General features: G+C 44.6%; 3 protein-coding genes across 3 annotated transcripts in view; 2 read left to right on the top strand and 1 right to left on the bottom strand.

Annotated features, from left to right (window-relative positions):
• Positions 1-38,927: 38,927 nt before the first annotated feature.
• On the bottom strand, positions 38,928-62,127 carry si:dkey-12j5.1 (probable assembly chaperone of rpl4). The gene is made up of 11 exons (XM_038977107.1): positions 61,942-62,127; positions 60,673-60,782; positions 60,388-60,534; positions 60,132-60,284; positions 59,810-59,931; positions 59,606-59,729; positions 58,661-58,765; positions 58,388-58,456; positions 51,565-51,618; positions 48,092-48,232; positions 38,928-39,819 (listed from the first exon to the last, which is right to left on the bottom strand). The coding sequence occupies exons 1-11, from the start codon at positions 62,006-62,008 to the stop codon at positions 39,643-39,645; spliced, it is 1,269 nt and encodes a 422-aa protein (XP_038833035.1). The 5' UTR covers positions 62,009-62,127; the 3' UTR covers positions 38,928-39,642.
• A 345-nt stretch (positions 62,128-62,472) lies between these two features.
• Positions 62,473-108,225, top strand: mindy3 (MINDY lysine 48 deubiquitinase 3). The gene is made up of 15 exons (XM_038977106.1): positions 62,473-63,342; positions 63,462-63,541; positions 63,898-63,958; positions 64,362-64,547; positions 64,773-64,824; positions 65,204-65,318; positions 65,406-65,479; positions 65,595-65,674; positions 66,189-66,259; positions 66,999-67,079; positions 88,542-88,614; positions 93,199-93,274; positions 106,151-106,238; positions 107,037-107,108; positions 107,216-108,225. The coding sequence occupies exons 1-15, from the start codon at positions 63,249-63,251 to the stop codon at positions 107,363-107,365; spliced, it is 1,353 nt and encodes a 450-aa protein (XP_038833034.1). The 5' UTR covers positions 62,473-63,248; the 3' UTR covers positions 107,366-108,225.
• Positions 108,226-111,536: 3,311 nt separating this feature from the next.
• LOC120031418 (integrin alpha-8-like) overlaps positions 111,537-144,179 on the top strand; it is an 82,383-nt gene continuing 49,740 nt past the window's right edge. Inside the window, exons 1-13 of the mRNA XM_038977157.1 lie at positions 111,537-111,978; positions 112,609-112,757; positions 114,854-114,954; positions 115,088-115,211; positions 117,977-118,038; positions 120,996-121,041; positions 123,044-123,169; positions 123,378-123,422; positions 123,961-124,004; positions 125,004-125,060; positions 125,206-125,258; positions 131,430-131,635; positions 135,988-136,185. Coding sequence (XP_038833085.1) covers positions 111,791-111,978; positions 112,609-112,757; positions 114,854-114,954; positions 115,088-115,211; positions 117,977-118,038; positions 120,996-121,041; positions 123,044-123,169; positions 123,378-123,422; positions 123,961-124,004; positions 125,004-125,060; positions 125,206-125,258; positions 131,430-131,635; positions 135,988-136,185 — 1,399 coding nt within the window. The 5' untranslated portion in view covers positions 111,537-111,790. The remainder of the gene's footprint in view (positions 111,979-112,608; positions 112,758-114,853; positions 114,955-115,087; positions 115,212-117,976; positions 118,039-120,995; positions 121,042-123,043; positions 123,170-123,377; positions 123,423-123,960; positions 124,005-125,003; positions 125,061-125,205; positions 125,259-131,429; positions 131,636-135,987; positions 136,186-144,179) is intronic.

Here is a 144,179-nt window from a genome sequence, read left to right as displayed (position 1 = left end):
GCCCTGGAGGCCTTTTGAAAACATGTTTTCACAAGGGCTGTTTGCAGGACAATAGACACGATGTGGTCCCAAAAACACCTCTCTGACATAGGGTCCAGCATATCTCTTGATGATGATCAGGCTTGGGCCGATTCCGGTGTGAGTTATCTGGCCCAAATGTATTACTTGGGGCTCGGGCCGATTGTGGCTACTCTGGCAGATGATTACACGGGCTGCTTTATATAATTAACATTTAATTATTTATTTGTTTTCCATATTTTCTCATTGTTTCTGTGATCAAAATATATAATTAATATTTACATTTAATTATTTAAGAGTAGTATTTTAGATACTTTGTGCAAGACAATTGATCAGCATTAAAAACTTTGTGGATAGGGCCACCCGAGAGGCGCAGCGGTCGAAGACACTTCATCTGCTACAGATGCTGCTTCGATACCTGTGCCGGCCGCGACCGGGAGACCCATGAGGCGACGCACAATTGGCCCACCATCGCCCGGGTTAGGGGAGGGTTTGGCCGGCCGGGCGGTGGGCTGTGAATTCTGCAAACAACGTTTCTAGAATGGGCTATTAGCAGGACAATAGTCTCTTCAACCATTACAAAGGATAGTCTAGTAGCTCGGCTACTGTAGGTGTGAAAACCCCCCACTCTAAAGTTTGACATTTCTAACTCCAAACCTCATGCAACTGCAAAATGTCAGATGAAGCATATACTGTACAGTGTTTATGCTTTCCTTAATAAAATAATGATAAAAATACTCTTTCAAAATGCAGATGTTTATTTCAACTATCAGCAGGACAATAGGGAATAAATATCACTGAATGACAGAGCATGGGATCTGGTCTTAATAAATCTGATTTTTATTTCAAAATGTTAGGATAATTTTGCTCTTCACTCGCAGTCACTTAGTAGCCTAGGCCTAATCCCGACCGGTCCACACAAGTTTCTTCAACTGTCTTCTGACTGTGATTAGAGTGATGTTTATTGCCTTTGCCGATCGCTCATCATCTTCGACCATCAGTGAGTCCATCTTACCATGTCTAAAACCAGATTTGCCCCAACAAAAAAATGCATCAAGCCCTACAAATATATACATTTATTATTAACCCTGCATTATAATTGTAATGCAGATGTTTATTTCGTTATGGATCCATACCGAATTACTATGGGAATAAATATCACTGAATGACATGTGGTCAACTATTTCAGCACCGTTTCCCGCTGCTCTGAGACCAGCATGGGGATGGTTTTATTTTTAATTTTTAGTTCACCTTAATTTAACCAGGTAGGCTAGTTGGGAACAAGTTCTCATTCACAACTGCAACCTGGCCAAGATAAAGCTAAGCAGTTCGACACATACAACAACACAGAGTTACACATGTAATAAACAAACATACAGTTAACAATACAGTAGAAAAAGTATATATACAGTGTGTGCAAATGAGGTAGGACAAGGGAGGTAAGGCAATAAATAGGCCATGGTGGCGAAGTAATTACAATATATCAAGTAAACACAGGAATGTTAGATGTGCAGAAGATGAATGTGCAAGTAGAGATACTGGGGTGCAAAGGAGCAAGATAAATAAATAAATACAGTATGGGGATGAGGTAGTTGGATGGGCTATTTACAGATGGGCTATGTACAGGTGCAGTGATCTGTGAGCTGCTCTGACAGCTGGTGCTTAAAGCTAGTGAGGGAGATATAAGTCTCCAGCTTCAGTGATTTTTGCAGTTCGTTCCAGTCATTGGCAGCAGAGAACTGGAAGAAAAGGCAGCCAAAGGAATAATTGGCTTTGGGGGTGGCCAGTGAGATATACCTGCTGGAGCGCGTGCTACGGGTGGGTGCTGCTATGGTGACCAGTGAGCTGAGATAAGGTGGGGCTTTACCTAGCAGAGACTTGTAGACTTGTGACCTGGAGCCAGTGAGTTTGGCGACGAGTATGAAGCGAGGGCCAGCCAACGAGAGCGTACAGGTCGCAGTGGTGGGTAGTATATGGGGCTTTGGTGACAAAACGGATGGCACTGTGATAGACTGCATCCAATTTGTTGAGTAGAGTGTTGGAGGCTATTTTGTAAATGACATCGTCGAAGTCGAGGATCGGTAGGATGGTCAGTTTTACAAGTGCATGTTTGGCAGCATGAGTGAAGGATGCTTTGTTGCGAAATAGGAAGCCGATTCTAGATTTAATTTTGGATTGGAGATGCTTAATGTGAGTCTGGAAGGAGAGTTTACAGTCTAACCAGACACCTAGGTATTTGTAGTTGTCCACATATTCTAATTCAGAACCGTACAGAGTAGAATACTGGACGGGTGGGCAGGTGCTGGCAGCGATCGGTTGAAGAGCTTGCATTTAGTTTTACTTGCATTTAAGAGCAGTTGGAGGCCACGGAAGGAGAGTTGTATGGCATTGAAGCTCGTCTGGAGGTTAGTTAACACAGTGTCCAAAGAAGGGCAAGAGGTATACAGAATGGTGTCGTCTGTGTAGAGGTGGATCAGAGAATCACCAGCAGCAAGAGCGACATCATCCATGTATACAGAGAAGAGAGTCGGCCCGTGAGTTGAACCCTGTGGCACCCTCATAGAGACTGCTAGAGGTCCGGACAACAGGCCCTCCGATTTGACACACTGAACTCTATCAGAGAAGTAGTTGGTAAACCAGGCGAGGCAATCATTTGATAAACCAGGGCTGTCGAGTCTGCCGATAAGAATTGATTGATTGACAGGTGATTGACAGAGTCGAAATCCTTGGCCAGGTCAATGAATACGGCTGCACAGTAATGTCTCTTATCGACAGCGGTTATGATATCGTTTAGGACCTTGAGCATGGCTGAGGTGCACCCATGACCAGCTCTGAAACCAGGGATTCGAAATGGTCGGTAATCTGTTTGTTAACTTGGCTTTCGAAGACCTTAGAAAGGCAGGGTAGGATAGATATAGGTCTGTAGCAGTTTGGGTCTAGAGTGTCTCCCTCTTTGAAGAGGGGGATGACCGTGGCAGCTTTCCAATCTTTGGGAATCTCAGACGATACGAAAGAGAGGTTGAACAGGCTAGTAATAGAGGTTGCAACAATTTCGGCAGATAATTTTATAAAGAGAGGGTTCAGATTGTGTAGCCCGGCTGATTTGTAGGGGTCCAGATTTTGCAGCTCTTTCAGAACATCAGCTATCTGGATTTGGGTGAAGGAGAAATGGGGAGGCTTGGGCGAGTTGCTGTGAGGGGTGCAGGGCTGTTGATCAGGGTAGGGGTAGCCAGGTGGAAAGCATGGCCAGCCATAGAAAAATGCTTATTGAAATTCTCAATTATAGTGGATTTATCGGTGGTGACAGTGTTTCCTAGCCTCTGTGCAGTGGGCAGCTAGGAGGAGGTGCTCTTATTCTCCATGGACTTGATCGCTGAGATCCTGGTTGAAAACAGCATAGGTGTATTTGGAGGGCAAGTTGGTTAGGATGATGTCTATGAGGGTGCCCGTGTTTACGGATTTGGGGTTGTACCTGGTAGGTTCATTGATAATTTGTGTGAGATTGAGGGCATCAAGCTTACATGCTGACCAGACCGGACACGTCGCGTGCGCGAGCTTCGCAAAATACATTTAGAAATCCATGTTATTCAATTATTGCACCCACACTGCTCGCGCGCACCAACGAGTGTCTGCGATGCCAAGGGCTAAAATAGAACTCCTTTCTATTTCTGACGCAGATCGCGCTGAAAGTCCTGCCTCTCCCATCTCCTCATTGGTTTATAGAAGCAGGTACCCATGTGCCGTCTCCTCATTGGTTATACCCACGTGGGTGATTGAAAGACGAAATGTTTTGCCAGTTGTCGTGGTAAAAGTGTAGATGCCAATTACCATATAAGTTCAAAAATGAAAAACCCTGGAAGGAGGAGAGATGACTAGAAACGATTCGGTTGGCCGTTATATGTGTGGATTAATTGTCGGAGTAGAAGACCTTGTGCATTTCAGGTAAAATAACAACTCAGTGTTTATATCCCAGGACAAATTAGCTAGCAACAGCAAGCTAGCTAAATAGGACAAATTAGCTAGCAAGTGCAAGCTAACTAGCTAAATTGCCATACATGTGTAATGCTTTTCGACCTGTCCCCAAATTAATGTAATTGGTTCAGAGTTTGTTTTGATATTTTAACCTGCATGTCGTGATTGCGTTTGGTGTAGGGGGACAAAATAAATGTATGCACGATAGCGCACGATGGCGCACGGGCGCAGCCGGTTTGGGTTCCGTGTTAGATTATAGGATGGCTTGGGTGTTAAGCATGCCCCAGTTTAGGTCACCTAGCAGCACGAGCTCTGAAGATAGATGGGGGGCAATCAATTCACATATGGTGTCCAGGGCACAGCTGGGGGCAGAGGGTGGTCTATAGCAAGTGGCAACGGTGAGAGACTTGTTTCTGGAAAGGTGGATTTTTTAAAGTAGAAGCTTGAATTGTTTGGGTACAGACCTGGATAGTAAGACAGATCTCTGCAGGCTTTCTCTGCAGCAGATTGCATCACCGCCCCCTTTGGCAGTTCTATCTTGTCGGAAAATGTTATAGTTAGGGATGGATGTTTCAGGGTTTTTGGAGGTCTTCCTAAGCCAGGATTCAGATACGGCTAGGACATCCGGATTGGCAGAGTGTGCTAAAGCAGTGAATAAAACAAACTTAGGAAGGAGGCTTCTAATGTTAACATGCATGAAACCAAGGCTTTTACGGTTACAGAAGTCAACAAATGAGAGCACCTGGGGAATGGAAGTGGGGCTAGGCACTGCAGGGCCTGGATTACTCACCTGGATTACTCACCAGAGGAACAGAGGAGGAGTAGGATAAGGGTACGGCTAAAGGCTATCAGAACTGGTCATCTAGTACGTTAGGAACAGAGAGTAAAAGGAGCAGGTTTCTGGGCGCGATAGAATAGATTCAAGGCATAATGTACAGACAAAGGTATGGTAGGATGTGAGTACATTGGAGGTAAACCTAGGCATTGAGTAATGATGAGAGAGATATTGTCTCTAGAGACGTTTAAACCAGGTGATGTCACCGCATATGTGGGAGGTGGAACTAAATGGTTGATTAAGGCATATTGAGCAGGGCTAGAGGCTCTACAGTGAAATAAGACAATAATCACTAACCAGGACAGTAATGGACAAGGCATATTGATATTAGGGAGAGGCATGCGTAGCTGAGTGATTGGGCTGGGTGATAGCTGAGTGATTGGTCCAGTGAGTTGTTGGGCTGGCTGGAGACACGGCGATTCAGACAGCTAGCAGGCCAGGGCTAGCAAGCTAGCAGAAGGGCCTTAGAGGGACATCGCGATGGAGGAAAGTATGTTTTAGCCTCTGCGTGCGGTGACGTCGCTAGACCAGTCGTGATGGATTAGGTAGCAGAGGGGTCCATGTCCATATGGTAAAATAGGTATAGAGGCCCAAGAAATTGGCCGATGGATATATTCAGCTAACAGTCCAATATGCTCTAGACAGCTAGCGGGCCTCGGCTAGCAGCTAGCCGGCCGCGGCTAGCAGGCTAGCAGATGGGCATTCAGGGGACGTCGCGACGTAGGGGCCAGTTGAGTACCCCCTCGAGCAGGTTACGTCGGCAGTCGTGAAGGATCGGCGGGGTTCCGTGCCCCGTACCGGCAGTAGAAGGGGTCCGGGTATTGTAGCCCAGGAGTGTCTGATGGGCCTCTTCAGCTAGCCGGGAGAATGGGCCTAGCATGGGCTAGCTCCAGGCTAATTGGTGCTTGCTTCGGGAAAGACGTTAGCCAGGAGTAGTCACTCGGATTGCAGCTAGCTAGCTGTGATGATCCAGGTGAAAAGGTTCAGAGCTTGCGGTAGGAATCCGGGGATATGGAGAGAAAATAGGTCCGATATGCTCTGGTTTGAGTCGCGTTGTACAAACTAGTAGCTAGTGAGCTGGCTAGCTTCTGTTGGGCGATTCCGGTTCCGAGGTGAATAAAAATACTTTAGAAAAAACAGATCCAAACCACATTGGGTGAGGCGGGTTGCAGGAGAGTATTTTGAAGTTGAGGTTTAGAAAAATATTAAAAAGATATGCGAAGAAAAATATATAAAAATATACACTGCTCAAAAAAATAAAGGGAACACTTAAACAACACAATATAACTCCAAGTCAATCACACTTCTGTGAAATCAAACTGTCCACTTAGGAAGCAACACTGATTGACAATAAATTGCACATGCTGTTGTGCAAATGGAATAGACAAAAGGTGGAAATTATAGGCAATTAGCAAGACACCCCCAATAAAGGAGTGGTTCTGCAGGTGGTGACCACAGACCACTTCTCAGTTCCTATGCTTCCTGGCTGATGTTTTGGTCACTTTTGAATGCTGGCAGTGCTTTCACTCTAGTGGTAGCATGAGACGGAGTCTACAACCCACACAAGTGGCTCAGGTAGTGCAGCTCATCCAGGATGGCACATCAATGCGAGCTGTGGCAAGAAGGTTTGCTGTGTCTATCAGCGTAGTGTCCAGAGCATGGAGGCGCTACCAGGAGACAGGCCAGTACATCAGGAGACGTGGAGGAGGCCGTAGGAGGGCAACAACCCAGCAGCAGGACCGCTACCTCCGCCTTTGTGCAAGGAGGAGCACTGCCAGAGCCCTGCAAAATGACCTCCAGCAGGCCACAATGTTGGATTTATTTTTACCCATCTACCAATAGATGCCCTTCTTTGTGAGGCATTGGAAAACCTCCCTGGTCTTTGTGGTTGAATCTGTGTTTGAAATTCACTGCTCGTCTGAGGGACCTTACAGATAATTGTATGTGTGAGTCATTCAAAAATCACTATAGTCCATGCAAGTTATTATGTGACTTGTTAAGCACATTTTTACTCCTGAACTTATTTAGGCTTGCCATAATAAAGGGGTTGAATTCTTATTAACTGAAGACATATCAGCTTTACGTTTTTAATACATTTGTCACGGCCGTTGAAGGAAGTGGACCAAAGTGCAGAGTGGTGAGCGTACATTTCTCTTTTTATAAAAAATGTTGCCAACAAAACAACAAACGAAAAACAACCGTGAAGCTTACAGGGCTATAGTGCCACTAACAAAGATAACTACCCACACTGAAAGGAGGGAAAAGGGGCTACCTAAGTATGATTCCCAATCAGAGACAACGATAGACAGCTTTCCCTGATTGAGAACCATACCCGGCCAAAACATAGAAATAAAGAAACATAGAAAACAAAACATAGAATGCTCACCCCAAATCACACCCTGACCAAACCAAAATAGAGACATAAAAAGGCTCTCTAAGGTCAGGGCGTGACAGTACCCCATCCCCCCCCCAAAGGTGCGGACTCTGGCCGCAAAACTTAACCTGTTCCCCTATAGGTTAAGTTTTGCGGCCGGAGTCCGCACCTTTGGGGGGGGGGGGGGGGGGGGGGTACTGTCACGCCCTGACCTTAGAGAGCCTTTTTATGTCTCTATTTTGGTTTGGTCAGGGTGTGATTTGGGGTGAGCATTCTATGTTTTGTTTTCTATGTTTCTTTATTTCTATGTATTTCTATGTATATGTGTTTCTTTATTTCTATGTTTCTATCTATTCGTTTGTTGTTTTGTTGGCGACATTTTTAATAAAAAGAGAAATGTACGCTCACCACGCTGCACTTTGGTCCACTTCCTTCAACGGCCGTGACAAATGGGTCTGGGTGGGCATCTATCCGCGGTGGCGGCTCTGGTGCGGGACGTAGACCCCGCTCCACCTCTGGCTCACCCCACTTTGGTAGCGCCTCTGGAGCGGGGATCCCCGTCGCCGACCCCGGACAGGGGACCCTCGTTGCGGGCCCCAGACTGGGCACCGTTGTTGCGGGCCCCGGACTGGGGACCCTCGCTGCGGGCCCCGGACTGGGCACCCTCGCTGCGGGCTCCGGACTGGGCACCCTCGTTGCGGGCCCCAGACTGGGGACCCTTGTTGGAGGCTCCGGATTGGAGACCGTCGCTGGAGGCTCCGGACTGGGGACCATCGCTGGAGGCTCCGGACTGGAGACGGTCGTTGGAGGCTTCGTGCCATGACTCCTCACTGGAGGCTTTGTGCCATGGGTCATCACTGGAGGCTTCGTGCCATGGATCATCACTGGAGGCTTCTTGCCATGGATCATCACTGGAGGCTTCTTGCCATGGATCATCACTGGAGGCTTCGTGCCATGGATCATCACTGGAGGCTTCTTGCCATGGATCATCACTGGAGGCTTCTTGCCATGGATCATCACTGGAGGGAGGAGACGTATGGGCAGCCTGGTGCGTGGAGCTGCCACCGGGCTCACCAGGCTGGGGAGACATACAGGAGGCCTGGTTCTGGGAGCAGGCACAGGACTCACCAGGCTGGGTAGACATACAGAGGGCTTGGTTCTTGGCGCAGGCACTGGATACACTGGGCCGTGGAGGCGCACTGGAGGTCTCGAGCGTAGAGCCTGCACAACCCGTCCTGGCTGGATTGTTATCTTCGCCCTGCAAATGCGGGGCGCTGGCACAGGACGCACTGGGCTGTGCAGACGCACCGGAGACACAGTGCGCAAAGCCGGCGCAGGATATCCGGGGCCGAAGAGACGCACTGGAGACCAGGCGCGCTGAGCCGGCACCATCCGTCCTGGCTGGATGCTCACCCTAGCCCGGAAGATGCGGGGAGCTGGGATGTAGCGCACCGGGCTGTGACCGCGCACTGGAAACACCGTGCGCTCCACCGCATAACACGATGCCTGACCAGTACCACGCTTCTCCCCACGGTAAGCACGAGAAGTTGGCTCAGGTCTCCAACCTGACCCCGCCAATCTCCTCGTGTGCCCCGGGGGGGCTGCCTCTCGGGCTTCCTTGCTAGCCGTGTTCCCTCGTAATGATGGGCCCCTTTACTCGCTGCCTCCGCCTTCCTCGATGCTTCCACCTGCTCCCACGGCAGACGATCCTTTCCGGCCAGGATCTCCTCCCATGTCCAGGATCCTTTGCTGTCCAGGATGTCCTCCATGTCCAGTCCTCCTGAAGACGCTGCTCCTCCTTACCACGCTGCTTGGTCCTTTTGTGGTGGGTAGTTCTGTCACGGCCGTTGAAGGAAGTGGACCAAAGTGCAGCATGGTGAGCGTACATTTCTCTTTTTATTAAAAATGTCGCCAACAAAACAACAAACGAAAAACAACCGTGAAGCTTACAGGGCTATAGTGCCACTAACAAAGATAACTACCCACACTGAAAGGAGGGAAAAAGGGCTACCTAAGTTTGATTCCCAATCAGAGACAACGATAGACAGCTGTCCCTGATTGAGAACCATACCCGGCCAAAACATAGAAATAAAGAAACATAGAAAACAAAACATAGAATGCCCACCCCAAATCACACCCTGACCAAACCAAAATAGAGACATAAAAAGGCTCTCTAAGGTCAGGGCGTGACAACATTTCATTTGTTTTTCTTTTTTGTTATTTTTTCTTACTTTTTAACTATGCATTGTTGGGAAAGGGCTCTTAAGCATTTCACTGTAAAGTTGTATTCGGCGCATGTGACAAATAAAAATGTTCCTTCTATTCCCTCCTCTTCACTCCTCTACTCTCAGGTGGTCCAGTCACTGACAGATCCGCTCCTTCTATGATTGAAGTCCTGTCACACACACACATTCTTCTACAGCTAACCTTGTGGAGAGGAAAAATTAAGTTCCATTCAAAATCCTATATTCCCTAACCTTAACCCTGACCTTAACCCTAAACCTAACCCTAGCTCCTAACCCTAACCTAATTCTAACCCTAATTCTAACCTTAACCCTAAACCGCCTAGAGATAGCATTTGTGGGGACTAACAAAATGTCCCCAGTTGGTCAAATTTTTGTTTGTTTACTATTCTTGTGGGGAGTTCTGGTCCCAACAACTATAGTTAATCATGTCCACATACACACGGATAGAGAGTTAGTTATGTATTATGTATGCATCTGAGTAGGAATAGGATTAATATTTCCCACATACCAGCATTTGACATCAAAGACTCAAAGCCCCTTACTGTACGCTACCTACACACACACACGTACGCAGGCACGCACACATGAATACATGCGCACACACACACACACACACACACACACACACACACACACACACACACACACACACACACAGCAGTAGAGCACATCAAAGCCGTCTACAGTGAGCTGACAGTGGGATGTTAAGTAGTGAGTGATAATACATAGAAACACTCGTTTGCGTTCTGCTCACTACAGATTAACCTGAGAACTGTCAACGTGTGTGTGTGTGTGTGTGTTCCTGGATTAGCAGGATGAATTTATCTGACATTGATTAGCAGCCACGGGAGGTGTGATGGTGAGAGTGTGCATGAATAAATGCATGCTCATTTGAGTGTATCAAGATGTGCCCTTAGGGTTTACTGTGTGTGTGATTTCATGATAGCAAGAGAGGAGAGTGAGAGAGGAGGGGTAGAAGGAGTAAGGAGGGAAGGAGAGAGAGGGAAAGACGGAAGAGAGGAGGGACTGAACGACATGTCAGACAGAGATGCAGGAAATAATCAGCTGTTGGGATAGATAGTGGCTAGATAAAATTATAGATCTATTGTTAGATCAAATGGAGGCTCCTAGACAGTAAGTTAGGTGTAAATATGATAAACTAATGAGAGCGAGAGAGAGCGAGAGAAGGGGAGACAGGAGAGGAGAGAGAGGCTGATAGAATAGAGGAGAGTGAAGCAGCTATTGTCAGACACCTTACATCCCTCTACAGCCTGAAGACACACACACTGACACACACACACTGACACACACACACACACACACACACACACACACACACACACACACACACACACACACACACACACACACACACACACACACACACACACACAGATATACCTCTACCTGCCAAGCGCAGATAAAGGCAGGATGAAAAATTATTAACAAAGGAAGGCAGAGAAAGAGACATGAATCACTATTTCCCTGAAAGAGCTGGCACACCTGAAGGAGCAGACCGATGGAGAGGAGACCCACACACACACACAGTGTAGTGATCTGTTTCTCAGTGCTGATTATACAGAGATGGTGCTTGCTGTGATCTTAGGAATTCCAGGTTCAGTTCTAGAGAGTTCCACGGAGTTAGAGGTGAGTTCCAGGTTCAGTTCTAGAGAGTTCTACGGAGTTAGAGGTGAGTTCCAGGTTCAGTTCTAGAGAGTTCTACGGAGTTAGAGGTGAGTTCCAGGTTCAGTTCTAGAGAGTTCTACGGAGTTAGAGGTGAGTTCCAGGTTCAGTTCTAGAGGGTTCTACGGAGTTAGAGGTGAGTTCCAGCTTCAGTTCTAGAGGGTTCTACGGAGTTAGAGGTGAGTTCCAGGTTCAGTTCTAGAGGGTTCTACGGAGTTAGAGGTGAGTTCCAGGTTCACTTCTAGAGAGTTCTACGGAGTTAGAGGTGAGTTCCAGGTTCAGTTCTAGAGAGTTCTACGGAGTTAGAGGTGAGTTCCAGGTTCAGTTCTAGAAAGTTCTACGGAGTTAGAGGTGAGTTCCAGGTTCAGTTCTAGAAAGTTCTACGGAGTTAGAGGTGAGTTCCAGGTTCAGTTCTAGAGAGTTCTACGGAGTTAGAGGTGAGTTCCAGGTTCAGTTCTAGAGGGTTCTACGGAGTTAGAGGTGAGTTCCAGCTTCAGTTCTAGAGGGTTCTACGGAGTTAGAGGTGAGTTCCAGGTTCAGTTCTAGAGGGTTCTACGGAGTTAGAGGTGAGTTCCAGCTTCAGTTCTAGAGGGTTCTACGGAGTTAGAGGTGAGTTCCAGGTTCAGTTCTAGAGAGTTCTACGGAGTTAGAGGTGAGTTCCAGGTTCAGTTCTAGAGAGTTCTACGGAGTTAGAGGTGAGTTCAAGGTTCAGTTCTAGAGAGTTCTACGGAGTTAGAGGTGAGTTCCAGGTTCAGTTCTAGAGAGTTCTACGGTGTTAGAGGGGAGTTCCAGGTTCAGTTCTAGAGGGTTCTACGGAGTTAGAGGTGAGTTCCAGGTTCAGTTCTAGAGGGTTCTACGGAGTTAGAGGTGAGTTCCAGGTTCAGTTCTAGAGGGTTCTACGGAGTTAGAGGTGAGTTCCAGGTTCAGTTCTAGAGAGTTCTACGGAGTTAGAGGTGAGTTCCAGGTTCAGTTCTAGAGGGTTCTAGGGAGTTAGAGGTGAGTTCCAGGTTCAGTTCTAGAGGGTTCTAGGGAGTTAGAGGTGAGTTCCAGGTTCAGTTCTAGAGGGTTCTAGGGAGTTAGACAGGAGTTCCAGAGCAGTTCTAGATGATTCTAAATTAGAGGGATTTTAGGGCCTTCCAATGCAGTTCTTGTAGTGTTGTCTATGCTTTATTTATCCTATCAGTGGTCTGTAGTTTCTATCAGTAACAACATCATACTTCAGTCAATGTTTTCAATGTAAGATTTCAATAAGCAGGATTATCACTGAGATTTGCGTAATGAAGTACGTTTCCTAAATGATCCTCTTATGATGAAGTCCATATTAATGTGACAGATGGTTGCTGGCATTTAGGCTGAAGGGTTGATACACTGCAGCCTGCTGAGAGATGACAATCTGACAGACTGCAACTCATCATCATTAGGCTTATAACACTGTCAGTACTCAATCATCACCATTCTGCCTGTCATACAGTTTCTATGGCAGAGGATGTAGAAACAACATGCAGAGGATGTAGAAACAACACTTTTGATTGATACACAATTCACACTCAGAGATGGTTCTTCCCACAGATAGAGGGAGCTGAAATAGAGTTTCCACACAACACACACACACACACTGACCCTCTCCTCTCCTCCCTGTAGAGACTAAAGGAGTTGAAGCAGAGGGAGTTTGCTCGGAACGTTGCGTCTAAGTCGTGGAAGGACGACCGCAAGCAGGAGAGAGCTCTGAGACACCTGCACCAACTAGCACTGCTACGACAACAGACACACAGGTAAGAGTGTGTGTGTGTGTGTGTGTGTGTGTGTGTGTGTGTGTGTGTGTGTGTGTGTGTGTGTGTGTGTGTGTGTGTGTGTGTGTGTGTGTGTGTGTGTGTGTGTGTGTGTGTGTGTGTGTGTGTGTGTGTAGACCTGCTTTCCAAGCGCACTGCAAGGAGATCTCTATGATACACACATACTGTCCACATACGCTCACTTGCACACACTCTGTCAGTCTCTCTGGTCCTCAGAGTGATGGATGTAAGAGCTGGCCTAGATACTGTAAACACGGGCTGAGTTAATATAACATGAACACTCACAGTAAACTGCATAATATGGACAGTGTTTGACATTTTCACAAATTGTATATTTATTCTGTTCTCTGCTATCCTCTCGTCTCCACCTCTCCTCTCCTTTGCACCAGGGTACCAGGCCAGGTTGTTAGGTTCCGAGGGACAGTGAGAGCTGAGATCCAGCATTCAGAGAGACACTGTGGAGAGAGAGACAACAGACCAGGGGACTGCCATGTCCCCTTGACCCAAACAGGGTTAATCCAAACCACAGGGAACTCCCAGCGACCCGCTGTTACCCTACCTCTAACCCAGCCCCAGACCATCCCTCTCAGCCTCCAGGGAGAGGACTCCCCCCATCTCCAGACCAAGCCTCTCTCCAACTCCCAGCCCCAGCAGCCAGAGGACCCTACCCACATACCCATCTTCCCTGGAGGGCCCTTCCAAGCCTCCCCACCCCCAGCCTTGCATTCCAGATGTGGACCTTCTCTGGAGGATCCCCAGCCTCGCCTGAACAGCTCTCCCCAGGACCCTGCCTTTCCGTGGGGTAGAGACAGAGGAAGGGTGGGGGTATCCTTCTGTTTCTCCAGGAGGGGCCCAAGGCTAGAGCCATCTGCCTCTGTCTTCTCAGACCAGCAAGAGGAGGAGGGGAGAGGAGGAAGAGGGCAGATGAAGAAGGGAAGGGGAGGAGATGAGCTACGGCTGCGTCACCCAGACAACCTGTTACTAGGACAAGCAACCAACAGCCTCCACCCCGGAAACAAGACAGAACCCTCAGGCGGGGAAGAGGGGGAGGAGAGAAGAGAGAAGAGAGGAGGGGAGGAGAGAGACAGGTTCTCTGCTAGCCATGACCCAGGCTGTCCTACCCGTAACGCCAGACTGAGAGAAACAGACCAGAGCCCTGAACACGGGACAGCAGATGAGAGGGAAGAGAGGGAGGAGGGGAACAGGAGTACAGAGCACAGACAACAGGGCCATGAGGTGAATCAGACTCCTATGTCTTCATATCTCCATGTGGTTGCCAGAGACGGATCCACCCGTCTGAGATGGCCAGTAAAACTGCTGCAGTTTACCACAGCCAAACCCCACCTCTCCTACAGCTGCAAACCCACACACTGGCAACCCCACACCAACCCACTACACTTTAACCCTGAACACAACCACAACCACTGTCAAACCAGGTCACACTGTAACCACTCAGCAAGCCAGCAGGAGACAGAGAAACACACAGAGGAGTCCGACTCCCTCATGTTCTCTAGCTCCCAGCCTCCTCCTCAGGACACAGAAAATGTAGAATCCAATACAGATCTATATACAGAGACAGGCAGGACAGATGAGGGAGCCACACACTCATCATCCTGTCACGTTGTAGAGAAGACAGAAGCACATGGAGTGACAGCAGCCTTCCAGGCAGAAGCAACAGTGCCAGAGAGTGGAGGTGAATCTGGGTTCAGATGGCACCACCCCGTCTTCGGGAACGGTGACCCCCTTTGCGGTGACAACACTCACACAAACCCCCACAATCCCCAGGGAGGCAGATTAGGAGGACATGTGAGACTGGAGAGAGAACGAGCCATCAGAACCCCCAGGCCTAAATTAGAGGCTGTCATCCAGCCCTGTGCCGCCGTGTGTGTGTGTGCAAGCGAGGTTAGATGTGTGTGTACGCACGCTGCCAGCTCGCGCACACACTCCGTGGGCGGTTCAGTAAGCACTCCGACAGATGTGTCATGCCGAAATGTAAACGACAGCACAAAGAAGAAGAGGAGGAGAGGGGAAAGGTATAATGGGACTTCAAACGAGTGTGAGGGAGAGCGGCAGCGTCTTAGGAGCGTCATAACCTCTGTTTCCACCTGGTGGGGCGGAAAGAGGAGATGTGACGGAGACAGAGGGGGAGAAGGAGACAGGGAAATAGAGCGGGAGGGCGAGACGGGCGGAAAGAGGAGAAGAAAGGCAGGGGGGAAGAGGAGGAGGGGGAAGAGGAGGAGGGGTGGGACTCTGTGCCTGGTGGGAGAGTGTGACTCTGAGTCTGTGCCCTGCTCTGACAGACAGAGGCCTCACAGGAGTCACAGTAGAGACCAACATCACTATAACTATAACTCTGCCTCCCTGTTCAACACAGCACAAAGAGTCAGAGAGAGGACAGAGTATTACAGCACAGAATCTCCGCTGTATAGAGAGATAGTCAGAGAGAGATATGGAAAGGTGGAGAGAGGAGAAAGGGAGGGATGGCCTTTCTACTGGTGTTCAGACTCCTCTCTGTGTTCTACTTCCGGGTCGCCCTCGGGAAAGGCTCACAACCTCCCAGTGGCATATGGTTGTCTCCACGGTTGCCACGGGGACAACCCAATCTACAGTCGTCATGACAACATCCCTGGTAGCAACATTTCTTGTGGCCCAGTGAGGAAGATTAAATACATCCACAGAAACAGGAAACACATGAATAGAAAGTGGTCAGAGAGTGAGGAGTGGGAGAGAACAGAGAGTGGGAGGAGGGAGAGCTGGGATGGAGGGAGTAGAGGCTGGTGGGAAAGAGGGAGCAGGGAGAGGGGTGGTAGGGAGAGAGGGAACAGGGATAGGGGGAGTAGGAGGTATGGGTTAGTAAGCAAGGGATCCAGCCCTGGAGGATTCAGTGGAAGGGGCTGGCATGGGTATCTCTCGACCCCCAGTCACAGGACTCTGGAGGGGGACAGGGGATGGAGGTCTAGTCCTGGGGAGGGAGAGGTCTGGGACAGGGGACCAGGGAACTCAAGCCCAGACAGATGTACCTGGGGCAGCAGTGACAGTTGGGAGGATAGGAGGACATACTGCAGGGAGGACAGATACAGCTGGGATGACAACTGGGAGAGACAGAGGTCCACTGAAGGTAGAGAGAGCTGGAGCAGGTGGGAGAAGGGATCGCGACCTGGCCCCAGCCCCAGCCCTGATTGTTTTAGCTGGGACTGGGTTACCAGATGCCCTGACTATAGACACAGCCCCAGTCCTGGCTCCCAGTCTGTCCCCAGTGTGCAGGTTACCAGATGCCCCATCTCCAGCACAGGCCCCTGGCCTGATTCTAGCCCTGACTGGCTGCCCCGACGGCCCAGCCCTGGCTCCTGTAGCAGCAGCACCAGTGTGTCAGACCTGAGTGGGGGGTGGAGTAGCGTTAGTACCCGCTCAAGACTCATCTTGACTGGGAGAAAAACAACAGGGGTGCCCAGGCGAGCACCATCTCCCTCACCCACAAAGGAGAAACACCAAGCCCCCAGCCTCAAACCTACTCCTCCTAGACCTCTGCCCAGCACTGATACCACCCATCCACAGGACAGGAACCCCAACCCCACAGCACAGCCTACATGTCTCTCAAACAGAGAGCCCAAAGCCCCCCCAAAGCCCAGAGAGGGGAACCCCAGCAGAACTCTGCTACTGCCACTTATTGGGAAACTACCAGCGATCAGGAGAGGAACTAAGAGACGAGGGGCAGAAAGAGAGAGGGAGGACCCTGACCAAACAGAGAAACAGGACCACAATCAAGACCAGGTCCAGACACAGGTCCAGGACCACAACCAAGGGAAGGAGAGTATGAAGAATGGAGCGGTTCAAAGTAGTCGACCGGACCCTCAACCCCTCTCGTCTCAGAGTCCTGAGAAAACTGGAGAGGACACGTCCTGTCCTTCCCTGACATCACATCCTGCTGTGACCTCATATCCTGCCCTAACTTTACCTCACAGCGGTCAGTGGTCACAAGACCCCTCCCCTCCTCTGGCTCAACAGCCAATCAGCTTCAGCGCTGAGGAGATGGGCAAGTATCGCTGTCTGCAGGAGCAGGCACGAGAGCACATGCAGAGACTGCTACGGGGAACAGAGACACACACACCGGGACACACACACCATACCCCCTCCCCAGAGCCATACACACACCCCACACACACACGTACACATGTGGCACACACTCAAGATAAAAACACACACTCCACTTCCCTAAATACCTCTCTAAAGCTAGATGCACACCCCATACAAACACAGCTCTTACAGACACACTCTACCCCCAGCCTCCCCCCTCCTCATCCCCCTGTCCCCATACCGCAGCCTCTAATGACCCACCCTCCTCCACTCACCCTTCATCCTTTCATTCTACAACACACATCTTTTAGTATGGCACTCTCGTCACCCTCCTCTACCTCTTCCTCTCTCGCCCCCCACACCTCACCACCTCATCACCTGACCCTCCTACACCCCCCTCTCCCCCATCCATTCTCCATCTCTTCTATCTTTCCCTCCATTCTTCTCTCCCATCCTCCTCTACATCTCCTCCCTCCCTCCTCTGCCATCCACCCCTCTCCCCTCACCGCTCTCTCCCCCCTCACACTGCCACCACCGAGACCACCGTGTCCAGAAAGACTTTGGTCATTGAGGTTTCAACAGAAAGCATTATGATGGTCTCTGATGACATCACATAGTAATACAATGCCATGTTAGCAACTCCTGGACAATAATGTCCCATACAGTATAACACTCCACTGAATTTTCTTAATTTGTGTGTGTATGCGTGCATGTGTTTTTGTATGAGTGCATGCGTGTGTGAGCATGTGTGTGCATTTCGTCGCTGTCTGATGAAAACCTTTTAACTCCATTTTTGCCCATTTTCATGTTTATACATGTATTGGAAGCATTAACTCCCCTCAATGTATTCAAAATAGCTTCTGAAGTTTCATAATTGTATGTTTGTTAATAAAAAATAACACATTTAAATCCTGAAAAGTTGGAGATGAGGTTTTCCTTCGACAGTGACTGTGTGCGCGAGAGAGAAGCTCCTTTTGATCCCCATTTAAGTATGAATCAAGGGAAACCGTGCACCTGCTAAGACTAGCTGGCTTTCTCTCATCTCTTTCTTCCTCTCTGAGCGTTAGGCACACTGGCTGTCTTTTGAAGTACCGTAACACCTGAGAGAGAGAGCGACAGACAGACGCCCAGGCTGTGAGCAGAGCAATAGGACCAACCCCCACTCCTACACCCGCCCAAGCCCCATTCAGCCCCAAGCACAACACTGGACACTATGGAACACAAAGCTGTTACTATATCATGCTGGAATATCCAAGGTCTGAGGTCATCTGCCTTTGGCCTAAAGAGCAGGAACACAGACTTCACCAAAGACATCAGAAATACAGACATTGTCATCCTACAAGAAACCTGGTATAGAGGAGACAGACCCACTGGTTACAGAGAGCTGTTAGTCCCATCCACCAAACTACCAGGAGTGAAAAAGGGAAGAGACTCAGGGGGTATGCTAATTTGGTGTAAATCAGACCTAGCCCACTCTATTGAATTAATCAAAACAGGAGCATTTTACATCTGGTTTGAATAACAGAGAAAAATGTTCTCCTGTGTGCTACTTGTATACCCTCACTAGAATCCATGCTTTAATGACAACAGCTTCTCCATCCTAGATGGGGAGATCAACCATTTCCATATTCTAGTCTGTGGCGACCTAAACGCCAGAACCAGTCAAGGACCTGACACTCTCAGCACACAGGGGGACAAACACCTACCTGGAGGGGACAGCATTCCCTCCCCAATATGCCCCCCAGACACAACTATGACAAAACAACCAACAAATCTACCGCACGCTGGGTCTGGTAGGTTTCGAGGGGACTCCTTCAGTAGATACACTTAAAACTCATCCCTTGGCAGTTGTACTGTAGACTACTTTATCACCGAACTCAACCCAGAGTCTCTCAGTGCGTTCGCAGTCAGCCCACTGACACCCCTATCAGATCACAGCAAAATTACAGTTGCTTGAACAGAGCAACACTCAACATGAGGCATCAGAGCCGAACAAACTGCATGCTATTAAGGAATGTTATAGATGGAAGGAAAGTAGTGTAGAAACCTACCAAAAAACAATTGGCAAACAAAAATGTAATCCCTCTTAGACAACTTCCTGAACAAAACATTTCACTGCAATAGTGAAGGTGTAAACCTGTAGTAGAAAGCCTAACTGAATATTTTACCTTTCAGCTACCCTATCAAATAAAACAATTCCAAGCAGACAACCTAAGAAAATGAACAACAATGACAAATGGTTTGATGAAGAATGCAAAAACCTAAGAAAGTAGATGTAGAAAATGTAGAAACCTATCCGTTCAAAAACAGAGACCCAAAAAACCTGAGCCTATGTGTAACGGCTTTCCTCCTCCTCTTCATCCGAAGAGGAGGAGCAGGGATTCGACCAAAACGCAGCGTTGTGAAATTACATGATTTTTAATTAACAAAACAGAAAACACGAACGAACACTTGAATAGTTACAAAACAATAAACGACGTAGACAGACCTGAACGACGAACTCACATGAAACACGAAGAACGCATGAACAGGAAAACTGCCTACATAAAACGAACAAACAAACAAAACCGAAACAGTCCCATGTGGCGTAACATAACACTGACACAGGAGACAACCACCCACCACAAACAAAGTGAAAACACCTACCTTAATATGATTCTCAATCAGAGGAGATGAAAACCACCTGCCTCTAATTGAGAACCATATTAGGTACCCATTAACCAACATAGAAACAGAAAACATAGACTGCCCACCCAAACTCACGTCCTGACCAACTAACACATACAAAAACTAACAGAAAACAGGTCAGGAACGTGACATAACCCCCCCCTTAAGGTGCGAACTCCGGGCGCACTAGCACAAAGTCTAGGGGAGGGTCTGGGTGGGCATCTGACCACGGTGGTGGCTCAGGCTCAGGGCGAGGTCCCCACCCCACCATAGTCAATCCCAGCTTACATCTCCCCCTTAGAATGACCACCCTCTTTTTCCACCCACCTAATATAAGGGGCAACACCAAGATAAGGGACAGCTCCGGGACAAGGTAGCTCAGGACAGCGAGGTAGGTTGAGATAGAGAGGTAGCTCAGGATAGAGAGGTAGCTCAGGATAGAGAGGTAGCTCAGGATAGAGGGGCAACTCCGGACTGAAGGGCAGCTCCGGACAGAGAGACAGCTCTGGACTGAGGGGCAGTTCTGGATAAATGGCCGCTCTGGGCTGAGGGGCAGCTCATGACTGGCTGACGGCTCTGGACGCTCATGGCTCGCTGACGGCTCTGGACGCTCATGGCTGGCTGACGGCTCTGGACGCTCATGGCTGGCTGACGGCTCTGGACGCTCATGGCTGGCTGACGGCTCTGGACGCTCATGGCTGGCTGACGGCTCTGGACGCTCATGGCTGGCTGACGGCTCTGGACGCTCATGGCTGGCTGACGGCTCTGGACGCTCATGGCTCGCTGGCGGCTCTGGCAGATCCTGTCTGGTTGGCGGCTCTGGCAGATCCTGTCTGGTTGGCGGCTCTGGCAGATCCTGTCTGGTTGGCGGCTCTGGCAGATCCTGTCTGGTTGGCGGCTCTGGCAGATCCTGTCTGGTTGGCGGCTCTGGCAGATCCTGACTGACGAATGGCTCTAGCGGCTCCTGACTGACTAACGGCTCTGACGGCTCGGGACAGACGGGCGGCTCTAATGGCTCGGGACAGACGGATGGCTCAGACGGCGCTGGGGAGACGGATGGCTCAGACGGCGCTGGGGAGACGGATGGCTCAGACGGCGCTGGGGAGACGGATGGCTCAGACGGCGCTGAGGAGACGGATGGCTCAGACGGCGCTGAGGAGACGGATGGCTCAGATGGCGCTGCGGAGACGGATGGCTCAGACTGATCCTGTCTGGCGGAAGGCTTTGGCTGCTCCTGTCTGGCGGAAGGCTCTAGCGGCTCCTGTCTGGCGGAAGGCTCTAGCGGCTCCAGTCTGGCGGAAGGCTCTAGCGGCTCCAGTCTGGCGGAAGGCTCTGTAGGCTCATGGCAGACGGGCGGCTTTGCAGGCTCATGGCAGACGGGCGGCTTTGAAGGCTCAATACAGACGGGCAGTTCATGCGGCGCTTGGCAGACGGACAGTTCAGGCGCCGTTGGGCAGACGGCAGACTCTGGCCGGCTGAGACGCACTGTAGGCCTGGTGCGTGGTGCCGGAACTGGAGGCACCGGACTGGAGACACGCACTTCAAGCCTAGTGCGGGGAGCAGGGACAGGGCACACTGACCTCTCGAAGCGCACTATAGGCCTGGTGCGTGGTACCGGCACTGGTGGCACCGGGCTGAGTGCACGCACATCAGGACGAGTACGGGGAGAAGGAACAGTGCGTACAGGGCTCTGGAGACGCACAGGAGGCTTAGTGCGTGGTGCCGGAACTGGAGGCACTGGGCTGGAGACACGCACCATAGGGAGAGTGCGTGGAGGAGGAACAGGGCTCTGGAAATGCACTGGAAGCCTGGTGCGTGGAGTAGGCACTGGTGGTACTGGGCTGGGGCGGGGAGGTAGCGCCGGAAATACCGGACCGTGCAAGCGTACTGGCTCCCTTGAGCATTGAGCCTGCCCAACCTTACCTGGTTGAATGCTCCCCGTCGCCCGACCAGTGCGGGGAGGTGGAATAACCCGCACCGGGCTATGTAGGCGAACCGGGGACACCATGCGTAAGGCTGGTGCCATGTATGCCGGCCCGAGGAGACGCACTGGAGACCAGACGCGTTGAGCCGGCATCATGGCACCTGGCTCAATGCCCAATCTAGCCCTACCAGTGCGGGGAGGTGGAATAACCCGCACCGGGCTATGCACACGTACAGGAGACACCGTGCGCTCTACTGCGTAACACGGTGTCTGCCCGTACTCCCGCTCTCCACGGTTAGCCTGGGAAGTGGGCGCAGGTCTCCTACCTGCCCTTGGCCCACTACCTCTTAGCCCCCCCCCCAAGAAATGTTTGGGGTTTCTTCACGGGCTTCCGTGCTAGCCGAGTACCTTCATAAATCCGGTCTCTCTCTCCCGTTGCCTCCGCTCTCCTAATCGCCTCCAGCTGTTCCCATGGAAGGCGATCTCTTCCAGCTCGGATCTCCTCCCATGTGTAGCAACCTTTTCCATTTAACACGTCCTCCCATGTCCACTGCTCGAACTCACGCTGCTTGGTTCTGGATCGGTGGGTGGTTCTGTAACGGCTTTCCTCCTCCTCTTCATCCGAAGAGGAGGAGCAGGGATTCGACCAAAACGCAGCGTTGTGAAATGACATGATTTTTAATTAACAAAACAGAAAACACGAACGAACACTTGAATAGTTACAAAACAATCAACGACGTAGACAGACCTGAACGACGAACTCACATGAAACACGAAGAACGCATGAACAGGAAAACTGCCTACATAAAACGAACGAACAAACAAAACCGAAACAGTCCCATGTGGCGTAACATAACACTGACACAGGAGACAACCACCCACCACAAACAAAGTGAAAACACCTACCTTAATATGATTCTCAATCAGAGGAGATGAAAACCACCTGCCTCTAATTGAGAACCATATTAGGTACCCATTAACCAACATAGAAACAGAAAACATAGACTGCCCACCCAAACTCACGTCCTGACCAACTAACACATACAAAAACTAACAGAAAACAGGTCAGGAACGTGACACTATGTCTTCACTATGGTGAAATATTAAATCACTACAGAAATACACTAAGGCAAAAGAAGGGAAAGCACATCAGAAATCAGCTCAATGTAATTGAAGAATACATAGAATCAAACTACTTCTGGGATCAACACAAAAAGCTATCTATCCAAAATGGAGATGAATGGATAAACCACTTCTCGAATATTTTTGGTCATACACTCTTAGAAAAAAAGGGTTCCATAGGAGAAACCTTTTTGGTTCCAGGTAAAATATTTTTGGGTTTCATGTAGAACCCTCTGTGGAAAGGGTTCTACACGGAATTGAAAAGGGTTCTACCTGGAACCAAAAATAGTTGTTCAAAGCGTTCTCCTATGGGGACAGCCAAAGAACCGTTTTAGGTTCTAGATATACATGCTTAGAATGTGCTAACAAAAAACAGAGCAAAAACGTATGCATGATAAATTACAAATCTTGAATCAACTATTAAAGACAACCAGAACCCACTGGATTCTCCAATTACATTGAATGAACTACAGGACAAAATACAAACCCTCAAAAGGCCTGTGGTGTTGACAATATCCTTAACAAAATAATCAAATATACAGACCTCAGCTCTGGCACCTTCTCCAAAATTTGGAACCAAGGCCTGATCACCCTAATCCACAAAAGTGGAGACAAATCCGACTCCAAAAACTACCATGGGATATGCCTCAACAGCAACCTTTGGAAAATCCTCTGCAGCATCATCAACAGCAGACTCCTACATTTCCTTAGTGAAAACAATGTCCTGGGCAAATGTCAAATTGGCTTTTTACAAAATTACTGTACGACAGACCACATATACACCCTGCACACCCAAACTGACAAACAAACAAAACAAAAGCAGTCTTCTCATGCTTTGTTTATTTCAAAACAAGCTTTTGACTCAATTTGGCATGAGGGTCTGCTATATAAATTGATGAAAAGCTGTGTTGGGGGGAAAACATACAACATTATAAAATGAATGTACACAAACAACAAGTGTACAGTTAAAATTGGCAAAAAACACAGATTTCTGTCCTCGGGTCCATGGGGTGAGACAGGGATGTAGCTTGAGCCCCACCTTCTTCAACATATATATCAATGAATTGGCGAGGGCACTAGATCAGTCTGTAGCACCCGGTCTTACCCTACTATACTCTGAAGGCAAATGTCTACTGTTTGCAGATGATCTGGTGCTTCTGTCCCCAACCAAGGCAGGCCTACAGCAGCACCTAGATATTCTGCACAGATTCTGTCAGACCTGGGCCTTGACAGTAAATCTCAGTAAGACAAAAATAATGGTGTCCAACAAATTCAAATTCTATCTAGACACCATTGCCCTCGAGCACACAAAGAACTATACCTACCTCAGCCTAAACATCAGCACCACAGGTACCTTCCACAAAGCTGTGAATGATCTGAGAGACAAGGCAAGAAGGGCCTTCTATGCCATCAAAAGGAACATAACATTCAACATCCCAATTAGGATCTGGCTAAAAATACTGGAACCAGTTATAGAACCAATTACCCTCTATGGTTCTGAGGTCTACTCACCAACCCCAAAAAGTTACAAAATGGGACACACCAAGTCAAATTGAGACTCTGTGTAGAACGTAAAACCCAAACTAATGCATGCAGAGAAGAATTAGGACGATACCCGCTAATTATCAAAATCCAGAAAAGAGATGTTATGTTGTACAACCACCTAAAAGGAAGCAACACCTAAATCTTCCATAACAGAGCCATCACCTACAAAGAGATGAACTTAGAGAAGTCCCCTCAGCCAGCTTGTTCTGGGACATTGTTCACAAACAATAACAGACCCCACAGAGCCCCAGGACAGCAACACAATTAGACCCAACCAAATCATGAGAAAACTATTTGACACATTGGAAGTAATTAACCAAAAAACAGAGCAAAGTGGAATGCTACCTTGCCCTAAAAAGAGAATATACAGTGGCAGAATACCTGAGGACTGTGCACTGGCGTAATGCAGTTTCTCTGGACCCTCCAAAAGGTCAGAGTTCGCAACTGTCCTGTATATCCTACCTGAGCGTGCATGACATGAGCCATTCCTCGGGCTCTCTCCCAGCTTGGATAGAAAGTTGTTGTGTGTAAAACCAGTCTATTAATGCCAATCTCTCTTTTTTTCTATGTAGAGGCCTATAGTAGCTACAGTATGCGGCTGCGTCGGCTTGCATTTTTGTGTGCAAATGTTTACCACGGCCTGTAGGTCCAGGTTACAGGCCCGACTGTTTTCTATACTGAGTATTGTCAACCCATACAGATTTTTCTGCGACATTGTGCATTATTTGTCCATTGCGCTGCACACAATTTAAACTTAGTCTTGAATGGTGCATAGCAAGATATACCAGAGATAAAGGACTGTTAATATTGCAACCACAACTCAAATGACAGTTCACCAGTATGAACAAAATCAAGAACGCAAGAACTGTTGTCCACTAAAGATATCTATTTGCATCTGCCAATTTACTGGCTGTCCAGTATACAGACAAGATGTCCCAGCGCTTCCTAGGCCTACAATTAAGGAGACTGTGAGATACTCAATTAAAGATATTGCAGAACTGCTATATTTGAAGCACCACTCCATTCTTCCCAGTTTCCCTGATGTTGCTATGGCAATCAAGCAGTTTATAACTGTAACTGTCTGTCTGTGAAGAGATCGTTTTCTAAACTAAAACTCATGAAGAATTAAGAAGAGTTAGGCTCTCGGTCTGACATGCACTTTTGAACACCTAAGTAAGCTCCACTCATGGCACTGGCGCCGTCGTAGTTCTGACCAGGCATTTGCTCACCAATATCCCCTTAATTTCAATCAGTTTAATTATTTTTCAAGGCCTGAGGGACTTTGATCAGTCACATTATTGAAGCCCAATAAACAAATACTTAGCTTCCTAGTACATATTTAAATGAAAAAGGTTTATGAATGACTTTTTGGAGGGTTACTTTGAAAATGATTTATTAAATAAAATACAAATAGACCAATGTCAGACAGGCGCATGGGCCCTCATTGGGCTGTGAGGGTATCCAGTACGCCAGTGCCATGGTGACTGACCCAAACTTAAGAAAACTTTGCCTATTTACAGACTCCATGAGCCTTGCTACTGAGAGAGGCCGCCATAGGCAGAGAGAGAGAAGAAAGGCTATGTGCCCACTGTCCACAAAACAAGGTGGAAACTAAGATGCACTTCCTAACCTTGTATGAACATAGAGACACATATTTCCTTCAGTTCACACAGACCAAGAAAGAATTTGAAAACCAATCAAATATTGACAAACTCCCTTATTTGTCAAAATACCGCAGTGTGCAATCACAGCAGCCAAATGTGTGACCTATTGCCACAAGAAAAGGGCAACCAGTGTAGCACAAACACCTTTGTAAATACAACCTATATCTGTTTATTTTCCCTTGCCATTCATACTACAACTATTTGCACACTGTTACAACACTATACCTAGCTAATAATATAACATTTGAGATGTCTTTATCCTTTTGAAACTTTTGTGTTTGTAATGTTAACTATTAATTTCTGATTGCTTATATCACTTTTGTTTATTGTTTTTCACTTGCTTTGGCAATATAAACATGCGTTTCCCATGCCCGTAAATCCCCTTTGAATTGAAGTGAATTGAATTGAGAGAAAGAGCAGAGCGAGAGAGAAAGAAGAGAACGTGTAAGGGAGAGAGAGAGCGCTTGAGGGATATAGTGAGAGAACAAAAGGTGAGAAATAGAGGGAGAGAAAGAGAGATAGCAATCAAGAAAAAGTAAGGGCCATCTCCGTTTCATACAGGTTAGTTAAGCATTTGTACAAAAAGGCATCAATCACATTAAAAGCTGGAAATACCGTAACTTAAACAAAGACTATCATCCCTGGGACAACACACACACACACACACACACACACACACACACACACATAAAATGGAATGCATGAAAATGTAATAACATGTTTCCATATATCTGGTGTACAATGTAATGTAAATATATCTGCCCTGCTGAGGGGTAGAGAGACAAAGACTGACTGCATTATACAACCATGGGACAATAAAATGACTTTACAGAAACTCCATTTCTCTGTCTGCTTATTTCACATGCTATGCTCTTAGTTTTTTGGGGCTCAATGTCTGCTCTCACACACAACCACACACAAACATGCACGCATGGGCACACACAAACATTTACATACACATGCGCAACGCACATACACACACTATCTCAGTTCAGGTCCAGATGGCGTATATTGAGTAGATTACCCAGAGTGCTTTTGGAGCTTTTGGAGATTTGATTGATTTGGCCTCTGTGAGATTAGGAGACTCCTGCCAGGGGTGATACAAACATCTACAGTACCAGTCAAAAGTTTGGACATACCTACTCAAGGGTTTTTCTGTATTTCTAAAATGTTCTACTTTGTAGAATAATAGTGAAGACAATCAAACTTTTAAATAACACATATAGAATCATGTAGTAACCCCAAAAAGTGTTAAACAAATGAAAATATAGTAGCCACCCTTTGCCTTGATGACAGCTTTGCACACTCTTGGCATTCTCTCAACCTGCTTCACCTGTAATGCTTTTTCAACAGTCTTGAAGGAGTTCCCACATGTGCTGAGCACTTGTTGGCTGCTTTTCCTTTACTCCGTGGTCCAACTCATCCCAAACCATCTCAATTAGGTTAAGATCGGGTGATTGTGGAGGCCAGGTAATCTGATGCAGGACTCCATCACTCTCCATCTTGGTCAAATAGCCCTTACACAGCCTGGAGGTGAGTTTTGGGTAATTTTCCTGTTGAAAAACAAATGATAGTCCCACTAAGCTCAAACCAGATGGGATGGCGTATTGCTGCAGAATGCTGTGGTAGCCATGCTGGTTAAGTGTGCCTTGAATTCTAAATAAATCACTGACAGTGTCACCAGCAAAGCACCCACACACCTCCTCTTCCATGCTTCATGGTGAGAACCACACATGCGGAGATTATCCGTTCACCTGCTCTGCATCTCACACCAAAAATCTCACATTTGGAGTTATCAGACCAAAGGACAGATTTCCACCGGTCTAATGTTCATTGCTTGTGTTTCTTGGCCCAAGCAAGTCTCTTCTTATTATTATTGATGTCCTTTAGTGGTGGTTTCTTTGCAGCAATTTGACCATGAAGGCTTGATTCAGGCAGTCTTCTCTAAACAGTTGATGTTGAGATGTGTCTGTGACTTGAACTCTGTGAAGCATTTATTTGGGCTGCAATCTGAGGAGCAGTTAACTCTAAGGAACTTAATCTCTGCAGCAGAGGTAACTCTGGGTCTTCCTTTCCTGTAGTGGTCCTCATGAGAGCCAGTTTCATCATAGTGCTTGATGGTTTTTGCCACTGCACTTGAAGAACCTTTCAAAGTTCTTAACTTTTTCCGTATTGACTGACCTTCATGTCTTAAAGTAATGATGGACTGTCGTTTCTCTTTGCTTATTTGAGCTGTTCTTGCCATAATATGGAGCTGGTATTTTACCAAATAGGGCTAACTTCTGTAAACCACCCCTACCTTGTCACAACGCAACTGATTGGCTCAAACGCATTAAAAGAAGGAAAGAAATTCCACAAAACAACTTTTACTGTACACACACACACACACACACACACACACACACACACACACACACACACACACACACACACACACACACACACACACACACACACATCCCTGTGGTGTAAGGATGGGGAACCAAGCAGAATACTAGAGTCTCAGTAATTGGAGCTCAAGCCTCCTCTCTCCTCCTTATGACCCCTAATTGTGTGTGTGTGTGTGTGTGTGTGTGTGTGTGTGTGTGTGTGTGTGTGTGTGTGTGTGTGTGTGTGTGTGTGTGTGTGTGTGTGTGTGTGTGTGTGTGTGTGTGTGTGCGGGCGCCAGTGCACGCACGCTCTCGATCCGTCTCCACAGGACAGCAGATCAAACAGATTGAGTGAAATCCAGAGCAGCAATAATTAGCACCCGTTACAGCATCAAACCTCTCATCTTAAACACACACTCAAATTGAAGGCACTGATAATCAAAATTTCAATTTTTTTCAAAATTTCTATTTCAAAATCAAGCTACACCAGTCAGCCATCAATCCTCCCCTACCATCTCTCAGACACACACATATTCTGACTGAACCACCACACAAACACACACACACACCACAAAACACACAATGGTTATTATTGAAGTGAAGCAGCGATGCTGAACCCAAAGCTCACTGCAGTTAACATTCAGTCGGACTTCTCTGAGGGTGAGTAATAGCATGGAGTGATGTAGGAGGTGTACTGCTGAGAGAGAAAGAACCTCACCAGTATGACACTCTGTAACAACAAAAACACACACACGCTTACACACACACATACACAAACCACACACACACCCCAGGATGAGGGGAAAGGGCCATTATTAATCATGATGTCACAGCATTTCCTGTTGTCTGTCAGTGACTGATTAAATCATTATCACTTAAATCAAAACCCTGTGTGTGTGTGTGTGTGTGGTGATTTACGACCGGGAATAGGCTTTTTCTGTGGCCTAATGATTTATGAAAACAAGGGAGGTGACACAATCTCAGACACACACACACACACCACTGTTTGTAACTACAGTGTACAGCAGTCAGATGTGAGGTGTCGCTCTAAGACAGCATGGCTAATTGGCTGGTTATGTTATCTCTGAAGCACAGATGTATCTACTAAAGATAACAGCACTCATGTACACACAGACAAACACTACAATCACAATGCTCTCCCTCACACACACACACACCACACAGAAAGAGAGAGAGATAGGACAGAGAGAGAGTGAGAGAACGAGAGAGAGAGAGAGCAGAGCAGGCGGTGTTAGAAGTAGAGTTGACAGAATAGTGAGATCATTAATGAATGGCGTTCCATTTTGAGAAAGTTAATGAGAGTTAGTGAGTTTCTGCTAAGTAGAGACTTAGTTCGCCTCCTTTCTACTGACTCTGTTGTACTGTAGAGAGGGAAAACAGAATACTTCATTTTAATTAAAAACTTTTCACTGATGTTTTGACAGACAGATGGAGGCTTCAGAGCCCCCCCCCCCCCCCCCCCCCCCCACACACACACCCCCCACACAATGATAAAAATACACACACCCCTCTCTACAGCGATCCTATAAAAAGGGCCAGTGTATTAGAATGTTTCTTTATGACCACTTTAAATCCATACTCTCAGCTGTTACACAGTGTGTGTGTGTGTGTGTGTGTAAGGCTGCGTTTACAGGCAGCCCAATTCTGATATTTTTACACTAATTGGTCATTTACACTAATTGGTCATTTGTATCTATTAATCTGTAATCTGTCTCTAATCACACCATTTACAGAGGATCCATCACTCTAAATTTCCAGGATGTTACTGTCTTTCGGAAGTATTATCCCTTTGGGAGCATTATCTATCATACTCATCAGGAAAGCTTAGATATCTCTCTCTCTCTCTCTCAGAGAAAGAGAGAGAGAATGAGAGAAAGGGAGAGTGTGTGGGCGAGGGAGGTTACACCCAGACAGGTCTGATGTGTTAATTTAGTAGGATCCTGTTGTAATTCTGAGATTTGATGATTTCTTCATTAATCCCCTGCAAGATGGCCTGATTAACTCACTAATTAACTACAAACACACAGTGATCAATGTTCAGTCCCAATCAATGTGTTGTTATGACAACGCAAGTGTTCTAATCTGTTAATCCAGGATTAGCTCTCTCCCACAAGCCTCATGTTCTGATTAATAAAACACACTCACAACTACACTACACACACATACAAACTAAGTGTACAAAACATTAGGAACACCTGCTCTTCCATGAAATAGACTGACCAGGTGAATCCAGGTGAAAGCTATGATCCCTTATTGATGTCACATGTTAAATCCACTTCAATAATTGCACAGTAAATGAAGGGGAGGAGACAGGTTAAAGAAGGATTTTTAAGCCTTGAGACAATTGGATTGTCTTTTTTTTTTAATTATAATTTTTTTTTCTTTCTTTCTTTATTTAACCAGGTAAGCTAGTTGAGAACAAGTTCTCATTTACAACTGCGACCTGGCCAAGATTTAGCAAAGCAGTGCGACACAAACAACAACACAGAGTTGCACATGGAATAAACAAGCGTACAGTCAAAAACATAATAGAAAAAATAAAGTCTATATACAGTGTGAGAAAATGGCGAGAGGAGGTAAGGCAATAAATAAGCCATAGTAGCGAAGTAATTACAATTTAGCAAAATAACACTGGAGTGATAGATGAGCAGATGATGATGTGCAAGTGGAAATACTGGTGTGCAAAAGAGCAGAAAAGTCAATAAAAACAATATAGAGATGAGGTAGGTAGATTGGGTGGGTTATTTACAGATGGGCTATGTACAGCTGCAGCGATCGGTTAGCTGCTCAGATAGCTGATGTTTAAAGGTAGTGAGGGAAATATAAGTCTCCAGCTTCAGCTGGGTGTTGTTATCGTGACCAGTGAGCTGAGATAAGGCGAAGCTTTACCTAGCATAGACTTGTAGATGACCTGGAGCCAGTGGGTCTGGCGACGAATATGTAGCGAGGGCCAGCCGACTAGAGCATACAGGTCGCAGTGGTGGGTGGTATAAGGGGCTTTGGTGACGAAACGGATGGCACTGTGATAGACTGCATCCAGTTTGCTGAGTAAAGTGTTGGAAGCTATTTTGTAAATGACATCACCGAAGTCGAGGATCGGTGAGAGGGTGAATGGGCAAGACAAAATGTTGAAGTGCCTTTGAACGGGTTATGGTAGTAGGTGCCAGGCGCACAGGTTTGAGTGTCAAGAACTGCAACCCTGCTGGGTTTTCCACCCTCAACAGTTTCCTGTGTGTATCAAGAATGGTCCTCAACCCAAAGGACATGCAGTCAATTTAACATAACTGTGGGAAGCTTTGGAGTAAACATGGGTCAGCATCGGTCAAAAGGGGGTGCAGCTCAATAGGAAGATGTTCCTAATTTTTGGTGCACTCCGTATATACCTGCACTCTGCAGACACCAACGCAGTTGCACACACACCCCCCATGCACACACACACATCCAAAATCAGCTCTCCTCATCTAAACCCCAGCATTCCCAAAGCAGCTCTCTCTCCCACCGGCCTGATGATAATCAGTCCCGGAATCTCAGATAACATTCCTGTTTAGCGGTGTGGGAATTCTTCAAAGAGACGAAGTGCTGTGCTGTGTTGGGTTAGCTAACAGGCGTGAAGATGCACCTAGGTCGGTGTGTTTGTGTGTTTGATTTAACATAGTGTGTTTATCTGTCTCAGATCCAGGAGGTTTTTCATAGTGTGTGAAGCATAAAGTAGGTTAGAGTGGTGTGAATGGACTAGAATAAGCAGATGATTCAACAGCCTAGATACTGTATATCCTCTTTCTGCTTTATTTGTGTTGCCCTTAACACTTTACTGTTCGTGTTCAGTCTACAGTGCATTCGGAAGGTATTCAGACCACTCGACTTTGTCCACATTTTGTTACGTTACAGCCTTATTCTAAAATTGATTAAATTGTTTGTTTTTTCTCTCAATCTACACACAATACCCAATACTGACAAAGCAAAAACAGGTTTTTAGAACTTTACTAAAAATTAAAAGCTGAAATAACCATTTACGTACATATTCAGACCCTTTACCCAGTACTTTGTTGAATCACACTTGGCAGCGATTACAGCCTCAAGTCTTCTTGGGTGTGACGCTACAAGCTTGGCATACATGTATTTGGGGAGTTTCTCCCATTCTTCTCTGCAGATCCTCTCAAGCTCAGTCAGGTTGGATGGGGCGCATCGCTGCACAGCTATTTTCAGAGTTCAATCGGGTTCAAGTCCGGGCTCTGGCTGGGCAACTCAAGGACATTGACACTTGTCCCGAAGTCACTCCTGTGTTGTCTTGGCTGTGTGCTTAGTGTCATTGTCCTCACATCTGCCACCACCATGCTTCACCGTAGGGATGGTGCCAGGGTTCCTCCAGATGTGAGGCTTGGCATTCAGGCCAAAGAGTTCAATCTTGGTTTCATCAGACCAGAGAATCTTATTTCTCATGGTCTGAGAGTCCTTTAGGTGCCTTTAAGCAAACTCCAAGCAGGCTGTCATCTGCATTTTACTGAGGAGTGGCTTCCGTCTGGCCACTCTACCATAAAGGCCTGATTGGTAGAGTGCTGCAGAGATGGTTGTCCTTCTGGAAGGTTCTCCCATCTCTACAGAGGAACTCTGGAGCTCATCGGGTTTTTGGACACCTCCCTGACCAAGGCCCTTCTCCCCCGATTGCTCAGTTTGGCCGGGACTTCTTCCATTTAAGAATGATAGAGGCAACTGTTCTTGGGGACCTTCAATGCTGCAGAAATGGCTCAGTTCTTGCTCTGACAAGCACTGTCAACTGTTGGACCTTATATAGACAGGTGGGTGCCTTTCCAAATCATGTCCAATCAATTGAATTTACCCCAGGTGGACTCCAATCAAGTTGTAGAAACATCTCAAGGATGATCAATGGAAACAGGATGTACCGGAGCTCAATTTCGAGTATCATAGCAAAAGGTCTAAATACTTACAGTTGAAGTCGGAAGTTTACATACACCTTAGCCAAATACATTTAAACTCAGTTTTTCACAATTCCTGACATTTAATCCTAGTAAAAATTCCCTGTCTTAGGTCAGTTAGGATCACCACTTTATTTTAAGAATGTGAAATGTCCGAATAATAGCAGAGAGAATTATTTATTTCAGCTTTTATTCCTTTCATCACATTCCCAGTGGGTCAAAAGTTTACATACACTCAATTAGTATTTGGTAGCATTGCCTTTAAATTGTTTAACTTGGGTTAAATGTTTTGGGTAGCCTTCCACAAGCTTCCCACAGTAAGTTGGGTGAATTTTGGCCCATTCCTCCTGACAAAGCTGGTGTAACTGAGTCAGGTTTGTAGGCCTCCACACTTTTTCACTTCTGCCCACAAATTTTCTATAGGATTGAGGTCAGGGCTTTGTGATGGCCACTCCAATACCTTGACTTTGTTGTCCTTAAGCCATTTTGCCACAACTTTGGAAGTATGCTTGGAGTCATTGTCCATTTGGAAGACCCATTTGTGACCAAGCTTTAACTTCCTGACTGATGTCTTGAGATGTTGCTTCAATATATCCACATAATTTTCATTCCTCATGAGGCCATCTATTTTTTGAAGTTGTGACGACCTTCCCAATCTGTCTGTCGTATTCTGTCTCTTTGCTCTTGTTTTCCTTAATAGAATGTCGGTGGGCGGAGCGAAATGGGACATACCAGGGCTCGGTTGTGTCCCAGGATAAATCCACCTCTTCCCCATTCATTGTGGAGACTCTCTCCATGCAGACACACTTATAGATTTTGGTTGTGGCATTTTTGTGGCCGTTTTGTTTGTTTGCGTTGGTACTTTTCAACATCTCTCATTATCACATTTATGCACGCAAACACTCACTTACACTACTGATTACTGACTACACACGCCATTGTTAATTGTATTTAGTTGACTTCAGTTTATAAATATATTTTGTTATTCCTTATCTCCACGTTGTCTACCTTTTTGTTACGAACTTCAAGCAGGTTCGTGACAAAGTGCACCATTCCCTACTACAGCAAAGCACCCCCACAACATGATGCTGCCACCGCCGTGCTTCACGGTTGGGATGGTGTTCTTCAGCTTGCAAACCTCCCCCTTTTTCCTCCAAACATAACAATGGTCATTATGGCCAAACAATTCTATTTTTGTTTCATTAGACCAGAAGACATTTCTCCAAAAAGTATGATCTTTGTCCCCATGTGCAGTTGCAAACCGTAGTCTGGCTTTTTTAAATGGCGGTTTTGGAGCAGTGGCTTCTTCCTTGCTGAACGGCCTTTCAGGATATGTCGATATAGGACTTGTTTTACTGTGGATATAGATACGTTTGTACCTGTTTCCTCCAGCATCTTCACAAGGTCCTTTGCTGTTGTTCTGGGAGCGATTTGCATTTTTCGCACCAAAGTACGTTCATCTCCAGGAGACAGAACGCGTCTCCTTCCTGAGCGGTATGACGGCTGCATGGTCCCATGGTGTTTATACTTGCGTACTATTGTTTGTACAGATGAACATGCTCATGTTTTGCTCCCAAGGATGAACCAGACTTGTGGAGGTCTACAATTTTTTTCTGAGGTCTTGGCTGATTTATTGAGATTTTCCCACGATGTCAAGCAAAGAGGCACTGAGTTTGAGGGTAGGCCTTGAAATACATCCACAGGTACACCTCCAATTGACTCAAATGATGTCAATTGGCCTATCAGAAGCTTCTAAAGCCATGACATAATTTTCTGTAATTTTCCAAGCTGTTTAAAGGCACAGTCAACTTAGTGTATGTAAACTTCTGACCCACTGGAAATGTGATACAGACAGATAATTTCACTTATAATTCACTGTAAACAATTGTTGGAAAAATTACTTGTGTCAAGCACAAAGTAGATGTCCTAACCAACTTGCCAAATCTATAGTTTGCTAACAAGAAATTTGTGGAGTGGTTGAAAAACGAGTTTTAATGAGTCCACCCTAAGTGTATATAAACTTCTGACTTCAACTGTATGTACATAAGGTTTGTTTTTAATTTGAATTGGGTTGATGTTGGTTGTTGACTGTTTCAGTAGTGATAATGACATCAAAGCAGTGGTGTAAAGTACTTTAGTAGTTTTTGGGGATATCTATTCTTTACTATTTATATTTTTGACTACTTTTACTTTACTACATTCCTAAAGAAAATGTACTTTTTACTCCATACATTTTCCCTGAGATCCCTGAGTTACATTTTGAATGCTTAGCAGGACTGGAAAATGGCCCAATGCACACACTTAAGAAAACATCCCTGGTCATCCCTACTGCCTCTGACTCACTAAACACACATGCTTTGTTTGTAAATTATGTCTGAGCGTTCCCCTGGCTATTCGTAAATTTAAAAAAAGTGCCATCTTGTTCACTTAATATAATGGATTTGAAATTATTATTTTACTTTTGATACTTAAGTATATTTTAGCAATTACATGTACTTTTGATAAGTATATTTAAAACCAAATACTTTTACTCAAGTAAAAGTCCACTATAAAAGTAGAGAGGGGTATGCAGTCTAAACGCCATTTACACACTTTTTTATTTTGCCCAAGCGTTTCCCCACCTATCGCAGAAAAATGCATTGGAAGTATAGGGAGCGTTACTTTATTCACCACGAACGTCTCAGCGTTACTGACCCACTGTTTTACCACTAGATCACTGGTAGGGAGAGAGAGAGGGGTGTGGTCAATGTTCCATGGCGTCCTCTTCCTCCTCCTCATCGTCACTGCTGGGCTCAAAGTCTTCATCCAGGGCAGGGTCTATCTCCCCCTCCTCCCACTCTGTCTCACCACCCATTTCCCCCAGCAGCTGCTCTATGTGCTCTAGTATGGGGCCGTCATCACAGCGCAACTTCACATACAGCTGGAGAGAGACACACACACACAAATAAACATTTGTTACATACATACACGTTTCCACTAGGACTTAATGTGACTGCTACCAAATGCCTCTTTCCTGGTGTATTGGGCTCAGTGAAATACCCTGTGAGGCGGGACCATTATAAAAGCCTATTGTGGGGGGCGACCAGTAGATTTCCCTGTGTATAATACTCCCTCTGCCTGAGTGGAAGCACTGGACCGATAACAGAACAACCCACTGTCACATGCATACGCTACAGCAATCACAACACAGAAACAGACACACACACACACACTGATTCATTCCTTTTGCTCCAAAATGAAACTTCTCCTCTAGTCTGCAGTGATGGAGATAAGCAGATCTGGGAATCTTGGCTGAACTACATTAGTCTGCTTCATCCATGCACACATGTGCAAGCACACACACACACACACACACAAGGGTTTCTATTATCAGTAATTGCCGGCCTTTGGCCGATAAAAAAATGTAAAAGCCAATAAATAAAGTTGTTGCCAGCCAAATTGATCAGGAGAAAATACAATCCCATTGCAAAATAATGCTTTTTATACATTCATGGAAATATTAGTAGATGGAAATACATTTGACCGTCATGCTTATTGGTCTATATGTTAATTTGCTACATTTTGTGGAATTAAATTGAGCCGTGTGTATTTTTATTAGTCCTCATGTATCTTATTTATCAGACATGCACCACAGCATACGGAGCCTATTTCCCATTAAAGTGCATAGGCAATGGTAGTCTGTCACGTTCTGACCCTAGTTCTTGTGTTATTTCTTTGTTTTAGTTGGTCAGGACGTGAGTTGGGTGGGTTATCTATGTTTTGTGTTTCTATGTTGGGTTTCTCATTTGGCCTGATATGGTTCTCAATCAGAGGCAGGTGTGAGTCATTGTCTCTGATTGGGAACCATATTTAGGTACCCTGTTTTCTGTTGTGTTTGTGGGTGGTTGTCTTCCATGTCTGTATGTTCCACACAGAACTGTTTCGGTTTTACTTTATTGTTTTGTTCTATTAAAACTCATCATGAACACTTACCACGCTGCACATTGGTTCTCCAATCCTTATTACTCTTCATCCTCAGAGGAGGAAGAGGAAAGCCGTTACATAGGCAGGCTATCAGCCCATCATCACCTACCACTTTGCAATGGGAGCTGGAGGCAGAATGCATTTCGAACTCATTCTTAATTGTTTGAAAGCTGAATGTTTTACTTCATATTATGAGGTATGTCTTACCTTGCTTCAAGGTAGCCTAGGAAAAATCTGACCATAGAAACACAGAGACAATTATGTTATAAAGACTTCTTCATATGCCATTGAAACCAGCATTTCTTTCCTGTTCTATTGGTTTTCATATCAACTTTCTTTTGTTGTCCAGAAGCCAAAGGCACAATCCTAGTCATATTAGCAAGCCATCCTAGTTGTTGCATCTTTAGATTCCCCATCATTCTATGTTTCAAATGGAGATGATAATTTCTGTCACGTGAGAAACTAAGTTAATTGAATACTCACTTTACATTTACAGTACACATACTGTATTCTTGACATAGTTCATCCTGTATAACTACTGCTGTACATACCTTTTCCTACTTATATATTGTCCATGCTGTCTATACATACCACGTATTTATATTGTGGACTCTGACATTTCTCATTCTGATATTGCTCGTTCTGATATTTCCAGCCAGGTCAGCTTTCTTCATTTCTTGTTTCTTGTTTATGTGCGTTAGTATTGTACTGTTAGACATTTACTGCACTTATGGCACTAAAAACATACGAATTTCGCTCTACATGTTTTAACATCTGCTATTCTGCATATGGCGACAATTAAACTTTTATTTGATATGGAACCACACGCATCATTTGCACTGTTTAGAATGGTTTCCCATTCATGGTGGTTTCCCAATCATTTAAATTTGGCAAATGTTTGAAAATGACCTTTTATTGGCTGCTTTACAGGAGTTGCATGTTCTGTGAAGATGAATTACCTGGAACCAAAAAGTGTTCTCCTTATGGGGACAACTGAATAACACTCACCTGTCTCAATGAACGCTCACCTGTCTCAACCCTTTCTTCCTACATTCTGCTTCTATAAAGCCTTAAAGGTCCTTGAGAGAGAAACATTGTGTTTGAGAGTTGTGTGTGTACAACACTCATCTCTCAACCCTCACTCTCTTCATCTGTCACTCCTCTCAACTCTCTCCTCTGTTAGCTAACAAAATGGCTACATGGACTATCGGAGTTGACCCTTGTATTTTATTCTTATCTATGCACACACACATGGCCCTACACACTTACACTCCAACACATACAGTACAAACACTCACTCCATAATTTGCGCGCACACACACACACACACACACACGCATACATTTATACTGACTACACACACACACCCACTCACTCACATACAATCATCATATACGCTGCTGCTACTGTTTATAATATATCCTGATGCCTAGTCAGCTTACCTCTAATACATACAGTATCTACCTCTATCGATCCAGTATCCCTTAACATTGCAAATATGGTACTGGAACTGTATATAGTGTGCTGACTTGATCATTTTCTTTATTGTTATATCTTGTGTTTTTGTTCTACCTTGTTATTGTGAGTATTACATTGTTATTGATTACTGCATTGTTGGGGTTAGAGCTTGCGAGAAAGGCATTTCACTGTACTTGTGCATGTGACATTGAATCTTCATCCATCTCTTAATGCTCACTCCTCTCATGAACTCTACAACACTACAGAATCTGTTCTGTATTATTTCTTTATTTTAACAGGTCTCATTCATATTGGAATCTCTTTCTAAAGTGAGTCTGGGTCATGAAGGGAAGCACACATTCACCCTATTATTACAACATGTATCCAAAAAAATAAGCAGATTGTTCTTTGTCTTTTTCTCTTTCTCTCAAAACAGTATCCAAGTAGTTTTTTATTTGGTTCATTCCAGGACAATGGAAACAAAGCTCGTGTCGACATGTCAATCACTCCTTTCTAATACAGAAAACAATTCAGCACTAACATGACAGAGATAGAGGTCATATGATTCTGAGAAAGGCACTTCTGAGAACACGATACAGACAATATCTAGCAAGCGAGAGAAAGATTCAGAGAAAACTCAAGGGCCCAGTCATCCTCTCTCAAGGGCCCATCTGCTGCTTTCCAACAAAGTGTTGCATCTGGGTCTAGTTTGTGAGGTGTACAGAGATAGGTAAGAGGTCTTTATAAACTACATTTTTTATAAACTTTACCTTTATTTAATGTCTGAGTTAATAGTGCACTATAAAAGTAGAGAGTGGTATGCAGTCTAAACACTGTTTACGTACTTTTTTATTTCCCCACCTATCGCAGAAAAATGCATTGGAAGTATAGGGAGCGTTACTTTATTCACCACGAACGTCTCAGCGTTACTGACCCACTGTTTTACCACTAGATCACTGGTAGGGAGAGAGAGAGGGGTGTGGTCAATGTTCCATGGCGTCCTCTTCCTCCTCCTCATCGTCACTGCTGGGCTCAAAGTCTTCATCCAGGGCAGGGTCTGTCTCCCCCTCCTCCCCCTCTGTCTCACCCCCCATTTCCCCCAGCAGCTGCTCTATGTGCTCTAGTATGGGCCCGTCGTCACAGTGCAACTTCACGTACAGCTGGAGAGAGACACACAGTTTGTTACATACATGCACGTTTCCACCAGGACTTAATGTGAAAAATGCCTCTTTCCTTGGGTATTGGGCTCAGCAGAACAAGGAAAGCGGATAGGATATTTCTCTGCTCTCTCTCACATACACAGTATTGCTGTTGTTATCTCAGTGAAATGTGCTGTGAAGCGGGACCATTACAAAAGCTGGTCCCCCTGTAGACGGGACCAGTAGATTTCCCGGTGTATAAAACTCTGCCTGAGTGGAAGCACTGGACTGATAACAGAACCCACTACCACAGCAATCAGCACGCGCACACACACATTCCTTTTGCTCGAAACAACTTCTCCTCTAGTGAGGGAGATAAGCAGGTCTGAGAATCTGGGCTGAACCTAGGAGCTCATTTGGAGACAGTTGATGTCCTTCATTTTCAAGCTGATCACTTGAGTAGCATGGCATATCGATAAAATGTACTTATTCAACTTAAGCTGTGACATTTATGGAATACTCATTTATAAAGAGGAACGCATCTGCCAGGATAGTATCATTTTTCATTGCGATAGCCGTTAGTTAAATAAACAGTGTTATACATTAGAGAAGAGTGCTGAGCTCAGCAAAGCCACACAATCAATTAAACCCATTTCTCATTTAGAGTAATGTAAATTTTCCTCCCTTCTTTCACAGGTTGGCTGTCTGTGTGGTGTGTATATGTGAGAGAGTGTTTGTGTCTTTCTCTGTGTGTGAGAAGAAGAAGCTTTCCCTCAAAGCCTGTAAACTCTGACGCACATCTGGCCACTGCCACACACACACACACACACCCCCCCAATGACACGTCTTTCCTAAGCCGTTGTGACAGGGGGTGAGGGTGTGTGAGACCTGTGAAGAGAGAGGAGGGAAATGAACCCTTTAACTATCTCACCCTCTCTCGAACTTTCCTTCCTCTTTCTCTCCCCTCCTCCCCTCTCCAGATCCCTATATATTTTCTTGAGGTTCAGGTTGATTAAGTGTACATACAATAAATGGCACATATCTCATATAAAAAGCTAAGCAGAAATTGTGAAAGCGAGAGTCGATGTGCCCTTGAGGCAAAATTAATGATAGACTTACTTTCTTTCTTTCTTTCTTTGGGTGACTAATAGAGATCAAGGATTTTCTCCTCACCTCCCTCTAAATCACAATCCCCCTCTCCTATCTCAGCTCCTCTCAAACTTCCCACAAATCTCTCCTGCTGTGTCTCCACTCCCTCCATGCTTCACCTTTTCCTCCTGACCCACACTACTTTCTTCACCTTCTCCATCCCCCCCTTCTCTCTCTGCTCCACAAGTGACCTTCCTGTCTGTGTGACAGATCACTGCTCAAACTCCAACCTAGAAACACACACCCACACACACTCTCTCAGGAGATGAGGAGAGCAGGGTAGGGAATGATGTGAGAGGTGGAGTGTAGGGGAGTAGAGGGCTGAGGGATGGTGTGGTATGGTTAACAGCAGAGGAGGTGAAATCAATAGTAAAAACATCACAGAGAGAGGCAGCATTGTGTGTGTGGAGTAAAAGAGTGTATGTGTATAAATTAGTGTGTGTGGGAAGGAGCAAGTGTAGGTCAAGCGTTTTACTCTTTGATGAGCTAAAGGCGATCCCTTAGGGTATGGATGACTTGGAGGGTATGTGTGTGATGTAATTTTAATGCTGTGGTTGAAAGGAGTGAGTGAACTCCAGGAGTGGTGAAGTGTTAATAGTGTGTGTATGCGTGTCAGGGTTTTTGTTAGGAAAATGTGGCGCCGGACATTTGACCGGCAGCATTTTAACTTCAAGAACATTTGAGAGATTTACCGGACCTATATGCATTGGGTGCGTAACCTGATTAGGGCGTCCACCCACGGAGCTCAGAATGACAGAACTCACATTTAGATAATGGTTACTCAGAACATGCAAGTCGAGGATGCAACGATGTGCGGCCCTTCTTACCGAATTCCGATGAGCAATTTGAAGATGTTAGAATAACTGCCACATATACTTTTCCTCAGCCAACAAGACGAGTAACAGAAAAATCACTAGCCTATGTCAATCTACTATCCACATAGTAGAAAAGTTGACATATTCTATTGGTCAGCTTGTTGAGAAAGAAATAGCCTGTTCCAAACAGACTCTGGGACAGTTGTGGGACAATAGATCCCAAATTCATACAACCAGTAGGCCTAGGCTACATTAAAACATGTATAAGCAATGAGGCTGATGCAACAGATTAGAACGTTGATAAAGTATTCATTCTTCACATTATAAGCGCAGCAATGTGCACAAGGCTACGCGCGAATGTACGCAATTAGTGGTAAAACACTGTTGTCAAAAGCACACCGCACATGCGAGTAGTTTCATGTGACAGATGAAAAATATCCATTTGAAATTTAGAAAGAGGGGAGATTTAAAGATGCAACAACTAGCATGGGTTGCTAATATGACTATGATTGTGCCTTTGGCTACTGGACAAATAAATAAATAATTGCCTCCCCAGTTCTACGGTCGGATTTTACTTTGAAGCAAGGTAAGACATGCCTCATCATATGAAGTAAAATGTTCAGGTTTCAAACAATTAAGTATGTTTTCAAAATGCATACTGGCTTCCAGCTCATTGCAAAGTGATGTGCGACGCCCTGAAGCCTGCCTAAAGTTGCCTACATGCACTTGAATGGCGAATGGGAAGTGCGCTTCAATTAGGCCTACCAGTTGAGAAATAAAAATAGTAGTACTAGCTCTTTTTAAATCGTGGATTTAGAATTGTTTTAGAATGACTGGGCTTATAAGAGCATGTTTAACTCCAGCAGCAACTAATGAGCTGTTTGAGAAGCTGTAGCAGCAGCTCTCGCGCTGTCTGACAGATTTTCCTCTCATAGGTTCTGTGTCTGTATGCTGTGAGCATGTGATAAACATAACGACTAACGAACGTACATGCGCGGCAATTTAATTCCACTAAATTATGCAAATTAACTTATAGACCATTAAGCATGAGTGGTCAAATGTTTACAACAACTGGTATTTCCAAAAAGCTATATTTTGCCATGGGATTCTTTTTCTTCGCTGGACAGTTTTATTTAGCTGAAAAAAATATATATTTTACTCCAAAAGCCGGCTATTGTTAGCTAACAGAAACCCTGGTGTGTGCACGTATGTGTGTACGACTCCCCTAGAGAGAGAGAAATTGCCAAAGACATGTACTGTTCACACCACTACCTGTGTGTGTGTGTATGTGTACAGTATGCATGGCATTCATGCCTGTGTCCTGTGACAAACATACAAATTGCATACAGCTATTTGTGGCTTTATAAGGGGATAAAAGTTTACAGCTCCTCTTCTCTCCTCTCAGAGGGGTTGAGGAATGGTTGAGAGATGGTTGTAGGGGTGTCTAGGTCAACCATCATCCAACCCCCTTGTAACCTTCCATGAGAGAGAGCCGAAGAGAAACAGGGTCTGTCTCTTTAGAAGTAATGTGGTGAAGCACATTCAGACGGGAAATTAATAATGGAGATATTTCAACGAACATAATCAAATGTGCACAGACACATGCACACACACAGACATGCAAAAATGTAATTAAATATGCACACTCACACAAAGAGTGCTAACAACATAATTAAGTATGCTAGAAGTGGACTTGTGTCTAAACAAGCCAGTGTGAACTAGGTCTCATTAACATTTTCTGTTTTTCTGACTAACTCTGAGACTGAACACTTTAATAATTAGCATGCTCACAAACACTGGTCTGTTACGAGGGAAGACTCTCACACACACACTAGCAATGCGCGGGTTGACGCTAACCCACAGTCCCCATAGTTACATCCGCGGGGTGGGCAGGTTTATTTTGTGGATTAAGGGCTGATGGGTGGCAGGCGGGCGGGTTGAATAAAGAAAAAAATCATATAAATGTACAATTCTTGTGCAATTCATAACTATAGGTTACATTGAGGGTTTTGTTTAATTATTTGTATCTTACGTCAGTGTGTAAGCCTAAGCTTCAGGGCCTAACTGTACAGGCGACAAATACACAGCAATTGCCAAATGCTTTTGGGAACACTGGCAGAAAAAGTTCAAGTTGGTCTACTGAGGCAAAAAGGACAATGTCGGCATATAATTCAATAAGAGAAAAGCTGCGAAATGGAGTTTAAAATAAAGAGAAGGAGGACCAGAAAAGTCATATATGGGAAAGATGATGTGTGATGGTTGTGAGGAGCTATACAAATCTGACAGTCACAAGACTGGGACTTCAAATATGTCAAGGGACCTGTACTGTTCAGATGGGTTAAATGGAATAGGAACTGAAATCTGGACACTAACTGTGGGTCTATAACCACTCACAGTCTTAATATTAACTCCTGCAGAATTAAGCAGTTCTTGCAGTAAAATTATACACCAAATGTACATTTTGACTTAGAAAGAGCAGTGGAGAAATATTATTTATGTATCTTGAGAGAATGAATGCGCGGTTAGGGACTGTCAGAAATGGTCCCATCTTTATCAGCATCGAAAAAGCTGATAGTATTTCAACCACATAAAATAGGCATCCAAGCCAAAATGAAATCTTATCAGAAACATGTTGGGTCGTTTTCACAGCTTTTAACTCCCTCTAACCGGTAAAATGTTGGTAATTTGGACATTTTGCACAGAAACTCATTCCCGTTTTTTGGGGTTATTGCTGCGCGATAGAAACAGAGATGAAAGAGAACTTTACCAATGTCAACTAGATTGAAGCATTCATTCTATCGATGTATACATAACCTCTTGCTCAACGGAAAATATGTATTTAGTCTTCTAAGGCAGGTATTCCCAAACTGGGGTACGTGTACCCCCAGGGGTACGCGCAATGACGTCGGGGGTACGCCAAATAAAAATGTGACTCACATCAAAATATATGCAGTTGAAGTCGGAAGTTTAATATGCTTTAATATATCCACATAATTTTCCTACCTCATGATGCCATCTATTTTCTGAAGTGCACCAGTTCGTCCTGCAGCAAAGCACCCCCACAACATGATGCTGCCACCCCCGTCTTCACGGTTGGGATGGTGTTCTTCGGCTTGCAAGCCTCCAGCCTTTTTCCTCCAAACATAACAATGGTCATTATGGCCAAACAGTTCCATTTTTGTTTCATCAGACCAGAAGACATTTCTCCAAAAAGTACAATCTTTGTCCCCATGTGCAGTTGCAAACCGTAGTCTGGCTTTTTTTAATGGCGGTTTTGGAGCAGTGGCTTCTTCCTTCCTGAGCGGCCTTTCAGATTATGTCGATATAGGACTCATTTTACAGTGGATATAGATACTTTTGTACCCGTTTCCTCCAGCATCTTCACAAGGTCCTTTGCTGTTGTTCTGGGAGCGATTTGCACTTTTCGCACCAAAGTACGCTCATTTCTAGGTGACAGAACGCGTCTCCTTCCTGAGCGGTATGACGGCTGCGTGGTCCCATGATGTTTATACTTGCGTACTATTGTTTGTACAGATGAACATGGTACCATCAGGCGTTTGGAAATTGCTCCCAAGGATGAACCAGACTTGTGGAGGTCTACAATTTGTTTTCTGAGGTCTTGGCTGATATCTTTTGATTTTCCCATGATGTCAAGCAAAGAGGCACTGAGTTTGAAGGTAGGCCTTGAAATACATCCACAGGTACACCTCCAATTGACTCAAATTATGTCAATTAGCCTATCAGAAGCTTCTAAAGCCATGACATAATTTTCTGGACTTTTCCAAGCTGTTTAAAGGCACAGTCAACTTAGTGTATGTAAACTTCTGACCCACTGGAATTGTGATACAGTTAGTTATAAGTGAAATAATCTGTCTGTAAACAATTGTTGGAAAAATGACTTGTGTCATGCACAAATGTCCTAACCGACTAGCCAAAACTATAGTTTGTCAACAAGACATTTGGGGAGTGGTTGAAAAACTAGTTTTAATGACTCCAACCTAAGTGTATGTAAACTTCCGACTTCAACTGTATGTATGTGTATATATATATATATATATGTGTATGTATGTGAATATATACACATACATACAGTTTCAAATGCATGTAGCCTAGTCAAATAATTAGCATCCAATCACATTAACCGTTACTCTCTTGCGGGAATTCCACTAACGGTCCGTATGTAGCCAAACGTAGCTGCTGCTCATGTTGGTAACTGTACTGATGGCGCAAAAGCCATGACAGGGAGACATAGTGGAGTGGTAACGCGTGCAAGCAGTTGCTCCCGATGCCACTTGGGTACACTGCAGCAACCACCAAGAGGCTCTTGCTGCCAAGGGAATGCCTGACCACTTGAAAGACGTTTTGGACACTACAGTGAAAATGGTTAACTTTGTTAAAGCAAGGACCCTGAACTCGTGTATTTTCTACACTATGCAATGACATGGGCAGCGACCATGTAATGCTTTTACAACATACCGAAGTGTGCTGGTTATCAAGGGGCAAAGTATTGACATGTTTTTTTTAAATTGAGAGACAAGCTTAAAGTTCTCTTTACTGGCCATAATTTTCACTTGTCCGACCGCTTGCATGATGACGAGTTTCTCAAACGACTGGCCTATCTGGGTGATGTTTTTTCTCATCTGAATGATCTGAATCTAGGATTACAGGGACTCTCCACAACTATATACAACTATGTGCGGGACAAAATTGAGGCTTTGATTAAGAAGTTGGAGCTCTTCTCTGTCTGCATTAACAAGGACAACACAAAGGTCTTTCCATCATTGTATGATTTTTTGTGTGCAAATGAACTCAAGCTTACGGACAATGTCAAATGTGATATAGCGAAGCACCTGAGTAAGTTGGGTGCGCAATTACGCAGGTACTTTCCCTAAACGGATGACACAAACAACTGGATTCGTTATCCCTTTCATGCCCTGCCTCCAGTCCACTTACTGATATCTGAACAAGAGAGCTTCATCAAAATTGCAACAAGCGGTTCTGTGAAAATGTTATTTAAATCAGAAGCCACTGCCAGATCCTGCCTTGGCAAATCGTTCTGTTAAGACACTGATGCCCTTTGCAACCACGTACCTATGTGAGAGTGTATTCTCAGCCCTCACTAGCATGAAAACGAAATACAGGCACAGACTGTGTGTGGAAAATGATTTAAGACTGAGACTCTCTCCAATACAACCCAACATTGCAGAGTTAAGTGCATCCTTTCAAGCACACCCTTCTCATTAACCTGTGGTGAGTTATTCACAATTTTCGATGAACAAATAAGGTTTTATATGTAAGGTTAAATGGTTAAATAAAGATCTAAATGATTGATTATTATTATATTATTATTTGTGTCCTGGTCCTATAAGAGCTCTTTGTCACTTCCCACGAGCCGGGTTGTGACAAAAACTCACACTCATTCTTATGTTTAATAAATGTATTGTATAGTGTGTGTGGCAGACTACAATGATGGCAAAAAACAACATTTGAGAGTGTGCTGACACTGGTGCTAGAGGGGGTACGCAGCTGGAGGTTGAATGTTTGAAGGGGTACGGGACTATAAAAAGTTTGGCAACAAGTAAATGACAGAAGCTGCATGTATCTAATTATAGACAAGTTGAGTAACAAATCGCCTAACAAAATGTTGGAAAGCAGAAAAATAGGCCTATCTAAATTAGGCGTAAAAAAATAAATCCTGCATCCCCAGTCAAAAAATTGTTCCAGCATCTCTGACTGTACAGCGCATTTTCTATATTAGCGGGTCGGATGGTTGGCGGTTGCACATAGTTTGGCGGTTGCGGATGGGTTATTAGCAATTGTGGGTGGTTGAACAAACAGCTGACCCGCGCATAACTAAAACACACAGTCTTGTATAACTAACCTTGTGGGGACACACACACAATTCAGTCCCATTCAAAATCCTATTTCCCTAACCCTTAACCTTAACCCCAAAACCTTACCTAATAACCCTAACCTTAAAAATGAACCCTAGCTCCTAACCCTAAAACTAATTCTAACCTTCCCCTTTTGTTTGTTTACTATTCGTGGGGACTTCTTGTCTCCACAAGTATAGTTAAACACATCCACACCACACACACAAAAACACACCAAATTCTAAGACCGACACATAGCTCCTCGACGTAAGAAAACGATTAAGATAGGATTAACATTTCAGAATCCCTGCCAGCAGTGAAGCTCTGTATCATACTTGTGTATTACTGACTGTACAAGCTGAAAGTACAATATCAACCAAACAGACTTACATCAATACATAGCCTCATCAGTGTGTGTGTGTGTGTGTGTGTGTGTGTGTGTGTGTGTGTGTTTACCTTCTTGGCTTTGGTCAGGTAAGATCTGGCCGCCTCCTTCAACGCTTCACGCTCCTCCCTCTCCTCATCGCTCTCTTCTCTCTCCTCCCTTCTTCTCTCCTCCATCTGCAGGTAACACACCCAGCCTGAGAGATACCACACCTGTGAGAGAGAGAGAGAGAGAGAAAGATGTATTTTATTAAGTGAGCTCAGCTATGACAGGGGAAACACATTTAACGGTCTAGTCTACGAGAAATCTGTACCTAGAACTGTGACAAACAGGCTTAACACACACGCGCACACACACCGGAGGCACTTATTGAAATGCTCACAGCATCCTCATGAGCTGCCACTATGGTAAAGAGCTGGGCCTGTGCTGCAGCAGTTTGTCTTCGCAAACTTCCGTCTCCACGCGCCAATCTGAAAGCGCTGTCACACACACAACTTACAGACTAAAGGACAAAACACAGCTACACACATTCCATTCCTTCTCTCCTCTCAACTACCTGTTGTATTCTCTCTCCCTCATACCAATACTGTACACACCCACATTAAAACACACCCTACATAGTTTACCCTCATCCTTCCACCTACAACACACAGCACACTTGTACTTCAGAAGTTTGTGTGGGTGTGTGTCTCATCTGAGGCCAAGGATCAGCCACCCACACTTCTTGCAGAAGCAGGACATTAACATTCCTCTCATTTACTATTCATTTTACAGCAGAAAACAACAGCGACCTCCACCTCTATCAGCAGACCCATGCATGCACGCACACACTCATGAAGACGAGAGGCTTGAAGGCTGAACATAACTTTATGCCTTTTGAATGATTATACAATTATTAGAAGCATCCTCTTCATGACCGGATCTACAACTCTGTAACTTAAGTTGAGCATAGCGGTTTGAATACACACACTGACCTGTAGGTGCATGTGCGTGTGTGTCTAGATCTGAGTTGCTACTTCAATCAGAATGTCTTTGCTTCCTCAAAAGAAACTCCATTAGAATAAGTCTCTTTCAAAGTGTTTATGAAATATGGTCTGTTTTGCTCGTATTTATGGCTCTATTAAACTAAGCACACACACACTCTTCATGAGCACACCCACCACTCGTCTCAGAAAATTAACGAGCCAGCTAATTAAGAACTTCAGAGAATCCACACAACACCCACACGTTACTCTCTTACTGATAAGTCTACAGTAAGTAGGTCAATCAGTCCTCTTGGATGAGACAACAGTCACAGATACCATCTGGTTCTAGAGAGTTTTAATAGTTTTAACAAGGTCTACGTAAAGACTTAGAAAGAGTCAGAATTCCAAGTTTACCAAACCTGTTGACAAAGTACTACATTGTACAGGGAGTTAGTTAGGTACCACCACCTTGACTACTGGCAGCTGTTTGGGTCCATTAACAATGCATGAGTTCCCGAGGTGGGTGACTTATCAAAAAGAATGGTTAGCACAAAACAGTTTGAGCTGTGGGTAGAGGGTTTAGACTAGGTTGTGTCATCGTCATTTCCAGTTGTGTTATTCTGATGGTGCTCGAGAACACTACTGACAAAACAAACACTTTACTGTATATTCATAGGAGTTAAAACTCTGTCTGTCTGTCTGTCTGTCTGTCTGTCTGTCTGTCTGTCTGTCTGTCTGTCTGTCTGTCTGTCTGTCTGTCTGTCTGTCTGTCTGTCTGTCTGTCTGTCTGTCTGTCTGTCTGTCTGTGTGTATATATATGTGAGTGTTTCTGCTTAGAGCAGGTGTCTCCAGAATGAGTTCAAAGGTTGAGCAAGTGACTGCTCTCAATCTGTCAGCCGAGGTGTGTAGGAGGAAGGGTGAGAAAGAATGAGCACACTGAGGTTAGATTGTCACACACACACACACACACACACACACACACACACACACACACACACACACACACACACACACACACACACACACACACACACACACACACACACACACACACACCTCTTGCAAAGAATACTAATATGGCTCTGGAGCAGAGAGAACTGAACGGAGGCTGCAGGAGTGTCTCCTGCTCACTTCACACACAGAAAAGAAAACTGCCCCAGAATCTTTTCACGTGTCTATTTTCAAAGGATAAAGCTAAAAACATTAACAACTTCATAGTTAAGAACACTATAAAAATATGGAAGAAAATGTAACGTATTCTTCAAGAACCAATCACTTCCTAAACCTTATGGAACAATCCTTGGATAGCTTTTCATAATACAATGATAAAATGGCCCACATGGAAAACTAAAGGCATAGAAACCATAAATTACTTGGTAATAGGAAATACATGTATTTCCATGACAGAATTAAAAAGCAATTTTGAACTGACCAATGTAGATATTTTGAAATACATGCAACTTAAAAAGGGAAAGGGGGATACCTAGTTAGTTGTACAACTGAATGCATTCAACTGAAATGTGTCTTCCGCATTTAACCCAACTCCTCTGAATCAGAGAGGTGCGGGGGGCTGCCTTAATCTAAATTATCGGCACCCGGGGAACAGTGGGTTAACTGCCTTGCTCAGGGGTAGAACGACAGATTTTTACCTTGTCAGCTCTGGGATTCAATCTAGCAACCTCTCTGTTACTGGCCCAACGCTCCTACCTGCCACCCCAAGTTTCATATCAAGAAATTTTACTTTGAAAACTTTTGGACATCAGCGCAATCTTGAGGGAATCCCATTTGAGTCAGAAAAGGATATTCATATGATAGGTAAGGTATACAAAACCTTGCAGAAAGACTATCCAACTGACAATCTCTTAGAAAAAAAATATATAAACTATTAGAACCAAGACTTAAAAATAACTGATATTGGCACAAGATGGAGGGAATGTTGGAAAATAACTAATGGAATTACAGTTAACAAAGTTTATGCTTAATCCAGTATAAACTAATGTATAGCATTTCTTATACAAGAGACAAAATTCTGAAAATTCTACATCACAACGGCAGAGTCATATCTTAAGTGTAAAACTAACAATGACTCAATAATCCATGCCTTCTGGGAATGATAAATTCCAAAAGTTATGGGCAGAGTTAGAAAGTTGGCTGTCAAAAGTATTCATGTAAATTAACTTTTAATCAGTCTGTCTGCATACTGTATTTCAAGACACGGTATATGAGGGTGCAGTGAGATACCCGATGGGTTGGACGATACTTTTTTCATCAATCTGGAAAAAACGTATACTTAAAACTGCAAATCAACCAATCCATTGTTAACATAATGGAAAAGGTAAAATGTTTTATTGTCTAAATGTTGAAAGTGCGTGGGCGACAGAGAGAAACAAAATGGTGCAGTCTGAGGCCATGTGGCGGAGAGAGTGATGCGGGTGCTGGAGACGGGGGTGTGAGCAGGTGGGCCTGGGCAGGGGTGATGTTGTTGATGTTTGTGTGCGTCTGTATGCTATCGTTTGTATGTGAATGTTTTGTATTGTAAAAAATGTAAAATAAAAACTGACATCATCATCATGACTTACCTGTACCACCTCGTCATCTTCCTCTAGTAGACCCTCCAACACATCTACTGCTGTCTGAGAGAAATCATAAAAACAGACAAACCATCATTTCCATTGTTCATTAAACATTAAACACATCCTGCTCCTAGCCTGAGTCGCTATGTGTGTGGAGGCAGAGAGCGAGGTGTTTCCTGTCACACACATCTCGCTCTCTCTGCCACCCTAATCAATGGATGTGATCAGAGTCTGATCAGACTCTCAAAACCCAGTGTTCCATAGACACGGTCGTCAATAGCAACAAGACAGCTTACACAGTCATCAATACACAACGAAGCTAATCTCATGATTACTATCAATAATCAGTCAATATCCCTCCTGTCCAATACTCCTTGACCTCAACAACCAATACAGAACTGGTCATGATCAATAGCTAGTCCTCATCAATGGACCTGATCACCAGTCCACACCCTCCTGTCCTGATGATTCCAGACTAGTTCACCTCACCTAGTTCCCCAGTGTACACGATCTCACGCATCTCTTCCTCTTCAAAGAGTTACCTGTCCCATTTTCTTCATCCCTCTTCCACTTTTTATCATCACTTGTGTATGCGAGAGACGGAGTGTGTGTGTGTGTTGATTAATTGTGGGGCTGATTATCTGCTGAGAGGTATTAAGTTTTATTAATTAACACATTCTGATTAGAGGGAAATCAACATCTCATTCCTGATGATCTACAGAGTACATGTTTTGTATTAGAGCTGAGGTTGATCAATAAACTATTTAGCCGATGTAGTTAAACACCCAACTATCGGTGTTAGTTCCAGACCTCCAAGGAGCCAACCACTGAGGAACAGCTTACGAGAAAACAGACATCAACTCACGACAGACACAGACAATCCCCTGACGACAACAACAACAACTCAACTCTAAGACTGGTTGTCATGACACCACCTCTTGAAAGGACAAAATATTATTCCTGTGTGAATTGCTGGATACTTTTACCTGTTTATATGTTCTTTATATACATGTACCTCCTGCATTATTCACTTAGTTGAAATACACTGATTTTCATTCACAGTTGCTTTGGTTTTCCTGCATCTCTGTCTCTGAAACGGTGTGTGGGTGTGTGTGTGTGTGAGCGCGAGACAGCCCTCCAGACTATTATAGTCATTTGTCTTGTCCCTATCCGTGCGCTGCACTCTGGTAAAATGATTCTGTTTAGCAACGTTGCCTTCAGATTACTCAACAGCAACAACAAATACACACACAAAACGTGTCGTCCCCTTTGCTTCAGGACCAGTTGGAAACCACCGTCCTGGGAGTAGCTCATTTATAACTCTCTGTGTGTGTGTGTGTGTGTCTGTGTGTAGCCGTGAGCATGCTTGTGTGTGTTTGAAGTGTCTTTATTAGTGTCTGTTCAGTCAGACTCCCGTACCTTTGTTTTTCACTCATACGGCAGGAGATTACAAAGTGATCTATTTGACACTTGGTATTGACCTAAAGGTCCAATGCAGCATTTTAATTTATTTTTCATATCAATATCAAATCATTTCTGGGTAACAATTAAGTACCTTACTGTGATTGTTTTCAATTAAAATGGTCAAAAATAAACTAAAATAGCTTCATAGAAAAGAGCAAGTTTTCAAGCAAGAATTTAGCTAGGACTGGTCTGAGTGGGGAGGGGAAAACTGAAAACTAGCTGTTATTGGCAGCAAGGTTTGGAACTCTCTTATTGGTCTATTAACAACAAAAAATACACTGGTGACATCCTTGTGATGTCACCAAGTAGGCCAAAACTGCATCCAACCAAAACAGGCTGATACTTTAGGTGGTCTTTTCAAACAGCTCTTACACTAAAAGGGCATTATGATCATTTACACAATTTCACAGTATTATTATTATCGTGTGAAAATATACACTTAGTGGCCATATATTTAGGTACACCACCCAATTACAAAAAATTGTGAAATGGTTCACTCCTACAGACAGTGAGTCATGTGGCTTGCTATATAAAGAAAGCAGACAGGCATTGAGGCATTCAGTTACTGTACGATTGAACGTTAGAATGGGCAAAATGAGTGACATAAGTGACTGAGCGCCGGTTCCAGGATCTTGGAAACGGCCGGCCTCCTGGGCTTTTCATGCACGATAGTGTCTACGATTTACAGAGAATGGTGCGACAAACAAAAAAACATTATTTCAGGGGTAGTCCTGTGGGCGAAAACAGCTTATTGATGAGAGGTCGAAGGAGAACGGCAAGAATGGTGCAGGCTAACAGACGGGCCACAAACAGGCAAATAACGGCGCAGTACAACAGTGGTGTGTAGAATGGCATCTCAGAACGCACAACTCGTCGGTCCTTGTCACGGATGGGCTATTGCAGCAGACGACCACACTGGGTTCTACTCCTATCAGCTAAAAACAAGAAGAAGCGGCTCCAGTGGGCACGCTATCACCAACACTGAACAATTGAGGAGTGGAAAAACATTGCCTAGTCCGACAAATTCAGAATTTTGTGGAAGCAGCACGAATCCATGGCCCAATTGTGCCTAACGTCAACAGTACAGGCTGGTGGTGGGGGTGTTGTAATGGTGTGGGGAATGTTTTCCTGGCACAAGTTAGGTCCCTTGATACCAATTGAGCAACATGTTCACGCCCCGAAGAATTCAAGCTGTTCTGGAGGCAAAGCAGGATCCAACCCAGTACTAGACTGGCGTGCCTAATAAACTGGTCGAGTATATAAAAAAAACTGGGAAATCACGTTTTTGACTGCACTGGTTAATATCACTCCAATGCAACATGTAGACTACGTTTTTCTTGTGCTATGGTAATATACAATAAAACAGACAAATTTGTTTACATCCCTGTTAGACAGCCTTTTATCCTTTGTCAAGATAATCCATCAGCATGATTATTACACAGGTACACCTTGTGCTGGGGACTAGGTTTGCAAAGGGTCTGAAACTTTCCGGTTTCCGAAGTTAAGCCCGGGAATTTGGGGAATTTTGCTTAAATTCAAAAAAAGTTAGCTTATAACAGTGAACCTTTTTTGTGGGATACACCAAAGGCAATTCTAGGTCTTGATTTTTTGTTAACAAATACAGTTGTCGGAAGTTTACATACACCTTAGCCAAATACTTTTAAACTCAGTTTTTCACAATTCCTGACATTTATTCCAAGTAAAAATTCCCTGTCTTAGGTCAGTTAGGATCACCACTTTATTTTAAGAATGTGAAATGTCAGAATAATAGTGGAGAATCACTTATTTCAGCTTTAATTTCTTTCATCACATTCCCAGTGGGTCAGAAGTTTACATAAACTCAATTAGTATTTGGTAGCATTGCCTTTAAATTGTTTGACTGGGCCAAACGTGTCGGGTAGCCTTCAACAAGCTTCCCACAATAAGTTGGGTGAATTTTGGCCCATTCCTCCTGACAGAGCTGGTGTAACTGAGTCAGGTTTGTAGGTCTCTTTCCTCACAGAAGCTTTTTCAGTTCTGCCCACAAATATTCTATAGGATTGAGGTCAGGGCTTTGTGATGGCCACTCCAATACCTTGACTTTGTTGTCCTTAAGCCCTTTTGCCACAACTTTGGAAGTATGCTTGGGGTCAATGTCCATTTGGAAGACCCATTTATGACCAAGCTTTAACTTCCTGAATGATGTCTTGAGATGTTGCTTCAATATATCCACATAATTTTCCTTTCTCATGATGCCATCTATTTTTTGAAGTGCACCAGTCCCTCCTGTAGCAAAGCACCCCCACAATATGATGCTGCCACCCCTGTGCTTCACGGTTGGGATGGTGTTCTTCGGCTTGAAAGCCTCCCCCTTTTTCCTCCAAACATAACAATGGTCATTATGGCCAAACAGTTCTATTTTTGTTTCATCAGACCAGAGGACATTTCTTCAACAAGTACAATCTTTGTCCCCATGTGCAGTTGCAAACCGTAGTCTGGCTTTTTATGGCGGTTTTGGAGCAGTGGCTTCTTCCTTGCTGAGCGGCCTTTCAGGTTATGCCGATTTAGGACTCGTTTTACAGTGGATATAGATACTTTTGTACCGGTTTCCTCCAGCATCTTCACAAGGTCCTTTGATGTTCTTCTGGGAGTGATTTGCACTTTCTGCACCAAAGTACGTTCATCTCTAGGAGACAGAACGCGTCTCCTTCCTGAGCGGTATGACGGATGTGTGGTCCCATGGTGTTTATACTTGCGTACTATTGTTTGTACAGATGAACGTGGTACCTTCAGGCGTTTAGAAATTGCTCCTAAGGATGAACCAGACTTGTGGAGGTCTACAATTTTTTTCTGAGGTCTTGGCTGATTTATTTAGATTTTCCCATGATGTCAAGCAAATAGCAACTGAGTTTGAAGGTAGGCCATGAAATATATCCACAGGTACACCTCCAATTGACTCAAATGATGTCAATTAGCTTATCAGAAGCTTCTAAAGCCATTACATCATTTTCTGGAATTTTCCAAGCTTTTTAAAAAGGCACAGTCAACTTAGTGTATTGTAAACCTCTGACCCACTGAAATTGTGATACAGTGAATTATAAGTGAAATAATCTGTCTGTAAACAATTGTTTGAAAAATGACTTGTGTCACGCACAAAGTAGATGTCCTAACCGACTTGCCAAAACTATAGTTTGTCAACAAGAAAATTGGGAAGTGGTTGAAAGACGAGTTTTAATGACTCCAACCTAAGTGTATGTAAACTTCCGACTTCAACTGCATAAATACATACACACTACGTGACCAAAAGTATGTGGACACCTGCTCGTCAAACAACTCATTTCAAAATCATGGGCATTAATATGGAGTTGGTCCCCCCTTTGCTGCTATAACAGCCTCCACTCTTCTGAGGAAGGATTTCCACTAGATGTTGTAACATTGCTGCGGGGACTTGCTTCCATTCAGCCACAAGAGCATTTGTAAGGTCGGGAACTGATGTTGGGCGATTAGGTCTGGCTCGCAGTCGGCGTTCCAATTCATCCCAAGTTGAGGTCAGGGCTCTGTGCAGGACAGTCAAGTTCTTCGACAAACCATTTCTGTATGGACCTCGCTTTGTGCACAGGAGCATTGTCATGCTGAACACAAATTTGGAAGCACAGAATTGTCTAGAATGTCATTGTATGCTGTAGCGTTAAGATTTCCCTTCAATGGAACAATGGGTTCGAACCATGAAAAACAGCCCCAGACTATTCCTCCTCCACCAAATGTACAGTTGGCACTATGAATTTGGGCAGGTAGCGTTCTCCTGGCATCAGCCAAACCTAGATTCGTCCGTCTGACTGCCAGATGGTGAAGCGTGATTCTGCACTCCAGAGAACACGTGTCCACTGCGCCAGAGCCAAATGGCGGTGAGCTTTACACCACTCCAGCCGACGCTTGGCATTGCACATGGTGATCTTATGCTTGTGTGCGCCTGCTCAGCCATGGAAACCCATTTCACGAAGTTCCCAATGAACAGTTATAGTGCTGACGTTGCTTCTATGGCAGTTTGGAACTCAGTTGTGAGTGTTGCAACCGAGGACAGACGATTTTTACGCACTTTGCGCTTCAGCACTCGGCGGTTCCGTTCTGTAAGCTTGTGTGGCCTACCACTTTGCGGCTGAGCAGTTCTTGTTCCTTCTACTTCACAATAACAGCACTTACAGTTGACCAGGGCAGCTCTAGCAGGGCAGAAATTTGATGAACTTGTTGGAAACGTGGCATCCTATGACAGTGCCATGTTGAAGGTGCCATGTTGAAGATGGCATCCTATGACGGTGCCATGTTGAAAGTCACTGAGCTCTTCAGTAAGGACATTCTACGGACAATGTTTGTCTATGGAGATTGCATGGCTGTGTGCTCGATTTTATACACCAGTCAGCAACGTGTGTGGCTGAATTAGCCGAATCCACTAATTTGAGGGTGTCCACATACTTTTGTATATATAGTGTATCACCACTGAGTTTTTATTTCAGCTGTTCAGAAATATCAAATTGGTTAAGGGTTCAGAAGAGGGTGAGTAAAGCGTACAGTAAAGAGAAAAACTTGAATGTGTAAAATAACATGTGCAGAACGTTCGGATCCATCGTTATGAGAAAAAAGTTTCCAGTGGCAGGAGGTGGGTGAGAAATCCGTATTCGTAGCCTCTGCTAATTATATTTGACCCTGGTTATAACCACCGTCTTCCTCTCCTCCATTTCCTTCCCTCGTTCCCTCTGCTCTACTAGGGTCAAATGCTTCTTCTCCGCTGTTTAACAACGGATTCCCTATTCGATTCCGATGTGTGTGTGTAATTTATGAGTTAGAATGTTGTTGTTGTTTAGAGTTGAAAACTGCGATGTTAATGACTTGCCTCTAGGTTTACCACTGCTGTGTGGAAACACAGAATTATAATTTCTTTAAGAATAGAAGACTAAAATAGTCTCAGTTACTCTAGATCTGACTAATCTTGTCCTGCATCTCCTGTTCTCCAGTTATCTGCTGCTTCCATCTTGTTGTTATCGTGGTGAATGTTTCCAGGCTCACAGCAATCTTCATCCTCATCTCCACCTCAATTGTTTCTGATTCCTCAATAAATGCACTGAGTCTGTAGTGTGTGTGGCTTGCTGACACATGCAGGCAGATGAAGACAAACAATGTGTCAGACACACACACACGTTTCTACCCCTCTCCCTCCAGATCTTTTCTAAAGCCCTCTATCCTATCATCTCTGTTCCTCCCTCCGTTTACCTCTCTCTCTCTGGGTAAAGACCACTCCTCTATTATTGAAGATGATCTCTGGCAAAGATAAAGAATACAGAGCACTGGCCTTTTCACAGAGAAAACTCATCCTACACCCACATACTCCTACCTCGTACTCTTCTGCCTCTATGAGGAGTTTGGCCGTGGTGATGCGGGATTCATATGGTGGGATGTCACTCTGGAAAGGGAACAAAACCAGTTAGACACTCACAGAATTGCTCTCACAGATACACACAAAGTCACACAAACACACACACAGAGCGATAAGTTGGCCCTCTGACTTGGCTTTTATGCTCTGGGTTGTTTGACTCGCCTGTGTGTGTGTGTGTGTGTGTGTGTGTGTGTGTGTGTGTGTGTGTGTGGTGTGGTATAAGTCTCTCACCTGTGTGTGTTCCTCCTCTATGTTCTCTCTGCTGGGTGGAGCTTCACTCTGTTTCAGGGCAGGTAGCCACGCATCCACACTCCTCATCAGGTACTCCTTCCCCTCCTACACACACACACACACAAAAAAAAATCTGACATCTGCTCCCCTGATCCAGGCTGCATCACATCCGGCCGTGATTGGGAGTCCCATAGGGCGGCGCACAATTGGCCCAGCGTCGTCGGGGTTTGGACAGGGTAGGCCGTCATTGTAAATAAGAATTTGTTCTTGACTGATTTGCCTAGTTAAATAAAGGTTACACACAACTGTCAAATCAACTCCATCTAGTTAGAGCCACAGTGCCATCTGGTGGCTGGAGGAGATATTTACAAAAGTAACCTTGAGAAGAGCTGCAGTATTCCAAAACTTGTCTTCTCTTTGAAATGTAAGAGTCATTTAGGAGTAAATCCTTAGCTAGCTGTTATTGTTGCTCCCTAAAGATTAAGGCTCTCCGAACAATTGGAGGCCTGTCTCATTGCAGTGCTAGGACTAGCAGATTATCATAAAATTGTATGACAATTGCAAATGCTCTGATTGTTCAGTTATAGACCATTTTTCTGTCTCCCCTCATCACTTTCTTTTGTTCTCTCTCTCCCCAACTTTCCTCCTCCTCTCTTCGTCAGATGTGATCCCTGTGTCCAAATGTATCTGCTTCATAACTAATTCTGCATTAATATCTGTCATAAACTGATTAATGTGTGTGTACCTAGCTCATCAGATTAATGGCATATGATTCCATTTTCTCACATGAATTAACTCTGATCGCTGCTTTAACAAGATGATAACTTAGCGTGAGACATACCTGCCTCTGATTTATAGTCATACAGTGTGTGTGTGTGTGTGTGTGTGTGTGTGTGTGTGTGTGTGTGTGTGTGTGTGTGTGTGTGTGTGTGTGTATGTACTGACCTGGTTCTTCTCTGTACTGAACAGGTAGCTGGCCATCAGCTGTAGAGCCTCTGGGTTGTCAGGATGATAGGTCAGCGCTCGCTCTATGGCCTCTCGACACTGATCTCCTGCCCTCTCCTCCATACTACACACAAACAAATCTGTGAATTCAATACACAACAGGCCTTTCAGGTTACAAAAATGTATATATGATTTTTGTGTTACCAGAGGTCAGTGAAGTAGATCTCTGCCACAGAACAGTAGGCCACACACACGTCTCTGCCTATCAGGATCTCTGACCCCGAGTCCTGGAGTGGGGAGGCTGCTGCCTCAGCTCCTGCTCCTGCCTGGGGTGACAGGGGGATGGTTGAGGTAGAAGTATTCAGCATCTCTGGCTGCCAGTTTGTGACAGTCAGTTTATGATACAGTCAGTTTGTGACACAGTCAGTAGAAGTGTTCAGACTGAAGAAACAGCTCCTCCTAGTGTTCTGTGTTAGACATGCATTCAACAAGATCCATGAGTGTGTGTGTGTGTGCGTGTACTCACTGTGGCTTGTGCGTGTTTCTCCAGCATAAACAGTAGTATCTGTACTCCTTTGGTGTAGTACTGCACAGCCTCTTGGCCTGTGTGTATCTGCCCTAGAGACATGTATTTACTATGACCTTCTTCAGGACTCAACTGCACTGCATGCAGAAACACTTAGAGCTGGGGTTAAGGAACACACACACACATGTGCATTTGCACAACACACACATGCACACAGAGATGCATGCAAACACCATACACACACACTGAAGGATATTTCCTTGGCCCTCTGTGTGTCTCCCAGTTCAGAGTGGATGTGTCCTAGCAGGTCCAGGGTAAGGAGGTTGTCAGGCTCCACCTCTAGTGCTCGCTGACAGAACTTCCCCGCCATCTCAAACTCCAAACTGTCCATACATTCCTCCGTCTGAAACACAACACAGGACAGATGTTAGTGTACAGCATGTGGCAAACTCCAAACTGTCTGTACACTTCTGACTCCATCTGAAACAGGAGAAAGAGAGAGTATGTCTGGAGTGTGTGTGTGTGTGTGTCTGTGTTCTACCTTCTCCAATAGTTGTTCGACAGTATATTTTTCAGCAGTTTTTTTCTTGGCTTTCTCCTGCATCTTCAGCTTCATTCTATCTTGAGGTGACAGACCTGCCAGTCCAGAGCCTGTTGTAACACAGTCCATATTGTCAACAATAGCCTACATAAGTCTGGCTACAGTTACAGTAGCTAACTAGCAAGTTAGCTCGCTAGGTTGTTCTTTCCAGAGTGGACTAGCGCGCTACAGTGCCTTCAGAAAGCATTCACACCCCTCGACTTTTTCCACATTTTGTTTTGTTACAGCCTGAATGGAAAATGTATTAAATTGTGATGCTTTTGTCATTGGCCTACACACAATACCCCCATAATGTCCTAATGACTATGCTGCAATAGTCTATGTGCCTGGGGCTATGGTCAGTCTGTTATATCTGGGGTAATTCTCCTGTCTTATCTGGTGTCCTGTGTGAATTTAAGTATGCTCCCTCTAATTCCCTCTCTCTCCCTCCCCTCCCGGAGTACCTGAGCCCTAGGACCATGTATCAGGACTACCTGGCCTCAGGACTACCTGGCCTGATGACTCCTGGCTGTCCCCAGTCCACATGGTCTTGCTGCTGCTCCAGTTTCAACTGTTCTGCCTGTGGCTATGGAACCCTGACCTGTTCACCGTGCTACTGCTACTATACATTGTTCCAGGACCTGCTGTTTTCGACTACCTCTACCACACCTGCTGTCTCGACCTCTGGATGTTCGGCTATGAAAAGCCAACTGACATTTATTCCTGAGGTACCGACCGGTGGTCTACAACCACTGTGATTACTAGTTGACCCTGCTGGTAATCTATGAAAGTTTGAACATCTTGAAGAACAATCTGGCCTTACTGCCACAGCCAGATGAGGACTGGCCACCCCTCAGAGCCTGGTTCCTCTCTAGGTTTCTTCCTATGTTCCTGCCTTCTAGAGAGGTTTTCCTTGCCACCGTGCTTCTACATCTGCATTGTTTGGGGTTTTAGTATAGGCACTTTGTGACATCTGCTGATGTAAAAAGGGCTTTATAAATACATTTGATTTGGTATTGTGTGTAGAAGGGTGAGGGGAAAAAAAATATGTAATACATTTTGAATTCCGGCTGTAAAGACAACAAAATATGAAATAAGTCAATCGGTATGAATACTTTCTGAAGACACTGTAGCTATCACACATAGTATAACAAATATCACACATGGACAACAACACTAGTTGTCCTTTATAGCGATCTAGCTAACACGTTAGTTACTGTATTAACATACCTCCGTTAGAGCGCGGATCTTTCCTCCTGGCTTTGCTCTTCTTTTTGCCCTTGGTTTGGCCTCCCATTACAACAATGACGATTTGTAATTAAGTTTTATAATTGATGTTAGAATCACTGTAAAAAATATGGGGATAAATTAGTCCACGCGTAGGGTGTGAGTGCACATGCGCAGTACTGCGTATGGTGTGAGTTCACATGCTCAGTACTGCTAACCCAGCAGCTACGGAGAATGATAGTGGACAAACAGTTCCAGTTAAATGTGAATGACAGTAAGAACAGTCGCTGTTTGAGAATGCCAAAGGCAATCGATTTGATGTTGCGTTTTCATGTCTCATGTACTATATACAACCTTAATTAGTTGAGTCTTTGATGAAATTCCATTGATAAAGTGTTGAAACAAACGTCATTGCGGTAATGTAGACGGAAAATAGTCGAGAAAGATATGATGTGAATAATTGACAGTCTGAACTCACCAATGGGCTGCCAAGCCGGAGCCCGTGCCTCAAGAACATTCTGGATTTGGACCAATCCACAGCTACGAGCGTTTTCGTCACTCAATACACATTTCCAAACAGCTGTTGTAAATAGACGAATGACATACTTCTAGCTAGTCTTTGATACCGACGACAATCATATATTCTTTTCAAGATTTTACTACTTCAGATATCTATTACAGGCGTTTGCCTTCTAACAACTGACTAAACGAAAGTTACCGGCATTCAGACCTGGATTTAAACTGCCACCGCCTCAGCGCTCTTTGGAACGTCAAAACGTTATGCATTTAGCTAGCTAAAACATAGCAAACTGGTGCTAACGAGTTAACGTTAGCAGGCTACTAGTAGCAAGGTAACGTTACGACTTGGACCAAGGAGAATTGAGCAGTCAACTAACAGCCTGGCTCCCTAATTTATTCTTATTAATCTGGACAGCTGACCAGGCAGCTAACTAGTTTACGCACGCTGCTTTGCTGGAGAAGTCGGCCCACGCTAAGATAGCCGGTCAGACGCGCCCACATAACATCACTAGCTAGGTAGCTAACTAACGTTAATGCGCCTATCGCCCATCTGTCCGCTGGTCAGACCGGGGAGACTGCCCTGCCACGGAGCTTCGTTGTGGCCGATGCCGAGGGAAGCGAAGCACCAGTTCCTGGAAAGTCGAAGAGTAAACCACAACGCTAGCTAAGGTTAGCTATCCTCCAACCCGAACGGGACCGTGGCTGTGTGCGCAGTAACTGCTCTGTATTTGATTGTAGTTAGCTAGCCAGCTAACCGTTTGCCAGGGCTGTTGGACCAGTGTTATAGGGCGATGGGGGAGTTAAATAAAGAGGTTGTGGATCTAGTTTGGGAAAGACCAGGCAGCAACGGGGTGTCCGCTTCACTCTTCCGGAGATGGACCCAAGGTAAGCTACCTCTCGCCTACTTCGCTCCATTCTGGCGCACCCCCCTCTAACCTGAACACAATCCTAGACATTGTCAGTGGTGGGGCAAAATAAGTGACTCTGTGATTCCTGTATTTCAGGGTTGGTCTTCAGTGAGACAGAACACACAGCACTGGAGCAGTTTGAAGGAGGACCCTGCGCTGTCATTGCTCCTGTACAGGTATGGACCAGTCCCCAGACCAGACAGTGCATAACCTTACACACAAACATGAGTTAGGTGGCCCAGCCTATGACCAGGTAAAGGGTGTTGGTGTCTGTAACCAGAATTATGATATCTGGACAGGCACACATCTTCTTAGATAGCACTTTACAGAAGTCACCCGACAGTCACTCAGCTGAGAAGCCTTCTCTACTACTGTTTATTTATTATAGTACTCTATGGTGCTGGAGTGTCTTCGTAAACATCTGTTCTTAGACAGAGTGGATAGGGTTGATGAGGACTGCAGGCTGTGTTTTTGGTGCTATAGAGATGGGTTACAGCTTGTAGAATATTTCCTGATTGTTTGTTTCCTGCAGGCCTTCCTTCTGAAGAACATCTTGTTTAACAGAGAGAGTTCTAACTGGAGACACATCACAGGTAACCCTGACCTCTAACCCTAACCCAGCATTTCCCAAGCTCAGTCCTCGGGACCCCAAGGGGAGCTCATTTTGGGTTTTGCACTAACACTACACAGCTGATTCAAATTATTAACGCTTGATGATTAGTTGATTATTTGAAACCGCTCTGTGGTGTTAAGGGAAAAAACAAAACATGCACACCTTGGGGTCCCAAGGACTGAGTTTGGGAAACCTAGCCCTGACCCTGTTTAACAGAAAAAGTTGTAACTAGAGACACGTCACAGGTAACCCTAACTTCTGACCCCAAACTGACCCTGTTAAACAGAGAGGGTTCTAAATGGAGATGCAGAGAGAGCTCCAAATGGAGATGCATCATAAATATATATATTAGAAACCTAGCCTATATCTTCTGTTCCTTGTAGAGGAGGAGCAGAAAGCGGCCCTATGTTCTACTCTGGCTGAGATCCTCGAACAGGCCTGCTCTACTTCCTCCACCACCTCCTACTGCCTGGTGACCTGGGCCAAAGGACAGTGCCCCCACACTACCACTCACACATCCCTCACAGGTGGTCCGGAGACCAGCCAGACCCAGCAAGACCAGCAACCCAGTGAGTCCCACTACTCATCTATCCACTAATACCCATCTAATATGAATAACTGCATTGCTGTAGTGAGATGGTATTAATCATCGCATATGATAGTGGGTAGACTGCATAGTGAGTAGTATTGCTGTCACTGTGAATCTAGAATAATGACATGTGTTCTGTCAATGTTACCTAAATTGTTTCACTAAAACGTGTGTGTTTGCATCTCTGTGTGTCTATTGTGTGTAGCTGCTTTGGCTGCTGAGGATCTTGGCTTTGAGCGGTTTCATAGCATCCTCCAGTAAGTAACTCTACTGACTGTGGCTCATCTCTCTATTGGCCATAACTTCCATGGAGATGAAAGGACCACTGCATTGCAGGAAAGTCAGGAATTCTAGTGTGTGTGTCTCCATCTGTCTGGGATTGGCTAAGCCTGTGTGTGTGACTGGAGTTTCTCAATAATGATTTACAACCTGCTGCCTCAGCACACACTCCTGACTCAGCACGCACACTCTTCACTGATTCCTTAATGAGATACACACAATCTTTGATTGCATAATGACATTATACAACACTGTCAGCATGAACCCTCCTGTCTCTGACCTCTAAATGAGTGCAATGTCATTAGAGGTGGTCTCGCTGACTTCTAGCCCCTGACCTTTGACCTCTCATGTCTACAGGAAGCGTATTGTGAAGTCATTATCAGAGCTTAGAGAGGAGGTGGTGTCTCTCTACGAAACCTGGAAAGGGCGCTGTGGAGTCCTGCTCTTCCTCTACTCTGTCATCCTCACCAAGGTAAGGCTCTGCATGTGTTTTTATGTGTGCATATTACTCTGCACTCTGTGTGCGTGCATGTAACCACTTTTCTCTTTCTGTCTACAGAGGATAGAGAACATCAGGAATGAGATTGAAGATACTGCAGAGCCTCTCATAGATCCAGTCTATGGCCACGGCAGGTACAACCTCTGATCCCTCACTGTATTGAATCTATATCAGCTACATTTCTTTTGACAACTTGAGCTAAGTGATGTTCCAAAAAGCTTAAGCCATTACTTTTCTTTTTCTCTGCAGTCAGAGTCTGGTTAACCTGTTAGTGACGGGCCATGCTGTCTCTAATGTGTGGGACGGAGACAGGGAGTGCTCTGGCATGAGTAAGTACTCCACACGCAGGCTGACTTATTTATTTGTAACTTTTTTTGTCATTTAGGAGACGCTCATATCCAGAGCAACTTACTGAGTGCATACATTTGTATACTTTTTTTTCCTTCTCCACACTGGTCCCCTGTGGGAATCGAACCCACAACCCTGGCGTTGCAAGCGCCATGCTCTACCAAACGGGGGACACACACACACAGCGGATTACATTATCTTAGTGCAAAGTGTTGTCCAATAAACCTCATTATCTGGCAGCGTGATTTAATTTTAATCTTTTCTTCAATGAGCATTAGGCGACTTTATTGCTCAGTTTACTCAGTTTACGGAAGGTGTTACGAAGACGTTGTCCAGTTTCCTGGTGACTGTGATCCCACATCTGAACGCTAGATGGCAGTGATCAGTCAAACTTTCATACACACAGAGACCAAAGAAGCTGTTTCACCTAGTTTTTTGTTGTTGGTCTAAGCTGGTCTTCTTTCTCTTCTCTCTTTCCCTCCCTCCCTCCCTCAGAGCTCCATGGTGTCCACAACCAGGCTTCAGTGGGCTTCCTCACTCTCATGGAGTCACTACGCTACTGCAAGGTACGAACAAACAGACTGACATTCCTTCAGGCTTGTTATGTCCAAACCATAGTGGTGAGTTTGTTCTTGTTCACTAGTCACGAATGATTGCGGAGAGCGATTCAAACGTTCTGTGAGAGAATCAGCACGACCAATAAACACATTGGCATACACACTCCCTCTCTCACACATACAGCCACTTCTTGTGTGTGACTGACTATGCAGTAGGACATTTATGATCTGGATAGTGGTGGAAAACAAACCACTCTGTGAGATCCCATGTGTAAATGTGTTTGGAGGCAATAGTCCTCACCACCTAACCCCAACCCTATACACACTCACACATACTGGGAGATTCAAGGGAGAAAATAACATTTCATTTTACAGAAAAAAAACATAACAATAAGAGTGGCTACAGGAAATGTGTAAGGAGCAGGGACTACAGTAGAGTAGTAGAATAGCTGAGTAAGTCTGGGTAGATGAGTTAGACCTGGGTACATTGGTATGTTCATGCTATAAACCTGCTCATTGAACAACCATTGTATTAGCAACAATATGACAGTCTTTTCTTCTCTCTTACTGTACATATTCTATTACGACATCACATTGTATTCCCTGATCATTCCTTTTGTCAGTTGAAATGGCATCAGAAAGCCTTTAGTCTGTAAAACTAACCTGGTCTGGGTTCAGACAGTTAAGTTGGTCTGGAATCTGAATCAGAACTGCTTTGCTCCAGTTTTGGTTTGTATGTGTGTTTCAGGTGGGTGCGTTCCTGAAGTCTCCTAAATTCCCTATATGGATCCTTGGCAGTGAGACTCATCTCTCAGTGTTCTTCGCCAAGGTAAGAATCACACAAAAACACACACTCAACCTGGGCCATGTGTGTCTGTGTGTAATATAAGCCAGTCTCTCTTCCAGCGGGCAGGTCAGAAAAAGAAGAACCAGGAATGTGTGCTTTAACAGATTTAGTACTGCACAGTTCACATGAGAGAGCGAGAGAGACGGCAGTAGTATGGTCTTATATGGCTAGTTGCTGCTGTTTTTTGGCGTTGTCTTGAAACCTTGTGGTCAGCTGCAACTGGGCCAACCAGCTTGTAAAATGCACACACACCAGTGTTTTGGGTGAAGCAGTGTGCGTGTAACACAGCTGATATGGGGGTTGAGAAATGACAGCATGTTCACAACGTTTATTAATTGTTACAAATGGACTCTTAAAGCTGGGCTCCTTAATGGTGAAACTGCCCCATTTGTTTGCGATATTACAACAACGAAGTTACTAAAAACAACAAACACTTTTTTTCCCCTCAGTCATCAGTGCACAATATGCAGTGGTGATTTTAGCATGTAAATCTTGGTGGGGCAGAAACAAGTGGGGTGCATGCCATCAAAGCCACTACACTACACAACACACTAAACAAATACATGTCTTCAATATTATTCTACAATGTAGAAAACAGTAAAATATTAGAAAAACCCTGGAATGAGTAGCTGTTCAAACTTTTGACTGGTATTGTATGTGTATTTAAGTAGTCAAAAGTTGAGTATCTGGTCCCATATTCCTAGCACACAATGTTTACATCAAGCTTGTGACTCTACAAACTTGTTGGATGCTTTTGCTGTTTGTTTTGGTGGTTTCAGATCATTTTGTGCCCCATTAGAAATTAATGGTAAATAATGTATGTTTCTAAACATGCTACCATGTTTACGGATAGTCCGGAATGAATCGTGAATAATGAGTGAAAAAGTTAGATGCACAAATATCATCCCCCCAAGACATGATAACCTCTCACCATTACAATAAAAGGGGAGGTTAGCATTTTTTTTTTTGACAGGTATGATATTTATGCCTCTAACTTTCAAACACTTAAACAAAGTTGAAAAGGGGATGTTAGCTAACTTCACTAAGTAGGTCTACATTGGTTGGATAAAAAAGTACATTAGGTCTACTTACCACTATGTTTAGCCAACTGTACAATGTTTCTACTGGTAGCTTGCAAAGTTACAATGATCAGCTAACAGTGCATCGGAAAATGTGCCCTTCTGCTGCTTGACAGGCAGAGGCCACAAAGGATGGGGAAATGAACCTAAACCACTCATACATGTCAGGTATAGTTCACTATTATTTTATCACTCAAATATCCAATTAATGGTGGCCAATATTGAGAGATCAATGCTACCTTTATGTATGACATAATCAAATGATGTTTACTGAGCATGAATCAAATCAAATTTAATTATATAGCCCTTCGTACATCAGCTGATATCTCAAAGTGCTGTACAGAAACCCAGCCTAAAACCCCAAACAGCAAGCAATGCAGGTGTAGAAGCATGGTGGCTAGGAAAAACTCCCTAGAAAGGCCAAAACCTAGGAAGAAACCTAGAGAGGAACCAGGCTATGAGGGGTGGCCAGTCCTCTTCTGGCTGTGCCGGGTGGAGATTATAACAGAACATGGCCAAGATGTTCAAATGTTCATAATTGACCAGCATGGTCAAATAATAATAATCACAATAGTTGTCGAGGGTGCAGCACCTCAGGAGTAAATGTCAGTTGGCTTTTCATAGCCGATCATTAAGAGTATCTCTACCGCTCCTGCGGTCTCTAGAGAGTTGAAAACAGCAGGTCTGGGACAGGTAGCACGTCCGGTGAACAGGTCAGGGTTCCATAGCCGCAGGCAGAACAGTTGAAACTGGAGCAGCAGCACGGCCAGGTGGACTGGGGACAGCAAGGAGTCATCATGTCAGGTCGTCCTGAGGCATGGTCCTAGGGCTCAGGTCCTCTGAGAGAGAGAAAGAAAGAGAGAATTAGAGAGAGCATACTTAAATTCACACAGGACACCGGATAAGACAGGAGAAGTACTCCAGATATAACAATCTGACCCTAGCCCCCCGACATATAAACTAATGCAGCATAAATACTGGAGGCTGAGACAGGAGGGGTCAGGAGACACTGTGGCCCCATCGAATCATACCCCCCCAGTCAGGGCCAAACAGGAAGGATATAACCCCACCCACTTTGCCAAGGCACAGCCCCCACACCACTAGAGGGATATCTTCAACCACCATCTCCGCCACGGCACAACCCAAGGGGGGGCGCCAACACAGACGGGAAGATCACGTCAGTGACTCAACCCACTCAAGTGACGCACCCCTCCTAGGGACGGCATGAAAGAGCACCAGTAAGCCAGTGACTCAGCCCCTGTAATAGGGTTAGAGGCAGAGAATCCCAGTGGAGAGAGGGGAACCGGCCAGGCAGAGACAGCAAGGGCGGTTCGTTGCCCTGAGAGATCAGGGTCAAGAGTAACGCCGAGGTCCTTCACAGTTTTATTTGAGACGACTTTACAACCATCAAGATTAATTGTCAGATTTAACAGAAGATCTCTTTGTTTCTTGGGACCTAGAACAAGCATCTCTGTTTTGTCCGAGTTTAAAAGTAGAAAGTTTGCAGCCATCCACTTCCTTATGTCTGAAACACAGGCTTCTAGCGAGAGCAATTTTGGAGCTTCACCATGTTTCATTGAAATGTACAGCTGTGTGTCATCCGCATAGCAGTGAAAGTTAACATTATGTTTTCGAATGACATCCCCAAGAGGTAAAATATATAGTGAAAACAATAGTGGTCCTAAAACGGAACCTTGAGGAACACCGAAATGTACAGTTGATTTGTCAGGGGACAACCCATTCAGAGACAAACTGATATCTTTCCGAAAGATAAGATTTAAACCAGGCCAGAACTTGTCCGTGTAGACCAATTTGGGTTTCCAATCTCTCCAAAAGAATGTGGTGATCGATGGTATCAAAGGCAGCACTAAGGTCTAGTAGCACGAGGACAGATGCAGAGCCTCGGTCTGACGCCATTAAAAGGTCATTTACCACCTTCACAAGTGCAGTCTCAGTGCTGTGATGGGGTCTAAAACCAGACTGAACCATTTCGTATACATTGTTTGTCTTCAGGAAGGCAGTGAGTTGCTGCGTAACAGCTTTTTCTGAAATTTCTGAGAGGAATGGAAGATTCGATATAGGCCGATAGTTGTTTTATATTTTCTGGGTCAAGGTTTGGCTTTTTCAAGAGAGGCTTTATTACTGCCACTTTTAGTGAGTTTGGTACACATCCGGTGGATAGAGAGCCGTTTATTATGTTCAACACAGGAGGGCCAAGCACATGAAGCTGCTCTTTAAGTAGTTTAGTTGGAATAGGGTCCAGTATGCAGCTTGAAGGTTTAGAGGCCATGATTATTTTCATCATTGTGTCAAGAGATATAGTACTAAAACACTTAAGTGTCTCTCTTGATCCTAGGTCCTGGCAGAGTTGTGCAGACTCAGGACAGCTGAGCTTTGGAGGAATACGCAGATTTAAAGAGGAGTCTGTAATTTGCTTTCTAATGATCATGATCTTTTCCTCAAAGAAGTTCATGAATTTATTACTGCTGAAGTGAAAGCCATCCTCACTTGGGGAATGCTGCTTTTTAGTTAGCTTTGCGACAGTATCAAAAATACATTTTGGATTATTCTTATTTTCCTCAATTAAGTTGGAAAAATAGGATGATCGAGCAGCAGTGAGGGCTCTTCGATACTGCACGGTACTGTCTTTCCAAGCTAGTCGGAAGACTTCCAGTTTGGTGTGGTGCCATTTCCGTTCCAATTTTCTGGAAGCTTGCTTCAGAGCTCGGGTATTTTCTGTATACCAGGGAGCTAGTTTCTTATGACAAATGTTTTTCGTTTTTAGGGGTGCAACTGCATCTAGGGTATTGCGCAAGGTTAAATTGAGTTCCTCAGTTAGGTGGTTAACTGATTTTTGTCCTCTGACGTCCTTGGGTAGGCAGAAGGAGTCTGGAAGGGCATCAAGGAATCTTTGTGTTGTCTGAGAATTTATAGCACGACTTTAAAAAAAAATAAAAAAAAATGTTTTATCCCATTTTCTCCCCAATTTTCGTGGTATCCAATCGCTAGTAATTACTATCTTGTCTCATCGCTACAACTCCCGTACGGGCTCGGGAGAGACGAAGGTCGAAAGCCATGCCTCCTCCGAAGCACAACCCAACCAAGCCGCACTGCTTCTTAACACAGCGCGCCTCCAACCCGGAAGCCAGCCGCACCAATGTGTCGGAGGAAACACCGTGTACCTGGCCCCCTTGGTTAGCGCGCACTGCGCCCGGCCCGCCACAGGAGTCGCAGGAGCGCGATGAGACAAGGATATCCCTAACGGCCAAACCCTCCCTAACCCGGACGACGCTATGCCAATTGTGCGTCGCCCCACGGACCTCCCGGTCGCGGCCGGCTGCGACAGAGCCTGGGCGCGAACCCAGAGACTCTGGTGGCGCAGCTAGCACTGTGATGCAGTGCCCTAGACCACTGCGCCACCCGGGAGGCCCATAGCACGACTTTTGATGCTCCTTGGTTGGGGTCTGAGCAGATTATTTGTTGCGATTGCAAACGTAATAAAATGGTGGTCCGATAGTCCAGGATTATGAGGAAAAAACATTCAGATCTACAACATTTATTCCATGGGACAAAACTAGGTCCAGAGTATGACTGTGGCAGTGAGTAGGTCCAGAGACATGTTGGACAAAACACACTGAGTCGATGATGGCTCCGAAAGCCGTTTGGAGTGGGTCTGTGGACTTTTCCATGTGAATATTAAAATCACCAAAAATTAGAATATTATCTGCTATGACTACAAGGTCCGATAGGAATTCAGGGAACTCAGTGAGGAACGCTGTATATGGCCCAGGAGGCCTGTAAACAGTAGCTATAAAAAGTGATTGTGTAGGCTGCATAGATTTCATGACTAGAAGCTCAAAAGACGAAGATGTTTTTTTTTTTTTTTTAATTTAAATTTGCTATCGTAAATGTTAGCAACACCTCCGCCTTTGCGGGATGCACGGGGGATATGGTCACTAGTGTAACCTGGAGGTGAGGCCTCATTTAACACAGTAAATTCATCAGGCTTAAGCCATGTTTGTCAGGCCAATCACATCAAGATTATGATCAGTGATTAGTTATTGACTATAACTGCCTTTGAAGTGAGGGATCTAACATTAAGTAGCCCTATTTTGAGATGTGAGGTATCACGATCTCTTTCAATAATGGCAGGAATGGAGGAGGTCTTTATCCTAGTGAGATTGCTAAGGCGAACACCGCCATGTTTAGTTTTGCCCAACCTAGGTCGAGGCACAGACACAGTCTCAATGGGGATAGCTGAGCTGACTACACTGACTATGCTAGTGGCAGACTCCACTAAGCTGGCAGGCTGGCTAACAGCCTGCTGCCTGGCCTGCACCCTATTTCATTGTGGAGCTAGAGGAGTTAAAGCCCTGTCTATGTTGGTAGATAAGATGAGAGCACCCCTCCAGCTAGGATGGAGTCGTCACTCCTCAGCAGGCCAGGCTTGGTCCTGTTTGTGGGTGAGTCCCAGAAAGAGGGCCAATTATCTACAAATTCTATCTTTTGGGAGGGGCAGAAAACAGTTTTCAACCAGCGATTGAGTTGTGAGACTCTGCTGTAGAGCTCATCACTCCCCCTAACTGGGAGGGAGCCAGAGACAATTACTCGATGCCGACACATCTTTCTAGCTGATTTACACGCTGAAGCTATGTTGCGCTTGGTGACCTTTGACTGTTTCATCCTAAAATCGTTGGTACCGACGTATAACAATATCTCTATACTCTCTACACTCGCCAGTTTTAGCTTTAGCCAGCACCATCTTCAGATTAGCCTTAACGTAGGTAGCCCTGCCCCCTGGTAAACAGTGTATGATCGCATGCATGAGCATGCTGTATAACTCTGATGAAAGAGCTGAGCTAAATATGCGCAATTGTTTTGTATGGAAAAATTTAAGAGGTGATTATATTACAACCAAATAATTCACTTTTTATTTGACAATCCCTTGAAAACGGCATGTAGTTGTCAATGGTTTAAGTGGAGCTGGGGGTCTCCTTGCCCTCTAGCACGCAAATCGAATGCTCTGCACCGTATTGTGACATTTTATTGATAACGACCTATAACAATGGTGGTGGGGTGGCACTGTTTCTCCCCTACTGCGCATTCTATCTTGAAAATTACTTTTTAACAATTTGGAGCACTATTTTAGATTATTCTTGGAAGAATTTCTTACACTCATTCAAAGATCTTTCTGCATATGTATATAGGCACTGGATTCTGTTGGCTGTGGATCGTGTGTGGAACTGTATACTGCTATACCTGCGTATCAAAGCCAGCAATCAGCTTAAGGCGGAGTTAATTGATTCTATCTGGTACAGGATATGGCATCAGAGGAAAACAGAATGTTACAGCTAACGTTTACCTCATAACACTACACCCAATAGATTTTCGAAGAAATGGATAATACAATTATTGTATAAAGTGATCAATAACTCCAAAAGCAGAAGTTTGTCAGCAGTTTCCAGGCCTTTTAAAGGGGTCTTATTGAGATGAGTCCAAGTCCCATATCATCTGTGTAGAGGTTGTGTACTGTACGACTCCGCTCATGTCTTGAGGGTTGGAAACATCTTGATGTTGGAGTGAACTATCATTTTAGATTAGGGCAGTTGTTCCATGTCCCCTGGGATAAAGCAGGGTACTGGGTAGTGTCTGCCTGCTAGGGGGCTGGAACACATGTAGAGGCAAACTAGATGAACCAGATGAGAACCATGAGTCATGGTCCTCATGATTTCACTGTGATGACTACCAATAACCTCCATGGCTCCCAAGGCACTGGTGACAGTACACACACACACACATTCCTGAGAGCGGGGAACCTGATCCTGATTAGCATTAATGGACATAGGAGATGTGTCTGTGCCCTCAGGTGGATGTTTTCCTGTTGGGAATGTGATCCCAGAGTTTCCATCTGGATCCGTTTGTCCCGCTGGAGACAGTGGACCCCTCATTTCTGATTTGTTCACTTGGATGGAGAGAAAGGAGACTCAAGGCCATGGTGTGGGCGAAGTAACACATTTGTGTATATGAATTTAAATTCAATATGCAGATGTGAGGGCAAGTTACAGCTTAGATGCAAGAGCATAGTACAAAATTAATAGTGTAGAAGTAAATGCCATGCTATGTCAAAAGCAGTGGCTAAAAAGCCCTAATGGCTAAGAAACGAATCGCACAAAAGGCCAATTATTCTTGAGTCTCAAGGCTAGAGGTCGACCGATTATGATTTTTCAATGCCGATACCGATTATTGGAGGACCAAAAAAGCCTTTTTTCCCCTCCTATATACACTGCTCAAAGAAATAAAGGGAAAACTAAAATAACACATCCTAGATCTGAATGAATGAAATATTCTTATTACATACTCTTTTCTTTACATAGTTGAATGTGCTGACAACAAAATCACACACAAATTATCAATGGAAATCAAATTTATCAGCCCATGGAGGTCTGGATTTGGAGTCACACTCAATTAAAGTGGAAAACCACACTACAGGCTGATCCAACTTTGATGTAATGTCCTTAAAACAAGTCAAAATGAGGCTCAGTAGTGTGTGTGGCCTCCACGTGCCTGTATGACCTCCCTACAACGCCTGGGCATGCTCCTGATGAGGTGGCGGATGGTCTCCTGAGGGATCTCCTCCCAGACCTAGACTAAAGCATCCGCCAACTCCTGGACAGTCTAGGGTGCAACGTGGCGTTGGTGGATGGAGCGAGACATGATGTCCCAGATGTGCTCAATTGGATTCAGGTCTGGGGAACGGGCGGGCCAGTCCATAGCATCAATGCCTTCCTCTTGCAGGAACTGCTGACACACTCCAGCCACATGAGGTCTAGCATTGTCTTGCATTAGGAGGAACCCAGGGCCAACCGCACCAGCATATGGTCTCACAAGGGGTCTGAGGATCTCATCTCGGTACCTAATGGCAGTCAGGCTACCTCTGGCAAGCACATGGAGGGCTGTGCGGCCCCCCAAAGAAAAGCCACCCCACACCATGACTGACCCACCGCCAAACCGGTCATGCTGGAAGATGTTGCAGGCAGCAGAACGTTCTCCACGGCGTCTCCAGACTCTGTCACGTCTGTCACATGTGCTCAGTGTGAACCTGCCCTCATCTGTGAAGAGCACAGGGTGCCAGTGGCGAATTTGCCAATCTTGGTGTTCTCTGGCAAATGCCAAACGTCCTGCACGGTGTTGGGCTGTAAGCACAACCCCCACCTGTGGACGTCGGGCCCTCATACCACCCTCATGGAGTCTGTTTCTGACCGTTTGAGCAGACACATGCACATTTGTGACCTGCTGGAGGTCATTTTGCAGGGCTCTGGCAGTGCTCCTCCTTGCACAAAGGCGGAGGTAGCGGTCCTGCTGCTGGGTTGTTGCCCTCCTACGGCCTCCTCCACGTCTCCTGATGTACTGGCTTGTCTCCTGGTAGCGCCTCCATGCTCTGGACACTACGCTGACAGACACAGCAAACCTTCTTGCCACAGCTCGCATTGATGTGCCATCCTGGATGAGCTGCACTACCTGAGCCACTTGTGTGGGTTGTAGACTCCGTCTCATGCTACCACTAGAGTGAAAGCACCGCCAGCATTCAAAAGTGACCAAAACATCAGCCAGGAAGCATAGGAACTGAGAAGTGGTCTGTGGTCACCACCTGCAGAACCACTCCTTTATTGGGGGTGTCTTGCTAATTGCCTATAATTTCCACCTGTTTGCACAACAGCATGTGAAATTTATTGTCAATCAGTGTTGCTTCCTAAGTGGACAGTTTGATTTCACAGAAGTGTGATTGACTTGGAGTTACATTGTGTTGTTTAAGTGTTCCCTTTATTTTTTTGAGCAGTGTATATTTTTGTAATAATGACAATTACAACAATACTGAATTAACACTTATTTTAATATAATACATAAGTAAAATCAATTTAGTCTCAAATAAATAATGAAACATGTTCAACTTGGTTTAAATAATGCAAAAACACAGTGTTGGAGAAGAAAGTAAAAGTGCAATATATGCCATGTAAAAAAGCTAACATTTAAGTTCCTTGCTCAGAACATGAAAGCTGGTGGTTCCTTTTAACATGAGTCTTCAATATTCCCAGTTAAGAAGTTTTAGGTTGTAGTTATTATAGGACTATTTCTCTCTATACTATTTGTATGTCATATACCTTTGACTATTGAATGTGCTTATAGGCACTTTAGTATTGCCAGCCTAATCTCGGGAGTTGATAGGCTTGAAGTCAAACAGTGCTGTGCTTCAAGCATTGCGAAGAGCTGCTGGCAAACGCAGGAAAGTACTGTTTGAATGAATTCTTACGAGCCTGCTGCTGCCTACCACCGCTCACCGCTCAGTCAGACTGCTCTATCAAATCAGACTTAATTATAATATAATAAACACACAGAAATACGAGCCTTAGGTCATTAATATGGTCAAATCCGGAAACTATAATTTCGAAAACAGAACGTTTATTCTTTCAGTGAAATATGGAACCGTTCTGTATTTTATCGAACTGGTGGCAACCTTAAGTCTAAATATTGCTGTTACATTGCACAACCTTCAACATTATGTCATAATTATGTAGAATTCTGGCAAATTAATTACGTTTTTTGTTAGGAAGAAATGGTCTAAACACAGTTCGCATCGAGCCAGGCGGCCCAAACTGCTGCATATACCCTGACTCTGCTTGGACTGAACGCAAGAGAAGCGACACAATTTCCCTAGTTAATATTGCATTTTTTTTTAAACATGCATTTTTTAAAACAACTAAATTTGCAGGTTTAAAAATATATACTACTCTATTGATTTTAAGAAAGGCATTGATGTTTAAGGTTAGGTACATTGGTGCAACGATTGTGCTTTTTTTCGCTAATGCACTTTTGTTAAATCACCCGTTTGTAGGCTGTGATTCGATGATAAATTAACAGGCACCGCATTGACTATATGCAACGCAGGACAAGCTAGTTAAACTAGTAATATCATCAACCATGTGTAGTTAAATAGTGATTATGTTAAGATCGATTGTTTTTTTATAAGTTAAGTTTAATTCTAGCTCGCAATTTACCTTGGCTCCTTGTTGCAGTCATAACAGGTGGTCAGCCTCGTCTCCTCGTGGATTGCAATGTAATCGGTCATAATCGGTGTCCAAAAATGCAGATTACCGATTGTTATGAAAACTTGAAATCGGCCCTAATTAATCGACCATTCCGATTAATCGGTCGACCTCTACTCAAGGCTATATAGTCTTTCTGAATTACGTATACATGCATCATTGCAGACGTGGGGTGATATGAATCTCATTCAACTTATCAATTGAACAGTTAGGCATCTGCTGATTTTGGTACAGAGAGTGATATTCAGGAGCTAGAGCTAGTTCAAGGTTGGATTGTCACAAGTTGAGGCCTCTGAGAATTCTGTGATCAGGGTTATAGAAAAACACTTGTACCGTGACCGGGAGTCCCGTATGGTGGTGCACAATTGGCCCAGCGTCGTCCGGTTTAGGGGAGGGTTTGTCCGTGGGGCTTTTCTTGGCTCATCGAGTTCTAGTGACTCCTTGTGGCGGACCAGGCGCCTGTAAGCTGACATCGCGGCTTGTTTCGGAGGACGCATGACTCGATCTTCGCCTCTCCCGAGCCAGTTGGGGAGTTGCAGCGATGAGACAAGATCGTAACTAACAATAGGATATCACAAAAGTGTCAAATTTAAAGCCAAAAATATATATTTTTTTACCACTTGTACTTCAAACCATTAACTTTTGTGTAAGCAATTAAGCAGGTTATGCTTATTATTATGGTAAGCAAAGATCTGTAGGATATGGCATCCGATTTGGGTTCTCCTCCATGCAGCTGACACTACGCTGATTAGGGAGAGGAGCTGTCTGCCCCGTCAGACGCGCACTCTCTTTTTCACATACACACACGTGCGTTCTGCACACCGTGTCATTACTGTGGGTTGGGAGAAGAGTAAATGTCACATCTGGAACAGTTGTAACTAGTTAATGTCTGTGTGTGTGATGATGACGACAACAGCGTTCAATGTGTTAGTGTTGAGAGAGCTCTGGAGCTGACCTCAAACCATGCATCTTGTGATGCCTGTTCTAGGATTCCCCTGTGTCCCTATCTAGTGTGTGTGATGTCCCGTCATTGTTAGTGTGGCTTTTAGACCATTAGTGTGTGACTGCCTCATAGCATTAGTGTTTTTATCTGATCTAACGGGACAAAAGCTCCGCCTCTCCACCACCCTCCCTCCCTTTACCTTTCTCACCCCCCATCCACCTCTCTTCATCCCATTACAGGCTCTCTAGAATGGCCTGTAATGGGATCTGAGGCCTTCTGTCACCACAGAGGAGGGAGAGGAGAAGGGGATGAGACTACAGAGGGAGGAGAAGGAAGAAAGGCAGGAGAGGAGAGAGATTGTGGAGAGAAGATTTTGTGTATTTGAAAACTGAGACAACATCCATACCTCTCCTAAGTGTGCACAGTTCCTAAGTAATTTCAATGCACTTTGTCTCAAAGAAGATTCTTCAACTATATATATATATATATATTTATTTATTTATTTATTTGAATCTCTCTTAGCTGAGCTGTTGAGAACTAGAGCAAGCACACTAGTAGTTGTTTTGAACACAGCCCAGTATCCCCGCCTTTACCCAATTACTGTTGGTCCATTATAAATCGCAATCTGGGTCAGGTGAGCATAATCTGAGAACTTCTATTGCCAACATGACTAGCTAAATTATAAAATAAGATCTTCGTGTTAGGCTTTCACAAGGCAGGTCATAATTTTGGTTCTCAGAAATGAGTCGTGTGCATTCAGATGCGTGGTGCGCAGCAAATTTCCTTCACAACAAACAGGCTCATTCTGTTCAAGACAACCCAGGGTATCACACCAAGTCATCTTGTACAAACATAGTGATCATAAACCTTGACACTATGACATGCGTTTTATGCAGTGTTGGAAAAAGTATGCAATTGTCATACTTGAGTAAAAGTAAAGATGCCTCAATAGAATATGACTCAAGTAAAAGTGAGTCACCCAGTAAAATACTACTTGAATAAAAGTCTGGAAGTATTTGGTTTTAACATTTACTTTTGATAGTTAAGTATATTAATTGCCCAAATATACTTAAGTATGAAACATAAAAGTATTAATCTGTTCAAATTCTTTATTAAGCAACCCGGAAGGCACCATTTTCTTGTTTTTTAATTTACAGATAGCCAGGGGAACACTCCAACACTTAGACATAATTTACAAATGAAGCATTTGTTTTTAGTGAGCGCTAGATCAGAGACAGTAGGGATGACCAGGGATGTTTTCTTGATAAGTGTGTGAATTGGCCAATTTTTCTGTCCTACAAAAATGTTGCAAAAGTTGCCCAGACTCTAAGCTCTGATGTCATGTATAGCATGTTACTTTACATTCTACTTCTACTATACAGTTAATCGGGTCAAATGTTATTTGTCACATGTGCCGAATACAACAAGTGTAGACCTTACAGTGAAATGTTTACTTACAAGCCCTTAACCAACAATGCAGTTAAGAAAAGTGTTAAAGTATTTACTCAAACTGAAGTAAAAAATAGTAAAAATGTAGAAATAAATAATTAATGAGCAACAAAAAAAGAACAGTAGCGAGGCTATATACAGGGGGTACCGGTACAGAGTCCATGTGCGGGGGCACAGGTTAGTCCAGGTAATTGAAGTAATATGTAGGTAGATTGAAAGTGACTATGCATGGATAATAAACAGAGTAGCAGCAGCATAAAAATGGGGTTGGGGGGGACAATGCAAATAGTCCGGGTAGCCATTTTGATTAGCTGTTCAGGAGTCTTATGGCTTGAGGGTAGTGGTAGCAGAGAGAACAGTCTATGATTAGGGTGGCTGGAGTCTTTGGCAATTTTTTGGTGCCATCCTGACACTGCCTGGTATAGAGGTCCTGGATGGCAGGAAGCTTTCCCCAGTGATGTACTGGGCCGTACGCATTACCCGCTGTAGTGTCTTGCGGTCGGAGGCCGAGCAGTTGCCATACCAGGTGGTGATGCAACCAGTCAGGATGCTCTCGATGGTGCATGTGTAGAACTTTTTGATGATCTGAGGACCCTTGCCAAATCTTTTCAGTCTCCTGAGGGGGAACAGGCGTTGTCGTGCCCTCTTCACGACTGTCTTGTTTGGACCATGATAGTTTGTTGGTGATGTGGACACCAAGGATCTTGAAGCGCTCAACCTGCTCCACTACAGCCCCGTCATTAACCCTATCCTGTCATGTCACATCATTCATAATGACATATTTCAATCCTGAAAGGATAGAATGGAGTGCGGAAGGAAGGATGTACTTTAAAAGGGCTTCTGGCTGCCCTAGGGACCATGTCCTCTTTCTCTCCTCTCTCTGTAGTGTTTCTTTCTTTCCATCTGAGAGTGATGACATTCACAGGCCTCCATCCTCTTATCCTTAAGCCCCTCTCGGGAGCTGTGTGTGTGTTTACGCGCTCTGATGGTTTAACCGGCTTGTGTGTGTGTGCAGTAGCACAGTTATGGGTCAGTGATTTAATGGGAAATGGAGCAGCTCTTCTGGCCCTCAATGTCCCTAAAGAGACTGACACACACACACACATACACACTGTCTTTCCCCAAAGAGCATGTGTCTGATGTATAGTACAGACACAAGTAACATGTCCCTAAATGTCTCAGGGAGAGAGAGGATCGGTCATTAAGTCTGAGGCAGGTCTCACTTTCAGAGAATCTGAGAAGGAGAAAAGAGCTATGGTACCTTACCTGTGAGTGCGTGCACACAGACACAGCTAGATCTGAGTGAAAGAAGTGTACAGTAACAGGCATTAATATTCTGACACATCTGACCTGTTCTATTCTAGCAGGGACAAAGGCTATGTGTGATAGGGCCTGGCCCCTTGTCTGTGACTGGTCTCAGTCTATAGCTGTTCTGTATAGCCCTGTTCTCTATAGTCTTGTTCTGTTATTCAGAGACCCCAGACAGTGTGTTGTTGATGACAGACCATTAATCACCTGTCTGTCTCTGGCACACACACACACCTCTACCCTAACACACACACCTCTCAGCCCCTCTTAGCCAGGACAAAGGTCTGAGTGTAATTGAGTCTTCTGCTTCAAGAGGCTCTCCACCTAACAAAGAGAAACACTAAACCAACACCACACAGACACTGTAGACTAGGAGTTCCTGTTAGCGTGACAGAGAAAGAATGGTTAGGGATGGATAGGTGGAGAGACAGATGAAAGTATGTGTCAGGACAGAACAGAGGGACAAAGAGGGAGGGGTAGAGGAAGGGGAGCTGAAGAGGTGGATTGACGAGAGGGGTAAAGGCTACACCCATCTACAGCTACTTACATCTCAGGAGAGGGGTGAGGATGGAGGGAAGGCGAAGGTGAGAGGGATAGAAAGAGGGTTGGAAACACTCAAATTAAAGTGGGAGGGAAGGGGAGAGAACCAGATAAATAGAGATGAGCTGGACTAGTGTGTTTCTATTTTAGGAGGTTTTCTGTTGCTGTTCAGGAGCTAGATCTGATTCGTAAGACTCAATACAGACTTGAGGGTTTGGGGAACAGAATTAGGTTCTGAGCTAGTTCGGAATGCATTCCTCTTGATTTCCATAACACACAGACGCACGCGCACACACTGTCTTGGTACCATCGGGGTGTGTGCACGTGCATGCACATTTTAGAGAATGCAGTCCTCTGGTCCAGTGCAAGCAAACAAGAGGCTGGAAGGGGATGGGGCTAATACACACACCCCTTCCCTGTGGACTGTGTGACTTGACATGTAATCTAACTCAGCAGCATCTCCAGGCCTCTAATAAAACACACATCAAAGACATACTAGCAGGCCTGGCATTTAACACACCCACACACGCTACACACATACCGGTAACTGCCAAAATAATGGAAACACTTGAGTAAATGAGGGATACAATGTATGTTGAAAGCAGGTGTTAAATTAATTAAGCAATTTATATCCCATCATGCTTAGGGTCGTATATAAAAATGCACAGTTGCCTATTTTATTTTGGCTATCATGGTTAAGAGATCTGACTTTTTGAAAGAGGGGTCTCAAAGGAGCATAGGGGGTTTAAAGTGTGTGTGGGGTTGCACATTTTGGGGAATATTCAGAGGTGTAAACTTTCCATGGGATTTAACGGAAATATATGCAAATTAATATTAATACCGTTTAAATGTAGATGTTTTTTGCATTGGATATATTTACCATATCATATGGAGATAAACCTTTTAACTTGTCATGAGTGAACATAATTGCAAATTATTAAATCATTCCAATAGAAAAAAGAAGAAAAAACTTACTTACGAATTTTATTTTAATTAAATGAGTTGACTCTTCACCTGGGATGATTTCACTGAACAAAAAAATTAATTTTGAATGATCCCCAATGATCCATCGCATCTCCCAAAAACGTTGGAAGTTTACATACATTTAGGTTGGAGTCATTTAAAACTCGTTTTTCAACCACTCCACAAATTTCTTGTCAAACAAACTATAGTTTTGGCAAGTTGGTTAGGACATCTACTTTGTGCATGACACAAGTCATTTTCCAACAATTGTTTACAGACAGATTATTTCACTTATAATTCATTGTATCACAATTCCAGTGGGTCAGAAGTTTACATGCACTAAGTTGACTGTGCCTTTTTAAAAAGCTTGGGAAATTCCAGAAAATTATGTCATGGCTTTAGAAGCTTCTGATAGGCTAATTGACATCATTTGAGTCAATTGGAGGTGTGCCTGTGGATGTATTTCAAGACCTACCTTAAAACTCAGTGCGTCTTTGGGAAAATCAAAAGAAATCAGCCAAGACCTCAGGAAAAAAAATGTAGATCTCCACAAGTCTGGTTCATCATTGGGAGCAATTTCCAAATGCCTGAAGGTACCACGTTCATCTGTACAAACAATAGTATGCAAGTATAAACACCATGGGACCACGCAGCCGTCATACCGCTCAGGAAAGCGTTCTGTCTCCTAGAGATGAGCGTACTTTGGTGCGAAAAGTGCAAATCACTCCCAGAACAGCAAAGGACCTTGTGAAGATGCTGGAGGAAACGGGTACAAAAGTATCTATATCCACAGTAAAACGAGTCCTATATCGACATAACCTGAAAGTCCACTCAGCAAGGAAGAAGCCACTGCTCCAAAACTGCCATTAAAAAAAGCCAAGACTACGGTTTGCAACTGCACATGGGGATAAAGATTGTACTTTTTGGAGAAATATCCTCTGGTCTGATGAAACAAAAATATAACTTTTTGGCCATAATGACCATCGTTATGTTTGGAGGAAAAAGGGGGAGGCTTGCAAGCCGAAGAACACCATCCCAACCGTGAAGCACGGGGGTGGCAGCCTCATGTTGTGGGGGTGCTTTGCTGCAGGAGGGCCTGGTGCTCTTAACAAAATAGATGGCATCATGAGGTAGGAACATTATGTGGATATATTGAAGCAACATCTCAAGACATCAGTCAGGAAGTTAAAGCTTGGTCGCAAATGGGTCTTCCAAATGGACAGTGACCCCAAACATACTTCCAAAGTTGTGGCAAAAGGGCTTAAGGACAACAAAGTCAAGGTGTTGGAGTGGCCATCACAAAGCCCTGACCTCATTACTATGGAACATTTGTGGGCAGAACTGAAAAAGTGTGGAGGCCTACAAACCTGACTGTTACACCAGCTCTGTCAGGAGGAATGGGCCAAAATTCACCCAACTTATTGTGGGAAGCTTGTGGAAGGCTACCCAAAACAACCTCCTCAGTGTCCACCTCTTGAACATCAGACTCTGAGGTGTCATCCTCACTGTCACTTTCCAACCTTGTTGTCAGGCTCAAAAAGCCTCAAATTTGCCTGGATGGCCACCAATTTTTCAACCCTTGTTGGTCAGCCTGTTGTGTGCCTTGGTGTGTGTGTTCCCAAACAAGGACCAGTTGCTCTCTGAGACGGCTAATGTTGGTGGGATTTGGAGGATGATGGTGGCAACAGGGGAAAGAGCCTCAGATCCACAAAGTTCCTTCCACCAGGTGGCTGATGAGATATGTTGGCACGACTGCCGTATTGCATCTCCATCCAATGCCCTTGCTTGGAAGTGTACTTCGCCAGACTGCCAAGAACCTTGCCCTCTTCCAGGCCAAGGTGGCAAGACACGGTAGTGATGACACCATCGGTCTTGTTGATCTCTGCACCAGACAGGATGCTCTTGCCAGCATACTTGGGGTCCAACATGTACGCGTATGGGCTTCAGGCAGAAGTCTTCACGCTTTTTAATGCATTTCTGAACTGCAGTTTCCTCTCCTTGGAGTAACAGTCAAGTACGGATTTCTTATCTTACATCTGCAAGCAGAGTCTGAACATCAGACAGGATGGCATTGTCAGGCTGCTTACCACTCTCCCAAAATACTTCATCCAGGAGGATCCTCTTGATGAAGTTGTCCATATCAGCAGACTGTGACATGGCCATTTCTTGGATTGACTCCTTCCCCTCCAGGAGACTGTCAAATGTGATGACAACACCACCCCAACGGGTGTTGCTGGACAGCTTCAATGTGGTGTTCTTATTCAAATCAAAGTTTATTTGTCACGTGCGCCGAATACAACAGGTGTAGTAGACCTTACAGTGAAATGCTTACTTACAGGCTCTAACCAATAGTGCAAAAAAGGTATTAGGTGAACAATGGGTAGGTAAAGAAATAAAGCAACAGTAAAAAGACAGGCTATAAAAGTAGCGAGGCTACATACAGACACCGGTTAGTCAGGCTGATTGAGGTAGTATGTAGATGTAGATATGGTTAAAGTGACTATGCATATATGATGAACAGAGAGTAGCAGTAGCGTAAAAGAGGGGTTGGCGGATGGTGGTTTGGACACAATGCAGATAGCCCGGTTAGCCAATGTGCGGGAGCACTGGTTGGTCGGTTGGTCTTCTCACTTTGCTTGGTGAGGTAGATTGCTGCTATAACTTGATGCCCCTTCACATGCCTAACAATTTCCTTGGCTCTCTTGTAGAGTGTAGCCATTGTTTTCAGTGCCATGATGTCCTTGAGGAGCAGATTCAATGCATGAGGTCCAAGGTCATCGATGACTGCCTTCAGCTCATCTGCAATGTAGAGACCGATGTGTCTGTTGTCCCTTGTGTCTGTGCTCTTGTAGAATACTGGTTGAGGGGTGGAGATGGAGTTAATTATTCCTTGCACATGAACAATCGACCACTCATCAGAGATGATTGCAATACAGTCTGCTTTCTCTATGATTTGCTTGACCTTCACTTGAACTCTGCATCCAGCAAATGAGTAGATTAAACATGTCTGGTTTGAGGGGTGTATGTTCGGCAAAGAACATTCAGAAATCTCTTCCAATACACATTGCCTGTGAGCATCAGAGGTGAACCAGTTGCACACACAGCTTGAGCAAGTCCTTCATCAGCATTTCTCTGACTGCGTTCCTCCATTGAGTCAAAAACTTCTGATTCCAGGATGACCATGAGCTGTTGCTATCGATAAGGTGTCTGATTCATCATTTTCACCTCGAATAGAAGTAGAGGGACTTTTGTCAGAGGTTGCTTGTTGTGAGCGCTGAGGGAACTTTATGCACTTGGCCAGATGATTCTGCGTCTTTGTTGCATTCTTCACATATGATTTGGCACAGTATTTGCAAATGTACACAGCTTTTCCTTCTACATTAGCTGCAGTGAAATGTCTCCACACATCAGATAGTGCTCGTCGCATTTTCCTGTAAAGAAAAAAACCCAAATACAATTCCATGTACAGATAAATAGTTAAGCAGTTAGATTAAACAACTCCTTTGTAAAATAAATGTTTTAAAATGAAACATGTATGGAAATAGGTGAATTAACACTCCTCAATTAGGTTCACTGTTATAAGCTAACTTTTTTTGATGAATTTAAGCAAAATTTCACTAATTCCAGGGCTTACTTTGCAAATGTACTTGAACGTTTCAGACCCTTTGCAACCCTGTGTGTGTGTCACCAGATCTCAACCCAATTGAACACTTCTGGGATATTCTAGAGCGGTGCCTGAGACAGCTTTTTCCACCACCATCAACAAATCATCAAATGATGGAATGTTTCATGGAAGAATGGTGTCGGATCCCTCCAATGAAGTTAGACACTTGTAGAGTCTATGCCATGGTGCATTCAAACTTGTGTTGGGCCCACACCCTATTAAGACTCTATGTTGGTGTTTTCTTTATTTTGGCAGTTACCTGTACAAAGACACTTTAACAAAACATGTATCGCGTTATTGTATCTGAGCTCATCGTGTGTGTGTGCAGGCTTCAGGTAATAATAAGTTGCTTTGTCTGTAGATGACAGTATGTTTACTGTCTCTAAGGAGACTTAAGATCTGATTATGACAGAGACATGGAGGTGAAAAACTTGACATTTTTCAAAAGCAATTTTCTAGTTTGTTTTAGTCGATTTACAAAACTACATTTAAGAAAAGTACAACATGTCTAAAGTTTACTTTTCAACGTTGCGTGCTCACTACTTAGAAAAGGTAATATTGTAGTGCTTCCCTCTCCCCTTTTCATGACGATGCTTGCAGCCACTTGAGTGAGTGAATGCTAACTACCGACCGGAACATTAAGCTAGCTAAGACTAACAACACAGACTATACAGCTACAAGTAGTGAGTGGAGTTACAAACGGACTATACTAAACAAGTTAAATGTCTTAACTGTGATAATGTTTTCCACACATAACTACGTGTAGCCTACTTGGACACTGCGTCCCCATATTTCCCACTCTCCCACACCAGATACCCTGAAGACACAGGGCGCTTCTCGCAGGCTTTATTTTCCTACATGGGAGCATTGCGAGCCGTAGGTTGTGATTTTTTGACCTGGCTACATGTACATTGAACAACACAGCAGTTTTCAGCATGTTCTGTTATTTCTGTAGAACAAAATCGATGATGAAGTTGCCTTACAATGGGGGTGAATGAGAGGGACTTTTTGTTTTCTGCAATTTGTGGGCATGGTTGAGGGAATTCAATATTACGTGAATGTTGACTGGGACTATCTCTTGTTTCTACAAGGTTCCAGCACTGTTATTACCTACAGTTATAACTCTTCCTGAATCTTAACCCTTACTGCTAGAGGAAAGTATATGAGTTAACCCCATCTCTATAACTGGGTTATACTGTATGTCACACATATGCACTCCCTTTAGCAGCCTCCTCAGTAAATTACGCTCATGTAAACTGTAAGGGAAGTTAACCCTCTGACCATTCATTAACCCTTAACACACGTCTATCTGGATGAAGAATGTACGGCTTGATTTATAGAGATACTTAAACTAACAAATCTAACCATTCTGTACCCCAGCTGCTCTGACAGGGAGAAGTGTGTGTGTGTGTGTGTGTGCGCTCCTCCCTACCAGCTGGGAGTCTTCTCCTCTTGAGGTTTCTTTCTCCCCAACTCTTCCCCTGATCTCCCTCTGTCCCTCTCTCTTCCTCTGTCCCTCTCTCTTCCTCTGTCCCTCTCTCTTCCTCTGTGACCCCTGAGGACGGTAATATGTCAGTGATGCTCTATAACCTACCGTCTCATCTGAACTCCTACTTTAATAAAGGCTGGCTAAGGGAGATGAGCTCAGTTTATTTGCTCTTTGCTAAGTGTGTTTGTGTTCGGGCTGAGTGTGTTTGTGTAAAACGCCACTGTAGTAAACATACTCCAGTTCAGTGGATGCGGCAAGTGTCATTAATACTATGCTACCCACTGTGCTTGTTTGAGTTTTGCAGTTCGGTTCCCAGCCTGTCAAAACTGTCATATTTCACTATGAAACTTGGGTAAGGGAGTACAGAGTTGGGAGGGTGAGAGGGTTGATGAATCCAAAGATTGGGACTAACCCCCCCCCCCCCCCCCCCCCCCCCCCCCAGCGCACACACACACACACTGTCCTATCTCTGTGAAATCTGTCTCTCCTTATTTCTCATCCGAGTCCCCCCGGCAACGTCCCTCTGAGTCAGCAAACAAACAACTATAACTCTCTGTGTGAGTGCCTGATTGGCTGATGTGTGTTTTGAGTGAAAACAATGTCTGGTTTTATCTTCAGATCAGCTAATAACCCAACATAGCCTGATGATTATGATAGTCCACACACACACGCAAGCAAGCTCTTACATTCACACGCTAGCTTACACACGCGTGCATTCCTTAGAGCCGTTGTTGTAATCTTAATTCTTGACCTATTATGTGATCTCTGTGTGCTTCGGTCTACACATCTCTCTCGCTCTGTCTTTCTCTTTGGATTTTCTGAAGATTTGGAATCCTGCCTAATTTCTGTGTTTAGACTATAATATAATGTTGAGATATCTGACAGATGTCCCTCTCTTGTCTTTGTAGGAGACGTGTCTGGTGGCTCCTGAGTCTCCGTCTGAACAGGCCAGGAGAGTCTTCCAAACCTTCGACCCAGAAGGTAATACTGTTCAACGATAGTCTGATAGTCTCTAGTGTTGGGCGGTAACCAGATGTTCATACCGTTTCAGGAACCATAATGTGGTATACAGTATTACCGGAAGTGCACACAAGGGGCAATATTAAAATAGAAACGCACAACAATTTAGGCAACGGGGATCTTGATCCAGGAGGGGATTGATTGTCTCTGCAGTAACCAAGACGCTTGATCTTGACACTTAGCCATTTAGCAAGCAAGTTAGCAAACCAAATGCATAGCTGGATATCATTTGACACATCTTAGGTTTCTTATAGTTATAAGCAGTGGCGTAGCACGCACCCCCGCAGACCCTGGTTTATCGGTATTGAATATCATACCATCTGTATTTTCAAATGCCCCAACATACGGTATAAACGGTATATTGCCTAATAGTGTGTCTCTCTCTCTCTCACACACACACACACACACACACACACACACACACACACACACACACACACACACACCAATATCCTGGACATGTTATCTTTTCTCCTCTCCTTCCTGGTAGAGCATGTGCCTGTATAACCACCCACTCCTATCTTCTCATCCTCTCTTTTCCTCATCCTCTGAGCAGGGGTCCTCTCTCGTCTCATCTCTGCTGTTGTTTTGGGGTTAGTGTGTGTCAGTTTGTTCAGCTCCTCGTCATTTCGGACGGTCAGCTGCAAGTGACGAGGAATGATGCGAGTCTTCTTGTTACAGGCAGTGTTGCCGGCCTACTCCAGGATCTCAGCAGTTAGGTACTTGAGCACGGTGGCCAGGTAGACTGGTGCGCCAGTGCCCACACGCTGCCTTTGCACAGCAGCCTGTACACACGGCCCATGGGGAACTGGAGCCCGGCACGGGATGAACGTGTCTTTGCCTTCGCCCTGGCCGTGCCTCCCGTTTTACCTCTTCCACTCATATTGGTAGCTTCAGTAAGTCAGAGTCCAATTCTGAAGTGTTTAAAGTTCAGCCATTAACTCCGAAGCAGATTCAAACAACTATCTGCCATCCCCGTCCACAACGCCCTAGCAAAACCGAAACCTACTTGAAGGTAATAAATGGACATGGATGGATGTCGAATACTGACTTGTATCACGGGTGACCTAGCTGGAGAAGGGAGGGACATAGAGTTCTACTTCACTCTCTGAGCCTATACTGAGCCTCTACTGAGTCACTGAGGATGTCAGATTCTGAAGCCCCGCTGCTTTCTAATAACTACCCTCTGCTTTTGGTCGTGGAAAGAAGGTGAGCTGAATGAATGATGGGGGGGATACTTTTGATAATATAGTGTATGTGGACACCTGCTCGTCGAACATCTCATTCCAAAATCATGGGCATTAATGAAGTTGGTCTCCTCTTTGCTGCTATAACAGCCTCCACTCTTCTGGGAAGGCGTTCCACTAGATGTTGGAACATTTCTGTGGGATCTTGCTTCCATTTAGCCACGAGCATTAGTGAGGAAGGGCACTGATGTTGTGCGATTAGGCCTGGCTTGCTGTCGGCATTACAATATATCCCAGAGGTGTTCGATGGGGTTGAGGTCAGGGCTCTTGCAATCAATCAAATTTATTTCAGCCAATGTCACAAAGTGCTATACAGAAACTCAGCCTAAAACCCCAAACGGGAAGCAATGTAGAAGCACAGTGGCTAGGGAAAAACTCCCTAGAAAGCCAGGAACCTAGGAAGAAACTTATAGAAGAACCAGGCTCTGAGGGGTGGCCAGTCCTCTTCTGGCTGTGCCGGGTAGGGATCATAACAGAACATGACCAATATGATCAAACTTTCATAGATGACCAACAGGGAATAGTAATATTTATAATAATCATCATCCATCATCATCACAGTGGTTGTAGAGGGTGCAACAGATCCGCACCTCAGGAGTAAATGTAAGTTGGCTTTTATTGATCATTGAGGTCGAGGCAGCAGGTGTGGTAGAGAGTCGAGAAAGGCAGTTCCGGTACAAGGAAGCAGTTCCGGTACAGGGAAGCACATCTGGTGAACAGGTCAGGGTTCCATAGCCGCAAGCAGAACAGTTGAAACTGGAGCAGCAGCAAGACCATGTGGACTGGGGACAGCCAGGAGTCATCAGGCTAGGTAGTCCTGAGGCAAGGTCCCAGGGCTCAGGTCCTCCGTGAGAGAGAGAGAGTTTGTTAGATGGAGGGAGAGAGAGAGTATGTTTTGTTAGAGGGAGCATACGTAAATTCATACAGGACAGGAGAAATACTCCAGATATAACAAACTGTCCATAGCCCCCCGACACACACTATTGCAGCATAAATACTGGAGGCTGAGACGGGATGGGTCAGAGACTCTGTGGCTCCTTCCGACGATACCCCCGGACAGGGCCATCCAGGCAGGATATAACCCCACCCACTTTGCCAAAGCACAGTCCACACAGCGCTAGAGGGATATCTTCAGTCAGGCCAGTCAAGTTCTCGACAAACCATTTCTGTATGGACATCGCTTTGTGCACGGGTACGTTGAAACAGGAAAGGGCCGTCCCCAAACTGTTGGAATATAATTGTATGCTGTAGCCTTAAGATTTCCGTACACTGGAACTAAGGGGCCAAGCCCGAAGCGTGAAAAACAGCCCCAGACCATTATTCCTCCTCCACCAAACTGTACAGTTGGCACTATGCATTGGGCCAATTAGCGATCTCCTGGCATCCGCCAAATCCAGATTAATCTGTCGAACTGACAGATGTTGACGCGTGATTCATCACTCCAGAAAACCCATTTCCACTGTTCCAGAGTGCAAAGCTCACCGCCATTGGACCACTCCAGCCAATGCTTAGCATTGCGCATGGTGATCTTAGGCTTGTGTGCTGCTGCTCGGCCATAGAAACCCATTTCATGAAGCTCCCGACAAAGTTATTTTGCCGACATTGCTTCCAGAGGCAGTTTGGAACTCGGTAGTGAGTGTTGCAGCCGAGGACAGACGATTTTTATGCGCTACAGCACTCTGTGGTCCCGTTCTGGAGCTTGTGTGGCCTGCCACTTTGCAGCTGAGCCGTTGTTGCTCCTAGACTTTTCCACTTCACAATAACTGCACTTACAGTTGACCGGGGCAGCTCTAGCAGGGAAGGAATTTGACGAACTGACTTGGTAGCATCCTATGATGGTGCCACGTTGAAAGTCGCTGAGTAAGGCCATTCTACTGCCAATGTTTGTTTATGGAGATTGCATGGTTATGTGCTCAATTTTATACACCTATCAGCAACGGGTGTGGCTGAAGTAGCCGAATCCACAATTTAAAGGTGTGTCCACATACTTTTGTGTGTGTGTATATATAATGTATGTATGGAGAGATGGAGTTACCCATGGTATGTGTGATTGTCACACTACACGATGAGCGCGTGTTGCATGTTGCTGGAGTGTGAGTGTGTTCAGTTGAAGGTCACCGTAGTTATAACACACACCCCCCATGGACCAGACCTGCACAGACACATTTGTGTGTTTGTCGCTGTCTTTGATATGTGTGTGTGTGTGTTCCAGCAGGAATCTTTTCTGACGGCGTAAACAACATTCCTCCGTTTCGTGTTTATAAGAACAATATGCCTCTTGACGTGTGCGCCTGTTTGTGTTGTTGAATTTTCGAACAAAGTGAGCCCCACCAGCTGAGAGTGGTCTTGTCTGTTCTGGTTGCCTCCACACCAAATATGTAGTAAACACACTGACCCGTTCAGACCAGAGAGGGAGAAACAGAGAAATTGATAGGTCTGTTTGCACTGAGATGTGTTTCTGCTGTTTCGTGAGATTTTTCATTTACGCCATATGGATGTTTATACACACACTAGAACCAGCAGAGCTGAGAGCAGTGTCAAAGCCCTATAAATCTGCCAATGTCACATCTAGAGTCGGCCCAGTTCACTGTGTTATAGAAGAGAGGCGCCAGAGTGTACACACATCCCATATGCACGCAATAATTTACACACAAAGGTCTTACATGCACGCAATAACACATACACACACAGGTCTTCCATGCATGCGATAACATACACTTAGGTCTCGAATGCATGCATGCAATAACACACAGCTTCGTTAGTGTTTCACACAGAATTTGAAACTTAGGGTAAAGCTATGACTCAGCTGTAGTTCTTCCCAGTATGTGTGTACAACACATGTACAACACACATACTGTACGCGTGGCACGCACACACAATCATATGTTAGTGTTTTAAGTAGATGGGTAGGACATGCGCGCACACACGTGGTAGTGTTTTAAAGCTGGTCCTCTCAGGTAGAGAAGTCATAGCTGAGGAATGTAGGTTAGACAGAGGAGAGGACAAGGCCGGCATTCGTGCATTTGCGTGTGTGTTCTTGCATGTGTACATATGTGTTTGTGTGTGATGAGTTACCTCCGTTAGCACAATGTAAACTGTGTGTTCAGTCTGCGTGAAGGCCTGTCCTGTCTCAGTGCCACTGGGACTTGCTGATAATGGGGCACCCTCTTCACCCCACCTCTTTTGATAATGACTCCCAGAAAACAAAGACAGAATTGCTGAGGAGTCTGAGGCCTGTCTCCTTGTTGTGTTTGGACTAAAATTCTGTGACAAATATTGTCTCTTTCTCTCCCTCTAGATAACGGCTTTATTCCAGACTGTCTGTTGGAGGAGGTGATGAAGGCACTAGACCTCGTCTCAGAACCTGAATACTAGTAAGCGTGTGTGCTCTTGTCCAGCCGCCTCAGCTAATGTTTCACTGCTGTTGGGTAAAGAGCAGAGAAAACACAGACAGAACCAGAGAGCGAGAACACTAAACGTCCAGAGAAAGAGGGCAGGGGATGATGGCGGGGGGTGGGGGCATTAAACTGCTAGCAGGAAGACTGAGGAAATGCTTTAATGTGCTGCTTCAAACAAGGTTTGGGTTAGCCCCGCCTTAAGGTCAGCCTAGATCAGTCATCAGCTGACCTGACCGCACCAACCTGGACAGCTTTCACACTGTGGGGACAAGACTGACCAGTTCAAGTTACAATGGCAGAAAAGTTAGCTGAATATAACCATATTTCTTAGAAAAGACAAGCCGCACACGCTGCGCCTCCGATGCAATACATTTAACAAACGTTTCGACAGCTATGTTGCCTTCAGGGTTTCATCTATAACCATGTTTCTAACTAGCTGGATTAGTGTGTGTATGTAAATGTGTGTGTTTGTTTAAAAATGTGCGACTGATGAGGATATGTGTGTCACAAGTTCACCACATAAACAAACACTAAACATCAGGATGAAATTGAGGGTTTACAGTGGGAAATAGTTCGATTCAAAGGGCTTTATTGGCATGGGAAACATGTTTACATTGCCAAAGCAAGTGGAATAGATAATAAACAAAAGTGAAATTAACATTGGCAGTAGAATGGCCTTACTGATGACCTCAGTGACTTTCAATGTGGCACCATCATAGGATGCTGTCCTCGGTTGCAACACTCACTACAGAGTTCCAAACTGCCTCCGTAAGCAACGTCGGCACAAGAACTGTGGGTTTTCATGGCCGAGCAGCCGCATACAAGCGTAAGATCACCATGCGCAATGCCAAGCATCGGCTGGAGTGGTGTAAAGCTCGCTGCCATCAGACTCTGGCGCAGGGGAAATGCGTTTTCTGGAGTGATTAATCACGCTTCACCATCTGGCAGTCCGACAGACGAATCTGGGTTTGGCGGATGCTAGGAGAACGCTACCTGCTCCAATGCATAGCGCCAATTGTAGTTTGGTGGAGGAATAATGGTCTGAGGTTGTTTTTCATGGTTCGGGCTTGGCCCCTTAGTTCCAGTGAACAGATATCTTAATGCTACAGCATACAATGATATTCTAGATGATTCTGTGCTTCCAACTTTGTGGCAACAGTTTGGGGAAGGCCCTTTCCTGTTTCAGCATGAAAGTGCCCCCATGCACAAAGACAGGTCGATACAGATGGTTTGTCGAGATCGGTGTGGAAGAACTTGACTGGCCTGCACAGAGCCCTGACCTCAACCACATTGAACACCTTTGGGATGAATTGGAACTCTGACTGCGAGCCAGGCCTAATCGCCCCAACATCAGTGCCCAACCTCACTAATGTTCTTGTGGCTGAATGGAAGCAAGTCCCCGCAGCAATGTTCCAACATCTAGTGGAAAGCCTTCCCCAGAGGAGTGGAGGCTGTTATAGCAGCAAAGGGGGGACCAACTCCATATTAATGCCCATGATTTTGAAATGAGATGTTTGACGAGCAGGTGCCCACATACTTTTGGTCATGTAGTTTTGTATTTACAATCGTGTTTGTGCTTCACTGGTTGCCCTTTTAGTGTGGCAACCGGTCACAAATATTGCTGCTGTGACAGCACACTGGTATTTCACCTAATAGATATGGGAGTTACCAAAATTGAATTGTTTTCAATTTCTTTGTGGGCCTGTGTATTCTGAGGGGAATATGCCTCTCTAATATGGTCATACATTTGGCAGGAGAACAGAACCGTTATTTTAAAAGCTTGAGAACAGGTTAATCTAGTCCCACAACAAAACGTCCATGCAAAGCCCTCCAGTATCTGCCTGGAAGCTGAAAATATTTGCCTGTGCTTGTTAAGGTTACCTGCCCCTCTCCCTCTGTAGCCTACTGATGTTACATTGTCGCTGGATTCAGAAGAAGGGGAGTTTTTTTCATTAGCTAGAGAAGAATGGATTAACTTGTTCAATGTTGGTTACGGATACTATAGACCTAGAAAAAAAATTCTAGGTCTATAGTAAAAAAAAAAAAAAAAAAGAATTGTGGCATCCAGCTTAAGCCAGGCCCAGCTCCAGCTACACTTGATCCCTGAATCCACTTGTTGAACAAGCAACGCCTCATTTTCACCTAATTCTCTCATTCTGAAAATGAATCACATACTGTAGAGGGAAAACATTAGTTAACAGATAGTGGTTAGTTTGTAAGCTAGTTAACATTTCACACAGATTGCCAGGGTCCAGTAAGCACCTAACGCGCAGCCTAGTGGTTAGAGCGTTGGACTAGTAACCGGAAGGTTGCAAGATCGAATCCCTGAGCTGACAAGGTAAAAATCTGTCGTTCTGCCCCTGAACAAGGCAGTTAACCCACTGTTCCTAGGCCCTCATTGAAAATAAGAATTTGTCCTTAACTGACTTGCCTGGTTAAATAAAGGTGAAAAAAAAAGTTGAACTTGAACGGCAAGAAGTCGTATACCAGTTAATACCATAGCGAATTGGTTAGGTTACTAATGTTGGCTCATCTGATGTTGTAACATTAGCTAGCTATTGTTAGCTGTCTGACTTTATTAGCAGGCTAATTTTCACACCATAAACGCAATAATTTTATCAGATTTGGCTAATGTTGCTCAACATTTCCCTGGCTAGCTACGGAGAATTCAATCCAGCTAGCAAGATACTTAACAATGCTAATACTTGATCCACCACACTTTCTCCCTCACCACAAACTTTCCAAATGCCAGTAGTTTTTCGGTTACAGCTCATGAAGTACGCTTCATCACCTTCTCACACCCATCTCCGTGGTCAGGCTTCTCACCTAATGTTACCTCTTCGTTATCGTTCAGGGGACGCGCTGCTGGGGGGGGGGGGCGAGCTCAGAATGGGATTTTTGTTTTGTTTTTAACAGTCATCCAACTCGGAATCTCTGGCGTCTTTCTCTGACCTGAAAATCAATGATGTCATAATTTGACCTCATTTTCCCCCCACTTCCCAGTTTAAGGTACAGACACAATCACTGTCACCATGCAATCCTTCATCTATACATTTCTGTGGGGATGTCTTATGGTTAAAAGCAGTGTTTGAATTGATGGGATATGTGAGGATATAGGCCTTGTTATAGAGACGTGCAAAAAGCACATGTTACCACTTGTTTGCTTAGCCATAGGAAAAGCAACGGTCCAGATTTTATAAAGTGATCTAGGCTGTAACAATGATAAACTCCACAATTATGTCCGCAGTCTACTAGCCTATCGAAGGTCTTGCGCAGCCTAAACATCACAGGAAAATGTGGTTGGTTTATTAAATGCTTCATAATGTAGAGCTGTGCAAAATACCAAAAAGTTAGAATCGGTATGGGTCTATGCATCGACCAAACACCTTAATAGATATAAACATTATTCAGGAGAATCCCAGCCTGTTTTGATCACAGATCATGATGAAGCCTGAACATTTAAGCTGTTTCTCATTGATTTAGCACACAATTGCTTACATATTTGATACACGTGAAGACCTATATTTAATCTGGAATTGACAAACAAAAGCCTGACTAGGATCCCGACTTTCCCCCACGTCATATTTATTACCAATTAGGCTAAATGTATTCCTATTAATTTGCATAGGCTAACCATTGCGATTAATGTTATTTACCATCTTCTGCTTTTTATGAATAAACAGGCATCAGAGTAAACATATCATTTCAATGCCCCCCCCACATTGTTACTTTTATTTTACCTTTATTTAACCAGGTAGGCTAGTTGAGAACAAGTTCTCATTTACAACTGCGACCTGGCCAAGATAAAGAAAAGCAGTGCGGCACATACAACAACACAGAGTTACACATGGAATAAACAAACATACAGTCAATAATACAATAGAAAAGGTCTATATACAGTGTGTGCAAATGAGGTAGGATAAGGGAGGTAAGGCAATAAATAGGCCATAGATGCAAAATAATTACAATATAGCAATTAAAAATGAGTGATAGATGTGCAGAAGATGAATGTGCGAGTAGAGATACTGGGGTGCAAAATAAATAAAATGAATAACCGTATAGGGATGAGGTACTTGGATGGGCTATTTACAGATGGGCTGTGTGCAGTGATCTGTGAGCTGCTCTGACAGCTGGTGCTTAAAGTTAGTGAGGGAGATATGAGTCTCCAGCTTCAGTGATTTTTGCAGTTCGTTCCAGTTTATTGGCAGCAGAGAACTGGAAGGAAAGGCAGCTAAAGGAGGAACTGGCTTTGGGGGTGACCAGTGAAATATACCTGCTGGCCCGCATGCTGCTATGGTGACCAGTGAGCTGAGATAAGGCGTGGCTTTACCTAGCAAAGACTTATAGATGACCTAGAGCAGTGGGTTTGGCGACGAATATGACGCGAGGGCCAGCCAACGAGAACATACAGGTCGCAGTGGTGGGTAGTATATGGGGCTTTGGTGACAAAACAGATGGCACTGTGATAGACTACATCCAATTTGCTGAGTAGAGTGCTGGAGGCTATTTTGTAAATGACATCGCCAAAGTCAAGGATCGGTAGGATAGTCAGTTCTACGAGGGTATGTTTGGCAGCATGAGTGAAGAATGCTTTGTTGCGAGATAGGAAGCCGATTCTAGATTTAATTTTGGATTGGAGATGCATAATGTGAGTCTGGAAGGAGAGTTTACAGTCTAACCAGACATCTAGGTATTTGTAGTTGTCCACATATTCTAAGTCAGAACCGTCCAGAGTAGTGATGCTGGACGGGCGGGCAGGTGCTGGCAGCGATCGGTTGAAGAGCATGCATTTAGTTTTACTTGCATTTAAGAGCAGTTGGAGGCCACGGAAGGAGAGTTGTATGGCATTGAAGCTCGTCTGGAGGTAGGTTAAGTGTCCAAAGAAGGGCCAGAGGTATACAGAATGGTCTCGTCTGTGTAGAGGTGGATCAGAGAATCACAAGCAGCAAGAGTGACATAATTGATGTTTACAGAGAAGAGAGTCGGCCCGAGAATTGACCCATGTGACACCCCCATAGAGACTGCCAGAGGTCCGGACAACACGCCCTCCGATTTGACACACTGAACTCTATCTGAGAAATAGTTGGTGAACCAGGCAAGGCAGTCATTTGAGAAACCAGGGCTGTTGAGTCTGACGATAAGAATGTGGCGATTGACAGAGTCGAAAGCATTGGCCAGGTCGACGAATACAGCTGCACAGTATTGTTTCTTATCGATGGCGGTTATGATATAGTTTAGGACCTTGAGTGTGGCTGAGGTGCACCCATGACCAGCTCGGAAACCAGATTACATAGCGGAGAAGGTACGGTGGGATTCGAAATGGTCGGTGATCTGTTTAACTTGGCTTTTGAAGACCTTAGAAAGGGTAGGATAGATATAGGTCTGTAGCAGTTAGGGTCTAGAGTGTCTCCCCCTTTGAAGAGGGGGATGACCACGGCAGCTTTCCAATCTTTGGGGATCTCAAATGATTCGAAAGAGGTTGAACAGGCTAGTAATAGGGGTTGCAACAATTTTGGCAGATAATTTTAGAAAGCGAGGGTCCAGATTGTCTAGCCCGGCTGATATGTAGGGGTCCAGATTATCAGCTGTAGGGGTCCAGAATATCAGCTATCTGGATTTGGGTGCAGGAGAAATGGGGGAGGCTTGGGCACGTTGCTGTGGGGGGTGCAGGGCTGTTGACCGGGGTAGCCAGGTGGAAAGCATGGCCAGCTGTAGAAAAATGCTTATTGAAATTCTCAATTATAGTGGATTTATTGGTGGTGACAGTGTTTACTAGCCTCAGTGCAGTGGGCAGCTGGGAGGAGGTGCTCTTATTCTCCATGGACTTCAGTGTCCCAGAACTTTTTGGAGTTTGTGCTACAGGATGCAAATTTCTGTTAGGCCGTTTGAAAAAGCTAGCCTTTGCTTTCCTGTGTATATTGGTTCCTAACTTCCCTGAAAGGTTGCATATCGGGGGGGCTATTCGATGCTAATGCAGTACGCCACAGGATGTTTTTGTGCTGGTCAGGGGCAGTTAGGTCTGGAGAGAACCAAGGGCTATATCTTCCTGGTTCAAACATTTTTAAATGGGGCATGCTTATTTAAGATGGTGAGGAAAGCACTTTTAAAGAATAACCAGGCATCCTCTACTGACGGGATGAGGTCAATATCCTGTCTCCTAGAGATGAACGTACTTTGGTGCAAAAAGTGCAAATCAATCCCAGAACAACAGCAAAGGACCTTGTGAAGATGCTGGAGGAAACAGGTTCAAAAGTATCTATATCCACAGTAAAACGAGTCCTATATTGACATAACCTGAAAGGCCGCTCAGCAAGGAAGAAGCCACTGCTCCAAAACAAAAAAAAGCCAGACTCCAAAAAAGCCAGACTACGGTTTGCAACTACACATGGGGACAAAGATCGTACTTTTTGGAGAAATGTCCTCTGGTCTGATAAAACAAAAATAGAACTGTTTGGTCATAATGACCATCGTTATGTTTGGAGGAAAAAGGGGGAGGCTTGCAAGCCAAAGAACACCATCCCAACCGTGAAGACGGGGATGGCAGCATCATGATGTGGGGGTGCTTTGCTGCAGGAGGGACTGGTGTGCTTCACAAAATAGATGGCATCATGAGGAAAGGAAATTATGTGGATATATTGAAGCAACATCTCAAGACATCAGTCAGGAAGTTAAAGCTTGGTTGCAAATGGGTCTTCCAAATGGACAATGACCGCAAGCATACTTCCAAAGTTGTGGCAAAATGGCTTAAGGACAACAATGTCAAGGTATTGGAGTGGCCATCACAAAGCCCTGACCTCAGTCCTATAGAATATTTGTGGGCAGAACTGAAAAAGCTTTTGTGAGGAAAGAGACCTACAAACCTGACTCAGTTACACCAGCTCTGTCATGAGGAATGGGCCAAAATTCACCCAACTTATTGTGGGAAGCTTGTGGAAGGCTACCCAATACGTTTGACCCAAGTTAAATAATTTAAAGGCAATGCTACCAAATACTAATTGAGTGTATCTAAACTTCTGACCCACTGGGAATGTGATGAAAGAAATAAAAGCTGAAATAAATCTCTACTATTATTCTGACATTTCACATTCTTAAAATAAAGTGGTGATCCTAACTGACCTAAGACAGGGAATTTTTACTTGGATTAAATGTTAGGAATTGTGAAAAACTGACTTTAAATGTTTTTGGCTAAGGTGTATGTAAACTTCCTATTTCAACTGTATATACATACATGAAATGTGAATATCTGGGAGGCAAAATAAACAAAATAAAACATAAGAAATATGACCATACATATGTGTGTCACATATACATGGCATATGCTTGAGTACCACCTTGACAGCTCTGAACTGCTTGCCTCAATAAATTCATACTAGAACATTGGTAGCCAGGATTAGCTATTTCAAATCAAACTTGGTCACGTGTGGCGAATACAACAAGTGTAGACCTTACCGTGAAATGCTTACTTACAAGACCTTAACCAACAGTGCAGTTCAAGAAGAGTTTAAGAAAATATTTACCAAATTATAAAAAGTAACACAATAACGAGGTTGTATACAGGGGGTACAGTGTGCGGGGGTACAGGCTAGTTGAGGTCATTTGTACATGTAGGTAGTGGTGAAGTGACTATGCATAGATAAACAGTGAGTAGCAGCAGTGTACAAAACAAATGGGGGGGGGTCAATGTAGTAGCAGTAGCAGCGTATCTAGTCTCCTAATAATTGCATAACGGTGCAAGTTAGACATCTTTTATTTGCATTTTTTTTATTGAAGCTTTTATTTAACAGGGCAAGTCATTTGAGAACAAATAATAATTTACAATGACGACCTACCCCGGCCCAACCCTAACCCGGACGACGCTGGGACAATTGTGCGTTGCTTTGCCTTCTCACATTTTATGCACCCAGCTAAGGCCTTGGATGGATAATGTTACACTGAGATGGGCACAGGGGTATATGTACAGTCATTTTTAGTGTGGTGGCAAATTAGTTGAACAGGAGAAGAGGATGTGGTTGCTTGTGGAGGGAGATCAGTGCAGGTGGTGGGTAGAACAGCTGCAGTGATGCTGATTGGTTGCTCTGGCTCATTACATCTTGACTAAATGAAAGATATAGAAATTAGTTCGACATTGCAATAGTTCAACAGCTGAAACGCCGTCATTAACATACTCCCGGAGATGGCAATATATTCAGTATTCACTGAATGAAGTAGCCTACCCATCCCCATTTTACAATTTGTATTGATCAATTAAATAAATGATACTACAGCACATTAAATTACATTATTATTGTAGGCTATAGACTACTCCTGTATCTACCTTGTACAATAATGTAATCATTGAATGAAATAGCGTACCTGTCCAAATTTACAATTTAATTGATCAATTAGATAAATAATACTAGCACATACAGTTACATTGTTGTAGGATAGGCTACTACTGTATCCACACTATATTAGGATACCGTTGTGATTTTGTCAGGCATGATTTTAGGTCTTCCATCGAAGTTGCATGTTGTACCTAGTTTCCCTTCAGTGAAAAGTAATTATTTCATTTACATTTGAATTAATCCATTAAATAAATAATACTAGCACATCAAATTACGTTATTGTACACTAGCCTACTCCGCTACCGTTACAGTAAATAATATTGCCTACGTGCTTTCGACAATACGTTATCAAAAAAAATCAAAAAATCAAATAAACCACATTTGCCTTAACACAGTAGACCTAAATATTTCCTAACAATATCACAACTTAAATATAGCCTACTTACTCCTCAGTTGGATCAAGGACATCTAGGTAATTATTTGAATCGTCTCTAATAAGGAAACTATCTGGACAGACACTTGAAAATGACTTCTGCCACTTGTATAAAAAAATAATAATAATAATAATTATGTCTGTGTTGCCGCCTAGCTCTCAAATAGCGTGCCAATCTCTCACTCTATGAACGGTCACTGCAATCCGGATTCCTTGGGACATCCTTAACCTAAACTAACACTAAACTTAACCAATTTACATTTATACTTGATAGGTGTGGACATCCCAAGGATCCCGAATAGCACCTTTTTGAACTCCTCTTAAAGCCGTGGACACCACTCTTATTGGTTGTTTGATGTGGAACTGGTAACAACACAGTCTGTGATTTGGCTAACAACATTTAGATCTGTATACAGCGAGATAAGATTACATGCCATGTGCTGTTGAGGGAAAGAAAGATAATCTATAGATTGGGCGTTTTTTCTAGGCCATTAGTGATAACAGGAAATACACAAGCCGTAGTCTGCACTATAGTTCAAGGTGGCTACGTCGGGAATGTCTGCTTGCACAGGAAAAATGGTACGTTTCTAACATTTATGGTTGAGATTTAATTAATATAAACTATGCACATTATGACTTTCATTAACACTTAACGCAGGATTCACGCAAACGTTAGTTTGGTGTCATGTCAGGTGGTACGGTTGCCTATGCTTATATATGTCCCTTATCACCCCCCCATAGCATTCTGTTATGTGAACGATGGGCTGAGCCTTGGATATAGCAGCCAGTATTGCTCCAAATGCGCATCACTCGTTTGCTTACAGCCAGTAGTGATCTAAACACCCCCCCCCCCCCCCCCCCATTGGATCTACACGAATCACGTAGGTCACCTATTTTAGATTCAAAACGTCAAATTTCGCTGAAAAGTAACTAGTTTGCAACCCTCTCTCTCTCCCCACCCGCAGAATTTCAGTCGCATCTTGCGCCGTAGGCTACACTTTTCAGTCCATCACGCATGTAAACAACTAGCTTGCCTGCTCTATCCGCACTGGACTCTACAAGGTGTCGAAAGCGTTCCACAGGCCCATGTTGACACCAATGCATCTCACAGTTGTCAAGTTGGCTGGATGTCCTTTGGGTGGTGGACCATTCTTGATACACACAGGAAACTGTTGAAAATGAAAAATCCAGCAGTGCTTGACGCAAACCAGTGCTCCTGGCACCTATTGCCATACCTCATTCAAAGGAACATAAATATGTTGTCTTGTCCATTAACCCTCGGATTGTGTATGTGTGTCATTCAATGTCTGAATTGTCTAGAGGCTTAAGTTATTTTTTAACCTTTCTCCTGACGTTCATCTATACTAATTGAAGTGGATTTAATAAGGGATCATAGCTTTCACCTGGGTTCACCTGGTCAGTCTGACCTGGAAAGAGCATAATGGTTTGTACACTCAGTGTATGTTGGAGGGTGGGGCTCAAGCTGCATCCCTGTCGCACCCCACAGCCCTGAGGAAAGAAATCTGTGGTTTGCCAATTTTAACTGCACACTTGTTTATGTACAGTCGTGGCCAAAAGTTGAATGACACAAATATGAATTTTCACAGTCTGCTGCCTCAGTTTGTATGATGGCAATTTGCATATACTCCAGAATGTTATGAAGAGTGATCAGATGAATTGCAATTAATTGCAAAGTTCCTCTTTGCCATGCAAATATACTGAATCCCAAAAATACATTTCCACTGCATTTCAGCCCTGCCACAAAAGGACTAGCTGACATGTCAGTGATTCTCTCGTTAACACAGGTGTGAGTGTTGACGAGGACAAGGCTGGAGATCACTCTGTCATGCTGATTGAGTTCAAATAACAGACTGGAAGCTTCAAAAGGAGGGTGGTGCTTGGAATCATTGTGCTTCCTCTGTCAACCATGGTTACCTGCAAGGAAACACGTGCCGTCATCATTGCTTTGCACAAAAAGGGCTTCACAGGCAATGATATTGCTGCCAGTAAGATTACACCTAAAGCAACCATTTATTGGATCATCAAGAACTTCAAGGAGAGCGGTTCAATTGTTGTGAAGAAGGCTTCAGGGCGCCCAAGAAAGTCCAGCAAGTGCCAGGACCGTCTCCTAAAGTTGATTCAGCTGCGGGATCGGGGCACCACCAGTACAGAGCTTGCTCAGGAATGGCAACAGGCAGGTGTGAGTGCATCTGCACGCACAGTGAGGCGAAGACTTTTGGAAGATGGACTGGTGTCAAGAAGGGCAGCAAAGAAGCCACTTCTCTCCAGGAAAAACATCAGGGACAGACTGATATTCTGCAAAAGGTACAGGTATTAGACTGCTGAGGACTGGGGTAAAGTAATTTTCTCTGATGAATCCCCTTTCCGATTGTTTGGGGCATCCGGAAAAAAGCTTGTCCGGAGAAGACAAGGTGAGCACTACCATCAGTCCTGTGTCATTCCAACAGTAAAGCATCCTGAGACCATTCATGTGTGGGGTTGCTTCTCAGCCAAGGCAGTGGGCTCGCTCATAATTTTGCCTAAGAACACAGCCATTAATAAAGAGTGGTACCAACACATCCTCCGAGAGCAACTTCTCCCAACCATCCAGGAACAGTTTGGTGACGAACAATGCCTTTTCCAGCATGACGGGGCTCCTTGCTATAAGGCAAAAATGATAACAAAGTGGTTCGGGGAACAAAACATCGATATTTTGGGTCCATGGCCAGGAAACTCCCCAGACCTTAATCCCATTGAGAACTTGTGGTCAATCCTCAAGAGGCGGGTGGACAAACAAGAACCCACAAATTCTGACAAACTCCAAGCATTGATTATGCAAGAATGGGCTGCCATCAGTCAGTATGTGGCCCAGAAGTTAAAAACATTGCAAATATTGACTCTTTGTATCAACTTCATGTAATTGTCAATAAAAGCCTTTGACACTTATGAAATGCTTGTAATTATACTTCAGTATTCCATAGTAACATCTGACAAAAATATCTAAAGACACTGAAGCAGCAAACTGTGGAAATTTAATATTGGTCATTCTCAAAACTTTTGGCCACGACTGTACATGGATTTTATGTTGTATGTTGTTTTTTACCCCAACACTGCTTTCTATGAATTTATATAGCAGACCCTCATGACAAATTGAGTCGAAAGCTTTTTTGAAATCAACAAAGCATGGTAATACTTTGCTTTTGTTTTGTTTGTTTGTCAATTAGGATGTGTAGGGTGAATATCTGGTCTGTCGTATGGTAACTTCGTAAAAAGCCAATTTAGATATTTGCTCAGGACGTTGTTTTCACTGAGGAAATGTAGGAGTCTGCTGTTAATGACAATGCAGAGGATTATTTCTGACTGCAACATCAGATGACACACAAACCCACACACACTGTCTTAACTGGGTTATCAGCCTCTGTGTCTGGGCATGTAACACTCTTATTTCTGCCTTAATAGGGAAATGTTTCTCTGTTATCACTGTGGAAAAAGAATAATATTACTGCTCCAACACACAGGAATGTCTAGTGGTATATTTAGTTTCACTGCACTTTCTGCACACATATATATATACACACACACACACACACACACACACACACACACACACACCAGAACTCCTCATCAGACGAGGTTACCGTACATTTCTCCAGTGTTCGCTTTCTTACACCAAATATTTTACACAGAACATGACACATTTATACCTCAGACAGCGCTTCTCACTACCAGCACCCCCTCCTTCCTCAGCTCCACCCTTCCTCCTCACCTCTACCCCTCCCTTCTCCACCCCTTCGGCCTCTCCTCACTTGCACCCCTTGTCCTCACCTACACCCCATCGCCCTCTCTCACCCCTTCCCTCCTCACATCCACCCTTTCCCTTCCTCTATCTCTCTCCCAATGTCCCTTCTCAATTCCCCCTTCCCTCCCTCCATCTGACACAAGTTTTATCATTGCTTTAAAACAGGGCCAATTTTTTTTTGGTTTTCTGAAGAATTGGAGGTATGTCTCATTGCTGTGCTTAGACTATAAGATCATGTTGAAATGTCTGACAAATGTAACTCTTTCCTCTCTTTCTCTCCCTCGCTCCCTCTCCAGTGTGAGTCTGATGAAGAGTAAGTTGGATCCAGAGGGCTTGGGGATCGTGCTGCTGGCTCCGTTCCTCCTGGAGTTCTTCCCTGATCAGGTAACTGAAGAGGAGCTGAGATACTTCAAAGCTGCAGCAATATCCATAAAACAAACTGCGAAGACCGATAAACAAGAAATATCTTTGGTGTATGCATGTACGTACATGAGCGCTTCCGTTTTGTTAGTGGTTTGTGGCTGACGATGGATATGAATTTGTTGAATCAAATCTTTTACAGCAATACAATGGTGACCGAAATGTTTAAATATATGTTTACACTAACCCCTGCTCAGACAGGGTCTCAGTGGCAGGGAACCATTTCTGAAGAGTGGGAGAGCGAGAGGCAAAGAGAAAGAGGTGGGGAAAGGGAGGTGGGGACAAAGAGAGAGGAGCGGGAAGTGTGTTAAAGTGATCAGGGCTTCGGGGACTCACCAGAGGAATGGCCCTCGGCCACAAAGAAATTATACTGCCATTAGCCAACTGGAGACGCACACGCTCACACACACAGACTGAGGTTATGGTTTCACATAAACACACTCACACAGTCTATTAGCATTCTGGAACGTCCCAAAAAAGTGTTTGGGCCTGTGTCGTTATTGACTGGTTTCTAATATAGGCTGTTCTGTGGGATTGGGGTTAGGGTTTCACATGCGTACACACACGCACGCATTCGCACACACACACATATGTGGGTTATGGGTTTCAGGCTAAAGTATGCTGAATTGTCTGTGGGTTAGACTGTTCTCTAGTCAAACTGCGGGTTCCGATATACCCACATCTTCCAGAGCAGCGTTATCGACACACACACCCCAGAGATGACCCCATGATTGTTAACTGGTTTATATATTGTGTTTACAGGATACTGGAATCCCAGACTCCTTCTCTGTCTACCACTACAATGGCCTGAAACAGTCCAACCACAATGAGAGGGTAAGATATACACACACCTCTAAAACAACCTGACACTGTCACACCACTATGAATGTAATGTGTGTGCATACTGACTGACTGTGTGTGTGTGTGTTTCTCTTTGTCAGGTGGAGTATGTGCAGGGTACAGCCCTGGTCCTGGGCTTTGAGGACCCCATGGTGAGGACAGATGACACTCCAGTGAAGCGCTGCCTCCAGACCAAGTGGCCCTACATAGAACTGCTGTGGAATACTGAACGCTCCCCTTCACTTAACTAACTCACTGCTAGGGTGGTAGAGGACTGACTGATCTCCACAGGAAAGAATGCCACAAAGACTGAGACACACAGTACATGTACACTGCTGCACACACAAAGGAATTTGCTCACTGTCCTGGGCAGGAGAAAAACACACACAGAACATATACGCCACTACACACACCTGACATAGACACACTTGTTTACTGTTAATGCTGTTGTGTTTTACATGACTGTAAATGAAGTCACAGGATGTTTTTGGTTTGTTGTAAAAAGCTGAATGACTTGTCACTCTATAGATGACTCTGTTTTATACTCTGGGATATATTCACCTAATAAGAACTACATATAAAGGAGATAGCTGACCTCGTTGGAATGTAAACCTGTAACTGACTGACTGGATCTATGCTTCTGTAACACCCAGCTGTCTGACTGTTAAAGAGAAACAACCAAAGCTTTTTGCAAGACGCGCGCACACACACACACGCGCTCTCCTATTCTAACTACAGCTGAGTTAGTTTGACCTCTTAGTACTGAGGCAGGGTATCCCTGACCCAGATTAGGTTTACTGCATTATCTCCATTGAAATAGTCCAGGAGCAGCCTAAATCTGGGGCTGGGAAACTAGCCTCAAGGGTTTTCACAGGAGATTAGAGTAAAAGGGTGACGCACACACATACACACACCCTGGTGTTTACAGCATAAAGGGACCAATCACAGCAGCGATTTGAGGAAATTCCTCCTGTTTAGTGGTTTGACCTGGGAGTAAAACCTTTGGCTGGTTTTACACTTGGAGTGACTTCTCTCTTCATACCAACACAGGAAGTGATATGGTATTCATGTATTTATTGCCCCCCCCCCCCCCCCCCCCACTAGCTAATAAACCCTGTTTTTCTTCAATTGTGTGTGGGCTTGTTCAATGTTGCAGGCGACTGCCGACTGACTAATCTACACATCACCTTGCATCACAGTCTCACCTAACCATCCGTCTACTTGCATCATAAGTAACTACTCATTATTGTTTGTAGATCAGTCAGTCACAATTTACCCACAATTCATCATTGACTTCAACAGAATGCTCTCGAACATGGCCTGTATGTATGTGCTTTCATGTGTGTCAGTCTATGTGGTGTATGTGTGTTATTGGAAAGGGGATATCTGTGTTTATTGGATGAGACTGGGAGATAGAGAGAACAATAACGGATGGTTGAACTATTGAGCGCACACTGAAACTCATACAAATTAGAATGCTTTTACCTGGTGAATGACCATCATAACACAGGCATGTGGCACACCAGAGAGAGGAGCACTACTCTTGTTCTAGTCCTCTGTGTGTGTGTGTACACGCACGCGCATGTGTATCCTCGCCAGGTAAAGTTTCTAAGAACTGATATCCTGTTGAATATCTGAAGTCTCTCTTCATTCTGTTCATCTTGGATTTACACGAAAGCAGTTGAGAAAGAACAGTCCACCGCTCTATCAACATTGTTCAAAAGGGCAATTTTAAGAGTGCTGTTGACGTGTGCGTGTGTACACTGGGTTAAACTGTCCTTCACCTCTGAATGCCTGCACACAGCAAGAAGAAACATGCTCACACAGCATATGTGCTCTATGAGAATGGCAGGTACACAGGCACGGTACATTCTATGTTTGTGTCTGTCTGTTGTTGGTCACCATATGCATGTGTGAGACCATATGCTCCTCTGTAATGTAATGAGCCACTATGGTTCCATCTGTCTCTGGAGTTCAACACTGACACTGACATTATCTTCACAGATCTTCATTGTAAAGGGTTTAACCTGTTAGTGATCCCTTCGCGCGCCAATCCCTTTAGCGGGATCGATTTGACAACATCCAGTGAAATTGCAGAGCGCCAAATTCAAACTACAAAAATATCAATATTCAAGATAACTGAAAATATAAGTGTAATACATCAAAATAAAGCTTAACTTCTTGTTAATCCAGACGCAGTGTCAGATTTCAAAAAGGCTTTACGGCGAAAGCAGACCATGCGATTATCTGAGGACAGCGCCCCGGAATACAAACACATAAATAATTTTCAACCAGGCAGTTGGCGACACAAAAGTCAGAAATAACGATATAAATGCCTTACCTTTGAAGAACTTCATCGGACTGAGCTTGTTGTTATTGCAGGCAATCTCAACGCTGTGCGTTACAGGGAAGACATCCTCCTCCCTCATGTGGTACCCTTCCTGCAGGCTCATCCTGACATGACCCTCCAGCATGACAATGCCACCAGCCATACTGCTCGTTCTGTGTGTGATTTCCTGCAAGACAGGAATGTCAGTGTTCTGCCATGGCCAGCGAAGAGACCGGATCTCAATCCCATTGAGTACGTCTGGGACCTGTTGGATCGGAGGGTGAGGGCTGGGGCCATTCCCCCCAGAAATGTCCGGGAACTTGCAGGTTCCTTGGTGGAAGAGTGGGGTAACATCTCACAGCAAGAACTGGCAAATCTGGTGCACTGCAGTACTTAATGGCCACACCAGATACTGACTGTTACTTTTGATTTTGTTCGGGGACACATTATTCAATTTCTGTTAGTCACATGTCTGTGGAACTTGTTCAGTTTATGTCTCAGTTGTTGAATCTTGTTATGTTCAAACAAATATTTACACATGTTAAGTTTGCTGAAAATATACGCAGCTGACAGTGAGAGGACGTTTCTTTTTTTGCTGAGTTTACATTAGCAGGGAGGGAGGGAAGGGGTAGATTGAGACGGAGAGAGAGGTATGGACAGCAAGAGGAGTGCAGAGAGACATAAGGAAAGAGATTGAGAACAGCAGAGGGAAAAAGAAGGAGGGGTAAAGGAGGAAGAGGGCATGCGAGGGGGAGGGGTTAAGGAGAGTTGGGGAAACTTGTCTGAATTCTCCATCTGGTAGGTCAAGGTTGTTCACTGTGACTCCCTCTCATCACCATGCAGCCTCCGATTCTATAACACACACACTCTGACACACACAACATACACAACCCCACCTGGTTCATATCACTTGTCTGAAAATATGAAGAAGTGGTTTACAGTAACATCCTAACTCTACACACGCACACAGTAACATAGAAACGCATACGTTTCAGCCTAAGTACTTCATTTTGGTCCATAGCTAAATAAATTGTTACTAAGGTCATTACAGATCACAGATGTTTGGACAATGTGGTCCACATAAGTCATGTTTCTCCAACCAACACAAATGGACATAAAGCATCTCCTAAACATGTTCCTCATAACAGCTGAGAAAGACCAGTACTCCCCAGCACACAGTCACAGTTTTACAGCTCACTATGACTATATGAGACTTTCTGTCTTTTGACAACAAACATTCTAAAGTTCAGATTAAATTAAAACTCTCCTGATGCTGATTAGGAGCAGACTGAGTTAATGCAGGAACACACACACATGACACACACACACTGGAGGAGTGATGTGAGCATAGTGGAATTTTCTGCTTTGATAAGATTACACTGTTTATCTACAGGATGTAGGCTATGCAGGCAAGATGGCTATAAAACGCACACCCACAAGTTGTGTCTGGATCAGAATAGGCTACGAGTTTATTTATAGCTTAACTTTTGGGAGAGGACTCGCGCAGGACAGGGGATTGGTAACGCGTGCGTTGAAAACCCATCACACACACACACACATAGGCCTACACACAAACACATTTAGACACACACATACAACGTGATAGGCCTAACCCGTCTTTAGTTTTAGTGCTCAGGCTGGCGTGTTTAACTTTAGATCTCAGTAATAATTACGCGAGATAATTACCGGTAATTATTCTTTAATGGAAGGAAACGCACCTCATTAAACCGGCGCGGTCAGAATAAACGGTTTAATAATAAAACACCGCGAAACCCGAGATCTGTAATATCAGACATATCAGTATCACCACACTGACTGAAGTCATGTCATATTGTATGGCCATTGTGCGTGCGCGTGTGTGTGAGCGAGCGAGAAAGAGAGATAATTAATACATCCACTTTATAATATGTATTGCTTCACGATCAAAACCTACGAAATGAGAAAATCGCTTTTCCCCATAAAACGATAGCTTGGTGATGCAGCCCCTTGGAGCGCGTTCTGATGTGGTCTGGATGCGGTCTTGAAGGGGGCGCGGGGGTCGAAGTGTTGCGCAACCGGGGCGCGCACAGAATACAAGCGCGCCGCCGCAGCGACAGGAGAGTCTGGCTACAGGCTGCAGAGTGTGTGTGAGTGAGAGCATCAATAGATCTGACCCGGAGGAGAGTGTGTGTGTAGCTTGTGTGGGAGACAGAAGGGAGAGCGGAACGCACGGGCACAACTTGGGATAACTTACCTGGCAGGAGAGAAACATCTCTCTCGCTCCATCTCTTCTATCATCTATCTCTCTCCTTGCTAACGGATTCAAGCGGTGTGATAGACTACTGGTCTGGCTGCGGGGAAGGTGTTAATGTGTGCCTATAGGATGTGCGCGTTCGGTGGGATGTTGTGTCGCGTGGTGTCGGTGCTGTGGCTGGTCCTTTCGGTGGTCTCGGGGTTCAACCTGCATGCGGAGCGCCCGGCGGTGTACGGAGGACCAGAGGGGAGCTACTTTGGTTACTCCGTGGACTTCTACCGACCGACCCCCGAAAGCAGCACGTGAGTGACAACAGTCCGAGACCACAACTATCACTTTAAAACATAGCATTTTGTATGTTGTTAATTTCAATTTCGAACAGCCTACAAAGGTCTGCGGGTTCATGTTGGATTAATATGAATTAAGTCTGGATTCCCAGAAAAAACATGTCCGAACACAGAGATGGGTTCACTCTCCTAATAAAATAGTAGAATAGAATATCATTATTTCAACAGGAAATTCGTCTTGCAAGTGAACACAAATACAGTTACAAATGTCACAGAATAGTAGACTAAGTTGGGACAGTTTTCCAAGCACACCAATATTTCATAGTGCTAGTAGCCTACTGTACTTGTGCTTTCTGTGCTGACTGTGATGAGCGCTGGGATTTGTAAATGAACTGAGGACTGTTTTATTACCAAGATGCTCCTATCATGTTTCTTGTTTCAGCTCCTTAGTTTTATGCACTGGATAAGAGCTTCCGCTAAATAACTAAAATATGAATGTGTCTTGCCCAATGAATGTGTGTAGTAATCTGTCTCTCTAGCAGTGTGTGTGTCTCTGTGTGCTAAAGACCATTTATTTATCTTAAGTTTTGTGTGTGAACATTCGGTTAGTGGCATTATACCTCTGTCATGACTGTGTCCCTGCAGGTTGAGTGTGTTGGTGGGAGCGCCCAAGGCCAACACGTCCCAGCCAGGCATCATAGAGGGAGGAGCTGTCTACTACTGTCCCTATCCCCCAAACCCTGACCCCACCAAGCTACCCTACAGCTGCACACAGATACCCTTCGACAACGCCAGTGAGTTACACCATGCTGTGTACCTGTGTGCGTGTGTGTGTGTGACGTGTGTTTGCGTGTGTGTGTGTGTGTGTGTGTGTGTGTGTGTGTGTGTGTGTGTGTGTGTGTGTGTGTGTGTGTGTGTGTGTGTGTGTGTGTGTGTGTGTGTGTGTGTGTATGTGCTAGTTCTGCTCACACAAAGTTCATGAGTGAGTATGAAGGGGTTAACTCCTGCCCATGTGGTTGGCTTCAGGTTTCAGGGGCACAGAAGAACCGTACGTGTGTGTGTGTGTTCCTGTTAGAAGTGTAATTTCACCCGATGCACTTCATCCGGACAAATAACAGAACACAAGAGAGCGCCCTCACCACTAATGTGTGTAAGTGTGTGCATGTTCTGTGTGTTTGTGAGTGTGTGTGTGTGTGTGTGTGTGTGTGTGTGTGTGTGTGTGTGTGTGTGTGTGTGTGTGTGTGTGTGTGTGTGTGTGTGTGTGTGTGTGTGTGTGTGTGTGTGTGTGTGTGTGTGTGTGTGTGTGTGTGATCCATATGGTCTTTGTCAGCTGGAGTGTGTATGAAGAGGGCCATAGAAAAATAACTACTATTAATTTCTATGAGAAAGATATGTTGGTGAGTGGTGGCTGAATGCATCTGTCTGTCTGGTGTTCTGGAATTCTGGTACTGTCATCTCTGGTTCTTTACTGAAAAACGACTTCCTGTTGCACTAATCGGTCTATTCTGATAGGATGGGCAATCAATTTCATAGAGATGAATAACTCCTCTACTCTCGTTCTCCCTTAATCTCTGCCTCGCTTCCTCTCTCTCTGTCTCTCTCTCTCTGTATCTCTCTCTCTCTCTCTCTCTCTCTCTCTATCACTCTCTCAATTATCCTGGGGGAGGGGTAAATTGTGAGTGTGTATGAAGCGGTCAGGGGGCTAGGGGGGGTAAACTGTGAGCACATGGGAATTTAGTTTCCCTCTGAGACTGGAGGGGATAAGAGGGAGGGGAGGTCTGCTTTTTATTAGATCTTCAAATTCATCCTTGTGTGTGTGTGTGTGTGTGTGTGTGTGTGTGTGTGTGTGTGTGTGTGTGTGTGTGTGTGTGTGTGTGTGTGTGTGTGTGTGTGTGTGTGTGTGTGTGTGTGTGTGTGTGTGTGTGATTGATGTGCATGGATATGGTGGATATGGCTAGAGTTACTGTAGCCTCATTAATACAGGTACAAACCAGCGACATGAGAGACACATACACACACCCACGCATATAATCTATCATCACACACACACACACACACACACACACACACACACACACACACACACACACACACACACACACACACACACACACACACACACACACACACACACACACACACACACACACACACAGAGAGCCATACTGGGTAGGGCCTCAGTCAGGGAGAAAGACAGGGAGAGGAGGGGGAAGGAGAGAGAGATTGAAGGAATTAAGCAATAAGACTAGAGAGGGTGCAATATGGCGATCAGTGGCATGGCTGTGGTGCGCCTGGCCTGGTGCAGTCAAAGGGAAGAGACCAAGCCACTTACTGGGTTAGGGGTTAGGAACAGTGTGCAGTTGCGCATGAGGTCATTCTAATGACAAAACATGACATAATATATATGGGAATAGTTCACTCAAATTTCATAATTAGTTAATCTCTTTCTTACCTTGTCGTCTAGAATGGGCCGGGAGAAACGGCAGTCTTCAGTGTGTGTGTGTGTAGGTTGCTGGTGTTTTATGAGGCGTAGACGCCGTCTCTCTAAACAGGCCCAGCTGGCCTTCAATAACACAGGAAAAGATCTGCACTGGAGCAGGCTAACACCCACTGACACACACAAACACACACACACACACAGTCATACGCATTTACAGCATGACAATGGACATTAAAGATCAAGGTGTATTTCTAGAAACTTCAATAGAAACATTTTAAAAAGTTAGTGTTACTTTAGTTAGCTTCCAAATCTGGGCCTTCCATGGTGTATAGGCAGGCATGACCCATGTTGTACATAGACTAGACCTATTAGGGCTGGGGCAGGTCGATTGATGCCATAATAAAACTCTCTTCCTCTTTCCCTCCTCCCTCCCCCCATCTCTCTCTATAGATAACAGGATGATTAAGGTTAATGGCACCAGGGAGCCTCTGGAGTTCAAGTCTCACCAGTGGTTTGGAGCCTCAGTTAGAACTCACAAAGGCAAAGTGGTGGTGAGGAATGATATTCTGTCTAACCCTAACCCGTCATAGATGTAAACCATCAGTGCTATGATTAACTAATACACTTTGATCCAGTCATATACATGCCATGTGTGTGTGTGTGTGCATGCGTTTGTGTGTCTAGGCCTGTGCTCCTCTCTACCACTGGCGTACAGTGAAGGTGAACGGTGAGAAGGACCCGGTAGGAACCTGCTATGTTGCCGTGCAGAACTTCAGCGCCTACGCAGAATACTCACCCTGTAGGACCAGTGAGTTCACACACACACACACACGCACGCACGCACGCACACACACACACACACACACACACACACACACACACACACACACACACACACACACACACACACACACACACACACACACACACACACACACACACCTTGATCTTTAATGTCCATCTATATACTTCTGGCGCCGACAGAGATGGCCGCCTCGCTTCGCGTTCCTAGGAAACTATGCAGTATTTTGTTTTTTGTTGTTGAGAAATTGTTAGGTTATATTACTTGTTAGATATTACTGCATGGTCGGAACTAGAAGCACAAGCATTTCGCTACACTTGACATCTGCTAACCATGTGGATGACACAGACACACAGACACACACACACACACACACACACACACACACACAACGTACAAACACATACACACAAACACACATACGCACTTGTGATGGTGGGGAAAAATCGATGCTACTATATCGATACTTTGACTCCAAGTATCGATTTGTAAAATGTATTTATACATTTTTTGATGCTAGGTAGCATTAGCTAATTGGCTGAACCTGCGCCAAAACTCAGGTTTTTATCCTATAGCTAGTTCACAATTTTCTTTTTAAATAGTGAGCCAACATGTTTTCAGCATTTTTATTTCCGTGGTTGATTAAAACAAATTTTCTCATGCTCTCTCTTGTCTCTCTGCAGCAGACATGCAGAATAGTGAGCAATATATTTGGAACATCAAATTGCAATAAAATCGCAGTAGCGAATTGCAATATGTATAGAATCATGAGAAACCCTGGCCATTTCCAGCCCTAATACACACACACCAAATTGCAAGACAACAGCATCTTGTAGTAAAAGAGGCTAGATACTCAGTACTCTGATATACTGTCTATGGCTGGAGACTAACAGGCTACAGTCAAAACCATTAGCAGGATAAGAAGCTATGGTCACTTTCAGGTGGCCAGTTGTAAACACCCACTGGAACACACAACTAGGCTTGGGCGGTATACCGTATATACCGTATAGCGGGGGTATTTGAAAAAAGCCACTTGATGGTTTTTCAATACTGTCAAAACAAAAGTTTTTCAATTCATTTTAATATTTCTAGCTACTTTTTAAGTTATTACCTGCAGTCAACTTGTGCAATACCTTAGGAGATAAAGCATGTTGCGTTCTTCATTTTAACCTGTCACAATATTTTAGATGAGCCAGTCACGTGTGTGTTTGTAAATAGCACAATGGGAGAAAGTGAGCTGGTGAGACCATAGCGTTCTATATCTATCAGAGTCTCTGTTGTGCAGCGCACATGAGGTGATGACGTTACACTTGTATGCAAATCACTGCAAATCAAGTCAAAGAGCTCTGGATGAGTTATCTGTATTGCTGCCATTTTTTCCCTGTGTTTCTACCAATATTTTTTTTCTCCCCCGTTCATCTCGCATCTACACATGCTGCTCTTCTTTTAGAAAAGCACGCATCACAACTTTGCTCATTTGCACAACATCTCTTGTTCACTTTTGCTTGGAAACGTCCACACTCACCGAAAATGACATTCGGTAGGTACTAGCTATGCTTGTATAACTTCATGAGCTGTATTTGCCTGTCTGCAATTAGTTTATGTTCGTTTTCGCTCGTTAGCATTTAGTTATGTAATTTCACTATTAGTTTGTGCAAATTTTACTAGCATTCTGGGAATAGAGGCCCAATGGGCTTTTCTTGTGTTTTTAGCCCCGCCTTATGTGCTATGCCGGTAATACCGTAAATCCCGGTATGAGAGAAGGAAGGTATGATAATATGAAAATCTGAATACCGTACAACCTAACTAGGAGGCATGCAACTTAGTCCGTTTCAATCACAGAGGGCCTTGGTCATGTGAACATGTGAACCCTCTTCCTCTCACTTATCATTGACTCTCTACAAAAATATCCTGACATACACACACACACACACACACACACACACACACACACACACACACACACACACACACACACACACACACAAACAAACAGATCTGGTGTTTTAGTGATTCTGGGGGTTATTTAAAGGTTTTGTTTTATGTTGTCAGTAAGATTTGACCACATCGACATCAAACAACTATGTAATTTCACTAAAAGAAAAACATAAAACATTCTACTCTACTGGACAGTTTTTATTGAGATCAACGTGATGGTTCCAAGGGGGTTGGACGCACAATGCTACTGTACAAACCCAGCACACCTGCACTCGCGCACGCACACATACACATATACACACACACGTATGCACACACACACACTCAGTCTCTGTAATGTTTCCAACCCAGTGTGTGTGTTTCAACCTTTCTCTCTGGGAGCTCCTTGTTTAGATTTTAATGTGGATTTATGACCTCCGAGCTTACACACTCCAGCTTACACACATAGCAGTCAGTATATGTGTGTGTGTGTGTGTGTGTGTGTGTGTGTGTGTGTGTGTGTGTGTGTGTGTGTGTGTGTGTGTGTGTGTGTGTGTGTGTGTGTGTGTGTGTGTGTGTGTGTGTGTGTGTAGTTACGACTCATTTCACCTCTCCTCTGGGTGCCTCTGGAACACGGGGAATGATTCATTATCAGCCAGGTTTATATACACACACACACACACCATGCACTCCGATTTCTTCCACATAGAGTTTGGACATGGAATAGTGGAGAGGTAAAGTTAGAGCTACTTGGAAGGTCAGGGTCATGCTTTTTGTAACACTTCAACTAATAACAATTCACCATAGGAGGGTTGAAACGATGGTCTGATATGGTGTGTGATTGTGTTTGTCAGATGATCCAGACCCAGAGGGACAGGGTTTCTGCCAGGCCGGGTTCAGTGTGGACTTCACCAAGGTAACAACCATCACTACCCACGTGACGTCCTCATCACCGTCCATGTCATGACATCCTCATCACCGTCCATGTCATGACATCCTCATCACTGTCCATGTCATGACGTCCTCATCACCGTCCATGTCATGACATCCTCATCACCGTCCATGTCATGACGTCCTCATCACCGTCCATGTCATGACGTCCTCATCACCGCCCATGTCATGACATCCTCATCACCGTCCATGTCATGACATCCTCATCACCGTCCATGTCATGACATCCTCATCACTGTCCATGTCATGACATCCTCATCACTGTCCATGTCATGACGTCCTCATCACCGTCCATGTCATGACATCCTCATCACCGTCCATGTCATGACATCCTCATCACCGTCCATGTCATGACAATCCTCAATACAGAGAGAACCCCTTAGTTATTTTCTAGCATACAATCACAGCCGAGTCAAAATATTCCCAAGACGTGTGTGTGTAAAAAGACATGTTTGTCATAACACCCTCCCTCCTCCTCATCCTCCCTTTCTCTCCATCTGTCCAGTCCTCTCTCAAGACAATAGAGAGATACACAATAAGGGTTAGAGGGGAGAGAGCTAGGAGGCATGCAACTTAGTCTGTTTCAATCATAGAGGGCCTTGCTCATGTGAACATCTGAACCCTCTTCCTCTCTGCTCAATGTACCCTCTTGTACAGGAAGCTGTCATTTTCAACAGGAAGTACACATGGATGACTGAAGACAGTACACACACACACACACACACACACACATAGAAACAAACAGACACACACACATTGTCTTTTATGATTGTTTCTTCAATGTTTATCAATCAGTGTGTATACAGGTAAGTCAGGACGAACTAGACCACTTAAAGGTCCAATGCAACCATTTTTATCTGAATATTAAAACATTTTTGGGGTAACAATGAAGTACCCTACTGTGATTGTTTCTGATTAAAAGGGTAAAAATATGCAAAAATAGCTTCTTAGCAAAGAGCAATTTCAAAGCAAGAATTTTGCTATAACTATCTGGGAGTGGTCTGAGTGGGGAGGGGATAACTGACAATTAGCTGTTATTTGCAGAGAGGTTTGGAACTGACTTTCTTATTGGTCTATTAACTAATGTATTACCTGGTGATGACACCAGTCAGGCCAAAACTACAACCCAACAAAATAGGCTGGCATTTCAGGTGGTTTTTTCAAACAGCTCTTACAATAAAAGGGCATTATCATACTGTGGAAATATATAAAAAATCACAGGAAAATCATGTGTCTGACTGCACTGGGCCTTTAAAGTGCATTGAATTTGGTTTAACACAGGCAGATTAAGTATCGTCGCTTATATGATCCTGTGGGGTCCTGATCAGGAGCTCTCGTCCCGACCCAGATCTATATACAGTGCATTCGGAAGTATTGAGACCCCTTCCCCTTTTCCACATTTTGTTACGTTACAGCCTTATTCTAAAATAGATTTTTTTTAAATTCTCATCAATCTACACACAATACCCCATAATGACATAGTGAAAACAGGTTTTCAGAATTTAAAAAAACAGAAATACCTTATTTACATAAGTATTCTTTGCTATGAGGCTCGAAATTGAGCTCCGTTCCATCCTGATCATCCTTGATATGTTTCTACAACTTGATTGGACATGATTTGGAAAGGCAAACACCTGTCTATAAAAGGTCCCACAGTTGACAGTGCATGTCAGAGCAAAAACCGAGCCATCAAGTTGAAGGAATTGTCCATAGAGCTTCTGGGGAAGCGTATCAAATCCCCACGGACACAGTGGCCTCCATCATTCTTAAATGGGAGAAGTTTGGAACCACCAAGACTCTTCCTAGAGCTGGCCGCCCGGCCAAACTGAGCAATCTGGGGAGAAGGGCCTTGGTCAGGGAGGTGACCAAAAACCCGATGGTCACTCTGACAGAGCTCCAGAGTTCCCCTGTGGAGATGGGAGAACCTTCCAGAAGGACAAACATCTCTGCAGCACTCCACCAATCAGGCATTTATGGTAGAGTGGCCAGACAGAAGCCACTCCTCAGTAAAAGGAACCTGACAGTCAGCTTGGAGTTTTCCAAAAGGCACCTAAAGGAATCTTAGACAATGAGGATCTAGATTGTCTGGACTGATGAAACCAGGATTTAACTTCGTGGCCTAAACTTCGTGGCCTAAAATGCATATCTGGAAGAGACCTGGAACCATCCCTACGATAAAGCATGGTGGTGGGGATGTTTTTCAGTGGCAGGAACTGGGAGACTAGTCAGGATCGAGGGAAAGATGCAAAGTAAAGTACTTGTAAAGATCCTTGATGAAAACCTGCTCCAGAGCGCTCAGGACCTCAGACTGGGGCGAAGGTTTACCTTCCAACAGGACAACAACCCTAAGCACACAGTCAAGACAATGCAGGAATGGCATCGGGACATGTCTCTGAATGTCCTTGAGTGGCCCAGCCAGAGCCCAGACTTGAACCCGATCGGACATCTCTAGAGAGACCTGAAAATAGTTGTGCAGCGACGTTCCCCATCCAACCTGACAGAGCTTGAGAGGATCTGCAGAGAAGAATGGGAGAAACTCCCCAAATACAGATGTGCCAAGCTTGTAGCATCATACCCAAGAAGACTCAAGGTTGTAATTGCTACCAAAGGTGCTTCAACAAAGTACTGAGTAAAGGGTCTGAATACCTATGTAAATGTAATATTTCTGTTTATTTATTTTTTATACATTTGCAAAAATATGTAAAAACCTGTTTTTGCTTTGTCATTATGGGGTATTGTGTGTAGATTGATGAGGTGGAATAAAACAATTTAATACATTTTAGAGTACGGTTGTAACGTACCAAAATGTGAAAAAAGTCAAGGGGTCTGAATACTTTCCGAATGCACTGTAAATTCAGCTTTTGTCCAGTCTTGAAGAAGTTAGTCCTAACCCTGGACTGACCCTGACTTTCTCTTCCTCAGGAGGGGACACTGGTGGTGGGCGGACCTGGCAGCTTCTACTGGCAAGGTAATATTAGCCCACTCTATGTGAAACACTAGAATTGCAACAAAAAAAAGGCAGAGAGACAAAGAGAGAGGGAGAAAGAGGTGAGTTTAGCAGCACGATCAAGGCACATTCCTGCACCAGACCTGGATTCACATAGTATTTGATGAAGCACTCCTCCAGTTCATTTCTCTCATTCCTGATGTGCAGTTTGATCCCAGGAGAAGCCAGAGTAGGACAAGGTAGAGTGAGAGACCCTCCCTCCTCTCTCTCTGACAGGAAGTGTTTGAGTGAGTCTAGGCTCAGTTGTAATGAGCTGATCAGAGGGTAATGGGGTGTGGAGGAACTCCCACTCACTATGGTAATGGGTGTGTGTGTTGGAGGGCAGACACCTGCTTCAGTCTGATGGTGGACCTTGGAGTTTGAAGGTGTGTGGGTGGATGTGTATGTTGGGGGGGAGGGGAGGGGGGGGGTTGGACTCTTCCTGTCCTGATGTCTCCTCGCTTATCTTCATTGAGTGGATATTAGCACACAGCTGTGTGTGTGTGACGATGAGTGTGCATGCAAGTCTGCATTTATGTGTGTGTATGAGAGACAGTTACTAATACAGGGTAGTAAACTCTCCTCCTTTGACCACGGTCACTCCCGTCATGTTAACCTCTGTGCCCTATCGCTCCAGTCACTTAATTCATTTAAAAATGAAAGAGGATAGGAACGTGCTTTTACAACAAGAACTGCCTACTCTGTCTGCCATATGCCTTTAAAATGGAGAGATAGACAGAAGTGGGTAAGAGAGAGATGGATAGTCAGTGAGTCTTTTTATTAATTAATATTATGTTGTATTAATCCTTTGTTGAAGGTGGTTTATGAACTCTCTATGCCCCTGGTGTGTGTGTGTATAAGCGTTTGCGTGTGTGTGTGTGTGTGTGTGTGTGTGTGTGTGTGTGTGTGTGTGTGTGTGTGTGTGTGTGTGTGTGTGTGTGTGTGTGTGTGTGTGTGTGTGTGTGTGTGTGTGTGTGCGCGGGCATGAAATTGCCCTCAGCTTGGCTCAGCTTCCTGGTGTTTAAACACTTCCTCTAGATGTTTATCAAAGCTCTCCGAGCAGAGAGTTTATGGTCTCTAATATACAGCTATTATCACAGGTGTTTATGCTGAGTTATTATGGGAAGCCTTTTATACAGCTTATTATCAGAGGATCTGAAGGAACCTCTTATACTATCAGTAATGAGGAAGTCTGCAGAGGGTTAGGGGTCTGTCTCTGTGATTAGGGTTAGGAGCTGTCTGTGGAGTGGGTGTCTGTTATTATGGTGTGTGTGTGTGTGTGTGTGTGTGTGTGTGTGTGTGTGTGTGTGTGTGTGTGTGTGTGTGTGTGTGTGTGTGTGTGTGTGTGTGTGTGTGTGTGTGTGTGTGTGTGTGTGTGTGTGTGTGTGTGTGTGTGTCTGGAGAGGATCTGTTTCTGTGTCTGTGGTTATGGTCTGTGAAGAGGGTCTGTCTTGTCTGTGTTTGTAGGTCTGTGATTTGGGTTAGTGTCTGTGTAGGTATGCATCTATAATTAGGGTTAGCGTCCATGTCTGTGAAGGGAGTTAGGGAAAGTGGGAGTCTGAGACAGGGGGCAATTTCTCTCTGTCAGTACCCACCACATTAAGGAGGATTGATGTGAGGTTGAGGGCAGCTGGAGATAAAGCAGTAGGCCTATGTTTGTCTGACCTCCCCCTCCACAGCACAGCATTTGCTACAATAGCAGAGAGATAGAGAGCATAAGCTCTCTTTTAGACAGTGACTAATATGCAACACAGTGTGTGTGTGTCATTCTAACTCCTGCTAACGAGCTGTTTCAGTGTTCCTCGGGGAAGAGCTCCTCATACCTGTGAGTTTCATAACAAAGGGCAGGAAAGTGTGTGTGGGGGCGTGCATGTTTGTGTGACAGACTGACAGTGCAGAAGTTATTGCTCCCCATTGGGTCTGGGGTTGGCCTGTCCGTTTACTGACCATTGTGTGTTTCTGACCTCTCTCTCTCTCTCTTCAGGTCAGGTGATGACTGCAGGCGTAGCAGAGATATTGAATGGTTACTCTCTGAAAGCCGTGCTCAGGAGAGTCCCTGGAGAGAAACACACACACGCTGCAGCTGATACCCATGACGACAGCTACCTAGGTACCACACACACACAGTTTCATCTACACACACAAACACGCACGTACACACACACACACACACACACACACTCACTCACTCACTCACTCACTCACTCACTCACTCACTCACTCACTCACTCACTCACTCACTCACTCACTCACTCACTCACTCACTCACTCACTCACTCACTCACTCACTCACTCACTAATATCTCTCTTGTCTACAGGTTACTCTGTGGCAGTGGGGGAATTCACAGGAGACTCAGAGCAAGGTAAAAGACAACACTTTCATCCCTGTGTGTTTGGTGCTTGCAGTGTTTCAGAGGCTAGTCCGATGGACAGTAAGTAACTAGTAACTACACTGCAAACTAACCAAGAAATGTAACTTGCTACAAAACCATATGTTCTGCCTCCTACATCATCTTCTTAATTAAAACATGGCACCAAGGGTTGACACATGGTTGTATAATGATTTTATACAAGGGTTGTATTGTGGTTGTAGGCTGGTTGTGGTCTCATCTTTGAATTCCTTAAAGCTGGAGCTTGCTGGGCTGGGTTTGTGGTCTGGTCTGTACCGGGAACAGGGTTTGGGAGAGGTACTCAGATCAAAACCACTCTCTGTCTCTCTCTATCTTTCTCTCTCCCTTCCATCATCAGTCAATCTGTTGTCAGCTTTTAGTGTCTTCAGTCAGGGTGGCCTAGAGACAGAGACACCCTGAAAGGCAGGCATCCAGACAGGCAAACAGACAGACAGGCAGACAGAAGAGCAGGCAGGCAGTGTTATATAATGTGTGTTCCTCTCCTTTCCAGAGCTGATAGCTGGGGTTCCGAGAGGGGCACAGAACTTTGGATATGTGAGTACAGAATCACACACATACACACACATACACACGCATGCAAACATGCATAGCAGCACACACACACACAGTATATGTAAGTATGGAATTATACAATTCCTGCGTGTCCAGAGAGGAAATGTTTCCAAAATAGAATTCCATTACTAGTTTATATCGCTTAGCAACAACAAATCCCCCCCACTCTGACCACAACACAGTCCTCGCTCACACCAAGACGTTTGTCTCCTTAATGACACACGACTTCCGCTCCATAAGAGCTGACCCAGCCTGACCCATTTCCCTGACACACACACGACCCCCTCACCTCTAACACACACTGAAACCTAGATAGAGATGTATTCAGAGCAGACAAGCCTGTGTGGTTGTGCAAACAGGCTCTGGGGCCGGTAGCCCTCACATTTGTGGTCAGTGGACGTCAGGGTTAGGTCTGTTTGGCCTGATGAGACTAGAGTAGCTGTCAGCCCACGTTAGCCTCTCAGACCTGGCGAGACAACCAGCCTGACACCCCTGAGAGAGAGGAGGAGGAGGGGGGCCAGGGAGTTAAGTGTCTGCACGTGTCTTTCCTTCTGTCTGCCTCTCTGTCTGTCATTCCGAGGGACCGTCTATCTGTCTGTGTGTATGTCCGTCCATCTGTCTGTTTCTCTGCCTGTCCGCCTGTCTGTTTCTCTACATTTGTTGGTGTTTTGTGTATGTGTTTGTCTCTCTAACTTTGTGAGTGCATGCACATGTGTGTGGGTGAGTGTGTGAATGTGTAGCCCCTGGCTGTCTCCATGTGGTTGTTATTGTAGGTCTTTTGAAGGAATTCTTAGCCCCTCTGTCTCCCCCACAACTGGGGTAAGGCAGTGGGGACAATGGGGGGTTGAAGGAGGGAGATAGGGGGAAGGGGGACCAGGCAGAGAGAAAGAAAGAGTTTCTATTTCAGCTCATTACATCCTGTGAATGCGTTTTCATGATGCATGTGTACCTGTATCAGGTGACTCTTGTGTTTTGTTTCAGGTAGCTGTGATTAACTCCACTAATCTGACATTCATCATGAACTTCACAGGAGAGCAGGTCAGTAACACACAGTAACGTCACACAAGTACACATACACACACACACACATACACATACACTGCTATTCATCTTTTTCCCAACTACTTTATAGCACTACTGTACATCCCTGACTGTAGAGTCATGTTATGAAATGTTTTGTCAGATGGCTTCCTACTTTGGCTATTCTGTGGCTGTTACTGACCTCAATGGAGACGGGTGAGTTATCTATCTTTCTATCGATATATCTTTCATCTCTCTCTCACATTTTCAATTTAAGGGGCTTTACTTTTTTCTGTCTCTCTCGTCTCTTTTGTCTCTCTTTGTCTATCGGTACCTTTGTCACTCTTTCCCTCTCTTCCTGTCCCTACACATCTTCATGGTTCTTGTAGTGAAAGAATTGTTTAGTCTGAGCCAAGAATGGAGAGAGGGAGGGAGGGAGAGTATTTTTCAGCATGTTCTTTGAAGAAGAAAGATAGATTTAGAATTAGATAAACTTGGATTTTTTTGTCAGGAACATATACAGGATGCTACCCTCTACAACATAACCTTCACTCCAAATCAAAACTCAAAACCTACAACCTGATTTTGGACGGAATCACCTGGAAGGTTTACAACTACCAAAAATTATTATTCCAACGCTATACAGCAAACGCTCTGGAAAACAACAGAAACCTAAAAACACCATCCAACCTGGAACTGAGTGAGTAATGTTTAGTCTGAAGCTATATTTTATTTCCAAAACCCAAGAAGAAAAATACGTTACATTACTTTATAAGGACTGAATGCTAAATTAAGGCTGCCAAGCTTGATACAACACTAATTAGCACTGACGTGTCAAGTGAGAGGTGTCAAAGCCCTTTAGCCCAACAATGGCAGGATAGTCGCACAGTCTACTCCAACCAAATGGAGAGGGCTTAGAAGCTGCCTCCCACTGTTCAGAGGTAATTAAAATACAGTACCCTGTGTATGTAAAGAATGATGAGGCAAGAAAATATCACATATTGAAAATCAAGAGACACTTTTTGCTGACTATTATAATAATGGGAACATCAGCAACCTCATCTTCCACACAAACCATCCCCTGGCATGGCACAGTGCTATATTAGCACACTACCCCCTGTTAAGAGGGGGGGGGGGGCGTTAACGAGGGGTGGAAACTCAGGATACTAGACAACGAGGACTCTGAGTCAGCTAATATAAATCTCTATAAGTCTGGAACAGTATTGGTACAGGGCAACCCCAAACAGTTTCAGCTGGACTTTCACCTAATCAAAGAATTAGCCCAGCTGGAGAAGCTCTCCCTTGAGAATAATACCCCCACCCCGAGCGGGTCAGACCAGAACTCTTCATTAAATAACCCCACAGACGAGCAACCCCAAGCGGAAAGTCAACCTCCCAGCACCGAGTACTACCCCCTCATTGAAATGAAGGATCCATTTACCCAGCTGGAGGTAAGGCAGGTGGAGCTGGGTCAGCAGGTGATTACACTCCAGTCAGCACAGACCCAGACAACAGTCCAGCACAACAACACCCCCTTAACTTAACCAGACCCGGAGAGCTGAAGGTGGAGAGAGACATATCTGCACTCTGGACTGTGGTGAGACAACTTCAATGATATAAAAACCAAGAGCAGGAGAAGAACAGGGCACTAGAGGAGAGGATCAGACTGCTGGAGGAGAGGGTGAGGGGGATGGCGTGTGACAGAGAACAACCCACTAGAGAGGAGGCCACCTCCGCAGAGAAGCCAGCAGAACAGCCCACCTCAGCTCCCGACAAAAGTCTCGACACCACAGCAGAACAGTCCACACCAGACCCTGACCATAGCGTCAACACCACAGCAGAACAGTCCACACCAGACCCTGACCATAGCGTCAACACCACAGCAGAACAGTCCACACCAGACCCTGACCATAGCGTCAACATCACAGCAGAACAGACAAATGAAGAACCCCAAGCCCAGGGGATCTCACCCCCTCTGAGCACCCCCCCATACAGCGGGTAAACACAAGTATTTCCCGTGACTGTGCCTCAAAACCAAATATTTTCCTGGCCCACCACTCAACCCTGGACTTGGAACAGCCTCTATGACCAGGACCACCTATACATGGCAGTAGTGCCCACTTTCGCCAGGACCCTATAGGACATCGCTCTCAAACGCAGCCCCAACACTTCACACAGGAGCAACAGATCAATAGACCCCCCCCCCCCCCCCCCCCCCCCCCCCCTGGACTTACACATAGAGGACCCACGCCGAGAGGACCTACATCCAGACCACAACACCACCAGCCACATCCCCACCCCAACCAATCAACACCCCCCCAAGTCAACCATGCCTACACCCCATTTAGGCCCCCTCAGATCAGACCTATGCCCCTCCTGCCCACCCCATGCACCCCACCCCCGAAAAAGGGCCTCAACGTGGAAGTCACACATATGCCCAGAACGTGAGCAGGCAAACAAGCCCAACCCCCACTCTTACCCAAGCCAATGGCATGTACCAGATTCTCAGCAGGATCTGCTCACACTTACTGGCCTGAGGCCAAACCACACGACCAACAACATTGGACACTTTATGGAACACAAAGCCTTCACTATCTCATCCTGGAATATCCCAGGCCTGAGGTCATCTGGCTTTGGCCTAAAGAGCAGGAACCTGGACTTCATCAAAGAAATCGGAAATACAGACATTGTCATTCTACAAGAAACCTGGTATAAAGGAGACGGACCCACTGGTTGCCCTCTAGGTTACAGAGAGCTGGTAGTCCCATCCATCAAACTACCAGGTGTGAAACAGGGAAGGGACTCAGGGGGTATGCTAATTTGATATAGAGCAGACCTAACTCACTCCATTAAATTAATCAAAACAGGAACATTTTACATTTGGCAAGAAATTCAAAAGGAAATGATCTTAACAGATAAAAATGTCCTCCTGTGTGCTACCTATATCCCCCCACTAGAATCCCCATACTTTAATGAAGACAGCTTCTCCATCCTGGAGGGGGAAATCAATCATTTCCAGGCCCAGGGACATATTCTAGTCTGTGGCGACCTAAATGCCAGAACCAGACAAGAACCTCACACTCTCAGCACACAGGGGGACAAACACCAACAAAAACGGGTCACAACTCATGCAGTTCTGTCGCACGCTGGGTATGTACATAGTCAATGGTAGGCTTCGAGGGGACTCCAATGGTAGGTACACCTATAGCTCATCTCTTGGCAGTAGTATTGTAGACTACTTTTATCACTGACCTCAACCCAAAGTGTTCACAGTCAGCCCACTGACACCCCTATCAGACCACAGCAAAATCACAGTCTACTTGAACAGAGCAATACTCAATCATGAGGCATCAAAGCCAAAGGAACTGAGTAATATTAAGAAATGCTATAGATGGAAGGAATGTAGTCTGGAAACCTACCAAAAAACAAATAGGCAACAACAAATTCAAACCTTTTTAGACAACTTCCTGGACAAAACGTTCCACTGTCATAGTGAAGGTGTAAACTTGGCAGTAGAAAATCTTAACAGTATATTTGACCTCTCAGCTTTCCTATCAAATCTAAAAATCTCAAATAGAAAACCGAAGAAAATGAGCAACAATGACAAATGGTTTGATGAAGAATGCAAAACTCTAAGAAAGAAATTGAGAAACTTGTCCAAGCAAAAACATAGAGACCCGGAAAACCTGAGTCTACGCCTTCACTATGGTGAATCACTAAAACAATACAGAAATACACTACAGAAAAAGAAGGAACAGCACGTCAGAAATCAGCTCAATGTAATTGAAGAATCCATAGACTCTAACCACTTCTGGGAAAATTGGAAAACACTAAACAAACAACAACACGAAGAATTATCTATCCAAAATGGAGATGTATGGGTTAACCACTTCTCCAATCTTTTTGGCTGTATAACAAATAACAAACAGCAAAAACATATACATATACATGATCAAATACAAATCTTAGAATCAACTATTAAAGACTACCAGAACCCACTGGATTCTCCAATTACCTTGAATGAACTACAGGACAAAATAAAAACCCTCCAACCCAAAAAGGCCTGTGGTGTTGATGATATCCTCAATGAAATTATCAAATATACAGACAACAAATTCCAATTGGCTATACTAAAACTCTTTAACATCATCCTTAGCTCTGGCATCTTCCCCAATATTTGGAACCAAGGACTGATCACCCCAATCCACAAAAGTGGAGACAAATTTGACCCCAATAACTACCGTGGGATATGCGTCAACAGCAACCTTGGGAAAATCCTCTGCATTATCATTAACAGCAGACTCATACATTTCCTCAGTGAAAACAATGTACTGAGAAAATGTCAATTGGCTTTTTACCAAATTATCGTACGACGGACCACGTATTCACCCTGCACATCCTAAATGACAAACAAACCAAAACAAAGGCAACGTCTTCTCATGCTTTGTTGAATTCAAAAAAGCCTCGACTCAATTTGGCATAAGGGTCTGCTATACAAATGTATGGAAAGTGGTGTTGGGGGAAAAACATACAACATTATAAAATCCATGTACACAAACAACAAGTGAGAGGTTAAAATAGGCAAAAAACACACACATTTCTTCCCACAGGACCATGGGGTGAGACAGGGATGCAGCTTAAACCCCACCCTCTTCAATATATATATCAACGAATTGGCGCAGGCACTAGAAAAGTCTGCAGCACCCGGCCTCACCCTACTAGAATCTGAAGTCAAATGTCTACTGTTTGCTGATGATCTGGTGCTTCTGTCACCAACCAAGGACGGCCTACAGCAGCACCTAGATCTTCTGCACAGATTCTGCCAGACCTGAGCAATGACAATAAATCTCAGTAAGACCAAAATAATGGTGTTCCAAAAAAGGTCCAGTCACCAGGACCACAAATACAAATTCCATCTAGACACCGTTGCCATAGAGCACACAAAAAACTACACATACTGTACCTTGGCCTAAACATCAGCGCCACAGGTAACTTTTACAAAGCTGTGAATGATCTGAGAGACAAGGCAAGAAGGGCCATCAAAATGAACATAAAATTCGACATACCAATTAGGATCTGGCTAAAAATACTTGAATCACTTATAGAACCCATTGCCCTTTATGGTTGTGAGGTCTTGGGTCCGCTCACCAACCATGAATTCACAAAATGGGGCAAACACCAAATTGAGACTCTGCATGCAGAATTCTGCAAAAACTTCCTCCGTGTACAATATAGAACACAAAATAATGCATTCAGAGAAGAATTAGGCCGATACCCGCTAATTATCAAAATCCATTATTCAATTATTAAATTCTACAACCAACTAAAAGGAAGAGATTCCCAAACCTTCCATAACAAAGCCATCACCTACAGAGAGATGAACCTGGAGAAGAGTCCCCTAAGCAAGCTGGTCCTGGGGCTCTGTTCACACACGCAAACCCACAGAGCCCCAGGACAGCAACACAATTAGATCCAACCAAATCATGAGAAAACAAAAAGATAATTACTTGACACATTGGAAAGAATTAACAAAAAAACCGAGCAAACTAGAATGCTATTTGGCCCTAAACAGAGAGTACAGTACACAGTGGCAGAATACCTGACCACTGTGACTGACCCCAACTTAAGGAAAGCTTTGACTATGTACAGACTCAGTGAGTTTGTCAATAGCCTTGCTATTGAGAAAGGCCGCCGTAGGCAGACCTGGCTCTCAAGAGAAGATGTGCACACTGCACACAAAATGAGGTGGAAACTGAGCTGCACTTCCTAACCTCCTGTCCAATGTATGACCAAATTAGAGACACGTATTTCCCTCAGATTACACAGATCCATAAAGAATTTGAAAACAAACCCGATTTTGATACTCCCATATCTACTGGGTGAAATACCAGTGTGCCATCACAGCAGCAAGATTTGTGACCTGTTGCCACAAGAAAAGGTTAACCAGTGAAGAACAAACACCATTGTAAATACAACCCATATTTATGCTTATTTATGTTCCCTTTTGTACTTTAACCATTTGTACATTGTTACAACACTGTATATAGACATAATGTTACATTTGTAATGTCTTTATTCTTTTGGAACTTCTGAGAGTGTAATGTTTACTGTTCATTTTATTGTTTATTTCACTTTTGTATATTATCTACTTCACTTGCTTTGGCAATGTTAACATATTTTTCCCATGCCAATAAAGCCCCTTGAATTGAATTGAATTGAGAGAGGATTGTTAGTATGTGTTCCAGCTGTAGCTTGTTCTCTGATTATGATGATTGAACTCTATTTCTGGAGCCAGACCACATCCTTTCTGACATGTCTGTATAACACACTCATCTATGTGTGTTTGTGTGTGTGTGTGTATTCTAAAGCTGTGTATCTTTCCCCCAGGTATGATGATGTACTGGTAGGAGCCCCTCTCTATATGGAGAGAGAGAGGGAGAGTAAGCCCAAGGAGGTGGGCCGTGTCTATCTGTACCTCCAGCACTCCCCGCTCACCTTCTCCGAGCCCCTCCTCCTGACGGGAACACACACCTTCGGACGCTTTGGCACTGCCATCGCCCCGCTAGGAGACCTCAACCAGGACGGATACAACGGTAAGCTGTGTGTGTGTGTGTATTTCCCCTCTCTTTCTTCCCGTTCAGTGTCCACTCCCAGTGTATTGGTAGGCAGATGCTTTTATATGGGGAGGCAGGTAGCCTAGTGGTTTGAGCGTTGGGCCAGCAACCGAAAGGTTGCTAGATCAAATCCTAGAGCTGACAAGGTACAAATCTGTCATTCTGCCCCTTAACAAGGCACTGTTCCTAGGCCGTCATTGTAAATAATAATTAGTTCTTAACTGACTTGCCTCGTTAAATAAAAAATAAAAAAATGTTCCCTCTTCATCTCTGGCTCTTTGGTCTTGGAGAGCGGATATCCTATCAGATGCTCCAATGGGGGAAACCAAAGGGTCTTCAGCCAATCATGAAGTGCGGTGTTAGAGTGTTTCCTTGTGAAGTTCTTCCCCCTCTTCCTGTAATGATGAGCAGTGTTATGGTGTGTGCGAGTGTGTATGTCAGAGAGAGAGAGAGAGTTATTTTTAATCTCCAGATGTCCGCTAAGATAGGGGCATCTGGAAGTTTCTGTCCCTCTGCCCAGAGTTCATTCTGCCTCACGTTGTGTTTGTTTTATTAACACACACACACATCAGTGGAGGCTGCTGAGGGGAGGACGGATCATAATAATGTCTGGAACAGAGCAAAATGGATTGGCATCAAACTCATATTTGATACCATTCCACTCATTCCACTCCCAGCCATTACCACAAGCCTGTCCTCCCCAATTAAGGTGCCACCAACCTCCTGTGACACCCTTATACACACACACACACACATTCAGGTCTGGAGCCCAAATGCTTTTCAGAGCCTCAGGCATGTGGTCTTGAACTGGGACCAATGAATATGTGAACATTTGATGACAATCCTACTTAGTTATTTATGTATGTGTTTATGTTTTTATGAATGTTTTAGAGCCACTCTCCCTCCACTCCCTCCACACCATCATCATCATCAGAACTAAATCAATAAATCTGAATCAATGTCTATCAGTGTTGAGGCATAACTCAATCAGTCATTCAAACGCACGTATAAGACAACAACTTCTCCCTCAATGTGAGCAAGACAAAGGAGCTGATTGTGGACTATAGGAAAAAGCGGGCCGAAGAGGCCCCCATTAACATCGACAGGGCTGTAGTGGAGTGGGTCGAGAGTTTCAAGTTCCTTGGTGTCCACATCACCAACGAACTATCGTGGTCCAAATACCCCAAGACAGTCGTGAAGAGGGCAAGACAAAACCTTTTCCCCCTCCGGAGACTGAAAAGATTTGGCATGGGTCCCAAAGTTCTACAGCTGCACCATCGAGAGCATCCTGACCGGCATCTGACCGTAAGGCGCTACAGAGGGTAGTGCGTACGGCCCAGTACATCACTGGGGCCAAGCTTCCTGCCATCCAGGACCTACAGTTGAAGTCGGAAGTTTACATACACCTTAGCCAAATACATTTAACTCCGTTTTTCACAATTCCTGACATTTAATCCTAGTAAAAATTCCCTGTCTTAGGTCAGTTAGGATCACCACTTTATTTTAAGAATGTGAAATGTCTGAATAATAGTAGAGAGAATGATTCAGCTTTTATTTATTTCATCACATTCCCAGTGGGTCAGAAGTTTACATATACTCAATTAGTATTTGGTAGCATTGCCTTTAAATTGTTTAACTTGGGTCAAACGTTTCGGGTAGCCTTCCACAAGCTTCCCACAATAAGGTGGGTGAATTTTGGCCCATTCCTCTTGACAGAGCTGGTGTAACTGAGTCAGGATTGTAGGCCTCCTTGCTCGCAAATGCTTTTTCAGTTCTGCCCACACATTGTCTATAGGATTGAGGTCAGGGCTTTGTGATGGCCACTCCAATTCCTTGACTTTGTTGTCCTTAAGCCATTTTGCCACAACTTTGGAAGTATGCTTGGGGTCATTGTCCATTTGGAAGACCCATTTGCAACCAAGCTTTAACTTCCTGACTGATGTCTTGAGATGTTGCTTCAATATATCCATATAATGTTCCTACCTCATGATGCCATCTATTTTGTGAAGTGCACCAGTCCCTCCTGCAGCAAAGCACCCACACAACTTGATGCTGCCACACCCGTGCTTCACAGTTGGGATGGTGTTGTTTGGCTTGCAAGCCTCCCCCTTTTTCCTCCGAACATAACGATGGTCATTATGGCCAAACAGTTCTATTTTTGTTTCATCAGACCAGAGGACATTTCTCCAAAAAGTACGATCTTTGTCCCCATGTGCAGTTGCAAACCGTAGTCTGGCTTTTTTATGGCGGTTTTGGAGCAGTGGCTTCTTCCTTGCTGAGTGGCCTTTCAGGTTATGTCGCTATAGTGGGATTGATTTGCACTTTTCGCACCAAAGTACGTTCATCTCTAGGAGACAGAACGCGTCTCCTTCCTGAGCGGTATGACGGCTGCGTGGTCCCATGGTGTTTATACTTGCATACTATTGTTTGTACAGATGAACGTGGTACCTTCAGACGTTTGGAAATTGCTCCCAAGTATGAATCAGACTTGTGGAGGTCTACAATTTTTTTTCTGAGGTCTTGGCTGATTTATTTAGATTTTCCCATGATGTCAAGCAAAGAGGCACTGAGTTTGAAGGTAGGCATTGAAATACATCCACAGGTACACCTCCAATTGACTCAAATGATGTCAATTAACCTATCAGAAGCTTCTAAAGCCATGACATCCCTTTCTGGAATTTTCCAAGCTTTTTAAAGGCATAGTCAACTTAGTGTATGTAAACTTCTGACCCACTGGAATTGTGATACAGTGAATTATAAGTGAAACAATCTGTCTGTAAACAATTGTTGGAAAAATGACTTGTGTCATGCACACAGTAGATGTACTAACCGACTTGCCAAAACTATAGTTTGTTAACAAGAAATTTGTGGAGTGGTTGAAAAACTAGTTTTAATGACTCCAACCTAAGTGTATGTAAACTTCCGACTTCAACTGTATATAATAGGCGGTGTCAGAGGAAAGCCCATAAAATTGTCAGATTCCAGTCACCCAAGTCATAAACTGTTTTCTTCGCTACCGCACTGCAAGCGGTAACGGAGTTCCAAGTCTAGGACCAAAGGGTTCCTTAACAGCTTCTACCCTCAAGCCATAAGACTGATGAACAACTAATCAAATGGCCTCCGGACTATTTACATTGACCCCCCCACCATTTGTTTTGTACACTGCTGCTACTCGCTGTGTATCATCTATGCATAGTCACTTCACCCCTACAGTACCTACATGTACAAATTACCTCAACTAACCTGTACCTCCGCACACAGACTTGGTACCGGTACCCCCTGTATACAGCCTCGTTATTGTTATGTTATTGTGTTACTTTTTATTATTTTTTACTTTAGTTTATTTGGTAAATATTTTCTTAACTCTTCTTGAAATACACAGTTGGTTAAGCGCTTGTAAGTAAGCATTTCACGGTGAGGTCTACACTTGTTGTATTTGGCGCATGTTACTTGTGATTTGATAAGTTTCCAGTTGAGTGTCATGAGGTGCAGGGGCGCGAGACGATGGTGACAGGTGTGCGGGATAATCAGCAGCCTGATGACCTAGAGGCCGGAGAGGGAGTATACGTGACACACACACACACTCATGCACACACACATGCATTGAGTGAACTCAGAGGCTTTTGTCCTAAGGTTGATGCATCAGCTGGGTTAGACTGGGAATGTGGAGGTGATCACACACAAGACAGATCAGTAGAGAATCTATTAGCCTCAGGAAACTGCAGTGCTAGTGGAGCCAGAATGGAGCTTGAATGGAGCCAGAGACTCCAGCTGTCTGAGCCACAATGGAGACTAGAGTCTGAGACGCTGTGATGTTCTCCCTCATTATCATACAGTAGTGTTTGTATCTGTGTGTGTGTGTGTGTGTGTGTGTGTGTGTGTGTGTGTGTGTGTGTGTGTGTGTGTGTGTGTGTGTGTGTGTGTGTGTGGGGGGGGGGGGGGGGGGGGGGGGTTTGGGGGACAGTGCGGTGGGGCTAACACCTGGCAATCGCTGGTGGAGGGTAGCCATTGGCTGCTCATTGTCACAGGAATCACCAGTTCTACATGTTTGACATATACATTTGGAGAGAGAGAGAAGGACATGGAAAGCGAGAGGGGTAGTCCTAGGTAGTCTCTTTACCTCTCCCTCAGGGGCTTTCACTTGACGTCTAAACCATCCCTCTCATCCCTCTCTCTCATTCTTTTTCTCTCATCCCTCTCTCCTGCTGATGTGAGCTGGTCTGCTGTATCACTTCAGAAGGCCAGCCTTATAACTCATACTAGAGTTGGTTTTGTGTTTCTATGTGTGTTTCCTACCGTCATACCCCCCCCTCTCTCTCTCTCTCTGATAGACGTGGCAGTGGGTTGTCCGTTTGGAGGGGAGGACCGGAGTGGCCTGGTGTTGATCTACAATGGCCAGAGAGACCTGACGGCCCGCGGCCTAACCCTCAGCCAGGAGCTCTATGGAGCCTGGGCCTCCAGTAGTGGCCTCTCCGGCTACGGCTTCACCCTGAGGGGGGACAGAGACCTGGACAACAACCATTACCCTGGTACACTCCCATGCACCTTACTTATTTTCTCGTCTTTTTTCCATTTCACTTCTCTCCTCCCTTCTTCTGGTGAAGTCGTTACTCAGGAGGGGTAGTGGGGTTACAGAGCTGTTGCCACGACGATTCTCTGATGACTTCTTGTCCTGTCCCAGGAAGACAGGGGGGGCATGCAATAAGTCTGTTCTCTGTGCACTAAAACATCTTAAGGAAATGTCAAAATGTTTCAACTTCATATTCATCATCTCCAGCACCACCCCAACATCAATGTATGTGAAAATGGTGTTTTCATGTTTTGTGGAAAAATAGATATGAGGGAGATAAGTGTTTCCAATAACATCATCAGTGTGCATCATGTGATTTTAACCAATTATGAGTAGGCATTGTCTACTAATTGCCTACTAATTGTTTGACGATGTCATTGGAAACACTTATTTTCCTTATCTTTTTTGCTACAAAACATAGAAATGTGCCATTTCCACATATGTTCATGTTGGGATGGTGCTGGAGTGATGAATATACATTTTTTAAATTTCCCTTTGAAAGTGTTTAGTCTGTTCGCCAGATATTTCACCATAGCGCTATAGGCCTCTAGCGGACACAAGCCTCCAATTCTTCAGAAGAACATGTTCATGTGGCTGATATTACTTTGGAGACTTCCTCTTTTGTGATGTCATGGTACAGATGAACATGCCACACTAGAGCAATCTGAAGGGAAATCCTGTGTCTGAGTGTTTGTATTTACATGTTCAGTCAGTGGTAGTCTGAATGTCTGTGTGAGTGTTTGTATTTACATGTTCAGTCAGTGGTAGTCTGAATGTCTGTGTGAGTGTTTGTATACACATTCATTTACTTGGAATCATGGGCTCTTAAAAGGTGATTTAAGACTGCACATGTTTTGAAATTAAACTTTTGTACCCCCTTGTTTTCCCCTCAATTTGGAGCCATTCTAAAAGCAGTGTAGATCAGTCTTTGTACTTCTATAGACCAAGCTGAAAAGTAGGAATGATTCTTTTTTTCTTTCCATCTTTTCTTCTTTCTGTAACAACAACAGACCTCCTCTGATCTCTCCATTCTGCAAACAGGAAATCTGGGTCTTTTATAATGAAAACATCACACACACACACACACACACACACACACACACACACACACACACACACACACACACACACACACACACACACACACACACACACACACACACACACACACACACACACACACACACACACACACGCACACACACATGCACACATATGCAGTGCATGGCTTGTGATCAATTTCTCTGGCCTCTGAGTGTAAGTGTTGAGTCTGTGCCAGGATATGAACCAAAGCCAGTCCCTATACAGAATCACCCCACATCGAGTTACTCAGTCACACACACTGTACAAACACAGTGCATGTACAGTTGAAGTTGGAAGTATACACACACTTAGGTTGGAGTCATTAAAACTTGTTTTTCAACCACTCCACAAACTTTTTGTTAACGAACTATAGTTTCGGCAAGTCATTTAGGACATCTACTGTGTGCATGACACAAGTAATTTTTCCAACAATTGTTTACAGACAGATTATTTCACTTATAATTCACTGTATGACAATTCCAGTGGGTCAGAAGTTCACATACACTAAGTTGACTGTGCCTTTAAACAGCTTGTAAAATTCCAGGAAATTATGTCATAGCTTTAGAAGCTTCTGATAGGCTAATTGACATCATTTAAGTCAATTGGAGGTGTACCTGTGGATGTATTTCAAGGCCTACCTTCAAACTCAGTGCCTCTTTGCTTGACATCATGGGAAAATCAGAAGAAATCAGCAAAGACCTCAGAAAAACAATTGTAGACCTCCACAAGTCTGGTTCATCCTTGGGAGCAATTTCCAAATGCCTGAAGGTACCACGTTCATCTGTACAAACAATAGTATGCAAGTATAAACACCATGGGACCACGCAGCCGTCATACCTCTCAGGAAGGAGACGCGTTCTGTCTCCTAGAGATGAACGTACTTTGGTGCGAAAAGTGCAAATCACTCCCAGAACAGCAAAGGACCTTGTGAAGATGCTGGAGGAAACGGGTACAAAAGTATCTATATCCACAGTAAAATGAGTTCTATATCGATATAACCTGAAAGGCCGCTCAGCAAGGAAGAAGCCACTGCTCCAAAACAGTCATAAAAAAGATGTGCAACTGCACATGGGGACAAAGATCGTACTTTTTGGAGAAATGTCCTCTGGTCTGATGAAACAAAAATAGAACTGTTTGGCCATAATGACCATCATTATGTTCGGAGGAAAAAGGGGGAGGCTTGCAAGCCAAAGAACCAAGAACACAAAATAGATGGCTTCATGAGGAAGGAACATTATGTGGATATATTGAAGCAACATCTCAAGACATCAGTCAGGAAGTTAAAGCTTGTTCGCAAATGGGTCTTCCAAATGGACAATGACCCCAAGCATACTTCCAAAGTTGTGGCAAAATGGCTTAAGGACAACAAAGTCAAGGTATTGGAGTGGCCATCACAAAGCCCTGACCTCAATCCTATAGAAAATGTGTGGGCAGAACTGAAAAATCATGTGCGAGCAAGGAGGCCTACAAACCTGACTCAGTTACACCAGCTCTGTCAGGAGGAATGGACCAAAATTCACCCAACTTATTGTGGGAATCTTGTGGAAGCCTACCGGGAACGTTTGACCCAAGTTAAACAATTTAAAGGCAATGCTACCAAATACTAATTGAGTGTATCTAAACTTCTGACCCACTGGGAATGTGATGAAAGAAATAAAAGCTGAAATAAATCATTCTCTCTACTATTATTCTGACATTTCACATTCTTAAAATAAAGTGGTGATCCTAACTGACCTAAGACAGGGAATTTTTACTTGGATTAAATGTTAGGAATTGTGAAAAACGGAGTTTCAATGTTTTTGGCTAAGGTGTATGTAAACTGTACATATAAGCATGCATACATGTACGCGTGCGTGTTGTAACTCAGGCTTTCTAAGGCCCTCTGGGAAAGCTCTGGTAGTGGAGGGAAAGCTCTGGTAGTGGAGGGAAAGCTCTGGTAGTGGAGGGAAAGCTCTGGTAGTGGAGGGAAAGCTCTGGTAGTGGAGGGAAAGCTCCCGGGTGGCATAGCCATCTCACTCACTCACTCACTGATTGTCTGCACTCCTCAAGACTGCATTAACCCACTGAGCTCAAGTCTAGGCGCCATCTCTCAGAGGCAACACAGGTTGTGAGGTTTTTCACAACAAAGTTACTCATTAGCTTCTTGGAAGTGGTGTTCCTGTTAAACTAAACCCTGGAGAAGTGACTGGGTCAGTCAGAGAGAGCAGTCAGTCAGAAACATCAGGAGATGTCCCTGGTACACAGAGGTTATAGCCTGCTAGACACACATTGACCTTGGGAAGCTCTGCTGTTCCCACTCCTAGGGTTAGGGTTAAGGTCAGTTGTGTGTGTGTCAGGGGTCAGATGGCCCGAGGGCAGGGATGTTCAGCTGTAAGGTCAGAGGTCAAAGGCTGTAGACATTTAACTTGCAAATCAGCAATCACACTGACTCAGCTCTACTGAACAGAAAACACACACACAACACACACACACACAAACACAATCCAAGATGTTGTAGATGTCGGACATGTGTCTTTGTCTTGTCCCGTCCTGTCCCATGTATATATATTTTTCCTTGTATATATATTGCGGATATATTTTAATCTCACTTTCCATCTATGAACTGAATATTTACTCCTGCAACCCGCCTCGCCCAATGTGGTACGGATCTGCTATTTTTATACTTTCGAACCGGAACACCCATTAGAAGCTAGCCAGCTAACTAGCTACTAGCTAGTAGTCAGTTTGCCACTACTAGCGTTCCTCACCGTTAACTCGGACATCAGCCAGCCTCAACCCGGTCAATTCCTCCCAGTCTGCACAGCGCGATATCAACCCAGATCAAATCGGACTGCTTTTTCTCTACCACATTTCCGGATTCCTACCACAAGCTCTGAACCTTTACACCGGATCATCGCAGCTAGCTAGCTGCTATCCGAGTGGCTACTCCTGGCTAACGTCTCTGTCCCGAAGCAAGCACCAGTTAGCCTGGAGCTAGCCTGGAGCTATGCCCATCTCCCGGCTAGCCAAAGAGGTCCACCAGCCAATTCTTGGGCTACAATACCTATTTTGGCAATTGGCCTGGACCCTTTACTGCCGACACGGAGCTCCGCCGATCCATCACGACTGGTATGCTGACGCAACCGTCCGAGGTGGTCTCAACAGGATGGCCATCGCCGGATGCCCATCTGCTAGCCCCGGCCCGCTAGCTGTCTGAATAGGCGTGTCTCCAGCAGTGACTACGGAATTGGCTCCCTGACTCATCTAATGCTACTCATTGGACCCTATGATCACTCGGCTACACATGCCTCTCCCTAATGTCAATATGCCTTGTCTATTGCTGTTCTGGTTAGTGATTATAGTCTTATTTCACGGTAGAGACCCTAGCCCTGCCCAATATGCCTTAGATAGCCCTTTTGTTCCACCCCCAACACATGCGGTGATCTCACCTGGCTTAACTGGTGTCTCTAGAGACAAAACCTCTCTCATCATCACTCAATGCCTAGGTTTACCTCCACTGTACTCACATCCTACCATACCCTTGTCTGTACATTATGCCTTGAATCTATTCTTCCGTGCCCAGAAATCTGCCCCTTTCACTCTCTGTTCCGAACTCACGAGACGACCAGTTCTGATAGCCTTTAGCCGTACTCTTATCCTACTCCTCTGTTCCTCTGGTGATGTAGAGGTTAATCCAGGCCCTGCAGCCCCCAGCACCACTCCCATTCCCCAGGCGCTTTCATTTGTTGACTTCTGTAACCGTAAAAGCGTTGGTTTCATGCATGTTACCATTAAAAGCCTCCTCCCTAAGTTTGTTTTATTCACTGCTTTAGCACACTCCGCCAACCCTGATGACCTAGTCGTGTCTGAATCATGGCTTAGGAAGACCAACAAAATCCAGAAATTTCCATCCCTAACTATAACATCTTCAGACAAGATAGAACTGCCAAAGGGGGCGGAGTTGCAATCTACTGCAGAGATAGCCTGCATAGTTCTGTCATACTATCCAGGTCTATTCCCAAACAATTCGAGCTTCTACTTTCCAGAAACAAGTCTCTCACCGTTGCCGCTTGTTATAGACCCCCTTCAGCCCCCAGCTGTGCCCTGGACACCATATGTGAATTGATTGCCCCCCATCTATCTTCAGAGTTCGTACTGTTAGGTGACCTAAACTGGGATATACTTAACACCCTGGCCGTCCTACAATCTAAGCATTATGCCCTCAATCTCACACAAATTATTAAGGAACCTACCAGGTACAACCCTAAATCTGTAACCATGGGCACCCTCTTAGATATCATCCTGACAAACTTGCCCTCTAAATACACCTCTGCTGTCTTCAACCAGGATCTCAGCGATCACTGCCTCATTGCCTGCGTGTGTGATGGGTCCACGGTCAAACGACCAGCCCTCATCACTGTCAAACGCTCCCTAAAACACTTCAGCAAGCAGGCTGTTCTAATCGACCTGGCCCGGGTATCCTGGAAGGATATTGACCTCATCCCGTCAGTAGAGGATGCCTGGTTGCTCTTTAAAAGTGCTTTCCTCAACATCTTAAATAAGCATGCCTCGTTCAAAAAATGTAGAACTAAGAACAGATATAGCCCTTGGTTCACCCCAGACTTGACTGCCCATGACCAGCACAAAAACATCCTGTGGCGTTCTGCATTAGCATCGAATAGCCCCCGCGATATGCAACTTTTCAGGGAAGTCAGGAACCAATATACTCAGTCAGTTACTAAAGCTAAGCCTAGCTTTTTCAAACAGAAATTTGCATCCTGTAGCACTAATTCCAAAAAGTTTTGGGACACTGTAACGTCCATGGAGAATAAGAGCACCTCCTCCCAGCTGCCCACTGCACTGAGGCTAGCAAATACTGTCACAACCGATAAATCTATGATAATCGATCATTTCAATAAACATTATTCTACGGGCTGGCCATGCTTTCCACCTGGCTACCCCTACCCCGGCCAACAGCTCAGCCCCCCCTGCAGCGACTTACCCAAGCCCCCCCCCCCCCCCCCCCCCCCCCCCGCTTCTCCTTCACCCAAATCCAGACAGCTGATGTTCTGAAAGAGCTGCAAGATCTGGATCCCGACAAATCAGCTGGGTTAGACAATCTGGACCCTCTCTTTCTAAAATTATCAGCCGAAATTGTTGAAACGCCTATTACTAGCCTGGTCAACCTCTCTTTCGTATCGTCTGAGATACCCAAAGATTGGAAAGCTGCCGCGGTCATCCCCCTCTTCAAAGGGGGAGACACTCTAGACCCAAACTGTTATAGACCTATATCCATCCTGCCCTGCCTTTCTAAAATCTTGGAAAGCCAAGTTAACAAACAGATCACCGACCATTTCGAATCCCACCATACCTTCTCCACTATGCAAGCTGTGGAGAAGAGCTGGTCATGGGTGCACCCAATGACCAGCTCATGGGGTGCCGAGCTCAAGGTCCTAAACGATATCATAACCGCCATCAATAAAAGACAGTACTGTGCAGCCGTCTTCATCGACCTGGCCAAGGCTTTTGACTCTGTCAACCACCGCATTCTTATCGGCAGACTCAATAGCCTTGGTTTCTCAAATGACTGCCTCGCCTGGTTCACCAACTACTTCTCAGATAGAGTTCAGTGTGTCAAATCGGAGGGCCTGTTATCCGGACCTCTGGCAGTCTCTATTGGGTGCCACAGGGTTCAATTCTCGAGCCGACTCTTTTCTCTGTATATATCAATGATGTCGCTCTTGCTGCTGGTGATCTTCTGATCCACCTCTACGCAGACGACACCATTCTGTATACATCTGGCCCTTCTTTGGACACTGTGTTAACAAACATCCAAACGAGCTTCAATGCCATACAACACTCCTTCTGTGGCCTCCAACTGATCTTAAATGCTAGTAAAACTAAATGCATACTCCTCAACCGATTGTTGCCCGCACCCGCCCGCCCGACTAGCATCACTACTCTGGACGGTTCTGACTTAGAATATGTGGACAACTACAAATACCTAGGCGTCTGGTTAGACTGTAAACTCTCCTTCCAGACTCACGTTAAGCATCTCCAATCCAAAGTTCAATCTAGAATCGGCTTCCTATTTCACAACAAAGCCTCCTTCACTCATGCTGCCAAACATACCCTCGTAAAACTGACTATCCTACCGATCCTTGACTTCGGCGATGTCATTTACAAAATAGCCTCCAACACTCTACTCAGCAAACTGGACGTAGTCTATCACAGTGCCATCCGTTTTGTCACCAAAGCCCGATATACAACCCACCACTGCGACCTGTATTCTCTCATTGGCTGGCCCTCACTCACCAAACCCACTGGCTCCAGGTCATCTATAAGTCTTTGCTAGGTAAAGCCCCACCTTATCTCAGCTTACTGGTCACCATAGCAACACCCACCCATAGCACGCGCTCCAGCAGGTATATTTCACTGGTCATCCCCAAAGCCAACACTTACTTTAGCCGCCTTTCCTTCCAGTTCTCTGCTGCCAATAACTGGAACGAATTGCACAAATCACTGAAGCTGGAGTCTCATGTCTCCCTCACTAACTTTAAGAATCAGCTGTCAGTGCAGCTTACCGATCACTGTACCTGTACACAGCCAATCTGTAAATAGCACACCCAACTACCTCATCCCCATATTGTTATTTATCCTCTTGCTCTTTTTTCTATTGTGTTATTGACTGTATGTTTATTTATGTGTAACTCTCTGTTGTTGTTTTTGTCGCACTGCTTTGCTTTATCTTGGTCAGGTCGCAGTTGTAAATAAGAACTTGTTCTCAACTTTCCTACCTGGTTAAATAAAGGTGAAATAAAACACACACACTGAACACTTTGACAGCTGACACACTGAACACTTTGACAGCTGACACACTGAACACTTTGA

This window comes from Salvelinus namaycush, chromosome 37 (assembly GCF_016432855.1).
Source record: "Salvelinus namaycush isolate Seneca chromosome 37, SaNama_1.0, whole genome shotgun sequence".
NCBI lineage: Eukaryota > Metazoa > Chordata > Actinopteri > Salmoniformes > Salmonidae > Salvelinus > Salvelinus namaycush.
The sequence above is the reverse complement of the archived record's forward strand: the minus strand, read 5'-3'. Positions and strand labels throughout refer to the sequence as shown.

Excerpts from the sequence above, each read along its gene's own strand:
- mindy3 (XM_038977106.1), top strand. The coding sequence starts at position 63,249 with ATGGGGGAGTTAAATAAAGAGGTTGTGGATCTAGTTTGGGAAAGACCA. Across the intron at positions 63,343-63,461 it reads CTTCCGGAGATGGACCCAAG|GGTTGGTCTTCAGTGAGACA; the intron begins GTAAGCTACCTC and ends CCTGTATTTCAG. Across the intron at positions 88,615-93,198 it reads CCAAACCTTCGACCCAGAAG|ATAACGGCTTTATTCCAGAC; the intron begins GTAATACTGTTC and ends CTCTCCCTCTAG.
- si:dkey-12j5.1 (XM_038977107.1), bottom strand. The coding sequence starts at position 62,008 with ATGGGAGGCCAAACCAAGGGCAAAAAGAAGAGCAAAGCCAGGAGGAAA. Across the intron at positions 59,932-60,131 it reads AGAAACACGCACAAGCCACA|GCAGGAGCAGGAGCTGAGGC; the intron begins GTGAGTACACGC and ends CTGTCACCCCAG. Across the intron at positions 51,619-58,387 it reads TAGAGGCAGAAGAGTACGAG|ACAGCAGTAGATGTGTTGGA; the intron begins GTAGGAGTATGT and ends GATTTCTCTCAG.